This window comes from Oncorhynchus kisutch, linkage group LG24, assembly GCF_002021735.2.
Source record: "Oncorhynchus kisutch isolate 150728-3 linkage group LG24, Okis_V2, whole genome shotgun sequence".
Taxonomy (NCBI): Eukaryota; Metazoa; Chordata; class Actinopteri; order Salmoniformes; family Salmonidae; genus Oncorhynchus; species Oncorhynchus kisutch.
The window spans coordinates 479,805-623,983 of NC_034197.2; the positions used below are offsets into that span (position 1 = coordinate 479,805).

Genomic DNA, 144,179 nt, shown 5'->3' on the forward strand with positions numbered 1-144,179 from the left:
GTACCTACAAGCTGAGAGTGCCTACAAGCTGAGTGCCTACAAGCTGAGAGTACCTACAAGCTGAGAGTGCCTACAAGCTGAGTGCCTACAAGCTGAGAGTACCTACAAGCTGAGAGTGCCTACAAGCTGAGAGTGCCTACAAGCTGAGAGTGCCTACAAGCTGAGAGTGCCTACAAGCTGAGAGTGCCTACAAGCTGAGAGTACCTTCAAGTACCTACAAGCTGAGAGTACCTACAAGCTGATTGTGCCTACAAGCTGATTGTGCCTACAAGCTGAGAGTACCTACAAGCTGAGAGTGCCTACAAGCTGAGAGTGCCTACAAGCTGAGAGTGCCTACAAGCTGAGAGTGCCTACAAGCTGAGAGTACCTACAAGCTGAGAGTACCTACAAACAGAGTACCTACAAACAGAGTGCCTACAAGCTGAGAGTACCTACAAGCTGAGAGTACCTTCAAGTACCTAAAAGATGAGAGTACCTACAAGCTGATAGTACCTACAAGCTGATTGTGCCTACAAGCTGAGAGTACCTACAAACTGGGAGTGCCTACAAGGGGAGAGTACCTACAAGCTGAGAGTGCCTACAAGCTGAGAGTACCTACAAGCTGAGAGTACCTACAAGCTGAGAGTACCTACAAGCTGATTGTGCCTACAAGCTGAGAGTACCTACAAGCTGAGGGTACCTACAAGCTGAGAGTACCTACAAGCTGAGAGTGCCTACAAGCTGAGAGTACCTACAAGCTGAGAGTGCCTACAAGCTGAGAGTACCTACAAGCTGAGTACCTACAAGCTGAGTACCTACAAGCTGAGAGTGCCTACAAGCTGAGAGTACCTACAAGCTGAGAGTACCTACAGGCTGAGAGTGCCTACAAGCTGAGAGTACCTACAAACAGAGTACCTACAAACAGAGTGCCTACAAACAGAGTGCCTACAAGCTGAGAGTACCTACAAGCTGAGAGTACCTTCAAGTACCTACAAGATGAGAGTACCTACAAGCTGAGAGTACCTACAAGCTGATTGTGCCTACAAGCTGAGAGTACCTACAAGCTGAGAGTGCCTACAAGCTGAGAGTACCTACAAGCTGAGAGTACCTACAAGCTGAGAGTACCTACAAGCTGAGAGTACCTACAAGCTGAGAGTACCTACAAGCTGAGAGTGCCTACAAGATGAGAGTGCCTACAAGCTGAGAGTACCTACAAACAGAGTACCTACAAACAGAGTGCCTACAAGCTGAGAGTACCTTCAAGTACCTACAAGATGAGAGTACCTACAAGCTGATTGTGCCTACAAGCTGAGAGTACCTACAAACTGGGAGTGCCTACAAGGGGAGAGTACCTACAAGCTGAGAGTGCCTACAAGCTGAGAGTACCTACAAGCTGAGAGTGCCTACAAGCTGAGAGTACCTACAAGCTGAGTATCTACAAGCTGAGTACCTACAAGCTGAGAGTGCCTACAAGCTGAGAGTACCTACAAGCTGAGAGTACCTACAGGCTGAGAGTGCCTACAAGCTGAGAGTACCTACAAGCTGAGAGTACCTTCAAGTACCTACAAGATGAGAGTACCTACAAGCTGAGAGTACCTACAAGGGGAGAGTACCTACAAGCTGAGAGTGCCTACAAGCTGAGTGCCTACAATCTGAGAGTGCCTACAATCTGAGAGTGCCTACAATCTGAGAGTGCCTACAATCTGAGAGTGCCTACAATCTGAGAGTATCTACAAGATGAGAGTGCCTACAAGCTGAGAGTACCTACAAGCTGAGAGTGCCTACAAGCTGAGAGTGCCTACAAGCTGAGAGTGCCTACAAGCTGAGAGTACCTACAAGCTGAGAGTACCTACAAGCTGAGAGTACCTACAAGCTGAGAGTACCTACAAGCTGAGCGTACCTACAAGCTGAGTACCTACAAGCTGAGAGTACCTACAAGCTGAGAGTACCTACAAGCTGAGAGTGCCTACAAGCTGAGAGTACCTACAAGCTGAGAGTGCCTACAAGCTGAGAGTACCTACAAGCTGAGAGTACCTACAAGCTGAGAGTGCCTACAAGCTGAGAGTGCCTACAAGCTGAGAGTGCCTACAAGCTGAGAGTACCTACAAGCTGAGAGTGCCTACAAGCTGAGTACCTACAAGCTGGGAGTGCCTACAAGCTGAGTGCCTACAAGCTGAGAGTACCTACAAGCTGAGTACCTACAAGCTGAGGGTACCTACAAGCTGAGGGTACCTACAAGCTGAGAGTACCTTCAAGTACCTACAAGCTGAGAGTGCCTACAAGCTGAGAGTGCCTACAAGCTGAGAGTGCCTACAAGCTGAGAGTACCTACAAGCTGAGAGTACCTACAAGCTGAGAGTACCTACAAGCTGAGAGTGCCTACAAGCTGAGAGTACCTACAAGCTGAGAGTGCCTACAAGCTGAGAGTACCTACAAGCTGAGAGTGCCTACAAGCTGAGTGCTTACAAGCTGAGAGTGCCTACAAGCTGAGAGTACCTACAAGCTGAGAGTACCTACAAGCTGAGAGTGCCTACAAGCTGAGAGTGCCTACAAACTGAGAGTACCTACAAACTGAGTGCCTACAAGCTGAGAGTACCTACAAGCTGAGAGTGCCTACAAGCTGAGAGTGCCTACAAGCTGAGAGTGCCTACAAGCTGAGGGTACCTACAAGCTGAGAGTACCTTCAAGTACCTACAAGCAGAGAGTGCCTACAAGCTGAGTGACTACAAGCTGAGAGTACCTACAAGCTGAGAGTACCTACAAACCGAGTGCCTACAAGCTGAGAGTACCTACAAGCTGAGAGTGCCTACAAGCTGAGAGTGCCTACAAGCTGAGAGTGCCTACAAGCTGAGAGTGCCTACAAGCTGAGGGTACCTACAAGCTGAGAGTACCTTCAAGTACCTACAAGCAGAGAGTACCTACAAGCTGAGAGTGCCTACAAGCTGAGTGCCTACAAGCTGAGAGTACCTACAAGCTGAGAGTGCCTACAAGCTGAGTGCCTACAAGCTGAGAGTGCCTACAAGCTGAGAGTGCCTACAAGCTGAGAGTGCCTACAAGCTGAGAGTGCCTACAAGCTGAGAGTGCCTACAAGCTGAGAGTGCCTACAAGCTGAGAGTGCCTACAAGCTGAGAGTGCCTACAAGCTGAGAGTACCTACAAACAGAGTACCTACAAACAGAGTGCCTACAAGCTGAGAGTACCTACAAGCTGAGAGTACCTACAAGCTGAGAGTACCTTCAAGTACCTACAAGATGAGAGTACCTACAAGCTGAGAGTACCTACAAGCTGATTGTGCCTACAAGCTGAGAGTACCTACAAGCTGAGGGTACCTACAAGCTGAGGGTACCTACAAGCTGAGAGTACCTACAAGCTGAGAGTGCCTACAAGCTGAGAGTACCTACAAGCTGAGAGTACCTACAAGCTGAGAGTACCTACAAGCTGAGAGTACCTACAAGCTGAGAGTGCCTACAAGCTGAGAGTACCTACAAACAGAGTACCTACAAACAGAGTGCCTACAAGCTGAGAGTACCTACAAGCTGAGAGTACCTTGAAGTACCTACAAGATGAGAGTACCTACAAGCTGAGAGTACCTACAAGCTGATTGTGCCTACAAGCTGAGAGTACCTACAAACTGGGAGTGCCTACAAGGGGAGAGTACCTACAAGCTGAGAGTGCCTACAAGCTGAGAGTACCTACAAGCTGAGAGTGCCTACAAGCTGAGTACCTACAAGCTGAGAGTGCCTACAAGCTGAGTACCTACAAGCTGAGAGTGCCTACAAGCTGAGAGTACCTACAAGCTGAGAGTACCTACAGGCTGAGAGTGCCTACAAGCTGAGAGTACCTACAAGCTGAGAGTACCTTCAAGTACCTACAAGATGAGAGTACCTACAAGCTGAGAGTACCTACAAGGGGAGAGTACCTACAAGCTGAGAGTGCCTACAAGCTGAGTGCCTACAATCTGAGAGTGCCTACAATCTGAGAGTGCCTACAATCTGAGAGTGCCTACAATCTGAGAGTGCCTACAATCTGAGAGTATCTACAAGATGAGAGTGCCTACAAGCTGAGAGTACCTACAAGCTGAGAGTGCCTACAAGCTGAGAGTGCCTACAAGCTGAGAGTGCCTACAAGCTGAGAGTACCTACAAGCTGAGAGTACCTACAAGCTGAGAGTACCTACAAGCTGAGAGTACCTACAAGCTGAGCGTACCTACAAGCTGAGTACCTACAAGCTGAGAGTACCTACAAGCTGAGAGTACCTACAAGCTGAGAGTGCCTACAAGCTGAGAGTACCTACAAGCTGAGAGTACCTACAAGCTGAGAGTGCCTACAAGCTGAGAGTACCTACAAGCTGAGAGTACCTACAAGCTGAGAGTGCCTACAAGCTGAGAGTGCCTACAAGCTGAGAGTGCCTACAAGCTGAGAGTACCTACAAGCTGAGAGTGCCTACAAGCTGAGTACCTACAAGCTGGGAGTGCCTACAAGCTGAGTGCCTACAAGCTGAGAGTACCTACAAGCTGAGTACCTACAAGCTGAGGGTACCTACAAGCTGAGGGTACCTACAAGCTGAGAGTACCTTCAAGTACCTACAAGCTGAGAGTGCCTACAAGCTGAGAGTGCCTACAAGCTGAGAGTACCTACAAGCTGAGAGTACCTACAAGCTGAGAGTGCCTACAAGCTGAGAGTACCTACAAGCTGAGAGTGCCTACAAGCTGAGAGTACCTACAAGCTGAGAGTGCCTACAAGCTGAGTGCCTACAAGCTGAGAGTGCCTACAAGCTGAGAGTACCTACAAGCTGAGAGTACCTACCAGCTGAGAGTGCCTACAAGCTGAGAGTGCCTACAAGCTGAGAGTACCTACAAACTGAGTGCCTACAAGCTGAGAGTGCCTACAAGCTGAGAGTACCTACAAGCTGAGAGTACCTACAAGCTGAGAGTGCCTACAAGCTGAGAGTACCTACAAGCTGAGAGTACCTACAAGCTGAGAGTGCCTACAAGCTGAGAGTGCCTACAAGCTGAGAGTGCCTACAAGCTGAGAGTACCTACAAGCTGAGAGTGCCTACAAGCTGAGTACCTACAAGCTGGGAGTGCCTACAAGCTGAGTGCCTACAAGCTGAGAGTACCTACAAGCTGAGTACCTACAAGCTGAGGGTACCTACAAGCTGAGGGTACCTACAAGCTGAGAGTACCTTCAAGTACCTACAAGCTGAGAGTGCCTACAAGCTGAGAGTGCCTACAAGCTGAGAGTACCTACAAGCTGAGAGTACCTACAAGCTGAGAGTACCTACAAGCTGAGAGTGCCTACAAGCTGAGAGTACCTACAAGCTGAGAGTGCCTACAAGCTGAGAGTACCTACAAGCTGAGAGTGCCTACAAGCTGAGTGCCTACAAGCTGAGAGTGCCTACAAGCTGAGAGTACCTACAAGCTGAGAGTACCTACCAGCTGAGAGTGCCTACAAGCTGAGAGTGCCTACAAGCTGAGAGTACCTACAAACTGAGTGCCTACAAGCTGAGAGTACCTACAAGCTGAGAGTGCCTACAAGCTGAGAGTGCCTACAAGCTGAGAGTGCCTACAAGCTGAGGGTACCTACAAGCTGAGAGTACCTTCAAGTACCTACAAGCAGAGAGTGCCTACAAGCTGAGTGCCTACAAGCTGAGAGTACCTACAAGCTGAGAGTACCTACAAACCGAGTGCCTACAAGCTGAGAGTACCTACAAGCTGAGAGTGCCTACAAGCTGAGAGTGCCTACAAGCTGAGGGTGCCTACAAGCTGAGAGTGCCTACAAGCTGAGGGTACCTACAAGCTGAGAGTACCTTCAAGTACCTACAAGCAGAGAGTACCTACAAGCTGAGAGTGCCTACAAGCTGAGTGCCTACAAGCTGAGAGTACCTACAAGCTGAGAGTGCCTACAAGCTGAGTGCCTACAAGCTGAGAGTACCTACAAGCTGAGAGTGCCTACAAGCTGAGAGTGCCTACAAGCTGAGAGTGCCTACAAGCTGAGAGTGCCTACAAGCTGAGAGTGCCTACAAGCTGAGAGTGCCTACAAGCTGAGAGTGCCTACAAGCTGAGAGTGCCTACAAGCTGAGAGTGCCTACAAGCTGAGAGTACCTACAAACAGAGTACCTACAAACAGAGTGCCTACAAGCTGAGAGTACCTACAAGCTGAGAGTACCTACAAGCTGAGAGTACCTTCAAGTACCTACAAGATGAGAGTACCTACAAGCTGAGAGTACCTACAAGCTGATTGTGCCTACAAGCTGAGAGTACCTACAAGCTGAGGGTACCTACAAGCTGAGGGTACCTACAAGCTGAGAGTACCTACAAGCTGAGAGTGCCTACAAGCTGAGAGTACCTACAAGCTGAGAGTACCTACAAGCTGAGAGTACCTACAAGCTGAGAGTGCCTACAAGCTGAGAGTACCTACAAACAGAGTACCTACAAACAGAGTGCCTACAAGCTGAGAGTACCTACAAGCTGAGAGTACCTTGAAGTACCTACAAGATGAGAGTACCTACAAGCTGAGAGTACCTACAAGCTGATTGTGCCTACAAGCTGAGAGTACCTACAAACTGGGAGTGCCTACAAGGGGAGAGTACCTACAAGCTGAGAGTGCCTACAAGCTGAGAGTACCTACAAGCTGAGAGTGCCTACAAGCTGAGTACCTACAAGCTGAGAGTGCCTACAAGCTGAGTACCTACAAGCTGAGAGTGCCTACAAGCTGAGAGTACCTACAAGCTGAGAGTACCTACAGGCTGAGAGTGCCTACAAGCTGAGAGTACCTACAAGCTGAGAGTACCTTCAAGTACCTACAAGATGAGAGTACCTACAAGCTGAGAGTACCTACAAGGGGAGAGTACCTACAAGCTGAGAGTGCCTACAAGCTGAGTGCCTACAATCTGAGAGTGCCTACAATCTGAGAGTGCCTACAATCTGAGAGTGCCTACAATCTGAGAGTGCCTACAAGCTGAGAGTGCCTATAAGCTGAGAGTGCCTACAAGCTGAGAGTGCCTACAAGCTGAGAGTACCTACAAGCTGAGAGTACCTACAAGCTGAGAGTACCTACAAGCTGAGAGTACCTACAAGCTGAGCGTACCTACAAGCTGAGAGTGCCTACAAGCTGAGGGTACCTACAAGCTGAGAGTACCTTCAAGTACCTACAAGCAGAGAGTGCCTACAAGCTGAGTGCCTACAAGCTGAGAGTACCTACAAGCTGAGAGTACCTACAAACCGAGTGCCTACAAGCTGAGAGTACCTACAAGCTGAGAGTGCCTACAAGCTGAGAGTGCCTACAAGCTGAGGGTGCCTACAAGCTGAGAGTGCCTACAAGCTGAGGGTACCTACAAGCTGAGAGTACCTTCAAGTACCTACAAGCAGAGAGTACCTACAAGCTGAGAGTGCCTACAAGCTGAGTGCCTACAAGCTGAGAGTACCTACAAGCTGAGAGTGCCTACAAGCTGAGTGCCTACAAGCTGAGAGTACCTACAAGCTGAGAGTGCCTACAAGCTGAGAGTGCCTACAAGCTGAGAGTGCCTACAAGCTGAGAGTGCCTACAAGCTGAGAGTGCCTACAAGCTGAGAGTGCCTACAAGCTGAGAGTGCCTACAAGCTGAGAGTGCCTACAAGCTGAGAGTGCCTACAAGCTGAGAGTGCCTACAAGCTGAGAGTACCTACAAACAGAGTACCTACAAACAGAGTGCCTACAAGCTGAGAGTACCTACAAGCTGAGAGTACCTACAAGCTGAGAGTACCTTCAAGTACCTACAAGATGAGAGTACCTACAAGCTGAGAGTACCTACAAGCTGATTGTGCCTACAAGCTGAGAGTACCTACAAGCTGAGGGTACCTACAAGCTGAGGGTACCTACAAGCTGAGAGTACCTACAAGCTGAGAGTGCCTACAAGCTGAGAGTACCTACAAGCTGAGAGTACCTACAAGCTGAGAGTACCTACAAGCTGAGAGTGCCTACAAGCTGAGAGTACCTACAAACAGAGTACCTACAAACAGAGTGCCTACAAGCTGAGAGTACCTACAAGCTGAGAGTACCTTGAAGTACCTACAAGATGAGAGTACCTACAAGCTGAGAGTACCTACAAGCTGATTGTGCCTACAAGCTGAGAGTACCTACAAACTGGGAGTGCCTACAAGGGGAGAGTACCTACAAGCTGAGAGTGCCTACAAGCTGAGAGTACCTACAAGCTGAGAGTGCCTACAAGCTGAGTACCTACAAGCTGAGAGTGCCTACAAGCTGAGTACCTACAAGCTGAGAGTGCCTACAAGCTGAGAGTACCTACAAGCTGAGAGTACCTACAGGCTGAGAGTGCCTACAAGCTGAGAGTACCTACAAGCTGAGAGTACCTTCAAGTACCTACAAGATGAGAGTACCTACAAGCTGAGAGTACCTACAAGGGGAGAGTACCTACAAGCTGAGAGTGCCTACAAGCTGAGTGCCTACAATCTGAGAGTGCCTACAATCTGAGAGTGCCTACAATCTGAGAGTGCCTACAATCTGAGAGTGCCTACAAGCTGAGAGTGCCTATAAGCTGAGAGTGCCTACAAGCTGAGAGTGCCTACAAGCTGAGAGTACCTACAAGCTGAGAGTACCTACAAGCTGAGAGTACCTACAAGCTGAGAGTACCTACAAGCTGAGCGTACCTACAAGCTGAGAGTGCCTACAAGCTGAGAGTACCTACAATCTGAGAGTACCTAAAAGATGAGAGCGCCTACAATTCTTCCAATAATTGTTTACAGACAGATTATTTCACTTAAGTAAAAAGCTGAGGACAGAGGAGACTGAATAGCTGACTCCCAGCATAACATTTTGATGTGTCCTCTCTGAATAAACCTATTTTCCTCTCCCTGATTTGCTTGATTACCAACAACGACGAGACGGCCTACAGGGAGGAGGTGAGGGCCCTCGGAGTGTGGTGTCAGGAAAATAACCTCACACTCAACGTCAACAAAACTAAGGAGATGATTGTGGACTTCAGGAAACAGCAGAGGGAACACCCCCCTATCCACATCGATGGAACAGTAGTGGAGAGGGTAGCAAGTTAAGTTCCTCGGCATACACATCACAGACAAACTGAATTGGTCCACTCACACAGACAGCATCGTGAAGAAGGCGCAGCAGCGCCTCTTCAACCTCAGGAGGCTGAAGAAATTCGGCTTGTCACCAAAAGCACTCACAAACTTCTACAGATGCACAATCGAGAGCATCCTGGCGGGCTGTATCACCGCCTGGTATGGCAACTGCACCGCCCTCAACCGTAAGGCTCTCCAGAGGGTAGTGAGGTCTGCACAACGCATCACCGGGGGCAAACTACCTGCCCTCCAGGACACCTACACCACCCGATGCTACAGGAAGGCCATAAAGATCATCAAGGACATCAACCACCCGAGGCACTGCCTGTTCACCCCGCTGTCATCCAGAAGGCGAGGTCAGTACAGGTGCATCAAAGCTGGGACCGAGAGACTGAAAAACAGCTTCTATCTCAAGGCCATCAGACTGTTAAACAGCCACCACTAACATTGAGTGGCTGCTGACAACACACTGTCAATGACACTGAGTCAACTCCAGCCACTTTAATAATGGGAATTGATGGGAAATGATGTAAATATATCACTAGCCACTTTAAACAATGCTACCTTATATAATGTTACTTACCCTACATTATTCATCTCATATGCATACGTATATACTGTACTCTATATCATCAACTGCATCCTTATGTAATACATGTATCACTAGCCACTTTAACTATGCCACTTTGTTTACATACTCATCTCATATGTATATACTGTACTCGATACCATCTACTGTATCTTGCCTATGCTGCTCTGTACCATCACTCATTCATATATCCTTATGTACATATTCTTTATCCCCTTACACTGTGTATAAGACAGTAGTTTTTTGGAATTGTTAGTTAGATTACTTGATCGTTATTACTGCATTGTCGGAACTAGAAGCACAAGCATTTCGCTACACTCGCATTAACATCTGCTAACCATGTGTATGTGACAAATACAATTTGATTTGATTTGATTTGGCTTTATGTCATTGTCTTGTTGGAAGACAAATCTCCGTCTGGACTTTGACTTGGCCATTCTAACACCTGGATATGTTTATTTTTGAACCATTCCATTGTAGATTTTGCTTTATGTTTTGGATCATTGTCTTGTTGGAAGACAAATCTCCGTCCCAGTCTCAGGTCTTTTGCAGACTCCATCAGGTTTTCTTCCAGAATGGTCCTGTATTTGGCTCCATCCATCTTCCCATCAATTTTAACCATCTTCCCTGTCCCTGCTGAAGAAAAGCAGGCCCAAACCATGATGCTGCCACCACCATGTTTGACAGTGGGGATGGTGTGTTCAGGGTGATGAGCTGTGTTGCTTTTACGCCAAACATAACGTTTTGCATTGTTGCCAAAAAGTTCAATTTTGGTTTCATCTGACCAGAGCACCTTCTTCCACATGTTTGGTGTGGCTCCCAGGTGGCTTGTGGCAAACTTTAAATGACACTTTTTATGGATATCTTTAAGAAATGTCTTTCTTCTTGCCACTCTTCCATAAAGGCCAGATTTGTGCAATATACGACTGATTGTTGTCCTATGGACAGAGTCTCCCACCTCAGCTGTAGATCTCTGCAGTTCATCCAGAGTGATCATGGGCATCTTGGCTGCATCTCTGATCAGTCTTCTCCTTGTATGAGCTGAAAGTTTAGAGGGACGGCCAGGTCTTGGTAGATTTGCAGTGGTCTGATACTCCTTCCATTTCGATATTATCGCTTGCACAGTGCTCCTTGGGATGTTTAAAGCTTGGGAAATCTTTTTGTATCCAAATCCGGCTTTAAACTACTTCACAACAGTATCTTGGAACCTGCCTGGTGTTTTCCTTGTTCTTCATGATGCTCTCTGCGCTTTTAACGGACCTCTGAGACTATCACAGTGCAGGTGCATTTATACGGAGACTTGATTACACACAGGTGGATTGTATTTATCATCATTAGTCATTTAGGTCAACATTGGATCATTCAGAGATCCTCACTGAACTTCTGGAGAGAGTTTGCCGCACTGAAAGTAAAGGGGCTGAATAATTTTGCACGCCCAATTTTTCAGTTTTTGATTTGTTAAAAAAGTTTGAAATATCCAATAAATGTCGTTCCACTTCATGATTGTGTCCCACTTGTTGTTGATTCTTCACAAAAAAATACAGTTTTATATCTTTATGTTTGAAGCCTGAAATGTGGCAAAAGGTCGCAAAGTTCAAGGGGGCCGAATACTTTCGCAAGGCACTGTATATGCATATGTAGATATATACACACACGAAGTCATGAGATTCTTTTTTTAAAGTCATAATTTTATTATGTTTCATTTTTAGAGCCAATGGCCTTTAGATGACGATCTGAGAAAATAAAGGGAGAAAAATCACAGGTTTCTTTTTGAATATTTTGTGTTGATGGCATTGAATTCAGTCGTGGTGATCCTTTACCCCCGGAGTTGGGGGTGTCACTAGAGGAAACGTCCCTGGCCTTGCTTCTCTCTCATCCATGCCTGGATCCTCTCCTTCAGTTCAGGGACTGTGAATAAAGACAATGACACAGCAAAACGTGACCACAAACCCCTGAGGACCTTAACCGTTAATAAGGTGTGCTAGTAGGACATATTGCCTAAAAGAAAATGGAAAATAAACAGACTTCAATTGCAGTTAGAGAGCTGGTCCTCTTCTTTCATTCTTATGTGACCAACTCTTGACTGGAAGACCATGCTGTGTGTGTACATACGTGACTCCAGCATGACCATGCTGTGTGTGTACATACGTGACTCCAGCATGACCATGCTGTGTGTGTACATACGTGAATCCAGCATGACCATGCTGTGTGTGAACATACGTGACTCCAGCATGACCATGCTGTGTGTGTACATACGTGACTCCAGCATGACCATGCTGTGTGTGTACATACGTGACTCCAGCATGACCATGCTGTGTGTGTACATACGTGACTCCAGCATGACCATGCTGTGTGTGTACATACGTGACTCCAGCATAACCATCCGGTGTGTGTACATACGTGACTCCAGCATGACCATGCTGTGTGTACATACGTGACTCCAGCATGACCATGCTGTGTGTACATACGTGACTCCAGCAAGACCATGCTGTGTGTGTACATACGTGACTCCAGCATGACCATGCTGTGTGTGTACATACGTGACTCCAGCATGACCATGCTGTGTGTGAACATACGTGACTCCAGCATGACCATGCTGTGTGTGAACATACGTGACTCCAGCATGACCATGCTGTGTGTGAACATACGTGACTCCAGCATGACCATGCTGTGTGTGAACATACGTGACTCCAGCATGACCATGCTGTGTGTGTACATACGTGACTCCAGCAAGACCATGCTGTGTGTGTGTACATACGTGACTCCAGCAAGTCCATGCTGTGTGTGTACATACGTGACTCCAGCATGCTTTCGTTGAGAGGCTGTCTGTTAAAGGGGTCAGTGGGGGAGTTGAGAAGGTGGCGGAGGATGATGGCTCGGTCCATGATGTTCCCAGAGGGCAGTATCACAGGGTCAGTCATTAATGTGTCCATCAGAGGGTCTGTGGACACATACGTACACAGACAAAAACAAAGAGAAAATTACATTGATCTTCAATTAAATGCGTAAAATCAGCATTTACTGTACTTTCTTCTCTTCAGATATTGTTATTACGCTCTCGGCAATTATTTTTGCTTGCAAGTGTTTATGCTAAAAAATAATGACCAGTTGCAAATGTTGATATATATTTATTTAAACAATAAAATAATGTATTTTTACAGCGTTACTGTCTTAATCTGTTCGTTGGACGGCGGTCGGTTCAGAGGGAGCGGCACAGCTGTCCTATAATTGAGATAATTGAGGTTTAGAATGCGTGTGTGCTTTTATCCCTTTTGTTTATTGTTTTGGCGCTCTGGGAAGAATAAAAGACGGGTGGAAACTTTGCTCAAGGAACCACTGTAAACCAAACTCCTGGTGTAGCATTCCAGTAATACATCGGAGTACTTTGAAATGGATACGAACAGTATATTTCTGAGTAATATTCCTTGAATTATATGATCTAATCGTAAATGTTATTCACATTACACATAGCATATATCATATATACAGAGCATTCTGACAGAATTCAGACCCCTTGCCTTTTTCCACATTCTGTTTTTTTTTTTTATAAAAAAAAATTATATATTTTTAGACTAGGCAAGTCAGTTAAGAACAAATTCTTATTTTCATTGACGGCCTAGGAACAGTGGGTTAAGTGCCTGTTCAGGGGCAGAACGACAGATTTGTACCGTGTCAGCTCGGGGGTCTGAACTTGCAACCTTCCGGTTACTAGTCCAACGCTCTAACCACTAGGCTGCCCTGCCGCCCCTATTGTACAGCCTTATTTTAAAATGGATCAATCTACACACCATACCCCATAATGACAAAGCAAAAACTGGTTTTTAGACATTTCTGAAAATGCATATATATTTTTTTTACAGAAATAAGTATTCAGACCCTGTGCCATGACAGTTGAAATTGAGCTCAGGTGCATTCGGTTTCCGTAGATCATGTTTCTACAACTTGGAGTCCACCCGTGGTAAATACAATTGATTGGACATGATTTGGAAAGGCATACACCTGTCTACATAATATGTATTATGGTCTCACAGTTGACAGTGTATATCAGAGCGAAAACCAAGCCATGAGGTCGAAGGAAGTGTCAGTAGAGCTCCGAGACAGGATTGTGTCGTGGTATAGATCTGGGGAAGTGTAACAAAACATTTATGCAGCACTGACGGTCCCTAAGAACACAGTGGCCTCCATCATTCTTAAATGGAAGTTTGGAACCACCAAGACTCCTCCTAGAGCTGACCGCCCAGCCAAACTGAGCAATCAGTGAGGAGGGCCTTGGTACGGCCCAGTACATCACTGGGGCCATGCTTCCTGCCACCCAGGACCTCTATATCAGGCGGTGTCAGAGGAAGGCCCTAAAAATTGTCAAAAGACTCCATCCACCCTTAAACAGAGTAGCAGCAGTGTAACACTGCTACTCTGTTTATTATTTATGCATATTCACTTTAACTCTACCTACATGTACATGTTACCTCAATTACCTCGACTAGCCGAGGTAATTGACCGGCACATTGACGCTGTACCGGTACCTCCTGTATATAGCCTCGCTATTTAACTGCTGCTGTTTAATTATTTGCTACTTTTTTTTCTATTTTCATTTTTTTTTACTTAACACTTAACAAAAAAATCGTAACTTCTTAAAGCATGGTTGGTTAAGGACTTGTAAGCAAGCATTTCACTGAAAGCTCTACACCTGTTGTATTCAGCACGTGACAAATAAAATTTGATGAGTCGGTCAGGGAGGTGACCAAGAACCCGATGGTCACTCTGACAGAGCTCCAGAGTTCCTCTGTTGAGATGGGAGAACCTTCCAGAAAGACATCCATCTCTGCATCACTCTACCAATTAGGCCTTTATGGTAGAGTGGCCATGCATAATCCACTCCTCAGCCCGCTTGATGTTTATCCAAAAGGCACCTAAAGGACTTTCAGACCATGAGAAACAAGATTCTCTGGTCTGATGAAACCAAGAATGAACTCGTTGGCCTGAATGCCAAGTGTCATGTCTGGAGGAAACCTGGCACGATCCCACGGTGAAACATGGTGGTGGCAGCATCATGCTGTGGGGATGTTTTTAAGCAGCTGGGACTGAGAAACTAGTCAGGATTGAGGGAAAGATGAATGGAGCAAAGTACAGAGAGATCCTTGATGAAGTCCTGAGCGCTCTGGAGCAGGTTTTCAAGACAATGACCCTAAGCACAGAGCCAAAACAACGCAGGAGGGGCTTCTGGACAAGTCTCTGAATGTCCTTGAGTGGGCCAGCCAGAGCCCGGACTTGAACCCGATAGAGCCTCTCTGGAGAGAACTGAAAATAGCTGTACAGCAACACTCCCCATCCAACCTAACAGAGGCTCTGCAGAGAAGAATGGGAGAAATTCCCCAAATACAGGTGTGCCAAGCTTGTAGAATCATACCCAAGAAGACTCGAGCCTGTAAATCACTGCCAGAGGTGCTTCAACAAAGTACTGAGGTAAAGGCTCTGAATACATATGTAAATGTAGATCTTTCATTTTTTAAATACACTGGTCAAAAAAATAAAGGGAACACTTAAACAACAATGTAACTCCAAGTCAATCACACTTCTGTGAAATCAAACTGTCCATTTAGGAAGCAACACTGATTGACAATAAATGTCACATGCTGTTGTGCAAATGGAATAGACAACAGGTGGAAATTATAGGCAATTAGCAAGACACCCCCAATAAAGGAGTGGTTCTGCAGGTGGTGACCACAGACCACTTCTCAGTTCCTATGCTTCCTGGCTGATGTTTTGGTCACTTTTGAATGCTGGCGGTGCTTTCAGTCTAGTGGTAGCATGAGACAGAGTCTACAACCCACACAAGTGGCTCAGGTAGTGCAGCTCATCCAGGATGGCACATTAATGCGAGCTGTGGCAAGAAGGTTTGCTGTGTCTGTCAGCGTAGTGTCCAGAGCATGGAGGCGCTACCAGGAGACAGGCCAGTACATCAGGATACGTGGAGGAGGCCAACAACCCAGCAGCAGGACCGCTACCTCCGCCTTTGTGCAAGGAGGAGCAGGAGGAGCACTGCCAGAGCCCTGCAAAATGACCTCCAGCAGGCCACAAATGTGCATGTGTCTGCTCAAACGGTCAGAAACAGACTCCATGAGGGTGGTATGAGGGCCCGACGTCCACAGGTAGGAGTCTGTTTGTGCTTACAGCCCAACACCGTGTAGGACATTTAGCATTTGCCAGAGAACACAAAGATTGGCAAATTCGCCACTGGCGCCCTGTGCTCTTCACAGATGAAAGCAGGTTCACACTGAGCACGTGACAGACGTGACAGTCTGGAGACGCCGTGGAGAACATTCTGCTGCCTGCAACATCCTCCAGCATGACCGGTTTGGCGGTGGGTCAGTGATGGTGTGGGGTGGCATTTCTTTGGGGGGCCGCACAGCCCTCCATGTGCTCGCCAGAGGTAGCCTGACTGCCATTAGGTACCGAGATGAGATCCTCAGACCCCTTGTGAGACCATATGCTGGTGCGGTTGGCCCTGGGTTCCTCATAATGCAAGACAATTCTAGACCTCATGTGGCTGGAGTGTGTCAGCAGTTCCTGCAAGAGGAAGGCATTGATGCTATGGACTGGCCCGCCCATTCCCCAGACCTGAATCCAATTGGGCACATTTGGGACATCATGTCTCGCTCCATCCACCAACACCACAGACTGTCCAGGAGTTGGCGGATGCTTTAGTCCAGGTCTGGGAGGAGATCCCTCAGGAGACCATCCGCCACCTCATCAGGAACATGCCCTGGCGTTGTAGGGAGGTCATACAGGCACGTGGAGGCCACACACACTACTGAGCCTCATCTTGACTTGTTTTAAGGACATTACATCAAAGTTGGATCAGCCTGTAGTGTGGTTTTCCACTTTAATTTTGAGTTTTGAGTTTTTTTAATTTTGTGACTCCAAATCCAGACCTCCATGGGTTGATACATTTGATTTCCATTGATCATTTTTGTGTGATTTTGTTGTCAGCACATTCAACTATGTAAAGAAAAAATTATTTAATAAGAATATTTCATTCATTCAGATCTAGTATGTGTTATTTTAGTGTTCCCTTAATTTTTTTGAGCAGTGTATATTTGCAATAATGTCTAAAAATCTGTTTTTGCTTTGTCATTAATCAGTTGTGTGTAGATTGATGAGGGGGAAAAAAAACAATTAAATCCATTTTTAGAATAAGGCTGTAATGTAACAAAATGTGGAAAAAGACGAGGGGTCTGAAAACTTTTCGAATGCACTGTAATTTATAGTATTCCGAGTGATGCAAGCCTCGCTAGCTTGGCTAGACCCATCGAATAAGCTTATGGGCCTATAGCATTCATATGATAATGGAGTCGGATTGAATATTATATTATGGTCGTATTACTCATACTAATTTCGGATATCCTCAGTCGGAGTGGATTTTCACTGTATTACAACGGCACAATCCATTCGAGCACTGCGGATAGTGAGGCATATTTTTATTTATCTAGGCAAGTCAGTTAAGAACATTTTTTTTAATTTACAATGGTGGCCTCCCCCGGCCAAACCCAGACCACGCTGGGCTAATTGTGCGCCGCCCTATGGGACTGCCAATCACTGCCAGGTGTGATAAGGCATGGAAACGAATCAGGGACTGTGACACCTCTTGCACTGAGCTGCAGTGCCTTAGACCGCTGCGCCACTCGGGAGCCCATATCTGGAAATCAAAGTAAGTATGAGGCCTGCATTCCCCTCCCAGAGTATATTAAGTCAGTAGTTATAGGATAGCCCAGTCTAAGCTGTCTGTGCAACTGACCCTCATTACTCACAAAATGTCCTGAGTTTTGCCACGATAGAGGGTCTTCCTTTTACTTGTATGTCCCGATCAAACTGACTTGAAGTCAGCTCATTTGACCGAAGTCCTGGACTCACGAAAAAAAATCCTATGGACGTTCAGAACATTCCGGACAAATATGTAAGGTACAGAACAGACACGGTGCTGTAGCAGGCCTAATGTGGAATAGAGGACTGTGACCAGTCTTAGTAATTTAAGTCTTACTGCGACGTTGCAGCCAAATGAACATGCCGCTGCGGTCAGGGGCAATTAGTAACACAATAAATAAAATATATATGTTTTGTTCCAAAACTTGCCAGTTTGAACACTAGAAAGTGAATTTAAACACGTACGAGTTTGAACACTGGAAAAGTTGAACACTTGCCTTTAAACTCGTCAGGTGCGTCACTGTAGTCCATTTCGGACTGCGAGTTCCTGGCGACTATCTCCTCCACCTTCTCCGATAGCAGCTTGAATTTTTCAATGGTGATGGTGGACTTGATGCCGGCTTTCTTCATCTTGGAAATCACTTCCTCAAAGAGCTCTCGGCTGTATGACCGCTGGAAAGGGTAGAGAAAGAACACCATGTAAGCCTGTGGAGTATTTATTACTACACACCATAGCAAAACGTTCTGCAACAGCAGATCCCTCCACGCTTTGGCCTGTTTGGTTCCTAGTGAAAGGGGGGGAGTGGAGCAAACAAACAGCCTTTCGGGGGAATTTTCCGTGAGACGCCTAAGGATGTAAGTGTGTCATTCTTCCAAATTATAACTACATTGAGATGTCAGCATGGTCTGTACTGACAGCACAGTCACTAGTACTGCTATTTCTTCCCCAGGCTTTGTATTGTGGCTAACAACTATAACATACATATGGAGGGGAGTGCATTTGGACAGTGAAGCAACATTTTTTACATTCGGCTCTACACTCTATTTTGGATTTGTCAACTTTAATTTCAGGGTCCCATACTCCTTGCTTGTGACTACAAACTCGGATGCATTTGCGGTTTGTTTTGGGTTATGTATTGCCCTAGTAACAATGGTGAATGGAGTAATTTTCTTTAAGTGAGTAGATAAGATGCCATTCAGAGGCTACAACAAAATATGCTGAACTCTCACCATTACCAATAACAGTGGAGAGGTTAGCATTTTTGGGGGGGTATGATCTTTGTGCCTCTAACTTTCTCACTCATCATTATCCATGTGTTCAGAAATACACTACCGTTCAAAAGTTTGGGGTGACTTAGAAATTTCCTTGTTTTTTAAAGAAAATCTCATTTTCTGTCCATTAAAATAACCTCAAATTGGTCAGAAATACAGTGTAGACATTGTTAATGTTGTAAATGACTATTGTAGCTGGAAACGGCTGATTTTTTATGGAATATCTACATAGGTGCACAGAGGCCCATTATCAGCAAACATCACGCCTGTGTTCCAAAGGCACGTTGAGTTAGCTAATCCAAGTTATCATTTTAAAAGGCTAATTGACCATTAGAAAATACTTTTTCAATGATGCAAGAAGCAATAAAACGGGCCTTCTTGAGACTAGTTGAGTATCTGGAGCATCAGCGGGTTCGATTACAGGCTCAAAATGGCCAGAAACAAAGACCTTTCTTCTGAAACGCATCAGTCTATTCTTGATCTGAGAAATGAAGGATATTCATGTGAGAAATTGTCAAGAAACTGAAGATCTCGTACAACTCTGTATTACTCCCTTCACACAACAGTGCAAACTGGAGGAGTGGGAGGCCCCGGTGCACAACTGAGCAAGAGGACAAGTACATTAGAGTGTCTAGTTTGAGAAACAGATGCCTCACAAGTCCTTAGCTGGCAGCTTCATTAATAGTACCGCAAAACACCAGTCTCAACGTCAACAGTGAAGAGGCAACTCCGGGATGCTGGCCATCTAGGCAGAGTTCCTCTGTCCAGTGTCTGTGTTCTTTTGTCCATCTTAATCTTTTATTTTTTTATTGGTCTGAGATATGGCTTTTTATTTGAGTCCAAATTTTAAGTTTTTGGTTCCAACCGCCGTGCATTTGTGAGATGCAGAGTAGGTGAACGGGTGATCTCCGCAGAAGCATGAGGAGGAGGTGTTATTGTGTCAGGGTCATTTGCTGGTGACACTGATTTATTTAGAATTCAAGGCACACTTAACCAGCATGGCTTCCACAGCATTCCTCAGCAATATGTCATCCCATCTGGTTTGCGCTTAGTGGGACTTTGTTTTTCAACAGGATATTGACCAAACACACCACAAGCTGTGTAAGGGCTATTTGACCAAGAAGGAGATAGTGATGGAGTGCTGCATCAGATGACCTGGTCTCCACAATCACCCAACCTCAACCCAATGGAGATGGTTTGGGATGAGTTGGACAGCAGAGTGAAGGAAAAGCAGCCAACAAGTGCTCAGCATATGTGGGAACTCCTTCAAGACTGTTGGAAAAGCATTCCAGGTGAAGCTGGTTGAGAGAATGCCAAGAGGGTGCAAAGCTGTCTTCAAGGCAAAGGGTGGCTACTTTGAAGAAACTCAAATATAAAACATATTTTTGGTTACTACATGATTCCATGTCATTTCATAGTTTATGTTCTCTCTATTATTCTACAATTTTGAAAACAGTCAAAATAAAACCCCTAAATGAGTAGGTGTGTCAAACTTTTCACTGGTACTCTTGTACCCAACATCCTACCATTAAGCAAGACGTGGAATATAATCAAATTGTGAAAAGCCACCCAAGGAACCCCACCCCAACAACCGGTATACAGTATCAGTTCTCTATGTCTGACAAGTAGTATGGAGCTTCGGCTTTGAGTATTGCTTCTTTATCCTATGTGATGTACTGCCTTGTTTTTTTCTGCCTGTTCAGAGAAAATAGCCGTTGAAGTTAATTGCATTATTTACCATGAATTAGTGTTAAAGTACCAGGTTTTGCCCACTAACTAGATGCCAATGTTCCTGCTACTGCCATACCCTTTTATCAATTTAGCTGGTCTAGTGTTTATTAAATGGATTACAACATTTTCTTTGCAACTTCGGGTCGAAAACCAATGGCTTTAACTCATGACGAAAATACATTGTGTGGTCATCCTCACAAGTCAAGCCAGTCCTCAATGAAAGCAATTCAGTTTGCCCGTTTCTTAAGCTGGGTGTACACTACATGATTTTGGCACCGATTTAGCAATCCCGACAAGTTTTTGAGATGGGAGACAAAATCCCTGTCTTTGAATACCCAGGGAGCACAGCCTTCACAGACACTCCTTTAATGAGAGCAGGTCAGATGCGCAATCTGAGGGCTACCGATCTCGTCTTTGAGCAGTCCCAGACGTCTGAATATTTTCAAACATTTGATTTGATCGGCAATGCTCTTGTGTGAGATGTGCAACGACAAACTGGTTCTGGAGTAAAACGTGCTTTTATAAGCCCAGTCATTTCGCAACAAATAACCATTCTAAATGCAAACACGTTTCATTTTTTTTTGAGGGATGGCCAATATTAAAAAGGTTCTCAATCTCAACTAATTCAAGCGTCTCAGTCAACAGTAGGCAGGCAAACAGCACATCTCATCCACTACTTTGCAACGAGCTCGAGGCAGTAGAATTGTTTGAAAGCTGAGCGTTTTACTTTAAATTTCTTTGCTTCAAAGTAGCCTAGCGAAAATCCAACCATAGAAACGTGGAGGCAATTTATTTTATAAAGACCCTCATGCCATTAACCATACATTTTTCTTTAGTTGTCCAGAAGACACAATCCACAATCCAATCCTAGTTCCTGGAGACAGATTAAGCTTAAGAGAAGGACAAACTGAATTGCCTTCATGGAGGAATGGCTTGAACTGTCCAGAACAGACTACGGGAAGGGCACAGTACTACAGAGTCATGACTACATGGAACTCTATTCCACATCAGGTAACTGATGCAGCAGGACAATTAGATTTAAAAAACAGATAAAAATACACCTGATGGAACAGCGGGAACAGTGAAGCAACACAAACAAAAGCACAGACACACGCATACACACATGTATTTTGTGTTGTAGATATGTGGTAGTAGAGTAGGGGCCTGAGGGCACACACTTCATGTGTTGTGAATGTATTGTAATGTTTTTACACTTGTATCAACTGCATTAGTGTTGCTGGACCCTGGGAAGTATAGCTGCTGCCTTGGAAGCTGTTAATGGGGATCCATAATAAATACTAACAACTGAGGATGACCACAATGCATTTTCATCATGAACACAAAAGCAATTGGTTTTCTATCAAAAGTTTAAAAGAAAATGGTGTGATCCATTTTAAACACAAGAGACCAGCAAAATGGATAAAAGGGTGTGGCAGTAGCAGGAACAGAGGCATTTAGTAGGCTAAACCTGATACTTAACATTCGTTTATGGTAAATAATGCAAGCAAGTTCAATGGCAAATGTCTCTGAACAAGGGGGGAAAAAACATCACCAGATGCAGAGGGAATACATTACATAGGATGAAGAAGCAATACTCCAAACCTCAGCTCCATACTACGTGTCAGACAGAACTGTTACTGTATACTGTTTGTTGGGGTATCTGTGGGAGGTTTTCCTGGATTCCTCATATCTTACTCATTGTTAGGAAGAATTATGGTCCAAATCGGATGTTAGGTACTATAATTATTGAACATTATATTATGAAACCTATAAATTAAAAAAGTCACATTTGGATGCAATCAATTAGCTTAATCAAAGATCAAATTCAATTTAAACAAAACAATGTTTCATGAATGTTAATCTTATGTTTCTAACTACAGAAACTATTTCAGAAAAATCTGAGATGGTGGGTGTTGAAATCCTGTTTTTTGAGGTGCAACGACCCGTGACTATATACAGTGCCTAAAGAAAGTATTCAAAACCCTTGACTTATTCCACATTTTGTTGTGTTACAGCCAGTATTCAAAATGTGCGTTGTCTGTGGCCTCCTCAACCTGACTGCCCAAACTCTAAATGATTAAATATATTCTCACCCATCTACACACAATAACCCCCTAATGAAAGACACATTTTGTTGTGTTACTGCCCAAACTCTAAATGGATTAAATATATTCTCACCCATCTACACACAATAACCCCCTAATGAAAGACACATTTTGTTGTGTTACTGCCCAAACTCTAAATGGATTAAATATATTCTCACCCATCTACACACAATAACCCCCTAATGAAAGACACATTTTGTTGTGTTACTGCCCAAACTCTAAATGGATTAAATATATTCTCACCCATCTACACACAATAACCCCCTAATGAAAGACACATTTTGTTGTGTTACTGCCCAAACTCTAAATGGATTAAATATATTCTCACCCATCTACACACAATAACCCCCTAATGAAAGACACATTTTGTTGTGTTACTGCCCAAACTCTAAATGGATTAAATATATTCTCACCCATCTACACACAATAACCCCCTAATGAAAGACACATTTTGTTGTGTTACTGCCCAAACTCTAAATGGATTAAATATATTCTCACCCATCTACACACAATACCCCATAATGAAAGTGAAAACATGTTCAGCCATTTTTGCAAATATAGCAAAAATGAAATACAAATATCTAATTTACATACGTATTCACGCTCCTGAGTCAATACTTTCTAGGTAGGTCGAAGAGCTTTCCACACCTGGATTGTGCAATATTTGCCCATAATTCTTTTAAAAAATTATTCAAGCTTTTTCAAAATCGGTTGTTGATCATTGCTAGACAACCATGTTCAGGTCTTGACATAGATTTTTAAGTAGATCAAAACTATAACTCAGACACTCAGGACCATTCACTGTCTTCTTGGTAAGCAACTCCAGTGTAGATTTGGCCTTTTGTTTAGGCTATTGTCCTTCCAGTGCCTTGTGGAAAGCAGACTGAACCAGGTTTTCCTCTAGGATTTTGCTTGTGCTTAGCTCCATTAAGTTTATTTTTTATCCTGAAAAACTTCCCAGTCCTTAACGATTACAAGCAAACCCATAACATGATGCAGCCACCACTACGCTTGAAAATATGGAGAGTGGTACTCAGTAATGTGTTGTATTGGATTTACCCCAAACATACAATTTGTATTCAGGACAAAAAGTAAATTGCATCTTTGTAGTGAGTGGGTGTATGGATACACTATCCAAAGTGCAATTAATAACTTCACCATGCTCAAAAGGATATTCAATATCAGTTTATTATTTTACCCATCTACCAATAGGTGCTCTTATTTACGAGGCATTGGAAAACCTCCCTGGTCTTTGTGGATGAATCTGTGTTTGAAATTCTCTGCTCGATTGAGGGACCTTACAGATAATTGTGTGTGCAGGATACAGAGATGAGGTTGTCAATCAAAAATTTTGTTAAACACCATTATCGCACACCGAGTGAGGCCATGCAACATATTATGTGACTTGTTAAGCACAGTTTTACTCTTGAACTTATTAATGCTACCCATAAAAGGGTTTGAACAACATACATATTAGGGTTTGAACAACATACATATTAGCTCAAGACAAACATTTTTAATTCATTTGTAAACATTTCTAAAAACACAATTCCACTTAGGCATAATGGGGTATTGTGTTTAGGCCAGTGACAAAACATCTCAATTTAATCTATTTTAAATTCAGACTAAACACAAAATAATGTGGAATAAGTCAAAGGGGTATGAATACTTTCTGAAGGCACTGTACATGAAGTGCTTTCATTTCTAAAGTTTTTTTTAGTTGAACCTTTATATAACTAGGCAAGTCAGTTAAGAACAAATTCTTATTTACAATGATGGCCTACCCCAGCCAAACCCTCCCCTAACCCGGACGACACTGAGCCAATTGTGACTCCCGATAATGTCCGGTTGTGATACAGCACGGGATCGAACCAGGGTCTGTAGTGATGCCTCTAGCACTGAGATGCAGTACCTTATGCATACACCACATTATGTGTTACATCCTGAATTCCAAATGTTTTACACACCATACACCTAAATGAAATCTAATTTACATAAGTATTCACACCCCTTTGCTATGACACTACAACATTTTAATATTTTTTATAAATTTGCAAAAACTTCTAAAAACCTGTTTTCACTGTCATTATGGGGTATTGTGTGTAGATTACTGAGGAGGTTTTATGTATTTAATACATTTTAGAATAAGGCTGTAACGTAACAACATGTGGAAAAAGTGAAGGGGTATGCATAGTTTCCTTAGACACTGTACTGTATCTGGGGAAGGGTCTAAAACTATTTCTAGAGTGTTGGAAGTTTCCAAGAGCACAGTGGTCTCCATCATTGGAACTACTCAGACTCTGCCTAGAGCTAGCCATCTGACCAAACTGAGCAACCAGGCATGAAGGACCTTGGTCAGGAAGGTGACCAAGAACTCAATGACCACTCTGACAGAATTAGAGTGGCTGAGATAGGAGACCCTGCCAGAAGGAATACAGTCCTTCACCAATCTGGGCTTTATGGGAGAGTGGCTGTAGTATCCCTGTGGGAGGGGAGTGTAGGTGTGTAACCATAGACATTTGAGTCAGAACTGTTTTTACTTCCTGATTCATTGCTATCGGTACACTCAATATACACAGTCAGGCTGCAGTAAGGTCTTTCCTGCAGTTATTTTAATGTATAAAGCTCTTTATTTAGCAAGGCTTAGGGTTTAGTTTAGATGAAATTAATGTATTGGGACTTCTACTCAGACATGGGTTCAAATACTTAGAATGTTTGCCAGATGGGTGGGGTTTGCAGTTGTGGGACTTTTCTATTTGAAAACCCAGGTGTGCGACTACTACAGTTTACCTGGTCGTCGGCGATGGCCTTGGCGAACCGGGCACAGTCAAGTTGCAGGTAAATGTCAGTAAGCTGGTCTAGGAGCTTCTTGGGCTCAAAACCGTACTTCTCTGGGTTCTCCACCTTCAGGTCCCGGCACTTGGGCCCGCATAGCTGCTGGAGGTTAAAGTTCAGCATGGCCGCCAGACGAGGCCCCAACTCCTGGAACGCACAAAGAAGGAAGTTCAGTCACCAGGAAAAATATTTGTGTATCTACGTCGATGAATAGGAATGGTTTAAGGTTACTATCGAAGTAGGCTTCACACCGTACAGGGCTTGACATTAAGGTAAATTTGCCAGTGGCACACCGGGCCAGTACCAAGTGAAAAATCCTGGCTAACTAGGTTGTCTCTTCTTTCTTCAGTCGGGTGCTGTGGTGTATTCTGTTGTGTTGCTGAGCCCTGGATACAGCAGCCAGTATCACTCCAAACGCGCATCACGGAAGTTCACATAAAAGAGTTTTAATGACTCCAACCTCAGTGTTTCAACCACTCCACAAATGTCTTGTGAACAAACTATAGTTTTGGGAAGTCGGTTAGGACATCTACTTTGTGCATGACACAAGAATATTTTCCAACAATCGTTTACAGACAGATTATTTCACTTATAATTCACTGTATCACATTTCCAGAAAAATACATTGTTGACCTCCACAAGTCTGGTTCATCCTTGGGAGCAATTTCCAGACGCCTGAAGGTACCACGTTCATCTGCACAAACAATAGTATGCAAGTATAAACACCATGGGACCACACAGCCGTCATACCGCTCAGGAAGGAGACGCATTCGGTCTCCTATAGATGAAAGTACTTTGGTGAGAAAAGTGCAAATCAATCCCAGAACAACAGCAAAGGACCTTGTGAAGATGCTGGAGGAAACAGGTACAAAAGTATCTATATCCACAGTAAAACGAGTCCTATATCGACATAACCTGAAAGGCTGCTCAGCAATAGCTGAGCCACTGCTCCAAAACCACCATAAAAAAAGCCAGACTACGGTTTGCAACTGCACATGGGGACAAAGATGGTACTTTTTGGAGAAATGTCCTCTGGTCTGATGAAACAAAAATAGAACTGTTTGGCCATAATGACCATCGTTGTGTTTGGAGGAAAAAGGGGGATGCTTGCAAGCCGAAGAACACCATCCCAACCGTGGGTGTGCCTTGCGGCAGGAGGGTCTGGTGCACTTCACAAAATAGATTGCATCATGAGGAAAGGAAAATTATGTGGATATATTGAAGCAACATCTCAAGACATCAGTCTGGATATCAAATGGACAATGACACCAAGCATACTTCCAAAGTTGTGGCAAAATGGCTTAAGGACAACCAAGTCAAGGTATTGGAGTGGCCATCACAAAGCCCTGACCGCAATCAATCCTATATAAAATATGTGGGCAGAACTGAAAAATCATGTGTGAACAAGAAGGCCTACAAACCTGACTCAGTTACACCAGCTCTGTCAGGAGGAATGGGCCAAAATTGTGGGAAGCTTGTGGAAGGCTACCCGAAACATTTGACACAAGTTAAACAATTTAAAGGCAATGCTAGCAAATACTAATTGAGTGTATATAAAATGTGATGAAAGAAATAAAAACTGAATTAAATCATTCTCTCTACTATTATTCTGACATTTCTTATTTATAAAATAAGGTGGTGATCCTAACTGAACTAAGACAGGAATTTTTTTCTAGAATTAAATGTCAGGAATTGGTAAAAACTGAGTTTAAATGTATTTGGCTAAGGTGCATTTGGCTAAGGTGTTCCACTGTATTTTGTGCTGCTGCACAGCAATGTTCTATTCTCGTAAGAAAAGCGACCACTTAGTAAACAAAAAATGTAGACAAATGAATGTTGGGCCTTACTTTCCCATCATGGCACTCTTGAAGAAAACGGATGAAAAACAAACTTTGGCGTTTTTCAGGTTATTTATATTTCTACCGTAATGCCAAGACAATAAACACTTTATTTTAAAAAACATTTTTTACCCCCTTTTCGTGGTGTCCAATTATTAGTAGTTACTGTATTGTCTCATCGCTACAACTCCCATACGGGCTCGGGAGAGACGAAGGTCGAGAGCCACAGTCCTCCGAAACACAACCCAACCAAGCCGCAATGCTTTTTAACACAGCGCGCATCCAACCCGGAAGCCAGCCGCACAAATGTGTCAGAGGAAACACCGTACACCTAGCGACCTGGTCAGTGTACACTGCGCCCGGCCAGCCACAGGAGTCGCTGGTGCGTGATGAGACAAGGATATGAGACAAGGACCCTCCCTAACCCGGACGACGCTAGGACAATTGTGCGTCGCCCCATGGACCTCCCGGTCGCAGCCGGCTGTGATAGAGCCTGGGCTCAAACCCAGGGTCTCTGGTAGCACAGCGATGCAGCACCTTAGACCACTGCGCCACCCGGGAGGCCAGACAATAAACACTTTTTAAATCAAGAAGTTATTCCCTGCATTTTCTTCAAGAGTGCCTTGATAGTGAAAAGTAAAGCACATAATACATTTTCCATTCACTAAGTGGTGGACATCATCCCCTTTGTTTCCCCGCCAGTCACAGAATACCCTTTTCAAAGAGGCCTTAATGTTTCATCCATTCGAGTAGACCAGCATATCGTTTTTTCTTCTCAATGCTCTATTGTTGTTGTCGGCGGCTGTATGTGGCTGTGTTGACAGCCAGTAAAAGTCATTTTAATCTTTGTCAAAAACAACATTAGTAAATGGGGTGTTCTAGAGCCCCTCTGCCTTTGTAGCCTGGAAACAGAGCATGATTCAAATGTGCATTTTTTTCCTGGTCAGAGTGGTACTCACGGGCCGGAGGAAGGGCTTCTGGACCTGCTTGGTGAGGATGTGGAACATGTCGACCGTCTCTGTAGCCAGGGCCAGGTAGGAGCGTGACACCCGCTCATCCTGGGTCAGCTGGGACTGGCGGCTCTGCTGCTGCTCCTGAGGGAGAAATGGAGGAACACTCAGTGTTTCAGTCTTAAGGCACTACAAATGAGCTTCGTAACACATTTATAAGCACTTCACAACCCATTTGTTTTTTCCCCAGAAATTCCGTACTGACCCTGGGAAGCTGATCCCACTGCTCCTTGTTCTTCATCTCCTCCTGGACCTCATGGATGCGCTTCAGGGACTCCAGGCTCTCGTCCAGCAGGAAGGTGGTGTCGTTGATCAGCATGTTGATGTAACGCACAAACTGTTTCCCGGAGCTACAGGGGAACAAACAGATGTATTGATTGACTGGGAGGCCTGTGGAAGCCACACAGAAAATTCACTACGAGTCTGAACTAGTTCCGAGTACATTTTACACGTATACAACCATGACCAGACACCTATTTAGACCAGGCCGTCACCATAAAAGTAATTGTCATGGGATAAATACTAAGCTTTGATTTTAGCCCACTTACTTGAACTCTTCCAGGAAAGTGCCATGGTGGCCCATGTTCTGCCAGAGGCTCTTGAAGATGGTGCTGATGTGGTAGCGGATGGTGAACTTGTCATAGAACTCGCTGGTGGCACCGGTGTGCTCCACGTCTGTGGGAGGAGTCACTCAGTCAGTTGCCTGTGAGAATCAGTCCACTTAACATTTTCAGACAACTGAGTCGAGCCAAGCCGTACTACACATCCACTGTAGTTGATGGAACCAACTACAGTGGATGTAGCGCAAAACTGAATCACCCCGCACCAAGTGGTCTCACCAGTGTAGAACTTCATGAGGGCTGGGACCAAATGTTTGACGGACAGTTGGTAGTTCTCCATCATCTCAGAGAAGCGCTGGGTGCGCGGCTGCACAGCTGGGTTGGTGACAAACAGAACCTCCACCAGCTTGGCGATCAGGTAGGGGTTCCGGATGTAGTTCTGACTGCAGATGAACACCACCAGGAAGGTGACAATGTTCTGGATGCAGGGCTCATACAGGACCTGAGGGGAATACCTGGCAGGGCATCGAAAATGGATGCTGACTTTCAGTCAAAATCCATTTCTCAGAAGATGCATTATTTTACCTTTTTTAAAAGGTAATTTCTATATGACCCCATTCAAACACCCTCTTATTTAAAAGTGTTCTGCAGATATACCCTTGTTAATTCATATTGTGTAACCAGCAATTTGGGAGGGGTGTTAATTAAAATGTATGTAATTCATCTTTCTTCCTCTCTGCTCACCACCTCCTCATAACGCACTGGAGGAGAAGGTCTGGGGGGGGGGCCTTTGAACTTACGGTTTGAGAAGGTGTAGAGAGGATGCGAGGAAATGAGGGGAGACTGAGAAAAAGTCAAACAGAGGAGAGACTGTCCAGGGAGGAAGAGGGTCCCTCATGCATGTAGTAATACAAGGAAAGATAATGTCTGCTGCATGTCAGGGCCAGGAGTTTCTCTGGTTGGGTCACATCGTTAGGAAATCCTTCTGGCCCTACTCATATCACATCCATTTGAAGTTACCATTTATACAATACTCCAATAAATGTATAAAAGATCAACTGAAACATTTGCTTCAAGTAAAACAGGGTAAATTAACACGATCAATCCCACTCTGGTGGTCCCCATTGTAGAGTATGTTGGTCAGGATTGGCTAAAGCTCCAATGAAGTTGTTTTAGGAGCCAATCAAAACTAAGGATACAGCAGCCCAGTTTTTATGACATAAAATAAAATACAAATTTAACACCAAAGTTTGTAGAAATGTTTTTTTCTTTGTCTGGCTCTGCACTATGTAATAATTATGACCATCGATCTGTCAACTTACTGCACAACAAAAAGCAGGAACTCGGCCACATCTTCAATGTAAAACTCTGGCAGAGCAGCAAAGCTTTTGGGGATCTCGGGATTCAGAGGTAGAGTTATGCTGCAAAAAGGGAAAGAAGGAATATAAGGGAGCATCATTGACCCACTTAATGCAAGTCACAAACAATACAAACAATAACTCAATTGCTCAGTTGTGCACCAGGGCCTCCCACTCCTCTTTCTATTCTGGTAAGGGCCAGTTCGCGCTGGTTCTGTGAAGGGAGAAGTATGAGATCTTCAGTTTCTTGGCAATTTCTCGCACGGAATAGCCTTAATTTCTCAGAACAAGAATATACTGACGCATTTCAGAAGAAAGGTTTTTGTTTCTGGACATTTTGGGCCTGCAATCGAACCCACATATGCTGATGCTCCAGATACTCAACTAGTCTAAAGAAGGACAGTTTTATTGCTTCTTTAATCAGAACAAGTTTTCAGCTGTGCTAACATAAATTGCAAAAATGTTTTCTAATGATCAATTAGCCTTTTAAAATGATAAACTTGGATTAGCTAATACAACGTGCCATTGGAACACATGAGTGATGGTTGCTGATAATGGGCCTCTGTAGACCTATGTAGATATTCCATTTTTTTTTTAAAGGTTTTAAATCAGCCGTTTCCAGCTACAATAGTCATTTACAATATTAACAATGTCTAACACTGTATTTCTGATCATTATTATTATTATTATTATTGTTATTTTAAAAATGGACAAAACATTTGCTTTTCTTTCAAAAACAGGGACATTTCTAAGTGACCCCAAACTTTTGAACAGTAGTATACACACACACACACACACTGAGCAAAAAAAGAAACGTCCTCTCACTGTCAGCTGCGCTTATTTTCAGCAAACTTAACGTGTAAATATTTGTATGAACGTAAGATTCAACAACTGAGACATAAACCGAACAAGTTCCACAGACTGAACAAAGGGGGGGGTTCAAAATCAAAAGTAGTCAATATTAAGTACTGTAAGTACTGTAGTGCATCTCCTCCTCATGGACTACACCAGATTTGCCAGTTCTTGCTGTGAAAGAGTTCCCACTCTTTCACCAAGGCACCTGCAAGTTCCCGGACATTTCTGGGGGGAATGGCCCTAGCCCTCACCCTCTGATCCAACGGGTCCCAGACGTGCTCAATGGGATTGAGATCCGGGCTCGTCGCTGGCCATGGCAGAACACTGACATTCCTGTCTTGCAGGAAATCACGCACAGAACAAACAGTATGGCTGGTGGCATTGCCATGCTGGAGGGTCATGTCAGGATGAGCCTGCAGGAAGGGTACCACATGAGGGAGGAGGATGTCTTCCCTGTAATGCACAGTGTTGAGATTGCCTGCAATGACAACAAGCTCAGTCTGATGATGCTGTGACACACCGCCCTAGACCATGACGGACCCTCCACATCCAAATCGATCCTGCTCTAGAGTACAGGCCTCGGTGTAACGCTCATTCCTTCGACGATAAACGCGAATCCAACCATCACACCTGGTGAGACAAAACCTCAACTCGTCATTGAAGAGCACTTTTTGCCAGCCCTGTCTGGTCCAACGACAGTGGGTTTGTGCCCATAGGCGACGTTGTTGCCGGTGATGTCTGGCGAGGACCTGCCTTACAACAGGCCTTCAAGCCCTCAGTCCAGCCTCTCTCAGCCTATTGCGGACAGTCTGAGCACTGATGGAGGGATTGTGCGTTCCTGGTGTAACTCAGGCAGTTGTTGCCACCCTGTACCTGTCCCGCAGGTGTGATGTTCGGATGTACCGATCCTGTGCTGTTGTTACACGTGGTCTGCCACTGCGAGGACGATCAGCTGTCCGTCCTGTCTCCCTGTAGCACGGTCTTAAGCGTCTCACAGTACGGACATTGCAATTTATTGCCCTGGCCACATCGGCAGTCCTCATGCCTCCTTGCAGCATGCCTAAGGCACGTTCACGCAGATGAGCAGGGACCCTGGGCATCTTTCGGTGTTTTTCAGAGTCAGTAGAAAGTGTCCTAAGTTTTCATAACTGTGACCTCAATTGCCTACTGTCTGTAAGCAGTTAGTGTCTTAACGAACGTTCCACAGATGCCAGTTCAGTAATCGTCTTCTTGTCTTAGTTCACGTTATTTAATTTATCCAGGTAGCCTACTTTACTTCGTAATATAACCTTATATTACAGCATTAAAACAGTTCCCGATTGTGGCATAGTAACTTACTGTGGGTAGGCAGGATCCACCATGCGTAGGATGAGCTGAATGACCATACTGTAAAACTGCAGACATCTGCGTAACAGGTTCTCGTCTTCTTGTCTTAGTTCACGTTATTTAATTTATCCAGGTAGCCTACTTTACTTCGTAATATAACCTTATATTACAGCATTAAAACAGTTCCCGATTGTGGCATAGTAACTTACTGTGGGTAGGCAGAATCCACCATGCGTAGGATGAGCTGAATGACCATACTGTAAAACTGCAGACATCTGCGTAACAGGTTCTCGTCTTCTTGTCTTAGTTCACGTTATTTAATTTATCCAGGTAGCCTACTTTACTTCGTAATATAACCTTATATTACAGCATTAAAACAGTTCCCGATTGTGGCATAGTAACTTACTGTGGGTAGGCAGGATCCACCATGCGTAGGATGAGCTGAATGACCATACTGTAAAACTGCAGACATCTGCGTAACAGGTTCTCGTCCAGAAGACCCGCATCGGCACAGGCTTTGGAGCGCACCAGTTTCTGGCAGGGACAAAGACCACAAGATAGAGGGTTTCTACTGAATATTGTCCTTCACTCATGTTGTGACAAGTTAAAATGTTGAATTTTCCTGTCTGCAACACTAATTTCAGCATAAAGCATGTATGAAACAATACAAAATAGAAGAACATTTGGAAAGAAACTATGATGCACTGGAGAAATGTTGCGTTTTCTACTGTTTTCGCAATTCGAATTCACCAAAGATGTATCACGTATGACAAGTAGAACACAAGCAGATGGGAGAGTTGGCAAAGTTCCATATGACTGAAAACTGAAAACAGTTAGCAAACCTTGAGCTGGGTTTTGCATCTCTTTAGCATCTCTCTGTGTCGGCTGGCCAGCGGAGAGTCCTTCCACTGGCTCTCACTACTCTTCAGCTCTTCCACCGTCCTGCCACGTCAAACAACATCTTCATTAGGGCACACCATAGCAAAACTGATAACGAAAAATGCCTCTCTTATTGGACCACTTCAAACTGACTGTGTGTGTATGTGTGTGTGTGTGTGTGTGTGTGTGTGTGTGTGTGTGTGTACCTGTTGAGCTCGCGAATGGCTCTCAGCCTGCGGATGTAGCGTCGGCAGCCTGGTAGGATGGACAGGTGGTGGGTGTGCAACGTCAGAAAGAAACACTCTGTGGGGAACTTGGGATCATACAACTTGGAGGGGTCATCTGTCGATAAAAACAATTAGGACAATTTCAGGTAGGTGAATGGCACATCCAGTTAGTCAATTTTGCAGGTAATAATAATAATAATTTAATGAATCTCAATTAGCAGACACTTATCCAAAGCGACCTACAGTCACGAGTGCATACAGTACATGGCATATACAGTTGAAGTCGGAAGTTTACATACACCTTAGCCAAATACATTTAAACTCAGTTTTTTTTACAATTCCTGACATATAATCCTAGTAACAATTCCCTGTCTTAGGTCAGTTAGGATCACCACCTTATTTTAAGAATAATAAATGTCAGAATAAAAGTAGAGAGAATGATTTATTTCAGCTTTTATTTCTTTCATCACATTCCCAGTTGGTCAGAAGTTTACATACACTCAATTAGTATTTGGTAGCATTGCCTTTAAATTGTTTAACTTGGGTCAAACGTTTCGGGTAGCCTTCCACAAGCTTCCCACAATAAGTTGGGTGAATTTTGGCCCATTCCTCCTGACAGCGCTGGTGTAACTGAGTCAGGTTTGTAGGCCTCCTTGCTCGCACACGCTTTTTCAGTTCTGCCCACAAATGTTCTATAGGATTGAGGTCAGGACTTTGTGATGGCCACTCCAATACCTTGACTTTGTTGTCCTTAAGCCATTTTGTTACAACTTTGTAAGTATGCTTGGGATAATTGTCCATTTGGAAGACCCATTTCTGACCAAGCTTTAACTTTCTGACTGATCTGACTGTCTTGCTGTTGCTTCAATATATCCAAATAATTTGTCCCTCGTGATGCCATCTATTTTGTGAAGTGCACCAGTCCCTCCTGCAGCAAAGCACCCCCACAACATGATGCTGCCACCCCCGTGATTCACGGTTGGGATGGTGTTCTTCGGCTAGCAAGCCTCCCCATTTTTCCTCCAAACATAACGATGGTCATTATGGCCAAACAGTTCTATTTTCGTTTCATCAGACCAGAGGACATTTCTCCAAAAAGTACAATCTTTGTCCTTATGTGCAGTTGCAAACCGTAGTCTGGCTTTTTTGTGGCGGTTTTGGAGCAGTGGCTTCTTCCTTGCTGAGAGGCCTTTCAGGTTATGTCGACATAGGACTCGTTTTACTGTGGACATAGATACTTTTGTACCGGTTTCCTCCAGCATCTTCACAAGGTCCTTTGCTGTTGTTTTGGGATTGATTTGCACTTTTCGCACCAAAGTACGTTCATCTCTAGGAGACAGAGCACGTCTCCTTCCTAAGCGGTATGACGGCTGGGCGGTCCCATGGTGTTTATACTTGCGCACTATTGTTTGTGCAGATGAACGTGGTACCTTCAGGTGCTTGTAAATTGCTCTCAAGGATGAACCAGACTTGTGGAGGTCTACAATTTTTTTTCTGAGGTCTACAGGTACACCTCCAATTTACTCAAATTATGTCAATTAGCAGCAACCAGTGTGGCTGAAATAGCCATTGGAGCCATTGGACTCTGGAGCAGTAGAAAAGCATTCTCTGGAGTGATGAATGGACTAATCTGGGTTTTGCGGATGCCAGAGGAACGCTACCTGTCCCAATGCATAGCTCCAACTGTAAAGTTATTCATGGTTCGGGCGCCTTAGTTCCAGAGAAGGGAAATCTTAACACTACAGCATTCTAGATGATTCTGTGCTTCCAACATTGTGGCAACAGTTTGGGGAAGGCCGTTTCCTGTTTCTGCATGATGGCCCCATGCACAAAGCAAGGTCACTACAGAAATGGTTTGTCGTGATCGGTGTGGAAGAACTTGACTGGACTGCACAGAGCCCTGACCTCAACACCATCAAACACCTTTGGGATGAATTGGAACGCTGACTGCGAGCCAGGTCTAATCACCCAACATCAGTGCCCGACCTCACTAATGCTCGTGGCTGAATGGAAGCAAGTCCCCATTGCAATGTTCCATCATCTAGTGGAAAGCCTTCCCAGAAGAGTGGAGGCTGTTATAGCAGCAAAGGGGGGGGACCAACTCCATATTAATGCCCATGATTTTGGAATGACATGTCGAAGAGCAGGTGTCCACATACTTTTGGTCATGGGCGGCAGGTCGCCGAGTGGTTAGTCGTTCTGCCCCTGAACAAGGCAGTTAACCCACTGTTCCTAGGCCGTCATTGAAAATAAGAATTTGTTCTTAATGACTTTCCTAGTTAAATAAAGGTAAACTTAGTGTGTCTGACAGCTGGCAGTTTCATGGCCGCTGGAAATAGGGTTGCCGCGAAACCCTATGAGTACTGTGTCATTATTATTTACACAACATTTCTGATTTATTACTACAGCCGACAGCACACTATGAGCCAAGAAAAACATTTTCCTCAACACCCTAGGATTACACCCAGAGTTTAGTCTCAACTTTCTCAATTGTCACATTATTCAATAATAAATCTAAATTAGGTTCAGCATTGAGCGAGTGATGTGTCCCAAACATTATGCTTTTAGTTATTGAGATATTTAGCACCAGCCTATTGTTAGAGTTGCTCTATGTTAAGGGTTTTAGTTATTTATTTTACTGTTGCAGCCGACGTGTATATTGTTGAGTAGTCAGCGTACACAGACACACAGGCTTTATTCAAGGTCAGTGGAAGGTCTTTAGTAAAAACTAAAAACAATAATGTCCATAGCCTGCTGCACACCACACTCAACAGAATTTGCATGGCAGGATTCCATTAACGAAAACCCTCTGTTCTATTACAGAGCAAAAATATAACACATCATGTAAAGTGTTGGTCCCAAGTGTCATGAGCTGAAATAAAAGATCCCAGAAATTTTACAAACACAAAAGGCTAATTTCTGAACAAACAAAAAAATGGCACAACCCTGTTAGTGAGCATTTCTCCTTTGCCAAGATAATCCATCCATCTGACAGGTGTGTCATATCAAGAAGCAAATTTAAACAGTATGATCATTACACATGTGCAACTCGTGCTGAGGACAATAAAAGGCCACTCAAATGTGCATGTTTTATCATACAACACAATGCCACAGATGTCTTAAGTTTTGAGAGAGTGCAACTGGCATGCTGACTGCAGGAATGTCCACCAGAGCTGTTGCCAGAGAACTTAATGTTAATGCATTACCATAAGCTTCCTCCAACATCATTTTAGAGAATTTGGCAGTACATCTAACCGGCCACACAACCTCAGCCCACGCGTAATCATGCCAGCCCAGGACCCCCACATTCGGCTCCTTCACCTGCAGGATGGTCTGAGATGAGCCACCAGGGCAGCTGAGGAAACTGTGGGTTTGCACAAATGAAAAAATGTCTCAGGGAAGCTCGTCTGGGTGCTTGTCATCCTGACCAGGGTTTTGACCTGCCTGTAGTTCGGCGTCATAACCGACTTCAGTGGGCAAATGTTCACCTTCGATGGCCACTGGAGAAGTGTGCTCTTCACAGATGAATCCCGGTTTCAACTGTACCAGGCAGATGACAGACTGTGTATGGCGCCGGGTGGGCAAGCAGTTTGCTAATGTCAACGTTGTGAATAGAGTGCCCCATGGTGGCGGTTGGGCTATGGTATGAGCAGGTATAAGCTACGGACAACAAACACAGTTGCATTTTATCGATGGCAATTTGAATACACAGAGATACTGTGATGAGATCCTGAGCCCCATTGTCGTGCCATTCATACGTCGCCATTGCCTCATGTTTCAGCATGATAATGGACGGCCCCATGTCACAAGGATCTGTTCATAATTCCTGAAAAATTTCTCGATACTCAGACATGTCACCCATTGAGCATGTTTGGGATGCTCTGGATCGACATGTACGACAGCATGTTCCAGTTCCCGCCAATATCCAGCAACTTTGCACAGCCATTGAAGAGGAGTGGGACAACATTCCACAGGCCACAATCAACATCCTGATCAACTCTATGGGAAGGAGATGTGTCGCGCTGCATTTGGCAAATGGTGGTAACACCATATATTGACTGATCCACACCCTACCTTTTTTCTAAGGTATCTGTGACCAACAGATGCATATCTGTATTCCCAGTCATGTGAAATCCATAGATGAATTTATTCAATAATTTCGCTACAACCGCAATAACATTTGATTTTATTATATGACCTGTAACTCAGTAAAATCTTTGAAATTGTTGCATGTTGCGATTATATTTTTGTCACTCAATCCGGACAGAATTGGCAGAGGTGTTGCCATATTTACAAAGGACAATTTAAATGTTTCTGTATCTTTTGCTAGCTTTGTCCCTAAGAATTTTGATTGTCTTGTTCTTAAATGCCGGCCTTGGTCATAATAACCAACTGACACTAGTAGGATTGTATTGTCCTCCCTAGGCTCACTCATGTGCTCTTAAGAATGATCTGAATTGCTATGCAAGTATGGTAAATCTGAACTGTTAGTTATGGGCAATTTTAATATTGATTAGAGGACGTCAATGTCAGATACGATGAAAGATATTTGTTCTGCGCAAAACCTCCCTCAACTGATAACAGCCTACACGGCCAAATCCTAAAGATCCATTGAAATCTACCTTGATTTATCTTATTTTGACGAATACTCCAGATAAATGTTGCTAGTGGGTTTTTCCAGCTGGATTTTAGTGACCATTGCCCAGTTGTGTCAGAGATGTGAAAATGCATAAACCTAAGCCTCATGTCATCACTAAGAGGCATTTTAGTGAAAGCTTTTTTACATGATTTTTATTTTAGTGCATCTCAGCTATCACTGAACCTGACTTAGCTTAAAGCTGGTTAACAAAATGTCTTCAATACTATTGTAAATAATTACGCTCCCTTCAAAACTCAGAGTTAAAGGTAAATTGAATGCCTGGTTCATTCCTAAATGATCTGAAGTCATTCCTAAGAGGCCAGGACCACAGGCATAGGCCCAGATTGCTTCCTCAGTTGCCTAAAATATTTCCAATGTGTAAGACGGATCAAAAAGGCTCAATCTGATTATGTAACCACTCTTTCTGATCGTAAAGGGAACCTGGCTAAATTCTGAAAAACTGTCAAAACTCTAAAGGGTTGCACTTCATTCCCTCTGCCCCATCAAATGAATTCAGACTCGGGCCCCATTAGACAAAAATGCCATCATTGATAGAAGCGTCAGACCCTTCTATCGCAAAGAATGGGCAAAACGCTGATTCAGAAATTTTGCAGATTGACTTGGAAAATGGTAGTCAAGTTTTTGTATTTCGACACTTCACAGAAACATCTGCTATAGATACCAAGAAATCCACAGGGGCTGACTCATTTCGACACTTCACAGAAACATCTGCTATAGATACCAAGAAATCCACAGGGGCTGACTCATTTCAGCACTTCACAGAAACATCTGCTATAGATACCAAGAAATCCACAGGGGCTGACTCATTTCAGCACTTCACAGAAACATCTGCTATAGATACCAAGAAATCCACAGGGGCTGACTCATTTCAGCACTTCACAGAAACATCTGCTATAGATACCAAGAAATCCACAGGGGCTGACTCATTTCAGCACTTCACAGAAACATCTGCTATAGATACCAAGAAATCCACAGGGGCTGACTCATTTCAGCACTTCACAGAAACATCTGCTATAGATACCAAGAAATCCACAGGGGCTGACTCATTTCAGCACTTCACAGAAACATCTGCTATAGATACCAAGAAATCCACAGGGGCTGACTCATTTCAGCACTTCACAGAAACATCTGCTATAGATACCAAGAAATCCACAGGGGCTGACTCATTTCAGCACTTCACAGAAACATCTGCTATAGATACCAAGAAATCCACAGGGGCTGACTCATTTCAGCACTTCACAGAAACATCTGCTATAGATACCAAGAAATCCACAGGGGCTGACTCATTTCAGCACTTCACAGAAACATCTGCTATAGATACCAAGAAATCCACAGGGGCTGACTCATTTCAGCACTTCACAGAAACATCTGCTATAGATACCAAGAAATCCACAGGGGCTGACTCATTTCAGCACTTCACAGAAACATCTGCTAAAGATACCAAGAAATCCACAGGGGCTGACTCATTTCAGCACTTCACAGAAACATCTGCTATAGATACCAAGAAATCCACAGGGGCTGACTCATTTCAGCCAGGTCTGCTCAAGTGTGCTGCCCCCTTCATTGCTGGCTCAGTAACCCACATGTTAAATCTAACATGGTTATGGGGAAATATTCCTAAAGTATGGAACACAACTTATGTGCTGCCACTCCATAAGGGCGGGGTTAGTCGAGTTCTTGATGATTATCATCGCCGGGCTTCCATGTCAAGCTAAGATTCTCAAATCCTTGGTAAATAAGCAACTTCACTCCATCTGAGCCTGGTATTTTGAATATAAATCAATCTGGGTTTAGGCCAGGGCACAGCACTATCACAGCAACCACATGAGTTGTTGATGATATTGTCAATGCTTTAGAGGCTAAAATGAATTGTGCTGCCTTGTTTGTGAACCTGTCAACAGCATTTGATAACGTTGAGCATGTTATTTTTTTGAACAACTTATCCTCGATTGGCCTGGGCTTTGACACCTGCTCTTGGTTTCATGATCATCTAAGTGACAGACTTGCCTAGTTAAATAACTCAGGCCATTGTGATTGGCGGGGTTAAGTACATAAAGGTGTTCCGCAGCTGTGCAGGAAGCCCTTACTGATTGTTCATGGCACCCTTTGTTTTATCACAGGAAACAGTTGTATAACTCACTGTATTCTTACCAAAAGGTTGTCTGGACCTCTTTGAAGTCATGAAGGTCACATCATTACGCTCCTTTTGTTCACAAAACCTGCTCCAGAAGCTTCCGACTTGCTTAACTAACACTATTAAGATTTACAAACCCGTTCACAAGGTTGGTTAACTCTGAAGACACCAAAGGAGTCTTCAGACTTATATCAAATCGGCTTTCAGTTTTTCTACTCCATACGTTTGGAAAAACAGTACAAGAAGAGGCCTTAGTGTCCGTGGATTAGTTTAGAGAGTGGACAGAGGAATTGTTTTAGTTGATTGTGTATATTTATGTTTGTCTTTGGGCTATATTTTATTTGTCTTATATTGTATTACAACATGTTGTTCTATGAAATTGTATATGCAGGGCTCCCTTAAAAAAGACTCCCTGCTAAAATAAAATGTCAAAAAAAAAAAAGATTTGTGCAATAGCAAGAACTTCGCTACAGTAGCTAGCTAGAGGGAGTATTCAGCATTGAATGTGCAATCTGGCGTTGTTAGCATAAGTCATGACGTGCCCTGGGGGGAGGACCATAGCCCCCCCCCCCCCTCTCTGGAGGTGACAATCCCCACAGTGAAATGGTGAATTTCTACTAGACCAGCCAGAATCCAGCGCAAGCCGAGTATGGCAAAATGGTATGAACTATCGATCACCACATAAAAGTGATTAAATAATGGATGTCGCGGTTATCAGTCTGCAGCTGAGAACGTACGTGGCCTCGGACATAGACACTCCTCTAAGAAAGACCGGGTACTCCAACGTATCCACTCTAATCAACACTATGACCAGAAAGACTCAAAAGGACAATGGCGATCTCTACTGGGCAAACCAGACTTTTACATCATCGACGCATTTATCGAAGACCAATGTAGGACCTTGAGAAGCTATGATCACGTAAATATAAAATCTTATGATATATATATATAAATAAATATAAAGATATAAGTCTGAAGACTCCTTAGGTGTCTGCAGAGTTAACCAACCTTGTGAACGGGTTTGATAGCTTGGATATATAAGATTTTATATTTACGTGATCATAGCTTCAAGGTCCGATAGAGACCCATTACTTTGTCTCTCCTCCTCCCGCTCCTTCTTCAACCCCCCTTTGTGTAACCAGCTGTCATATCAGGTTAGTCCACTAGGCACTTTTCATGGCATGATTAGTAATCAATGTATAATCTATTCTGTAATTCTGTGTGATTTATTTAGGTAGTTAGTAAATAAATAATTACGCCAATTTGTGTATTGCTGATTCACAATGTACAGTCGTGGCCAAAAGTTTTGAGAATGACAAATATTAATGAAGTTGATGCAAAGAGTCAATATTTGTAGTGTTGGCACTTCTTTTTCAAGACCTCTGCAATCTGCCCTAGCATGCGGTCAATTAACTTCTGGGCCACATCTGACATCTGATGGCAGCCAAGACAACAATTGAACCGCTCTCCTTGAAGTTCTTGATGACCTGATAAATGGTTGATTTAGGTGGAATCTTACTGGCAGCAATATCCTTCACTGTGAAGCCCTTTTTGTGCAAAGCAATGATGACAGCACGTGTTTCCTTGTAGGTAAAAATGGTTATCAGAGGAAGAACAATGATTCCAAGCACCACTCTCCTTTTGAAGTTTTGTCTGTTATTCGAACTCAATCAGCATGAGAGTGATCTCCAGCCTTGTCCTCGTCAACACTCACACCTGTGTTTTCTCTAGGGTAGGGGGCAGCATTCGGAATTTTGGATGAAACGCATGCCCAAATTAAATGGCCTGCTACTCGGACCCAGAAGATAAGCTATGCATATAACTGGTAGATTTGGATAGAAAACACTCTAAAAGTGTCTGTGAGTATAACAGAACTGATTTGGCAGGCGAAAACCTGAGAAAAATCCATTCAGGAAGTAGCTTTTGTTTTGTTTTTGTAGTTTTCTATTCAATGCCATTACAGTATCCATTGATTTAGGACTCAATTTGCAGTTCCTATGCCTTCCACTAGATGTCAACAGTCTTTAGACATTGTTTCAGGCTTGTATTCCGATAAATGAGGGAGTAAGACTAGTCTGAATGAGTGGATCCTGCCGTGTCGCAGAGCTTTTTCATGCTCAATCCCGAGAGAGTGCATTTCTTGTTTACCATTTATATTGACAACGTTATTGTCCGGTTGAAATATTATAGATCATTTAGGCTAAAAACAACCTGAAGTTGAATATAAACATCGTTTGACATGTTGCTATGAACTTTACGGATACAATTTGGATTTTTTGCCTGCCTGTTTTGACTGCGTTTGAGCCTGTGGATAACTGAAGAAAACGCGCACTACAAAACAGAGGTTTTTGGATATAAAGAGACTTTTTAAATCGAACAAAAGGAACATTTATTGAGTAAATGAATATCTTCTGATTGCCATCATATGAAGATCATCAAAGGTAAGGGATTCATTTTCTCTATTTCTGAGTTTTGTAACGCTTCTGCTTGGCTGGTTACTGTTTGTAATAATTTGTCAACTGGGCTATGTTCTGGGCTAGGTATGATCTGGGCTAGGTATACTTTCGCCGAAAAGCATTTTCTAAATCTGACACCGTGGTTGGATTAACAGGAAGTTCATCTTTAATCCTATGTAAAAATATGTTTTGTTTTCTGAATTTTTATAATGAGCATTTCTGTATTTGAATTTGGCGCTCTGCAATCTCACTGGAAGTTGGCCAGATGGGACGCTAGCGTCCCACATACCCTAGAGAGGTTAACGAGAGAATCACTGACATGATGTCAGCTGGTCCTTTTGTGGCAGGGCTGAAATGCAGTGGAATTTTTTTTGGGGGGGGGATTCAGTTCACTTGCATGGCAAAGAGGGACTTTGCAATTAATTGCAATTCATCTGATCACTCTTCATAACATTCTGGAGTATATGCAAATTGCCATCATACAAACTGAGGCAACAGACTTTGTGAAAATGAATATTTGTGTCATTCAACACTTTTGGCCACAACTGTAGACTAGGGTTCGTGCAGATAGATCTTACGATGTTCAGATGACTGATAGAAGGTAAAGAATAATTAATGACCGATTGATAACTGAAATGTAACAGATCTTTAGATCTCTAAGAGTTCATTGGGAAGATGGAACTCCTTAACTTGTTATGGCTGCAATCCCGATATCGGGATAAGTGTCATCAACAACCGCTGAATAGCATAGCGCTACATTCAATAAATATTACTACAAATATTTATATTCATGAAATCAGTGCAATATAGGAAAACACAGTTTAGCCTTTTGTTAATCCACCAGTCGTGTCAGATTTTGAAATTGTGCTTTTCAGCGAAAGCAATCCAAGCGTTTGTAAGTTTATCGATCGCACGACAAAGCATTAAGTACACTTAGCATCAGGAAGCTCGGTCACGAAAATCAGAAAAGGAATCAAATTAATCGTTTACCTTTGATGATCTTCGGATGTTTTCACTCGCGAGACTCCCAGTTACACAACAAATATTCAGTTTGTTCCATAAAGATTATTTTTATATCCAAAATAACGCGACAAACAAACGGAGGTATGTTCAGAAATCCACATCAAAGAGTGGTCACGACAACGCAGATGAAAATTCCAAAAAGTTTCCATAATGTCCACAGAAACATGTCAAACATTTTTATCAATCCTCAGGTTGTTTTTAAAATATTTAATCAATAATATATCAACCGCAAATGTCCTTCACAGTAGGAGAGGGAAAAGCAATACCGATCCAAATTCTGTTGCGCGAGCAAAACTCATGTGACCACTTGACGCGATGTTATCGTTCTGGCTCATTTTTCAAAATAAAAGCCTGAAACTATGTCTGAAGACTGTTGACACCTTGAGGAAGCGATAGGAAAAGGAATCTGGTTCATATCCCTTTAAATCCAGCAAAGGGAGGCTATGGAACATGGACTTTTCAAAATAGAAGCCACTTCCTGTTTTGATTTTCCTCAGGGTTTTGCCTGCAATATCAGTTCTGTTATACTCACAGACAATATTTGGACAGTTTTGGAAACTTTAGAGTGTTTTCTATCCAATACTAATAATAATATGCATATATTAGCAACGGAGACTGGGGAGCAGGCCGTTTACAATGGGCACCTTTTCCACCTGCATTGCTTGCTGTTTGGGGTTTTAGGCTGGGTTTCTGTACAGCACTTTGAGATATCAGCTGATGTACGAAGGGCTATATAAATAAATTTGATTTGATTTGATTTGATTTGATCCAAGCTACTCAATACTGCCCCTGCAGCCATAAAAAGTAAAATAAACTTGTCCGTGGTGCCCCAGGTTGAGTTAATTGTTGCATTATTTTATTCAATCACGTAATCAAATAAACGTTAGGTAATCAATTTGATAAAATTGCATGCCGTCACATTAATTATAGTAAAGACACATCCCAGAATTAATTTCATATGGATTGATTTGAGACTGGTTCAGCCAGCAAGCAGACACCAGCTAGCTAACGTTTGCTACCTAATTTGCGTGCACATTTTGAATTTCATTAATACTGATTCTACCACTGCTAGATGTACAATTAGGTAGTGAAGACCTGCTCATGAAAAAAAACTTCAAATATTAGTTACAGGTTTAGTCTTAAGGTGAGATTAACTCAGACTTGAGGATGTAAGGGGTTCAGTGGACGATGTCATCTTGATTAGAAAATGTAAGGTTAAGACAGCATATTGTAACCAAAGTTCTTTTTAGCTATCCCATGAGTATTTGCAAGTTAGCGCGACAGACGTCTGCACAGATCTGTCTATCTGACATGAGACAATGACGCTTATTAGACTTGGTTAAGACAGATCTGTAACTCACATTCCTATGCGCATTTGGTTGGGTCATGAACAAAGCTACATATCAAGCCTTTAAAGATGCATTATTGCTTATTGCAGTTAACCACAGAAATACTTTGTTTTCTGTAAACAATAGGCCTATATGCTTTTGTTCATGTGTGGAGAGGTGTGCCCCTTTCCCACTTAGGAGACCTATGTTGACTCAAGAGAACCCCTAGAGGCAAACGTTCTGTATAGCCATTAGCAGTGTGCCTACAAATCTTCAGTGTTCCTATGCATAATCTGGCATTTGTTTTCTTGCAAATGCTTAGCTGTGCTTGATTGAGCTTACCTGGCACAACAGACCCAATTGAATAGTTCCAAACTTTCGGAACTCTGGGCCAACTCAATCCAATGCTAAAGCATTTAATTTGATTTTAATAATATGTTTATTATTTTACAATAAAAAGTCAAATAAAAAAGACAGCAATACTAACATTCATTGTACTGTTGAATGGGATGGCCAATTTAGAGGACAAAACAAAACTTAACTCACACATACACAAAGTAAAACTAAATCCTATTAGGTGGTACATGTATAAGAAGACAGCATCTAGTCATTACAAGCAGTGTAGTTAAGCCAAAAATAGATATTGAGTGGAGTACAGCACAGAGTAGCAGCAGATCGTCAACCCAGTTATGAAGCGGGACTAGACCATTTATCCAGTATCGGCTGCAATATTTTGTAAAACATTGAACTTCTATTGGAGGTATTGTATCGAATCTTTTCCATATGTATTACATTCCCTAAATCCCGTAACCACATTTCAAAAGGTGGGTACAGTCTCTAGTTTCCAAAATTGCAATATGAGCCTTTTGGCTAATAGAGTACAAAGAGAGACAGCTTTTCCTTCGTGGTTATTCCCATCAACTGTACCAAACAGAGCGGTCAATGGGTCTGGGGCTAGAACTCTATCAAAGGCTCTAGATAAATAATCAAAAATGAGAGCCCAGTAAACATGTAACTTAGGACATGTATAGAATAAGTGGGTCAACGTCCCCTCATCCTGCTTGCACCTCTCACACAGTGGTGAGGTGTCCGGGAATATTTTATGCAGTTTTACTTTTGAGGAATGTAACCTGTGTATGTATCACCTTAAACTGTACAAGGTTGTGTCTGGCATTCACTGAACTGTGGTTTATATTCCTGAGAGATTCTACCCAGTCCTCATCTGAGATTTCTGACCCAAGTTCTTGTTCCCAAGCCCTTTTAATGGTGTCTGTGGATACCTCTATGTGGGCCTGTAGCACATCATACAGTCTAGAGACCGACCCTTTTGAATGGGGTTTGACAAGGATCAAGCTTTCTAATGTTGGACTATTTGGCTTCATGCCATACTGTGGGATATGTGTCCTTACGAAATTCCTGATTTGGAGGTATCTGAAAAAATGTGTTGTTGGCATGTTGAACTTTCCCTGTAATTGTTGAAATGAAGCTAACTGACCATCTATGTATAGGTTACCAATTGTTGTGAGCCCCTTCTTCCTCCACTGTGAAAACACCACATCATCCAATGCGGGGTGGAAAGCATGATTCAGGCAAACCGGGCTGTCAATGTATACAGTGGGTATGTTAAGAAAATACCTAATCTGTTTCCAGATCCTAAGCGCATGACAAATGACTGGGTTAGAGTCATAAGTGGATTTTTTCACATATGATGGGCTATTAACAAGTGCAGGGAGTGAGGAACGTTGACAGGAGGCCTGCTCAATCAAAAGCCATGCAGGCATATCCTTCTGTCTCATCGCAGGTAAGCTTTCCCTCCAGAAAGACACAATGTTCAGATTAGCAGCCCAATAATAGAGTTTAAAGTGAGGAAGACCAAAGCCCCCCTCTATTTTGTACTTGCATAAATGCTTCTTTGAAATTCTGGCTGCCTTGTTATCCCATAAAAATGGAGTTACTATTGAATCCAGTTTCTTAAAATAGCTTTATGGTATGAAATTGGGTAGACATTGGAAGAGGTAAAGAAACCTGGGTAGGACAACCATTTTAATAGCGTTTATACGACCAACCAAGGAGATAGGCAGAGTTTTCCAAAAATCTATATTTTGTTTAAGCTGATATATTTTCATGTCCCAATTCGCTTTCAATAGCTGATCAAGGTCTCTTGTCACTACAATGCCAAGGCTTGTGAACTTGTCCATCACTGTTCTAAACGGGGTAGATTGCAGAAATTGCATATCCACAGGCCTTGATATTGGCATCAACTCACTTTTTTGCCAGTTTATCTTGTAGCCAGAGAAGGAGCCAAATGTGTTTATCAAGTTAAGTAAGGTTGGAATAGAAGTTTTAGGCTTGGACAAAAACAAAAGAACATCGTCTGCATATAGGGAAATTTTGTGCTCTGTGTCCTTTATTTTAACAGAAGCTATATCGGTACATGCCCGAATGCGAGTAGCAAGGGGTTCCATGGCTATAGCGAAGAGAGCACAGGCGAAATAGGGCACACCTGTCGGCACCCCTTGAACAAGCGGAATGACTGCGACATTTCTTAATTGGTTACCACGGACGCCATTGGGTGTGCATAAATAATTCTTATCCAATTAATAAATTCCTTTCTGAACCCGAAGTGCTCTAGAACCGACATCATATATTTCCACTCAATCCGTTCAAACGCCTTCTCTGCATCAAGAGCTATTACCACTGCCTCAACCTTCTCTGCATCAAGAGCTATTACCACTGCCTCAACCTTCTCTGCATCAAGAGCTATTACCACTGCCTCAACCTTCTCTGCATCAAGAGCTATTACCACTGCCTCAACCTTCTCTGCATCAAGAGCTATTACCACTGCCTCAACCTTCTCTGCATCAAGAGCTATTACCACTGCCTCAACCTTCTCTGCATCAAGAGCTATTACCACTGCCTCAACCTTCTCTGCATCAAGAGCTATTACCACTGCCTCAACTTTCTCTGCATCAAGAGCTATTACCACTGCCTCAACCTTCTCTGCATCAAGAGCTATTACCACGGCCTCAACCTTATGATCGTGATACGTTGAAAAGACGTCTCAGATTGTAGTGTATATGTTGGCCCGGGATAAAACCTGTCTGGTCAGGGTGTATGATGTCAGAAATATATGTTTTCAATCGGTTTGCCAATATCTTTGTCAACACCTTGTTTTCTATGGGGAGGGAGTAACGACACGGGGCGATAAGACGACATCTCCATGGAATCTCAATCTTTTTTCAAGATCAGTGCTATTGTAGCCTCATACAGTGTTTGCGGGAGTTTAGCATTTTCTTTGGATTGTTTAAACATTTGCAACATAAGTGGAGATAGACTGGCGCAGTACTTCTTATAGAATTCTATTACATATCCATCGGGCCCAGGGGCCTTGCTGTTTGGAAATTGTGCTATCGCTGTGTTAATTTCCTCTAAAGTTATCCCTGCATCAAGTGCAGAAGCTGCCCCCCTGTCTAGTTTAGGAAGTTCACATTCAGCGAGAAAGCGTTCCATAGTTTGTGGATCAGTAGCATCGCATTTTGATTGGTATAGCTCTGAGTAAAACTGCGCAAAGCATTTATTAATATCCTGCGGATCTTTTACTATTTTACCCTTCTTGTCTTTTATTTTGTGAATAGCTCTAGATGCCTGTACATGCCTTAGCTGTCTTGCTAATAATTTATGTGGTTTGTCACCCAGTTCAAAATAACTTTGTTGCGTTCTAGCAAGTAAAGAGCCCATCCGCTTCGAAAGGATGGTATTGTATTCATATTTTAACTTTGTGATCTTCTCAAGGACTGTATACGACTGTATACGAGGAATTTGTCCTAAAAACGTTCTCCTGTTCCCCTAACTCTCTTTCAATTTCTCTTAGCCTAGTATTGGCGCGTCCATAGGGGGAGTAGCAGTGGGGAATATGTCCATAGGGGGAGTAGCAGGGGGGGGTATGTCCATAGGGGGAGTAGCAGTGGGGAATATGTCCATAGGGGGAGTAGCAGTGGGGAATATGTCCATAGGGGGAGTAGCAGTGGGGAATATGTCCATAGGGGGAGTAGCAGTGGGGAATATGTCCATAGGGGGAGTAGCAGTGGGGAATATGTCCATAGGGGGAGTAGCAGTGGGGAATATGCCCATAGGGGTAGTAGCAGTGGGGAATATGTCCATAGGGGGAGTAGCAGTGGGGAATATGTCCATAGGGGGAGTTAGCAGTGGGGAATATGTCCATAGGGGGAGTAGCAGGGGGGAATGTCCATAGCGGGAGTAGCAGTGGGGAATATGTCCATAGGGGAGTAGCAGTGGGGAATATGTCCATAGGGGGAGTAGCAGTGGGGAATATGTCCATAGGGGGAGTAGCAGTGGGGAATATGTCCATAGGGGGAGTAGCAGTGGGGAATATGTCCATAGGGGGAGTAGCAGTGGGGAATATGTCCTTAGGGGGAGTAGCAGTGGGGAATATGCCCATAGGGGTAGTAGCAGTGGGGAATATGTCCATAGGGGGAGTAGCAGTGGGGAATATGTCCATAGGGGGAGTAGCAGTGGGGAATATGTCCATAGGGGGAGTTAGCAGTGGGGAATATGTCCATAGGGGGAGTAGCAGGGGGGAATGTCCATAGGGGGAGTAGCAGTGGGGAATATGTCCATAGGGGGAGTAGCAGTGGGGAATATGTCCATAGGGGGAGTAGCAGTGGGGAATATGTCCATAGGGCGAGTAGCAGTGGGGAATATGTCCATAGGGGGAGTAGCAGTGGGGAATATGTCTATAGGGAGAGTAGCAGGGGGAATATGTCCATAGGGGGAGTAGCAGGGCGAGGGTGGAGCAGGTATCCAACTATTCAGCAGCCTGATGATCTGAGGGTAGAAGCCATTGGACAGTCTCAGTTTTTGAAATGATGTTCCTGTACTGCCCGTGTCTAAATGATTGAAGCGAGGAGAACAAGGCATGGCTTGGGTGGCTGATGATCTTCTTGGCCTTTCTGCGACACCGGGTGTTGTCGGTGTCCTGTAAGCCAGGCAGTGTGGCTGCACTATCACCCTCTGGAAATCCTTGGTGGAGGTGTAGTTGCCGTATCAGGCTGTGATGCAGTCCGACAGTGTTCTCTCCATGGTGCTCCTGTAGAAGACCGTTTGGGCCTTCGGGGACAGGCCAAATTTCTTCAGCATCCTGAGGTTGAAGAGTCGCTGTCGTGCCTTCACTACGGTGTCCGTGTGGTCAGACCATTTCAGCTTCTCCGAGATGTGTACCCAGAGGAATTTGAAGTTATTGACCAACTCCACAGCAATCCCGTTGATGAGGATCAGTGTCGAGGAGGTAATGTTGCCTACCTTCACCACCTGGGGACGGCCTGTGAGGGAGTTCATGACCCAGTTGCATAGGGAGGAGTTCAGACCCAGGGCTGTGAGTTTTGTAATGAGCCTATAGGGCACTATGGTACTGAAGGCCGAGCTGTAGTCGATGAACTTACATATGTCCTCAGTGGAGACCATGTGTAGCCCACGTTGTCATCGGGGGCTCTCCTCAGCAGCTCAGGGTCATTGTGCTCAAATCTTGAGAAAAAGGTGTCCAGCTCGTCTGGTAGGTTGACGTTGGTGACCGTGACTCTCGTGTTTTATTTCTTGTGTGTTTTTGTTCTACCTTGTCATTTTTTGGTGCTACATTGATAACTACATTGTTGGGTTTGGAGCTGGCAAGAAAGGCATTTCACTGTACACTTGAAACATTATGACGACAATGGTGGTGTCCAACTAGATAGAACAGAAAAACGGAGCTGACAAATGGTTCCATTCTGATGCATAGGGGATCTATGACATCAGCGTATATATATATTATCTATGGGTGTCCACTCACGTATCTCGGCCAGCCAGGTCTTGAGCTCTTCCATGGTGGCCTTGAGCCGGGTCTCCTCACGGCTGACCTGCAGGCGGCAGAGGGGGTGGAAAATGTAGTACGGGTCTACCATCTCCAGCTTGATCTTCATGCTCAGCTGTTGCAGCACCGACAGGAAGTTAATCATGAAGCCGTCTGTGGACACCAGCTTGTCGTCTGTCTGCGAGAGTAGGGGAGGAGGTGGGAGGGGAAGATATTAAATATAATATGAAATAAAGAACTGCTCCGTCCCACTCCTTTCATATGTATTTGTATTTGTTTCCGATAGGACAGTGAAAGAATGACAGCGACGGTGGGGGGAAAGCAGTGTGTGCTGGAATAGCAGTGGGTCTCTTCAGACTTTCTGGCCAGACATTCTAGCTTGAAAGGGTCACATTAGAAATCCTCAATACAGATGTTCTATAGATTAAATTCAAATAGGCTAGGATCACTAAGCTGTAAGCCTTTTACCTGCATCTGGGCTTTCTTCACATTGCGGTTGACCAGAGCTGCCATGTAGTTGAGCGCTACCTCTCTTGTCTCTCCATTTAGTAGGATGTTGTGGAGAATTTTAAACAAGTCACCCTGACAAAGAAACATATACAAAAGTATTATGTCATGACAACTTGAAGGAAGTAAGTCACGATAGACCCGGGCAGAGCTCTAAGCTGACCTTTTTTAAGTAAAAGTAAATGTAGGCTCACAACCAAACTTAGGCGCAAAATGAAAAATATTTTGAGTTAATAAAGCTAGAATCCTGAATTGTTCTTGGCACACTGGTGCTCCTAAATAAAAATTCCAGGTCGCACAGCAAACTATTTAGCCGCATATGCAAGTAAAATGGTCGCACTGTACAGCCCTGCCAGGTGGTTGGGACTTACCCGGGCTGACTCCAGGTAGTGCTGCAGGGTTTGGCTACCCACACGAGTGTTCTCCATAGTGATGGCTGGGCCCGAGAAGTACTTGTCACCCACTTTGGTCTGAGTAGGAAAAGTATTTTTGTTACTGGTAAAAAATATAATGGCAACATAATTCTGGTAGCAATATGATAAAACTTGTCATGGTCATTTGTATATTTGTGAGCAATTTCTTTTTAAAGCATTTTGTGAAGTAAACTTATGCAATACAACAGGAACCACCAGAAAGATGTTAATCAGCAAAATTGGTAAATTCACTAAATTCCAATAGACAAGCAGTGCTGCTGGGCTACTTTCCTTTTCTTCTTTTGGCCACATTGCATGGAGTCAGAGAGCCTCGGGCTCGTGCGCGCGGTCATGAGTGTGTTAGCTCGCGTTCCATTGCTTTTCTACAGACAAAGGAATTGTCCGGTTTGAATATTAACCTCTTAATGAAGATTTATCATAAAAACATCCTAAAGATTGATTCTATACTTCGTTTGACATGTTTCTACGGACTGTAACGGAACTTTTTGTCCGACCTTTCCGCTGGACTTGCCCCCGCCTCGTGAGTTTCGATTTGTTTACTAAACGCGGGAACAACAAGGAGGTAGTTGGACATAAATAATTCACTTTATTGAACAAATCCAACATTTATGGTGGAATTGTGGAGTGCATTCTGATGAAGATCAAAAGTAAGTGAATATTTCAAATGCTATTTCTGACTAATGTTGACTACACAACATGGCAGATATTTCTTTGGCTGGTTTGGGCTCTGAACGCTGTACTCAGATTATTGCATGGTATGCTTTTCAGTAAAGTTTTTTTTTAATCTGACAGAGGTTGCATTAAGTAGAAGTTAATCTAAAAGTTCCATGTATAATAGTTGCATCTATTATCAATGTTTATTATGAGTATTTCTGTAAATTGATGTGGCTCTCTGCAAAATCACTGCATGTTTTGGAATTTCTGAACATAATAAGCCAATGTAAAGTTAGATTTTTGTATATAAATATGAACTTTACCGAACAAAACATACATGTATTGTGTAACATGAAGTCCTATGAGTGTCATCTGATGAAGATCATCAAAGGTTGGTGATACATTTTCTCTCTATTTGTGCTTTTTGTGACTCCTCTCTTTGCCTGGAAAAATGGCTGTGTTTTTCTGTGACTTGGTGGTGACCTAACAATCGTTTGTTGAGCTTTCGCTGTAAAGCCTTTTTGAAATCAGACACTGTGGCTGGATTAACGAGAATTATATCTTTAAAATGGTGCCTAATACTTGTATGTTTGAGAATTTTGATTTATGAGATTTCTGTTGTTTGAATTTGGCACCCAGCAATTTCAATGGCTGTTGGCGAGGGATTCCCGTTCCCAGACAGGTTAACCGTTAGAGTAGAAAACGCAATACTGACCCAGGATCAGCATCTAGGGGCAAGTTCACTGATTACTCACGTCATCCTCTGCAAAGACCGACAGGCTGAAGAATGCTCCCAGGAAGGACAGTCTCTGAACCTCTCGGCCCATCCCCGGGCCCAGGGACTTGGGACACCACAGGGGCAGAGATGTCATCTGGACAGGACACACACACACACGAGACAGGCACAAACTCAGCAAAAAAAGAAACTCACTTTTTCAGGACCCTGTCTTTCAAAGATAACTCGTAAAAATCCAAATAACTTAACAGATCTTCATTGTAAAGGGTTTTAACAGTGTTTCCCATGCTTGTTCAATGAACCATAAATAATTAATGAACATGCACCTGTGGAACGGTCGTTAAGACACTAACAGCTTACAGACGGTAGGCAATTAAGGTCACAGGTATAAAAACGTAGGACACTAGAGGCATTTCTACTGACTCTGAAAAACACCAAAAGAAAGATGCCCTGGGTCCCTGCTCATCTGTGTGAACATGCCTTAGGGATGCTGCAAGGAGGCATGAGGACTGCAGATGTGGCCAGGGCAATACATTTCAATGTCCATACAGCGAGACGCCTAAGACAGAGCTACAGGGAGACAGGACGGACAGCTGATCGTCCTCGAAGTGGCAGACCACGTTTAACAACACCTGCACAGGACCGGTACATCTGAACATCACACCTGCGGGACAGGTACAGGATGGCAGCAACTGCCCGATTTTCACCAGGAACGCACAATCCCTCCATCAGTGCTCAGACTGTCCGCAATAGGCTGAGAGCTTGTAGGCCTGTTGTAAGGCAGGTCCTCACCAGACATCACCAGCAACAACATCGCCTATGGGCACAAAAACCACCGTCGCTGGAAAAAAGTGCTCTTCACTGACGAGTCGCGATTTTGTCTTACCAGGGGTGATGGTTGGATTCGCGTTTATCGTAGAAGGAATGAGCGTTACACAGAGGCCTGTTCTCTGGAGCGGGATCGATTTGGAGGTGGAGGGTCCGTCATGGTCTGGGGCAGTGTGTCACAGCATCATCGGACTGAGCTTGTTGTCATTGCAGGCAATCTCAATGCTGTGGGTTACAGGGAAGACATCCTCCTCCCTCATGTGGTACTCTTCCTGCAGGCTCATCCTGACATGACCCTCCAGCATGACAATGCCACCAGCCAATACTGCTCGTTCTCTGCGTGATTTCCTGCAAGACAGGAATATCAGTGTTCTGCCATGGTCAGCGAAGAGCCCGGATCTCAATCCCATTGAGCACATCTGGGACCTGTTGGATCGGAGAGTGAGAGCTTGGGCCATTCCCCCAGAAATGTCCGGGAACTTGCAGGTGCCTTGGTGGAAGAGTGGGGTAACATCTCACAGCAAGAACTAGCAAATCTGGAGCAGTCTATGAGGAGGAGATGCACTGCAGTACTTAATGCAGCTGGTGGCCACACCAGATACTGACTGTTACTTTTGATTTTGACCCCCTTTGTTCAGGGGCACATTATTCCATTTCTATTTGTCACGTCTGTGGAACTTGTTCGGTTTATGTCTCAGTTGTTGAATCTTGTTCAGTTTCTGAAAATAAATGCAGTTGACAGTGAGAGGACGTTTCAATTTTTTGCTGAGCTAACATGGTGACTATTACATTACTAAGCCATACTTGCTTGGTAAAGGCAGTCACCAATACCACTACCCTGACAATTCAAATTGCATGTGACCTGTACAATACCCCTTCACAATGTGAAACAATGTTTGCATTTTCTGCATATTGTAGATCTTTGTAACGCAATCCAGCTTAAAGTAGGATGAGGACATGCTTATTTCTCACCAAGGCACTATTACGAATGGAATTGCCTTACATCATGGTTCGCACTGATTTCAAACTCTGATTGGCACGATTCTAGTGTCGCTAAAAACCGTATAAGCTTACAGTGCCTTCGGAAAGTATTCAGACACCTTGACTTTTCAAATGTTTAGGTTAAAGCCTTAAAAATTATAATCCCTCAGCTAACCAATAATGTCAAAGAGAAAACCCGTTTTTAGAAATGTTTGCAAAACAAACTAGCATATTTACATATTTACAACAAGTTTTCAGAACATAATCCCTCAGCTAACCAATAATGTCAAAGAGAAAACCCGTTTTTAGAAATGTTTGCAAAACAAACTAGCATATTTACATATTTACAACAAGTTTTCAGAACATAATCCCTCAGCTAACCAATAATGTCAAAGAGAAAACCCGTTTTTAGAAATGTTTGCAAAACAAACTAGCATATTTACATATTTACAACAAGTTTTCAGAACATAATCCCTCAGCTAACCAATAATGTCAAAGAGAAAACCCGTTTTTAGAAATGTTTGCAAAACAAACTAGCATATTTACATATTTACAACAAGTTTTCAGAACATAATCCCTCAGCTAACCAATAATGTCAAAGAGAAAACCCGTTTTTAGAAATGTTTGCAAAACAAACTAGCATATTTACATATTTACAACAAGTTTTCAGAACATAATCCCTCAGCTAACCAATAATGTCAAAGAGAAAACCCGTTTTTAGAAATGTTTGCAAAACAAACTAGCATATTTACATATTTACAACAAGTTTTCAGAACATAATCACTCAGCTAACCAATAATGTCAAAGAGAAAACCCGTTTTTAGAAATGTTTGCAAAACAAACTAGCATATTTACATATTTACAACAAGTTTTCAGAACATAATCCCTCAGCTAACCAATAATGTCAAAGAGAAAACCCGTTTTTAGAAATGTTTGCAAAACAAACTAGCATATTTACATATTTACAACAAGTTTTCAGAACATAATCCCTCAGCTAACCAATAATGTCAAAGAGAAAACCCGTTTTTAGAAATGTTTGCAAAACAAACTAGCATATTTACATATTTACAACAAGTTTTCAGAACATAATCCCTCAGCTAACCAATAATGTCAAAGAGAAAACCCGTTTTTAGAAATGTTTGCAAAACAAACTAGCATATTTACATATTTACAACAAGTTTTCAGAACATAATCCCTCAGCTAACCAATAATGTCAAAGAGAAAACCCCTTTTTTTTTAGAAATGTTTGCAAAACAAACTAGCATATTTACATATTTACAACAAGTTTTCAGAACATAATCCCTCAGCTAACCAATAATGTCAAAGAGAAAACCCGTTTTTAGAAATGTTTGCAAAACAAACTAGCATATTTACATATTTACAACAAGTTTTCAGAACATAATCCCTCAGCTAACCAATAATGTCAAAGAGAAAACCCGTTTTTAGAAATGTTTGCAAAACAAACTAGCATATTTACATATTTACAACAAGTTTTCAGAACATAATCCCTCAGCTAACCAATAATGTCAAAGAGAAAACCCGTTTTTAGAAATGTTTGCAAAACAAACTAGCATATTTACATATTTACAACAAGTTTTCAGAACATAATCCCTCAGCTAACCAATAATGTCAAAGAGAAAACCCGTTTTTAGAAATGTTTGCAAAACAAACTAGCATATTTACATATTTACAACAAGTTTTCAGAACATAATCCCTCAGCTAACCAATAATGTCAAAGAGAAAACCCGTTTTTAGAAATGTTTGCAAAACAAACTAGCATATTTACATATTTACAACAAGTTTTCAGAACATAATCCCTCAGCTAACCAATAATGTCAAAGAGAAAACCCGTTTTTAGAAATGTTTGCAAAACAAACTAGCATATTTACATATTTACAACAAGTTTTCAGAACATAATCCCTCAGCTAACCAATAATGTCAAAGAGAAAACCCGTTTTTAGAAATGTTTGCAAAACAAACTAGCATATTTACATATTTACAACAAGTTTTCAGAACATAATCCCTCAGCTAACCAATAATGTCAAAGAGAAAACCCGTTTTTAGAAATGTTTGCAAAACAAACTAGCATATTTACATATTTACAACAAGTTTTCAGAACATAATCACTCAGCTAACCAATAATGTCAAAGAGAAAACCCGTTTTTAGAAATGTTTGCAAAACAAACTAGCATATTTACATATTTACAACAAGTTTTCAGAACATAATCCCTCAGCTAACCAATAATGTCAAAGAGAAAACCCGTTTTTAGAAATGTTTGCAAAACAAACTAGCATATTTACATATTTACAACAAGTTTTCAGAACATAATCCCTCAGCTAACCAATAATGTCAAAGAGAAAACCCGTTTTTAGAAATGTTTGCAAAACAAACTAGCATATTTACATATTTACAACAAGTTTTCAGAACATAATCCCTCAGCTAACCAATAATGTCAAAGAGAAAACCCGTTTTTAGAAATGTTTGCAAAACAAACTAGCATATTTACATATTTACAACAAGTTTTCAGAACATAATCCCTCAGCTAACCAATAATGTCAAAGAGAAAACCCGTTTTTAGAAATGTTTGCAAAACAAACTAGCATATTTACATATTTACAACAAGTTTTCAGAACATAATCCCTCAGCTAACCAATAATGTCAAAGAGAAAACCCGTTTTTAGAAATGTTTGCAAAACAAACTAGCATATTTACATATTTACAACAAGTTTTCAGAACATAATCCCTCAGCTAACCAATAATGTCAAAGAGAAAACCCGTTTTTAGAAATGTTTGCAAAACAAACTAGCATATTTACATATTTACAACAAGTTTTCAGAACATAATCCCTCAGCTAACCAATAATGTCAAAGAGAAAACCCGTTTTTAGAAATGTTTGCAAAACAAACTAGCATATTTACATATTTACAACAAGTTTTCAGAACATAATCCCTCAGCTAACCAATAATGTCAAAGAGAAAACCCGTTTTTAGAAATGTTTGCAAAACAAACTAGCATATTTACATATTTACAACAAGTTTTCAGAACATAATCCCTCAGCTAACCAATAATGTCAAAGAGAAAACCCGTTTTTAGAAATGTTTGCAAAACAAACTAGCATATTTACATATTTACAACAAGTTTTCAGAACATAATCCCTCAGCTAACCAATAATGTCAAAGAGAAAACCCGTTTTTAGAAATGTTTGCAAAACAAACTAGCATATTTACATATTTACAACAAGTTTTCAGAACATAATCCCTCAGCTAACCAATAATGTCAAAGAGAAAACCCGTTTTTAGAAATGTTTGCAAAACAAACTAGCATATTTACATATTTACAACAAGTTTTCAGAACATAATCCCTCAGCTAACCAATAATGTCAAAGAGAAAACCCGTTTTTAGAAATGTTTGCAAAACAAACTAGCATATTTACATATTTACAACAAGTTTTCAGAACATAATCCCTCAGCTAACCAATAATGTCAAAGAGAAAACCCGTTTTTAGAAATGTTTGCAAAACAAACTAGCATATTTACATATTTACAACAAGTTTTCAGAACATAATCCCTCAGCTAACCAATAATGTCAAAGAGAAAACCCGTTTTTAGAAATGTTTGCAAAACAAACTAGCATATTTACATATTTACAACAAGTTTTCAGAACATAATCCCTCAGCTAACCAATAATGTCAAAGAGAAAACCCGTTTTTAGAAATGTTTGCAAAACAAACTAGCATATTTACATATTTACAACAAGTTTTCAGAACATAATCCCTCAGCTAACCAATAATGTCAAAGAGAAAACCCGTTTTTAGAAATGTTTGCAAAACAAACTAGCATATTTACATATTTACAACAAGTTTTCAGAACATAATCCCTCAGCTAACCAATAATGTCAAAGAGAAAACCCGTTTTTAGAAATGTTTGCAAAACAAACTAGCATATTTACATATTTACAACAAGTTTTCAGAACATAATCCCTCAGCTAACCAATAATGTCAAAGAGAAAACCCGTTTTTAGAAATGTTTGCAAAACAAACTAGCATATTTACATATTTACAACAAGTTTTCAGAACATAATCCCTCAGCTAACCAATAATGTCAAAGAGAAAACCCGTTTTTAGAAATGTTTGCAAAACAAACTAGCATATTTACATATTTACAACAAGTTTTCAGAACATAATCCCTCAGCTAACCAATAATGTCAAAGAGAAAACCCGTTTTTAGAAATGTTTGCAAAACAAACTAGCATATTTACATATTTACAACAAGTTTTCAGAACATAATCCCTCAGCTAACCAATAATGTCAAAGAGAAAACCCGTTTTTAGAAATGTTTGCAAAACAAACTAGCATATTTACATATTTACAACAAGTTTTCAGAACATAATCCCTCAGCTAACCAATAATGTCAAAGAGAAAACCCGTTTTTAGAAATGTTTGCAAAACAAACTAGCATATTTACATATTTACAACAAGTTTTCAGAACATAATCCCTCAGCTAACCAATAATGTCAAAGAGAAAACCCGTTTTTAGAAATGTTTGCAAAACAAACTAGCATATTTACATATTTACAACAAGTTTTCAGAACATAATCCCTCAGCTAACCAATAATGTCAAAGAGAAAACCCGTTTTTAGAAATGTTTGCAAAACAAACTAGCATATTTACATATTTACAACAAGTTTTCAGAACATAATCCCTCAGCTAACCAATAATGTCAAAGAGAAAACCCGTTTTTAGAAATGTTTGCAAAACAAACTAGCATATTTACATATTTACAACAAGTTTTCAGAACATAATCCCTCAGCTAACCAATAATGTCAAAGAGAAAACCCGTTTTTAGAAATGTTTGCAAAACAAACTAGCATATTTACATATTTACAACAAGTTTTCAGAACATAATCCCTCAGCTAACCAATAATGTCAAAGAGAAAACCCGTTTTTAGAAATGTTTGCAAAACAAACTAGCATATTTACATATTTACAACAAGTTTTCAGAACATAATCCCTCAGCTAACCAATAATGTCAAAGAGAAAACCCGTTTTTAGAAATGTTTGCAAAACAAACTAGCATATTTACATATTTACAACAAGTTTTCAGAACATAATCCCTCAGCTAACCAATAATGTCAAAGAGAAAACCCGTTTTTAGAAATGTTTGCAAAACAAACTAGCATATTTACATATTTACAACAAGTTTTCAGAACATAATCCCTCAGCTAACCAATAATGTCAAAGAGAAAACCCGTTTTTAGAAATGTTTGCAAAACAAACTAGCATATTTACATATTTACAACAAGTTTTCAGAACATAATCCCTCAGCTAACCAATAATGTCAAAGAGAAAACCCGTTTTTAGAAATGTTTGCAAAACAAACTAGCATATTTACATATTTACAACAAGTTTTCAGAACATAATCCCTCAGCTAACCAATAATGTCAAAGAGAAAACCCGTTTTTAGAAATGTTTGCAAAACAAACTAGCATATTTACATATTTACAACAAGTTTTCAGAACATAATCCCTCAGCTAACCAATAATGTCAAAGAGAAAACCCGTTTTTAGAAATGTTTGCAAAACAAACTAGCATATTTACATATTTACAACAAGTTTTCAGAACATAATCCCTCAGCTAACCAATAATGTCAAAGAGAAAACCCGTTTTTAGAAATGTTTGCAAAACAAACTAGCATATTTACATATTTACAACAAGTTTTCAGAACATAATCCCTCAGCTAACCAATAATGTCAAAGAGAAAACCCGTTTTTAGAAATGTTTGCAAAACAAACTAGCATATTTACAACAAGTTTTCAGAACATAATCCCTCAGCTAACCAATAATGTCAAAGAGAAAACCCGTTTTTAGAAATGTTTGCAAAACAAACTAGCATATTTACATATTTACAACAAGTTTTCAGAACATAATCCCTCAGCTAACCAATAATGTCAAAGAGAAAACCCGTTTTTAGAAATGTTTGCAAAACAAACTAGCATATTTACATATTTACAACAAGTTTTCAGAACATAATCCCTCAGCTAACCAATAATGTCAAAGAGAAAACCCGTTTTTAGAAATGTTTGCAAAACAAACTAGCATATTTACATATTTACAACAAGTTTTCAGAACATAATCCCTCAGCTAACCAATAATGTCAAAGAGAAAACCCGTTTTTAGAAATGTTTGCAAAACAAACTAGCATATTTACATATTTACAACAAGTTTTCAGAACATAATCCCTCAGCTAACCAATAATGTCAAAGAGAAAACCCGTTTTTAGAAATGTTTGCAAAACAAACTAGCATATTTACATATTTACAACAAGTTTTCAGAACATAATCCCTCAGCTAACCAATAATGTCAAAGAGAAAACCCGTTTTTAGAAATGTTTGCAAAACAAACTAGCATATTTACATATTTACAACAAGTTTTCAGAACATAATCCCTCAGCTAACCAATAATGTCAAAGAGAAAACCCGTTTTTAGAAATGTTTGCAAAACAAACTAGCATATTTACATATTTACAACAAGTTTTCAGAACATAATCCCTCAGCTAACCAATAATGTCAAAGAGAAAACCCGTTTTTAGAAATGTTTGCAAAACAAACTAGCATATTTACATATTTACAACAAGTTTTCAGAACATTTTCTGTGAGACTCAAAATTGAGCTCAGGTGCATCCTGTTTCCACTGAGTAACAATGGCCGCCTCTCTCTTTTGGTTGATATCCCTTTCAATGGGCAATAGGGATGCATAGAAACACAGGGGTTTCAAAATGAGTCACTTCCTGATTGGATTTTTCTCAGGCTTTCGCCTGCAATATCAGTTCTGTTATACTCACAGACAATATTTTTACAGTTTTGGAAACTTTAGAGTGTTTTCTATCCTAAGCTGTCAATTATATGCATATTCTAGCATCTGGTCCTGAGAAATAGGCTGTTTACTTTGGGAACGTTATTTTTCCAAACGTAAAAATAGTGCCCCCTAGCTTCAAGAGTTTAACTTACTAGTTATACATTATCTAGCTGGGAGCTCGGGTACATCCCGTTTCCATTGATCATCCTTGAGATGTTTCTTCAACTTGATTGGAGTCCACCTGTGGTAAATTCAATTGATCCAACATGATTTGGAAAGGCACACACCTGTCTATATAAGGTCCCACAGTTGACAGTGCACGTCAGAGCAAAAACCAAGCCATGAAGTCGAAAGAATTGTCCTTAGAGCTCTGAGACAGGATTGTGAGAAACAAGATTCTCTGGTCTGATGAAACCAAGATTGAACTATTTGGCCTGAATGCCAAGCATCACATCTGGAGGAAACCTGGCACCATCCCTACGGTGAAGCATGGTGGTGGCAGCATCATGCTGTGGGGATGTTTTTCAGCGACCAGGACTGGGAGACTAGTCAGGATTGAGGAAAAGATGAATGGAGCAAAGTACAGAGAAATCCTTAATGAAAACCTGCTTCAGAGAGCTCAGGACCTCAAACTGGGGCAAAGATTCACCTTCCAACAGGACAACGAACCTAAACACACAGCCAAGACAACACAGGAGTGGCTTCGGGACAAGTCTCTGAATGTCCTTGAGCGGCCCAGCCAGAGCTCGGAGTTTAACGCGAGCGACCTGAAAATAGCTGTGCAGCAATGCTCCCCATGCAACCTGTCAGAGCATGAGAAGATCTGCAGAGAATAATGGGAGAAACTACACAAATACAGGTGTGCCAAGCTTGTAGCATCATACCCAAGAAGACTCGAGGCTGTAATTGTTGCCCAAGGTGCTTCAACAAAGTACTGGTAAAGGGTATAAATACCTATGTAAATGTGATATTTCAGCAGATTTTTTTTTTTTATTAGCAAAAGAAATTGAAAAAACTATTTCTGCTTTGTCATTATGGGGTATTGTGTGTAGATTAATTATGATTTTTTTGTTGTTGTTTTAATACATTTTAGAATAAGGCTGTAACCTAAAAATGTGGAAAAAGTCAAGGGGTCTGAACACTTTCTGAAGGCATATATTCCTTATTTACGCGCAAGGGGATTGTGTCTATGTCCCAAAGGGCACCCAATTTCCTTTATGGTGAAAACTTTTGACCACAGCACTATGGGACCTAGTGAAAAGTAGTGCACTACAACGGGAATAGGGTTCCATTTGGGACGCATCCTTTGTCTTCCCATGGGGAAGAAGAGAGTCAACACCTTGGATTATGAGGTGCTATGGAGGAGATCGTTAGCTAATTCTAAGTGGTGTAACGTGAACCTATGGTTCGGGTACGTATTGTGGCTTTTGGGGTCATGGTTCGATTTCGGTACAGCGGGAAAATTAAATGTCAACAGTTACTGTAGTTAACTTATGTTTATTTAAGAAATACAAAGTGTTGATAATCCTAATTCCATATGGTTATGAGTCATAATGCCTGATGAGAGCACAATCAAGAATACCAACACTTTGAATATTTTTACATGAAAAAAACAATTACTCAACACTAAAATAAAGTGCAATATATATATATATATATGTGAAATCAATATGTAAACATGGCTATGTCATTGTATTGGTCTGTGCTATAATGTTTTCTAACAAAGAAAAATATGCACATTTGTGTGACTCTCATAAAGGGGGTGATTCTTTAGCACCCTACTTTGACTTTCCCACTCTGGGGTAATGAGATGGGATGTCACTGTTAAGTAGCTCTGGAGCCCTGGACGTCCATCCATCTGTAGTAAGCGCAACACAGGGGCATTGGCAACTTTGATTTTGCTTGATTGTATAGAGCGAGTAGTACCAGTTTGCTGAAATGGGTGCGAGAGGGCGAAGTTTGCATCGTGGCTCGCGCACTTTCACGAGGTGCTGAAAACCCCTATTCTTCTCAACCACTGAGAGTGGGCGCATATCCGCAGCTGTAAACATACCTATCGCTCTTGTCATTTCTTTGGCCTGGTCAGAATCCGCTGTAAAGGGCTGCTTAAATGTATGGGGAAGATGTAGTTGTGTGGTTGTTGTTTTGCGTTTCCGTCTTGGTAGGAATACTGGGGTGATGTCAGCGTAAATGTGACAACATGTTTGAGGTCTCTCTGTCCATCGCCATAGTAATCTACTGGGAAGACAAAATGTTCCCAAACGGAAGATTTAAACGACGATGGATAATTCTCCTGGTTTATCTACCTCAACACTCACCATCGTACAGAACAAGTTCCCGGCTGCACCTCACAAAAGGACAGCTTTAAGTGAGGCAATTAAGATTTTACTTTTGAAACAGCGTGAGCATAGGCTCTAGTTGTTTTAACAGAATAGCCTCAAATGTTAGTTTTTTTTTCAGATCAAATTTACTCAAGAGTGTTGAACTTTTTTATGTATTAATTCATGTTCACAGTGTGGACCGAACCGAGGTCCCTGTACCGAATGGTTTGGTACGAAAAAAGTACCTTTAAACCCCTACAAATTATGTAATAGATGAAGAGATAAGAAAGATGTCTCCGTCTCTCAGAACATACTCACCAAATTGCACATGGGGTGAGTCTTCCCAAACTTTATCTCACAGAGCTCAGCTAAAGCCTGTAGGAAACATAACATGTCTCAAGTGAACGTTAAATAAACACCCATCCAAAATAACCTCATAACACTGACCATTGACTGTTAAATGACCATATTCAAATGTGATCTTCAATTAAGTTTCCGTCCCCTGGTGTAAAAAACAACAAACGCCCGATGTCATGTTATGACAGATGAGACAAGACATGACGTGTGTAAAAAGTACTGGGAGCCATAGAAATAGAATTACTAGCCCCTTAGACCATGGCAATTTGAATGGAACAAACGTGCACACTCAATATAGCAACCGGTCCACCAATAAAATAACCATTGCCTTCAATGGGAAAATTCCCATTCTTGAATGAATAAATTTAAAATTTAAAAATTTAAATATATATGGTGGGAGCCTAAAAGGTTCGCTCAGGGTTTACTGGCTCATCACGCTAGCAGAGGTTCAGCCATGCCGGGAACATAATCCATTTGGCACATCTCAAACTCCCCCCCATCCCCATCAGTTAAATAGACAGGCTCTCTCACAGGCTGCAGTACTTACCATGAGGGGGAATTTAAAGTTGTCACTGTCGAAGGAACATTCTTTCACAGCCAGACCAAGCCCTTGAAGGATTGGAACGAAGATCTGAAAGACACAGAAGCGCAGGTGAGCAAATGAGGATTGCACCACAGTAAAGATAGCTGAAAATCAACATGGTGAAATGTACAGGATAACTTGATGATCTGCTTGATTTCACATGGTTTTTCTCAAGTGTTTGACCAAACGTTTTCTAATGGACCTTTAAATGCTCAGTCTTACCTTCTACTAGCTTGGACAACGTCACACTAATAAAAGCATAGTCTGTGTATCATTCGGTCTGTCGGTTGAGCCCACCTGTCTGAAGACCTCCTCCTGGTGGGTCATGCGGGCCAGCTCCTGGATAAAGCCATACGGCAGGTTTCGGCACAGCATGTAGGGCACCAGCAGGGACTGCTGCAGGGGGCTCCTGAGTGGAGGGGCAAGGGGAGGAGGAACGCTTTTACTCAGATACACAACATACCTGAACCATGAGACCAAATTAGGAGCGTATTTTGAATGAGAAAATGTGCATTGTATTCTTGTTTTCTACCATTTAACAATTGGCAGAACAGGCATTCTAACAAAAGCCTATTTTATACTGTACGTATGTTAGCGCCGAGTTACTAAAAGCGTCGAGTTACTATAACGAACATATAAAAATATTTCAAGAGCAGCTTTTTCCATCTTCATAACACTGCAAAAATCTTAAACTTTGTCAGAAACTAATCCATGCTTTTGTCACTTCACTGCAGGCCTCATTGTCCCAAGAATTTCTAAGCAAACAGCTGGAGGCTGGGCTTTCTCCTACAGATCGCCATTTTTATGGAATGGTCTACCAATCCTTGAGAGAGATGCAGACTCGGTCTCAACCGACAAGTCTTTACTGAAGACTCATCTTTTCAGTAGGTCCAGTGATTGAGCAGTCTGGCCAAAATGTGCTAATGTGAATGGCAAGACATTGGCGTGACGAACCACCCTTGCAGTCTTTGCCTGGCCGGCTCCTCCCGCTCTCCACTGGGACTCTCTGCCTCTGACCCCATTACGTGGGCTGAGTAACTGGTTTGCTAGTGCTCTCCCATGTCGTCCCTAGAAGGTGTGCATCACGACTTGAGTGGGTTGTCACTGACATTATCTCAAAATCAAATCAAATCAAATCTTCCTGTTCGGTCTCGCGCCCCCTCTGGGTAGCGTGGTGGGGGCGAGCATCAAGGGCTGTACGCTGCCTTATCTCAGGGTAGTATTAGTTTGTCTGTTGATATCCCTCTGGTGGTGCGAGGCTGTGCTTTGGCAAAGTGGGTGGAGTTATATTCTGCCTGGTTTCCTGTCCAGGGGAATTGTCAGACGGGACCACGGTGTCCCCCAACCCCGTCTCAGTCCTTATGCTGCAATAGTCTACACAATATATACAAAAGTATGTGGACTCCCCTTCAAATTAGTGTATTTGGCTATTTCAGCCACACCTGTTGCTGACTTGAATGAAATTGAGCAACAACACGTAGAGCTTAAAAATAGTCTGTCCTTGGTTGCAACACTCACTACGGAGTTCCAAACTGCTTCTGGAAGCAACATCAGCACAATAAATGTTCGCTGGGACATTCATGGGTTTGGCGGATGCCAGGAGAACGCCACCTGCCCCAATACATAGTGCCAACTGTAAATCAAATCAAATTTTATTTGTCACATACACATGGTTAGCAGATGTTAGTGCGAGTGTAGCGAAATGCTTGTGCTTCTAGTTCCGACAATGCAGTAATAACCAACAAGTAATCTAGCTAACAATTCCAAAACTACTACCTTATAGACACAAGTGTAAGGGGACAAAGAATATGTACATAAAGATATATGAATGAGTGATGGTACAGAGCGGCATAGGCAAGATACAGTAGATGGTATTGAGTGCAGTATATACATATGAGATGAGTATGTAAACAAAGTGGCATAGTTAAAGTGGAGTACAGTATATACGTATACATATGAGATGAATAATGTAGGGTATGTAAGCATTATATTAGGTAGCATTGTTTAAAGTGACTAGTGATATATTTTACATCAATTCCCATCAATTCCCATTATTAAAGTGGTTGGAGTTGAGTCAGTGTGTTGGCAGCAGCCACTCAATGTTAGTGGTGGCTGTTTAACAGTCTGATGGCCTTGAGATAGAAGCTGTTTTTCAGTCTCTCGGTCCCAGCTTTGATGCACCTGTACTGACCTCGCCTTCTGGATGATAGCAGGGTGAACAGGCAGTGGCTCGGGTGGTTGCTGTCCTTGATGATCTTCATGGCCTTCCTGTGACATCGGGTGGTGTAGGTGTCCTGGAGGGCAGGTAGTTTGCCCCCGGTGATGCGTTGTGCAGACCTCACTACCCTCTGGAGAGCCTTACAGTTGTGGGCGGAGCAGTTGCCGTACCAGGCGGTGATACAGCCCGACAGGATGCTCTCGATTGTGCATCTGTAGAAGTTTGTGAGTGCTTTTGGTGACAAGCCGAATTTCTTCAGCCTCCTGAGGTTGAAGAGGCGCTGCTGCGCCTTCTTCACGATGCTGTCTGTGTGGGTGGACCAATTCAGTTTGTCTGTGATGTGTACGCCGAGGAACTTAAAACTTACTACCCTCTCCACTACTGTTCCATTGATGTGGATAGGGGGGTGTTCGCGCTTTCAGTTTCACGCGAATGCTGCCATCAATCCACGGTTTCTGGTTTGGGAATGTTTTAATCGTTGCTATGGGAACGACATCTTCAACGCACGTTCTAATGAACTCGCACACCGAATCAGCGTATTCGTCAATGTTGTCGTCTGACGCAATACGGAACATATCCCAGTCCACGTGATGGAAGCAGTCTTGGAGTGTGGAATCAGATTGGTCGGACCAGCGTTGAACAGACCTCAGCGCGGGAGCTTCTTGTTTTAGTTTCTGTCTGTAGGCAGGGATCAACAAAATGGAGTCGTGGTCAGCTTTTCCGAAAGGAGGGCGGGGCAGGGCCTTATATGCGTCGCGGAAGTTGGAATAGCAATGATCCAAGGTTTTTCCTGCCCTGGTTGCGCAATCAATATGCTGATAAAATTTAGGGAGTCTTGTTTTCAGATTAGCCTTGTTAAAATCCCCAGCTACAATGAATGCAGCCTCCGGATATATGGATTCCAGTTTGCAAAGAGTCAAATAAAGTTTGTTCAGAGCCATCGATGTGTCTGCTTGGGGGGGAATATATACGGCTGTGATTATAATCGAAGAGAATTCCCTTGGTAGATAATGCGGTCTACATTTGATTGTGAGGAATTCTAAATCAGGTGAACAGAAGGACTTGAGTTCCTGTATGTTGTTTTGGCCACACCACGTCCCGTTAACCATAAAGCATACGCCCCCGCCCCTCTTCTTACCAGAAAGATGTTTGTTTATGTCGGCGCGATGCGTGGAGAAACCAGCTGGCTGCACCGTCTCCGATAGCGTCTCTCCAGTGAGCCATGTTTCCGTGAAGCAAAGAACGTTACAGTCTCTGATGTCCCTCTGGAATGCTACCCTTGCTCGGATTTCATCAACCTTGTTGTCAAGAGACTGGACATTGGCGAGGAGAATGCTAGGGAGTGGTGCACGATGTGCCCGTCTCCGGAGTCTGACCAGAAGACCGCTTCGTTTTCCCCTTTTTCGAAGTCGTTTTTTGGGGTCGCCGGCTGGGATCCATTCCGTTGTCCTGGGTGAAAGGCAGAACACAGGGTCCACTTCGCGAAAGTCATATTCTTGGTCGTACTGATGATGAGTTGACGCTGCTCTTATGTTCAGTAGTTATTCTCGACTGTATGTAATGAAACCTAAGATGACCTGGGGTACCAATGTAAGAAATAACACGTAAAAAAAGTTTGGTGGAGGAGGAATAATGGCTGTATTTCATGGTTCGGGCTAGGCCACTTAGTTCCAGTGAAGGGAAATGTTAACGCTACGGCATACAATGACATTCTAGACGATTCTGTGCTTACAACAGTTTGGTGAAGACTCTTTCCTGTTTCAGTATGACAATGCCCCTGTGCACAAAGCAAGGTCCATGCAGAAATGGTTTGTCAAGATCGGTGTGGAAGAACTTGACTGGCCTGCACAGATCCCTGACCTCAACCCAATCAAACACATTTGGGATGAATTGAAATGCCGACTGCGAGCCAGGCCAAATCGTCCAACATCAGTGCCCAACCTCACTAATGCTTGTGGCTGAATGGAAGCAAGTCCCCATAGCAATGTTCCAACATCTAGTGGAAAGCCTTCCCAGAAGAATGGAGGTTGTTATAGCAGCAAAGGGAAGACCAAATCCATATCAATGCACATGATTTTAGAATGAGATTTTCAACGAGCAGGTGACTGCGTACTTTTGGTCATGTATTGTATGTGCTGAGGGGCTACGGTCAATCAGTCATATGTTTCCTGTGTGATCTTAAGGATACTACCTCGATTTCTCCAATCTTTCGCTCTCAGAACTACCTGGACACTCCTGACTGGCTTTGTCCCCAGTCTACCTGGTTGGGCTGCTGATCCAGTTTCCGCTGTTCTGCCTGCAGCTATGGAACCCTGACCTGCTTCTGCTATACCATGCACCAAAGATAAATTATATAAAGGATGATAGTAAAAAGCTTTGGAGCACATTCAATGAAATGTTGGGCAAAAAGGCTCAGCTCCAACATTAATTGAATCAGTTGGCTCATTCGTTACAAAACCCACCGATATTGCCAACTACTTTAATTATTTTTTAATTGGCATGATTAGCAAACTTGGGCATGACATGCCAGCAACAAATGTAGACACTACACATCCAAGTACAGTACCAGTCAAAAGTTTGGACACACCAACTCATTCAAGGGTTTTTCTTTATTTGGATTATTTTCTACACTGTAAAATAATAGTGACATCACAACTATGAAATAACAAATAAGTAATCATGTGGTAACCCAAAAACCCCCAAATATATTTTTGATTTTTCAAAGTAGCCACCCTTCGCCTTGACAGCTTTGCGCACAATTGGCTTTCTCTAAACCAGCTTTACCTGGAATGCTTTTCCAAAAGTCTTGAAGGAGTTCCCACATATGTGGAGCACTTGTTCGCCACTTTTCCTTCACTCTGCGGTCCAACTTATCCCAAACCATCTCAATTGGGTTGAGGTCGGGTGATTGTGGAGGCCAGGTCATCTGATGCAGCACTCCATCACTCTCCTTCTTGGTCAAATAGCCCTTACACAGCCTGGAGATGTGTTGGGTCATTGTCCTGTTGAAAAACAAATGAGAGTGGGACTAAGCGCAAATGAGGTGGGATGGCGTATTGCTGCAGAATGCTGTTGCATCCATGCTTGTTAAGCATGCCTGAATTTTAAATAAATCAGTGTCACCAGCAAAGCACCCCCACACAATTACACCTCCTCCTCCATGCTTCACGGTGGGAACGACACATGCGGAGATAATCCGTTCACTTACTCTGCGTCTCACAAAGACATGGCGGTGGTAAGCAAAAATCTCAAATTTAGCATCAGACCAAAGGACAGATTTCCACCAGTCTAATATCCATTGATCGTGTTTCTTGGCCCAAGCAAGTCTCTTCTTATTATTTGTGTCCTTTGGTAGTGGTTTCTTTGCAGCAACCCAACCATGAAGGCCTGATTCATGCAGTCTCCTCTGAACAGTTGATGTTGAGATGTGTCTGTTATTCACTCTGTGAAGCATTTATTTGGGCTGCAATCTGAGGTGCAGTTAACTCTACTGAACTGATCCTCTGCAGCAGAGGTAACTTTGGGTCTTCCTTTCCTGTGGCAGTCCTCATGAGAGCCAGCTTCATAGCGCTTGATGGTTTTTGCGACTGCACTTTAAGAGACTTTCAAAGTCTTGACATTTTCCCGGATTGACTGACCTTCTTGTCTTAAAGTAATGATGGACTGTTGTTTCTCTTTGCTTAGTTGAGCTGTTCTTGCCATAATATGGACTTGGTCTTTTACCAAATAGGGATATCTTCTGTATACCATCCCCTACTTTGTCACAACACAACTGATTGGCTCAAACACATTAAGAAGGAAAGAAATTCTTCAAATTAACTTTTAACAAGGCACAGCTGTTAACTGAAATACATTCCAGGTGACTCATGAAGCTGGTTGAGAGAATGCCCAGAGTGTGCAAAGTTGTCATCAAGTCAAAGGGTGACTACTTTGAAGAATCTCATATTAAAATAAATGTTGTTTAAAACTTTGTTACCACATGATTCCATATGTGTTATTTCATCTATTCTACAACGTAGAAAATAGTACAAATAAACCCCTTGAATGAGTAAGTGTGTCCAAACTTCTGACTGGTACTGTATATCTGACCAAATTATGAAAGACAAGCATTGTACATTTGAATTCCTTCAAATGAGTTTAGAAGACTTTAAAAAAGTATTGTTTGTAAATCAACTATGACAAGCCACCGGTGTCTGACAACTTGGATGGAAAATTACTGAGGATAATGTGGAAGGACCACCAGAGGGCAGGCTGGGCTCATGGATAGTAGCCCAACAAGGCATGGGAGACAAGGTAACCAGAGGCAATTAAGCACAGCTGACGGTACTAATGACATACTCTCCTTCCCCTATAAGAGAGAGAATGGAACCAGCAGAGAGTGAGGGGAAAACTATCTCTGGAAGATGGCCACCGAGAGAGAGGAGCTATCCAGGAAGAACCACTAAGACGGTGACAAACCCTAGACATTTGTTGTAGTTTAAAGATAATCCTATTGTGTTCCTGTTTCATCTGGAGAAGAAGATGTATGTTTTTCCTTGGAAGATTTTCATTGATTATGTTGGAGTGTGTGTTGACCAAATGCCCTCAATAGAGAACTGTGTTCAATCAAGAAAACCTACTCCTGACTCGTTAATTCCACCTTCCCGCTTTAGTGTGACGCCCAATTACTTGGTCCGCTCACAATAATAATGGACAATATTGCCCCTCCTATTTTGCCATATCTTCAATTTAAGTCTTCTAGAAAGTGTGTGCCCTCAGGCCTGGAGGGAACAAAAGTCATTCCGCTACCTAAGAATAGTAAAGCGCACTTTACTGGCTCAAAGCCAACCAATCAGCCTTTTACCAACCCGTATTAAACTTTTGGAAAATATTTTGTTCGACCAGATACAATGCTATTTTACAGTCAACAAATTGACAGACTTTCAGCACACTTACAGGGAAGGATATTCAACAAGCACAGCACTTACACAAATGACTGATGATTGGCTGAGAGAAATTAATGACAAAAAGATTGTCGGGGCTGATTTGTTAGACTTCAGTGTGGTTTTTGACATTATCGATCATTGTCTGCTGCTGGAAAAATGTGTGTGTTATGGCTTTACACCCCCTGCTATATTGTGGATAAAGAGTTACCTGTATAACATAACACATAGGGTGCTCTTCAATGGAGGCCTCTCCAACATAATCCAGGTAGAATCAGTAATTCACCAGGGAAGCTGTCTTGGCCCATTACTTTTTTCAATCTTTACTAACGACACGCCACTGGCTTTGAGTAAAGTCAGTGTGTCTATGCATGCGGATGACTCCACACATCAGCTACTAAAATAACTTGAACTAGATTGAGAATGGGTGTCAAGGAATAAGTTAGCCCTAAATATTTAAAAAACTAAAAGCATTGTACATATTGATACAACAGTAGCTAAGATGGGGATAAGTCTGTCCATAATAAGGTGCTCATCTGCCTTCTTAACACGATCAACAAGGCTGGTCCTACAGGCCATAGTTTTGTCGCACCTGGACTACCGTTGAGACGTGTGGTCAGGTGCCAAAAAGGGGGATTTAGGAAAATTGCAATTGGCTCAGAACAGGGCAGCACGGCTGGCCCCTAAATGTACATGGGGAGCTAACATTAATGATATGCATGTAAATCTCTCATGGCTCAAAGTGGAGGAGAAATTGACTTCATCACTACTTGCTTTTGTAAGAACTGCTGACAAGATGAATGCACCGAGGTGTGTTTAAACCGCTAGCAAAAAACTGCTTGGACACCCATGCATATGCCACCAGAGGTCTCTTCACAGTCCCCAAGTCCAGAACAGACAATGGGAGGCGCACAATACTACATAGAGTCATGACTACATGGAACTCGATTACACATCAGGTAACTGATGCAGGCAGTATATGTGTTGGATCCCTAATAGATACAAATACTCTGTCTGAATGCTCGGCTATGAAAAGCCAACTGACATTTACTGACTTGTTGCATCCTCTACAACCACTATGATTATTTCACCCTGCTGGTCATCTAAGAATGTTTCAACATCTTGAAGAACAATCTTCACTGACAACCAGAAGAAGACTGGCCACTCCTGACCCTGACTGCTCTAAGTTTTTCCTAGCCACTGTGCTTCTACATCTGCATTGCTTGCTCTTTGGGGTTTTAGGCTGAGTTTCTGTATAAGCACTTTATGACATCTGCTGATGTAAAAAGGGCTTACTAAATAATTGTACTGATTGACTGCGTCGAGTTACTAAACTGAGGCTACACACGCTTGCAACTATGCAAGATGGCCATTTTGCGTATCTATGCGTTGCTATGGTGCTAGAACAGAAGCTCCTGCTAGGGGGGCTGAAATAGCAGACAAAAAGAACAAAACATGTCTTTTCCATAGTTTAATTCCCAGGCGAAAGCAACATCCAGGCCATCTGGCATCACAATTTTCAATTGACAAGTTAATTGCAGTTTTCTTCCATGTGTCTACGAGTAGATATTTGGGTTGTAAAAAAAATATCTATTTGAAATAAATGGGTCATTTGAAACTAACAGGCAACAGACCTAGACACTCCTATTCAATGGCAGAGGAAACACTGATGAACAGAATAATAGAAATGACTATTATGACAGCAGTATTGTAAGGTCACATGTGACAGGAAGGTGTCAGACTGACCTGGGCTGCGTGAGGGCACCCTGAAGGACAAGAGCGGCGTGGGAAATGCACTGTGAGCGTATGTTGCTGAGGAGCTGACTGACACTGGGGTGGCTGCAAATCTGAGAAGACAAGAGGAGGAAAGAGAAGTACAGTTTGTTTTGACACCATCAGGGCTGCTCAGGTCAAGGTGACCCTGTCTCCACATTCTTCTGCAGAATCATAATTTGGTCACAGAGGAGTGGCGCGTTCTCTCATCGTGAGCGGTATTGAGGTTAGGGCTGTTACGCATTATTAACTCAAATCAGCTGGTCACAAGTCACAACCACAGTCAAATTTCATCTGACCGTTTAGTCATGGTAACTAGTGTTAGGTTCTTATTTTTCAGAGTAAATAACTCACGGACACTAGAGAAGCTTAACCAAGTTAAATTTTTCCCAAAAGGTCAACACAGCTGTATTCAGACCGCAAAACCTTCTTCCCCCAGTCCACAGACGTCCATCTGTCTCCCCTATCTCAACCGTTGCTCTACTCCCTTCCACCCAACACATTCCAAAGCTATCCGTCTTCCCACAGAGAACCATTAACTTCTGACACACAACCCAGTCTCTTTCACTCTTCCTATTCAAGGCTCTATCCTTTATTTAATATCTCAATGTTCAAAGTTTAGCCGATTCCAACACTAGGCTTCTCCAAAACTGTGCTTGGATGCTGCTGCTGGTAATTAGTAGCCTACCAACCTGCCAACTGCCTGGTACTCAGCACTCTATTGTCTCTCTAATAACTCTGACATCAATGCAAATGTTTTAGAAAATTTAAATCAAACACTTCATGAGAGCCCATGAGCTTGCGTTGCACAACATTTCTATAGGCTATGCAATTGTCTATAGAATGTATTAAAAATCAAAACCTATACCAACATTTGTCACAACTAAAGTTGCATAAATAACTAAATTAAGCATATAGGAGGACTTGTTTCTTTTCTTTAGACCTATCTAAAATAAATCATGGATTTATTGTGATGGTGTAGGCTATATTAAATCTATTTATTAGACTTTTTTAAATGTAGATGTTCCAAAAGGTCTGCATCAGTGGCTTGTAGGCTGTGGTGGAAGCCAGGAGATGCTAAATGTGTTTATGTCAATTAAAAAAGGTAAATTACCGTGGGACCGGACGCTATTTTTCATCCTATAGCTTGTTCTACATCGTATTTTTAAACTGTGAACCAACATGTTGTCAGTACTTCTATTTCCATGACTGATCAAAACAAATTTTCTCTTGTGCTCACCTTTCTCTCTGCCGCAGACAAATAGTGAGCAATAATGTTTGGAACATCATCGAAATAAAATGCCAGTATCGAATAGCAATAAATATCGACACCGAAGTACGGTGATAATATCGTATCGTGAGGTCCACGGCATTTCCCAACCCTACTTCCAAATGAGTAGATATGTGGCTCCCCACCTCAGGGTTGACCCCTATGTTTGGGGTGTTTCCAGTTTACCTTGGGCGCCTTACTTTCCTCCATGCCGACACTGTCGAAGCGCTCAATGAGGTAGTTGAGCATCTCAGTCTCCATGCACGCCTCGATGGAGAAGCAGTCGCTGCAGGATTGCGAGTCAATTCCCCCTGCAGACACATCCAGACTACACAGACAGATGGAGAGTAAAACAGAGGGAGACAAAGTCATTACATTTAACAGTACGACAGGCGCAGAACCAGGGCACCATAAGAAACAAGCCACGTGGACAAATGTGGTAAATAAGCGACCTTTCAGGTTCTCCTGAAAGAAATGTCCAACGTTAGCTACAGTACTGCAGCGTAGTATTTCAGCATTTTTAATCCACAATTCTTGAGTTTGAAATCGAACTAACTTCGATTTCACAAAATTCCTTCAATAATTTCCCTCAATAGCAGTTTCAAGTTTAAAGCTGGGTCGTGTTTAATAGGGCACGCAACGGAAAACCTTTTCCGTTTATTTTTGTTCAACTCCATGTAGTCGCTGGCTCCCTCCTGGTATGTTTCAGTTCATTTCCTTCCATTTGGTGCCTAATGAACACAATACAGGTCATGGATTCTACAGAGATATCCATTGACCACAAGGGTTCACAGGTGTCTAAGCTAATGCATTGCTAGTGGTCGGTTTCAGAAGACAGACCGGTGGGTAACCTGTGAGCATCTTCACACCAACACAAACCTCTGGCTATACAGTTAGTCATGTTATCTACGGTTGCAGACATTAAAATAAAATAAATAATTTATACAGGTTGTGACAAACTATCGCTAGGAGATACCAGGGCTGCGTTGCACACGTATTGCAACAAATGTTCTGCCAATACCGCAGAAATCTAACTTTTTAGTGACTGCAGGGATTTTGCGGATAACAGACACCATCTGAAGACAAGATCAAACCCGTTGTCGTCTTTGATCTGAATATTGTTTGCAGTAAGATTAAACAGTGTCGTCTTTGATCTGAATATTGTTTGCAGTAAGATTAAACAGTGTCGTCTTTGATCTGAATATTGTTTGCAGTAAGATTAACCAGTGTCGTCTTTGATCTGAATATTGTTTGCAGTAAGATTAAACAGTGTCGTCTTTGATCTGAATATTGTTTGCAGTAAGATTAACCAGTGTCGTCTTTGATCTGAATATTGTTTGCAGTAAGATTAAACAGTGTCGTCTTTGATCTGAATATTGTTTGCAGTAAGATTAAACAGTGTCGTCTTTGATCTGAATATTGTTTGCAGTAAGATTAAACAGTGTCGTCTTTGATCTGAATATTGTTTGCAGTAAGATTAAACAGTGTCGTCTTTGATCTGAATATTGTTTGCAGTAAGATTAAACAGTGTCGTCTTTGATCTGAATATTGTTTGCAGTAAGATTAAACAGTGTCGTCTTTGATCTGAATATTGTTTGCAGTAAGATTAAACAGTGTCGTCTTTGATCTGAATATTGTTTGCAGTAAGATTAAACAGTGTCGTCTTTGATCTGAATATTGTTTGCAGTAAGATTAACCAGTGTCGTCTTTGATCTGAATATTGTTTGCAGTAAGATTAACCAGTGTCGTCTTTGATCTGAATATTGTTTGCAGTAAGATTAACCAGTGTCGTCTTTGATCTGAATATTGTTTGCAGTAAGATTAAACAGTGTCGTCTTTGATCTGAATATTGTTTGCAGTAAGATTAAACAGTGTCGTCTTTGATCTGAATATTGTTTGCAGTAAGATTAACCAGTGTCGTCTTTGATCTGAATATTGTTTGCAGTAAGATTAAACAGTGTCGTCTTTGATCTGAATATTGTTTGCAGTAAGATTAAACAGTGTCGTCTTTGATCTGAATATTGTTTGCAGTAAGATTAAACAGTGTCGTCTTTGATCTGAATATTGTTTGCAGTAAGATTAAACAGTGTCGTCTTTGATCTGAATATTGTTTGCAGTAAGATTAAACAGTGTCGTCTTTGATCTGAATATTGTTTGCAGTAAGATTAACCAGTGTCGTCTTTGATCTGAATATTGTTTGCAGTAAGATTAACCAGTGTCGTCTTTGATCTGAATATTGTTTGCAGTAAGATTAAACAGTGTCGTCTTTGATCTGAATATTGTTTGCAGTAAGATTAAACAGTGTCGTCTTTGATCTGAATATTGTTTGCAGAAAGATTAAACAGTGTCTTCGACTTCACTTCAAGGCTTATTTGCCTGGTCTTGAGAGACAGGTCTAAACTTTGGATCCTTTCCACAAATCACACATTTGATCCGAGAGCTAGAGAAATTGGCCATCTGAGCTACAGTACATGACAGGGCTAATTCACTGGGAAATTACAATCCTGGGCCAAACTCGTGCTGATTATTTCCAAGACCTTCAGGATCCTAGTGAGTACCTGATATCAGGCTACTAACTGCAGTGCTAGCCTAGTCAATCTTTTTTTTGTTTACTTAACTGCAATTCAGACAACAAAGCTGAGCACCCTGCCTCAATCTGTACTGAAATAAACTAGTTCTAAGGTTAAGCTTCAAATACAGCCGAGGCCTGTCAAATCTGCAAGTGTTTACAGCCTCGACATTTCTCAACCTGTTCCTGCGGCAGCCTGCAGTGGATTAACGCTGGTTACGTCCCAAAGGGCAACTAATACCTATATAGTGCACTACATTTGACCAGGGACCTGGGGTTCTGGTCAAAATTAGTGCACTAAGTAGGGAATTGGGTGCCATTTGAGACGCAGTGGTTAGCGTTTAAAATATTTTATTTACTTATCTAGGCAAGTCCGTGAACAACAAATTCTTATTTACAATGACGGCCTACCAAAAAGGCCTCCTGTGGGGACGGGAGCTGGGATTAAAAATACAATGTAAAACCTCTCCAGAAAGGAGAGAGAGGTTAAAGGTTTGGTGATAGGCTTGGGCAGCAACCTTAAAGGGTCTAAACCATCTGACCCAGGGTCAAGTTTCAGGAGCTCCTTCAGCACCTTGGACTCAGTGACCGCCTGCAGGGAGAAACTTTGTAGCGGAGCAGGGGGAAAGAGGGAGAAGGGTTGAGGCTAGTTGCATTAGAAGGGGTGGGAGATGAGGAAATGTTGGGAGGGGCAAGGAGGCATGGCTGAGTCAAACAGGAATCCTGACTTACTAACTTTGGAGTGTACTTATTTCTCATTAGCCTGAACGAGAGCCAGTAAGCCTGAGTATGTGTGCGCCAAGCCTGTCGCCAAATGCAATTCCTGAGGTGGAGTAACTCTGCAAGATCACGGCCGAACCAGGGGCTGAACCTGTTTTTAATTCTAATTTTCTTTATGGGGGCGTGTTAACAATACCACTGAAAAAAAGAAGGTCCAAGCGTCTTCGACAGAAGGGATCAAGCTGATTCTATACCATTTTACAGGAGGCCAGTTCATGAAGGAAGGCTTGCTCAATAAAGTTGTTTAGCAAGCGTCTATGACAAATCAGGACAGGTCGTTTCACTGAGCAGCCATTACGAACACAGGCTGTAAAACAGTGATCACTAAGGTCATTACAGAAAACACCAGACTGATAGCTATCAGGATTATTTGTGAGGATAACGTCGAGGAGAGTACCCTTTTCTGGGTGCTTGGAGTCATACCTTGTGGGATTGGTAATAATCTGAGAAAGATTTAGGGAGTCCCATTGCTTTAGGACTCGGTCAGGTGGTTTAATCATGTCCCAGTTTAGGTCACCTACCAGGACCAGGAGAGAGCTTAGGGCAGTTAGGGTACAGGCCTACCTGCCGGTGAGTCTACTGAACACACAGGCCGTGCAGCGGTGTATACCTGGACCCAAACTGAAATAAAATCCTCCTCCTGCTCATCCTCTTCGTCGCTGCTGTCCTGAGACATGTCAGAGAGGGCGAAGAACAGAAAGGAGAGGGGGCTGGCGTGGAGGAAGGAGGGATCAAATAGGTGGTCAGGGTGGAAAAACATGAAGACTAAGATGGGATTTGATGGACAGTTGAGAGACACAGGTCATATATAAGAGAGGGTGGGGTTGGGAAGGAAGAGGGTAGCACTGAGGAAAGGACATAGGAAGGAAGTGATATGACTAGCACACCGTCTCTCGGACTTCAGCTGAACCCTGATTGTGATTCACTGTGGAATAGAACACCAGACTACTCCCCTAGTGCTGACCTAATTCCATGTCCATCAACATATATGAAGATACATGGACACATAGGCTCCTATAGCCACCATGGTCAAAGAGAACCAAAGCTATGTTTCACACAAAAAACATGCAGGACAAGCACTGCATTTGCAAGCAAAATAAAGGGTCTTTCTCCTGGTTTCTCAATGACACTGTTCCAGCTCCAAGTTGTTATTCGTCAGAACTGGGCCATTGTCCCAACTGACCAAACACGGAGCATTTTATTTACACATACACACTATTTTTTTATGACAGCGATTGTAAATTGTTCTAATCAGAGAATTTAAGGTTTGTGGGTGGGAATTATATGTAAACCTTTACTCTGTGACTTCTTCCCCAGACACAGATTAAACCTAGTCCTGGACAAAAAAAGCAACTCAATGGACAAACTACATAGAAATGTATTTTTAGTCCAGGACTAGGCTTAACCTGTGTCTGGGAAAACACCCATATTAATTTACGCAATAGGCCTACACAAGTAGCCCATCATCATGTAGCAATACACAAGCTAGCTAAACATGCTTTTCTTACACCACAGACATAAAAGGCACTCAGGTCAGGTGTTATATTAGTACCAGATGAGATTTGGAAGGATGCCCCACGAGACTAGTATCACCCACCAAACAAAAGCTGTATCCAAAATGGCACCATACCGTATTCGCTATGGGCCCTGGTCAAAAGTAGGGAACTATATAGTAAATAGTGTGCCAATTGGGACACATCCCAAGTGTCTAGTGGCACATTTCAGGAAGTGGCACGCAGCACAAGAGAGTACATTTAAATTCTAACTTGGTGGAAAAGGGCTTTACTTCTCATTTCATTTGACAGCGTTTGCAACCACATTTCAATCCACAGAGCAAGCTTTTCAGTTCATACTCTAATCCAATCGTGTTGGGGGGGGGGGGGTATATCATGGGCAGCGGAGGCTGGAGGAGGATTAATGTTTTAGTAAGGTAGCTTGTTGCACACAGGTGGTTGAGGAAGTACCTAGACGGGATCCGGGCAGCTTGTCGGGCAGCTGCTCTGGGCGAGGTGGGCAGCAGAGGGAGGGGCATGGAGCTGGGTGGGCGAGGTCTGGAGGAGGGAAGGAGAACCGACTGGGGGGTGGTTGGTAGTCTTGGGGCTGGGGCCTGGGACAGGGCGATGGGCGGTACTGGGAAACATGCAGGGACAGGTCCAGGGACGGAGGAAAACCCAGGGAGGCTGGCCAGAGTGGGGCAAGGGGGGGTGAAGAGCCCGCAGGGAGGGGTGACAGAGTAGGGCCGGTAGCGCTGGGAGACGGGCAGGGGGGCGGAGAGAGAGAGCCTAGAGGGGTTGGCCATGGTAGGGGGACTTGGGGCTACCATTGGATGTGTGGAGGTGGGTAGAGATGGAGAGGTCATCCTGGATGGGTTAAAAGCCAGTGGGTGTGGACTATACCCGTATAGGCTGTGGACAACATGGCAAAACAAAGGGGTTATATAAGACTTAACGAAGAACACAGAACGATACCATGACTGTGCCAGTTCAAAAAAACACAACACTTCCTATTGAGTAGGCCTCAATTACAAGAAAGGGAACAATTCACTCTCTGTCAATTTCAATATAGGAATTCCATTAGACACTATTTTCAATGGATTCCATCAGGGTGTCTTGTACAATTTCTAATCAGAGATCGAGTTAAATGGCACTGGTTGAATTTGAACAACCATATGTGCAAATGGTAAGTTTAGGCTGGGCTCCAAATGGCACCCTATTCCCTATACAGTGTACTACTTTTGACCAGAGCTCTATGGGAGCTAGTCAAAAGTACGAGAGCTCTATAGCGAATAGAATGCCATATGGGACACAGTCCTACTGTATTTACCCAGGACTGGGGGCTAGTTGTGGGGTCATTGGGGCATACTTGCCTGGACAGAGAGCTGGCCCCAAATGAGCTTGCACAGGTGGCCATGGGACTGCCGCCCTGGCTAGAGGGCTGAACCAGCGTCAGGTGGCGGTCGGGAGATTTGGCAGCGGCAATAGGCTGGGACGTGGCAGTCAGGCTGGCGAAGGGATTGTGGATGTGCGACATGCTGGACATCATGAGAACCTCCATCAGGATCTGGCCAATCAGGTCTTTGAAGTCAGAGTAGACTGGGAGGAGGAAGAGAAATAGCACACACACTTCATTTGTGACTTGTCATTGCAGTGCAATAGTATACATGAGACAAAAAAACTATTCGCATTTCAATTTAATACAAATCTTTTCTTCAAGTTTCAACAGAAACATTGGGTTAGAGGAGATACATTTTTTTTTATAGCTATTGCATTCAGATGCCAATATCCTAAAGCACTAATCTAGGACTTTTCTGCAAAAAGAAGAAAATCATATCAAATCTCCTGCATCTTTGCCCTACCGTCTTTGGGGCTGCTCTGGTGGAACTCTGCGGCAAGCGAGGGGAGAAAGATGACATCTCTGTCCTGCTCCTTCCAGGAGACACGCAGGATCTTACAGATGAGCTGCAGAGCCTGCTCTTCAGAGACATCGGAGGTTTCAGCGGATTCCTGGGACAGGCACACCCATGGAAAGTTAGAAGTACTAGCTAGAGCGGACAATGCTGCTCAAGTGACAGGTGGACCAGCGGTCATGCCCTTGGGTAAATGCAGGGGGATCAGGGTGTGTGAATCGAAGGCCACGAGGCCGACATGTGAACTTGAAAAACAAAGTGATGAACAACAGCAGTGAGAGTTCATTTTTTCTTCGGAGATTCAATTCAAATTAATTTAGAAAAATACGGTCTACATTCAATAAAAGGAAGTAATAACAAAAATGACTAATTACAACAACAACAAAATTAATCGACCTAACAGTCGAAGCATTATATTTCTCTATCAACGTTGAGATTCAATTTAATTTAATTTTGAAATATAAAGCCGACAATCAATAAGGCAGCACTAACAATCAGACAACTTATTTGGATTAACATCAACCAAGTGACAGTCCATCTTAAATCAAACTATTGGGGTTAGCACACTGGACAGAGCTGTTGTCTGGAGATCACAGTAGGACAGGGCCTATCAATGTTCCTTGGACAAAGAAATAGACTTCATTTAAACATGTCGTTAACTTTTTCATAGATCTTCACCATTTCCATATTTTGTTACGTTACAGCCTTATTCTACAATGGATTAAATAAAAAATGTTCCTCAATCTACACACAATAAACCATAATGACAAAGCATGTTTACAAAAAGTATTCAGACCCTTTGCTATCAGACTTGACATTGAGATCAGGTGCATCCTGTTTCCTTTGATTATCCTTGAGATATTTCTACAACTTGATTGGAGTTCACCTGTGGTAAATTAAATTGATTGGGAAAGGGGGACACCTGTCAATATAAGGTCCCACAGTGGACAGTGCAAGTCAGATCAGAAACCAAGCCATGAGGTTGAAGGAATTATCAATAGAGCTGAGACAGGATTTTGTTGAGGAACAGATCTGGGGAAGGGTACCAAAACATTTCCAATAACACAGTGGCCTTCAACATTCTTAAATGGAAGAAGTTTTGAACCACCAAGACTCTTCCGATGGTCACTGACAGAGATCCAGAGTTCCTCTGTGGAGATGGGAGAACTTTCCAGTCCACTCCAGTTGCACTCCACCAAATCAGGCCTTTATTATGGTAGAGTGGCCAGAAGGAAGCCACTCCTCAGTAAAAAGGCACGTGACAGTCCTCTGAGTTTGCCAAAAGAGACCTAAAGGACTCTCCGACCGTGAAAAACAAGTCTCTGGTCTGATGAAACCAAGATGGAACTATTTGGCCTGAATGCCAAGCGTCACATTTGGAGGAAACCTGGCACCCTCCCTACGGTGAAGCATTGTGGTGGCAGCATCATGCTCTGGGGACTGGGAGACAAGGGACTGGGAGACAAGTCCGGATCGAGGGAAAGATGAACAGAGCAAAGTACAAACCGATCCTTGATGAAAACCTGCTCCAGAGCGCTCAGGACCTCAGACTGGGGTGAAGGTTCATCTTCCAACAAGACAACGACCCTAAGCACACAGCCAAGACAATGCTGGATTGGCTTCAGGACAAGTCTCTGAATGTCCTTGAGTGGGCCAGCCAGACCCCAGACTTGAACCCGATCGAACATCTCTGGAGAGACCTGAAAAGAGCGGTACAGCTACGCTCCGCATCCAACCTGACAGATCTTGAGGGGATATGCAGAGAAGAATGGGAGAAACTCCCCAAATACAGGTGTGTCAAGCTTGTAGCGTCATACCCAAGAAGACTTGATGCTGTAATCGCTGCCAAAAGTGCTTCAACAAAGTGCTAATTAAAGGGTCTGAATACTCATGTAAATGTGAAAATTAATCAATTTTAGAATAAGGCTGTAACGTAACAAAATGAGGCAGAAGTCAAGAGGTCTGAATGCTTTCTGAATGCACTGTATATTTACCAGTAAGATATGATCCAATTGATGAGTTCAACCATCTTACACAATTGAAAGCATGGAAATATAATGCCTTTGAATTAATTAGAAGTAAAACTCCCTCGATGAATGAGCCTGTTTCTGCAAAGCAATTTTTCAGACAATTGAGAAACATATGTACTATCTAAAAAAAAAAAAGAAAGAAGCTAAATCAAGCTACTGTTTAAGCTCTCTTGGACTGCTGGTGATCCTCTTCTTAAGTTCTGTCTGACACTGGCATAACTGAGAAGGGGATAAGTGACGTTTTAAAATCATTTTATCTCTGCCGGCTTTTTATTTGAGAGAAACGGTGGCTTTTGACAGTCAAATCGACTGCTCTTCCATCTACCAGGCTCTCAACGGTTAACATGTCAACTCATAGTAAATTGCTGAAATGAAAACAGATTCACCATCTGCTGTGCTAGATGAAATTCTTGATCCAATTTCCCGCGGACTGCTGAATCATTAACCCATATTTTTGAGCTGACGATTATATCTAGTACTATCCCCAGGTTTGGAAGCCTGCCCACTACCCCATCACAAAAGTGAATCATTAACCCATATTTTTGAGCTGACGATTATATCTAGTACTATCCCCAGGTTTGGAAGCCTGCCCACTACCCCATCACAAAAGTGAATCATTAACCCATATGTTTGAGCTGACGATTATATCTAGTACTATCCCCAGGTTTGGAAGCCTGCCCACTACCCCATCACAAAAGTGGTGACCATTGTGCCCCAAATGCATTAAAAAATAATAATAATAAACATTCCCAGCTAAAATATTAGAATCCTTGATTAAATCTCAGCTAAGATCTTTCTGATCTTTGAAATGGATTCTAAATGTACATCAGTCGAGTTTAGACAAGGTCATAGTACTATCTCTGCGGCATCGCTAGTACAAATGTGGTTAATTGTATGGATAAAAAGCAACATTGTGCTGCCCTCTTCATGGACCTTTCGATACAGTTGATCACACACTGCTAATTCAGAAGCTTTCCTCAATTGGCCTAGATCAGGCTGCATGTAACTGGTTAAAAAATTAAATGACAGATATAACTCAATGTGTATCTACTGATGATGTTTAATCAGGATTCCTGGATATTATGATAGGTGTCCCACAGGGGTCAATTTTGGGTCCTATATTTTTTTACTGTTTACATTCACAATATGATCTTGTCTGTAAAAAAAAGAATGTAACTCGCAATTGTATGCTAATGATACTGTTGTGTATGCTATTTCCCCCACAGTTGACCAGGCTCCATCTGAACTACAGTCGGTCTTCATTGTACAACAAAATAATTCTATTGACCTGAAATTAGTATTGAATGCAGGTAAAACTAAGTACATGTTCTCTAGAGCGCATAAAAATAGCTCATGATTTAAGCATATGTACTTTGGTTGGTGTCCATATTGATCGTGTCCCTGCTTTCAAGTATCTGAGCAACTGGACAGATGAAAAGGTGTCTTTTAAACAACCTATTGAGGAGTTAAGCTGAGAATAAAAATGGGCTTCTTCTATAGAAATAGGTCCTGCCTCTCGATAAATAGTAGAAAGCAGATTAGGAATGGATAGGAATGTTCCTATCGGTCCTAGACTATGGCTACATCCTCTATATGAACGCAGCTTCTACTTCATTAAAGCCGTTAGATGCAGTTTATCATAGCGCACTGCGCTTAATTACGGGTGACAGTTTTAGCACTCATTTCGCATTCGCTACCAGAAAGTTGGTTTGCCCTCTGAGGTCACATAGGTTGATACATTGCTATTTATACATTTTTTATAAAGCCCTTTTACAAAAAGTCCCACTTTACCTAACATCACTACTAAACTTTAGACATCGGAGTTACCACACCTGGTCTCAGGGATGGCTAACTCTGGACATTCCTTTGGTCCCTACTGAGTTTTAGATAAATCAGCGTTTCGTTTTTTTGCACCTTATTTGTAGAACACTCTTCAAAATGTAGTGAAATGTGATGTTTTGGTGGCTCTATGCCAATTCAGAACACTGATTGAGGACCTTTTTAGCTTTGGAAAGAAAACACTGACATTTCCAAAACTGCAAAGATATTGTCTGTGAGTGCCACAGAGCTGATGTTACAGGCGAAACCCAGATAAAGATCCAATCAGGAAGTGCCGCATTTTTTTAAACAGCCTCATGCCAATGACTCCTTATATGGCTGTGAAGCAGCTAGGAGTCAGCTTACGTTTTCCACGTTTTCCCCAAGGTGTCTGCAGCATTGTGACGTCTTTTTAGGCATTTCCATTGGAGAATGGCTGTAAGAGACCATATAGGGCGAGTGGACGCATGCATGGTGTCTCCCGGAGAAAACGTTGCGTAAAATACTGAGGTAGCCATTTTTCCAATAGTTTCTTATGAGAAACCAACTTCCCCCATGGATATATTATTGAATACATATGTTAAAAACACTTTGAGGATGGATCCTAAACAACGTTTGCCGTGTTTCTGTCGATATTATGGAGCAAATTCTGAAAAAAGTTTGGCGTTATAGTTGAAGTATTTTCTGTCGATTTCTCAGCCAAGCAGGATGAACAAACGTGACGTTTTTCGCCTCCAAAAATATACATTTGCTATCTAACTGGGAGTCTCCTGAGTGAAAGCATCTGAAGTTCTTCAAAGGTAAATGATTTAATGTGGTTGCTTTTCTTATTTTTGTGAAAATGTTGCCTGCTGCCAGCACAGCATTATGCCATGCTAAACTTACACAAATGCTTGTCTGGCGTTGGCTGTAACGCATATTTTGAAAATCTGAGATGACAGTGTTGTTAACAAAAGGCTAAGCTTGTGTTTCAATATATTTATTTCATTTCATTTGCGATTTTCTTGAATAGGAAACGTTGCGTTATGGTAATGCACTTGAAGCTATGATTACGCTCCCGGATACGGGATTGCTCGGCGCTAGAGGTTAATAGGTTATGTACACACTTTATTCTAATATTTATGAAATGCATATTGTGATATATGGTAGAAAATTTGTTTTTCCTCGACTCCAACCCCATTCGATGAGTGGAACGGACGAGGTGGGGCTTGGTCTACATAAGGGTGCTAATTTTTAAATAACTCTAAAGCTCTGACGAAGGCCGTGAGGCCAATACTTAAAGCTTAATAAAGAGCAGTGACACTATGAAGAGCAGTGTGAGGGTTTCCTATTTTATTCGACTGTTACCTGCACCTGCAAAAAAAGATAGGTCAAATGTGCTCGTACCTTTTGAATTTTGAAGCCACATAATCCAAGACAAGCTACATCTAAATCTTTTTTTCGAAAATACAAAGTTCACGATTCACAAATGATTTGATTCAGCAAATATAATGAATGGGCAGCATGGTAGCCTAGTGGTTAGCGTTGGGCTAGTAACCAAAGGTTGCAAGTTCGAATCCCTGAGCTGACAAGGTACAAATCTGTCGTTCTGCCCCTCTTAGGGATGATGCGAATTTTAAAAATCGCGCAACATTTCAGCGTCCTGCTACTCATGCCAGGAATATAGTATATGCATATGATAAGTGTGTGTGTATAGAAAACACTCTGAAGTCTCTAAAACTGGTTAAATCGTGTCTGTGGCTATAACATAACGTGTTTAGGAGTCAAAATGCGTTGAAAAACTGTTCACCGAAACACAAACAAAATATCCATCCGCCAGTCAATGTATTATCTAAGGCTGAAAAAAATACATGGGAATCCCCTGTAAACGCCTACAGCTTCCACACGATGTCGCCAGTGCTTGCATTTTGGGCCTGCTTTATCCTTGGTTTGGTTACGTTTAGGCATTTCCTTTCTTGAGGCTCACCACAGGATGTTATGATTGTGAAAACATGGACGATGATTTCAAGACTTGCTGCTATCGAATACAGATCGCCCTGTGATCAATTTAATAGATTATTAACGTTTATTAATACCTAAAGTTGGTTTAGAAAAGTAGTTTGAAGTGATTTGTAAAAGTATATAGGCAACTTTTGTAATTTTAAAAAGTGACGTTGCGTCTTGTAAAGGGGCATTTTTCTGGATCAGACCGGTCTTCGGCAAATCACATTTTGGGTATACAATGACGGATTTAATCGGGAAAAAGACCCAATTGTGATGTTTATGTGACATATAGGAGTGCCAAGAAAGAAGCTCGTCAAAGGTAATGAATGTTTTATATTTTATTTCTGCGTTTTGGGTAGCGCCGGCTACCGCAAAATCTGTTGTTTTGTTGACGGTCTGGTATTTTGGGGGGGGTGATTGCTATCAGATAATAGCTTCTCATGCTTTCGCCGAAAAGCATTTTACAAATCTGACTTGGTGGCTAGATTCACAACGAGTGTAGCTTTAATTCACTACCTTGCATTTATGTTTTAATAAAAGTTTGAGTTTTATCAAAAACAATAGGTGGCGCTCTAAAATATCCAGCCGATTTTGATCCCGACACAGGGACCTCATACTTAAGTTAACCCACTATTCCTAGGCCATCATTGAAAATAAGAATTTGTTCTTAACTGACTTGCCTAGCTAAATAAAGTTATATAAACAAAATAAAAAATAAAAAGTTAATTGTTCGTTTCATTAAAAATAATCGTTAAAATTAATCATATGAAATCAAAAAAGTAAAAGGTGAAAAATCACTTTGTACGGCCTTTATTCTTGAGTGTCGGTGGAAAGATTTTTGGGACACGATGAAAGCATATGCTATCAATCACTAAACAGTTAACTAGAGGATACAATACAATTGAAGTCGGAAATTTACATAAACATAGATTTGGAGTCATTAAAACTGTTTTTTTTTAACCAACACACATTTCTTGTTAACAAACAATAGTTTTGGCAAGTCGGTGCATGACACGTAATTTTTCCAACAATTGTTTACAGACAGATTATTTCACAATTCCAGTGAGTCAGAAAAACAGCTTGGAAAATTCCAGAAAATGATGTCATGGCTTAGAAGCTTCTGATAGGCTAATTGACATCATTTGAGTCAATTGGAGGTGTACCTGTGGATGTATTTCAACGCCTACCTTCAAACTCAGTACCTCTTTGCTTGACATCATGGGAAAATCTAAATAAGTCAGCCAAGACCTCAGAAAACAAATCTAGACCTCCACAAGTCTGGTTCATCCTTGGGAGCCATTTCTAAATGCCTGACGGTACCATGTTCATCTGTACAAACAATAGTATGCAGGTATAAACACCATGGGACCACGCAGCCGTCATACCGCTCAGGAAGGAGACGCGTTCTGACTAGATTAACGTACTTTGGTGCAAAATGTGCAAATCAATCCCAGAACAGCAGCAAAGGACCTGAAGATACTGGAGGAAACGGGTACAAAAGTATCAATATCCACAGTAAAACGAGTCCTATGTCGACAAAACCTGAAAGGCCGCTCAGCAAGGAAGAAGCCACTGATCCAAAACCGCCACAAAAAAAGCCAGACCACGGTCTGCAACTGCAGAAATGTGGAGAAATGTCCTCTGGTCCTCTGGTCTGATGAAACAAAAATAGAACGGTTTGGCCATAATGACCATCATTATGTTTGGAGGAAAAAGGGGGATGCTTGCAAGCCGAAGAACACCATCCCAACCGTGAAGCACGGGGGTGGCAGCATCATATTGTGGGGGTGCTTTGCTGCAGGAGGGACTGGTGCAATGAATCATCTGAGCGTTAAACGTCAACCAGACATTATTGTAGAGCACAATTGATTCACTTTATATGTGTGTGTTGTATTGACCTGCTCCCTTATTAATAAGTGATTAAAGATTTAGTTTTAGTATAACTCTGACTTGTGTGATAAGTTTGCCTCTCATTTGATAGTGAAGAAATTAACCACCACAGCATCCTGACGGGTTGCATCACTGCCTGGTATGGCAACTGTTCGGCCTCCGACCGCAAGGCACCACAGAGGGTAGTGCCTACGACCCAGTACATCTTCGGGGCCAAGCTTCCTGCCATCCAGGACCTCTATACCAGGCAGTGTCAGAGGAAAGCCCTAAAATTGTCAAAGACTCCAGCCACCCTAGTCAGACTGTTCTCTCTGCTACCGCATGGAAAGGGTAACAGGAGCGCCAAGTCGAGGTTCAAGAGGCTTCTAAAACAGCTTCTACCCCCAAGCCATAAGACTCATGAACAGATATTCAAATGGCTATCCAAACTATTTGCATTTCCACACCTAGATAGCTAACCGTATGCTTTAACTTGAAATGAAAACGACAGACTAAATTAGAAACTTGTAATATCTGAAAATGTAGCTAGCTAGTCTCTTACATGGATGGACACCAAGAAAGCCATTGGTCAACTGCAAACCATACAGAAAGCTGCAGCACAGGTACTGACCAAGACCAGATGAAGAGCACACATTACACTGGTTTTATGGTCTCCACACTGGCTGCCAGATTTTCTATTGTTCTTGAAGAAATCCTAGACTGTGCACCCCAATATATGTCAGACATGTTTTTAAGTTATGTACCCAGTAGGTCACTCAGGTCCTCTGGCATTGTCCTTTTAACTATCCCAAAGCCTAGGACCAAGAGGCAGCGTCTGGAATAGCCTGACAGAGAAGTTGAGGGGGGCCAAAACTGTGGACACATTTAAAAAAAAAAAGAGATGTTAAAACCTTTTTAGCTTTGCTTTCCTTGGGGTGCTTTTAAGTCTTTCAGTTTGTCATTTTATGTATTTTTTTATTGTATTTTTGTTGTGCAGTAAATACTTCAGCTTTAATTATTGTTTTTTCCTGTGAACATTGTGTTAGATTACATGTTGGAAATGTGCTGTATAAATACTGTTTGATTTGATAGAGCCTCGTTATTGTTATCTATTGTGTCACTACTTTCTACTTTTATTTGCACATTTTCTTAACTTTACACTGTTGGTAAAGGGCTCATGAGTAAGCATTTACGGTAAAGCCTACATCTGTTGTATTGACATGTGACAAACACAACATGTATTTGATTTGGAGTACATGAATCCCCAGCTCATTTGGTCCAAAGTATGGATATACCAACTTGCACCGAAAGAGAAAAAAAGTGTTCTCCCATTCATTTGGCAGACCCTTTTCATGATAGAGGCTGCGTCTGAAGGCTCTGGTCAAAAGTAGTGTGCAATATAGGGAATAGAGGGTGCCATTTTGAATACAGTCCAAGAGCGACTGATCAAAGTACATACCAGAAGGAAGAGGGTGGACTGGGAGCCCTGCCTACCTTTTCAGCCAGGTTCCTCCTCTCCCTGCGGTCATTGTCCTCCACCTCCATGTTCTCTATCCCTGAGTCCACATCCACTTGGGATATGCTGCTGGGCCACAGAGAGAGGGGGGGGGGGGCAACATGGTCAATGAATTCATCCCTGCATCAAATCACAGTAACAGGCTATCAACACAAAAGGACACACAGTGGTGAAGAACAGTTAAATGCAGCGGGTGGCCGTCTTATCACAACACTTGCCGTCATTTTCTGTTACATTTTCTGGTTTAGACTTTTAGAGGTTATATACTGTGCAAAGTATTCACACCCCTTGACTTTTTCCACAAGAATCTCAAATCTCAAATATATATTTATTTATTTAACACTTTTTTTTGTTACTACATGATACCATATTTCATAGTTTTAATGTCTTCACTATTACTCTACAATGTAGGAAAAAAGCCCTTTTAATGAGTAGGTGTTCTAAAACTTTTGACCTGTAGTGTATTTCCTAAGTATGTGAGAGTAGAGTGATTCCCTTGTTGGCTCTTGAATCAGGTCCACCAGCACCAATGACGAACGCCCTAACCCAGGGATAATCAACTAGATTGTCCAATCTTGACTGGTACTGAATATTTATACCCCCCTCCAAGGAGGCGGAGTCAACTCCTTGCACATCTAGACAGACAATACATCTCTGTTGTTCGTGAGTATTAAATGGCGCCAGAGAGGATTGCTGTCATTTCATGGGTTCTTGACCAACCGTGCTATTGTGTTCGTTTTTTCACATTTTTTAAAACTTATTTTGTACATAATGCTGCTGCTACTGTCTCTGATGACCGCAAAGAGCTTCTGGAAATCAGAACAGCGATTACTCACCTTGAACCGGATGAAGAATCTCTTTAAATGAGTTGGACGAGAGCCATTTACTCCAGACACCCAAAGAGGCCCTCATCCCAGTCATTCGCTGGAGAAAGAGACGGAAAATAAATCGCGGAAAGAGATCGGGGTGCCTTGTGAGGACCTGCCGATGAGTGGCTAATTTTCCCTTGCCATCCGTACTACTGGCCAACGCACAAATCGCTGGAATATAAATTGGACGGGCTTAATGCAAGTATATCCTACCATCTGGACAATACCGTAATATCTTGTGTTTCACAGAGTGGTGGCTGAACGACGACGTGATCAACTCACAGCTGGCTTGTTACACACTGCATCGGCAGGATAGAACAGCAGCCTCTGGTAAGACAAAGGGTGGCGGTCTATGTATATTTGTAAACAGCTGTTGCACGATATCTAAGGAAGTGTCGAGGTTTTGATCACATGAGGAAGAATATCTTATGATAAGCTGTAGACCACACTATCTACCGAGAGAGTATCTGTATTTTTCGTAGCCGTCTACATACCATCACAGACCGATGTGGGCACTAAGACCGCACTCAATGAATTGTATACCGCCATAAGCAAACAGGAAAACGCTCATCCAGAGGCGACGCCGGGGACTTAATGCAGGGAAACTTAAATCCGTTTTACAAAGCTCTCCCTCGCCTTACATTTTGGCAACTCTGACCATAATTCTATCCTCCTGATTCCTGCTTACAAGAACAAATTAAAGCAGGACTTGATGAAGCAGATCCTAAGCTACAGGACTGATTTACTAGCACAGACTGGAATATGTTCCGGGATTCCTCAGATTAAATTGAGAACACCACATCAGTTACTGGCTTCATCAATGATTACGTCGTCCACACAAAATCCGCACTGAGCTAAAGGGAAGAGCTGCCACTTTCAAGGACTTGGACTCTGACCCGGAAGTTTATAAGAAATCCCTCTTTGTCCTCAGACGAATCATCAATCAGGCAAAGCGTCAATACAGGACTAAGACTTGCTGCCCAGTGACACGAGCCTACCAGACGAGCTAAGTCACTTCTATGCTCGCTTCGAGGCAAGTCACACTGAAAAATGCATGAGAGCCCCAGCTGTTCCAGACGACTGTGTGATCACGCTCTCCGCAGCCGATGTGAGTAAGATCTTTAAACAGGTCAACATTAACAAGGCCACAGGGCCAGAGGGATTACCTGGACGTGTAGTCCCAGCATGCGCTGAACAACTGGAAAGAGTGTTCACTGACATTGTTAAACCTCGCTTGTTTCAAGCAGACCACCATAGTCCCTGTGCCCAAGAACACTAAGGAAACCTACCTAAATGACTACTGACCCGTAACACTCACGTCTGTAGCCATGACGTGCTTTGAAAAGCTGGTCATGGCTCAGAACACCATTATCCCTCAGGGGTGCGTGCCCAGTCCCCTCCTGTATTCCCTGTTCACTCATGACTGCACAGCCAGGCACGACTCCAACACCATCATTAAGTTTGCCCGATGACACAACAGTGGTAGGCCTGATCACCGACAATGACGAGACAGCATATAGGCAGGTAGTCAGAGACCTGGCCGTGTGGTGCCTGGACAACAACCTCTCCCTCAACGTGATCAAGACTAAGGAGATGATTGTGGACTACAGGAAAAGGAGACCCGAGCATGCCCCCATTGTCATCGACGGGGCTGTAGTGGAGAAGGTTGAGAGCTTCAAGTTCATTGGTGTCCACATCACCAACAAACTAACATGGTCCAAGCACACCAAGAGTCGTGAAGAGGGTACGACAAAACCTATTCCCCCTCAGGAGACAGAAAATATTTGGCATGGGTCCTCAGGTCCTCAAAAAGGTTCTACAGCTGCACCGAGAGCATCCTGACTGGTTGCATCACTGCCTGGTATGGCAACTGCCCGGCCTCCGACCGCAAGGCACTCGAGGGTAGTGCGTACGGCCCAGTACATCACTGGGGCCAAGCTTCCTGCTATCCAGGACCTCTGTACCAGGCGGTGTCAGAGCAAGGGGCAAGTGGTACCGGAGCGGCAAGTCTAGGTCCAAGAGGCTTCTAAACAGTTTCTACCTCCAAGCCATAAGACTACTGAACATCAAATCAAATGGCCACCCAGACCACTTGCATTGTCCCCCCCTTACACCGCTGCTACTGTTATTATTATCCATGCATAAGTCACTTTAATAACTCTACCCACATGTATACATTACCTCAATTACCTTGACTAACTGGTACCCTCTGTATTTAGCATCGCTATTGTTATTTTACTGCTGCTCTAATTAATTGTTACTTTATTTCAGGTATTTTTCTTAACACTGCATTATTGGTTAAGGGGTTGTAAGTAAGCGGTTCACTAAGATCTACACCTGCTATATTCAGCATGTGACAATTACAATTTGATTCCTCTCACTGGTATAGTCACGGCCCTGCCTGATGCTAGAACCTTCGTGGGCATGGAAGTATGTGTGTTTGTGTAATAGGACATTTCCTTCTCACTTCATATGACCTGACCTCGGCCGAATTCCTCACTTCTTTTTAATCCATGGCTGTCCTACCTTCAGGTGACTAAAAGCAGACTGTTGCCTTCTGCCTCCCTCAAGAGTCATGATATTTAACAAAGGTTAACATTCATGTTTGACAGAATGTAACATTTCTGCACTCCCTCGTCTCAGTCAGTAACTTTCCATACACCTAGTTCATAGCCATACTCCATTGACCCCAAAATATACATTCTTTATACAGTAATCAGTCAATTCTAGTCTGGTAACATGAATTACTATATTTCAAGCTAGAATCCAACAGTATGTACTGACATGTGACCTACTGGTTGTGCGTATGTACTGACATGTGACCTACTGGTTGTGCGTATGTACTGACATGTGACCTACTGGTTGTGCGTGTGTACTGACATGTGACCTACTGGTTGTGCGTGTGTACTGACATGTGACCTACTGGTTGTGCGTGTGTACTGACATGTGACCTACTGGTTGTGCGTGTGTACTGACATGTGACCTACTGGTTGTGCGTGTGTGCACTGACATGTGACCTACTGGTTGTGCGTGTGTGCACTGACATGTGACCTACTGGTTGTGTGTGTGTGTACTGACATGTGACCTACTAGTTGTGTGTACTGACATGTGACCTACTAGTTGTGTGTACTGACATGTGACCTACTAGTTGTGTGTGTGTGTACTGACATGTGACCTACTAGTTGTGTGTGTGTGTACTGACATGTGACCTACTAGTTGTGTGTGTGTGTACTGACATGTGACCTACTAGTTGTGTGTGTGTGTACTGACATGTGACCTACTAGTTGTGTGTGTGTGTACTGACATGTGACCTACTAGTTGTGTGTGTGTGTACTGACATGTGACCTACTAGTTGTGTGTGTGTGTACTGACATGTGACCTACTAGTTGTGTGTGTGTGTACTGACATGTGACCTACTAGTTGTGTGTGTGTGTACTGACATGTGACCTACTAGTTGTGTGTGTGTGTCCTGACATGTGACCTACTAGTTGTGTGTGTGTGTCCTGACATGTGACCTACTAGTTGTGTGTGTGTGTACTGACATGTGACCTACTAGTTGTGTGTGTGTGTACTGACATGTGACCTACTAGTTGTGTGTGTGTGTACTGACATGTGACCTACTAGTTGTGTGTGTGTGTACTGACATGTGACCTACTAGTTGTGTGTGTGTGTGTGTGTACTGACATGTGACCTACTAGTTGTGTGTGTGTGTGTACTGACATGTGACCTACTAGTTGTGTGTGTGTGTGTACTGACATGTGACCTACTAGTTGTGTGTGTGTGTGTTTTTTATTTATTTTATTTTACCTTTATTTAACCAGGTAGGCAAGTTGAGAACAAGTTCTCATTTACAATTGCGACCTGGCCAAGATAAAGCAAAGCAGTTCGACAGATAAAACGACACAGAGTTACACATGGAGTAAAAACAAACATACAGTCAATAATGCAGTATAAACAAGTCTATATACAATGTGAGCAAATGAGGTGAGAAGGGAGGTAAAGGCAAAAAAGGCCATGATGGCAAAGTAAATACAATATAGCAAGTAAAATACTGGAATGGTAGTTTTGCAATGGAAGAATGTGCAAAGTAGAAATAAAAAAAATAATGGGGTGCAAAGGAGCAAAATAAATAAATAAATAAAAATTAAATACAGTTGGGAAAGAGGTAGTTGTTTGGGCTAAATTTTAGGTGGGCTATGTACAGGTGCAGTAATCTGTGAGCTGCTCTGACAGTTGGTGCTTAAAGCTAGTGAGGGAGATAAGTGTTTCCAGTTTCAGAGATTTTTGTAGTTCGTTCCAGTCATTGGCAGCAGAGAACTGGAAGGAGAGGCGGCCAAAGAAAGAATTGGTCTTGGGGGTGACTAGAGAGATATACCTGCTGGAGCGTGTGCTACAGGTGGGAGATGCTATGGTGACCAGCGAGCTGAGATAAGGGGGGACTTTACCTAGCAGGGTCTTGTAGATGACATGGAGCCAGTGGGTTTGGCGACGAGTATGAAGCGAGGGCCAGCCAACGAGAGCGTACAGGTCGCAATGGTGGGTAGTATATGGGGCTTTGGTGATAAAACGGATTGCACTGTGATAGACTGCATCCAATTTGTTGAGTAGGGTATTGGAGGCTATTTTGTAAATGACATCGCCAAAGTCGAGGATTGGTAGGATGGTCAGTTTTACAAGGGTATGTTTGGCAGCATGAGTGAAGGATGCTTTGTTGCGAAATAGGAAGCCAATTCTAGATTTAACTTTGGATTGGAGATGTTTGATATGGGTCTGGAAGGAGAGTTTACAGTCTAACCAGACACCTAAGTATTTGTAGTTGTCCACGTATTCTAAGTCAGAGCCGTCCAGAGTAGTGATGTTGGACAGGCGGGTAGGTGCAGGTAGCGATCGGTTGAAGAGCATGCATTTAGTTTTACTTGTATTTAAGAGCAATTGGAGGCCACGGAAGGAGAGTTGTATGGCATTGAAGCTTGCCTGGAGGGTTGTTAACACAGTGTCCAAAGAAGGGCCGGAAGTATACAGAATGGTGTCGTCTGCGTAGAGGTGGATCAGGGACTCACCAGCAGCAAGAGCGACCTCATTGATGTATACAGAGAAGAGAGTCGGTCCAAGAATTGAACCCTGTGGCACCCCCATAGAGACTGCCAGAGGTCCGGACAGCAGACCCTCCGACTTGACACACTGAACTCTATCAGAGAAGTAGTTGGTGAACCAGGCGAGGCAATCATTTGAGAAACCAAGGCTGTCGAGTCTGCCGATGAGGATATGGTGATTGACAGAGTCGAAAGCCTTGGCCAGATCAATGAATACGGCTGCACAGTAATGTTTCTTATCGATGGCGGTTAAGATATCGTTTAGGACCTTGAGCGTGGCTGAGGTGCACCCATGACCAGCTCTGAAACCAGATTGCATAGCAGAGAAGGTATGGTGAGATTCGAAATGGTCGGTAATCTGTTTGTTGACTTGGCTTTCGAAGACCTTAGAAAGGCACGGTAGGATAGATATAGGTCTGTAGCAGTTTGGGTCAAGAGTGTCCCCCCCTTTGAAGAGGGGGATGACCGCAGCTGCTTTCCAATCTTTGGGAATCTCAGACGACACGAAAGAGAGGTTGAACAGGCTAGTAATAGGGGTGGCAACAATTTCGGCAGATAATTTTAGAAAGAAAGGGTCCAGATTGTCTAGCCCGGCTGATTTGTAGGGGTCCAGATTTTGCAGCTCTTTCAGAACATCAGCTGAATGGATTTGGGAGAAGGAGAAATGGGGAAGGCTTGGGCGAGTTGCTGTTGGGGGTGCAGTGCTGTTGTCCGGGGTAGGAGTAGCCAGGTGGAAAGCATGGCCAGCCGTAGAAAAATGCTTATTGAAATTCTCAATTATGGTGGATTTATCAGTGGTGACAGTGTTTCCTATCTTCAGTGCAGTGGGCAGCTGGGAGGAGGTGTTCTTATTCTCCATGGACTTTACAGTGTCCCAGAACTTTTTTGAGTTAGTGTTGCAGGAAGCAAATTTCTGCTTGAAAAAGCTAGCCTTGGCTTTTCTAACTGCCTGTGTATAATGATTTCTAGCTTCCCTGAACAGCTGCATATCACGGGGGCTGTTCGATGCTAATGCAGAACGCCATAGGATGTTTTTGTGTTGGTTAAGGGCAGTCAGGTCTGGGGAGAACCAAGGGCTATATCTGTTCCTGGTTCTAAATTTCTTGAATGGGGCATGTTTATTTAAGATGGTTAGGAAGGCATTTTTAAAAAATATCCAGGCATCCTCTACTGACGGGATGAGATCAATATCCTTCCAGGATACCCCGGCCAGGTCGATTAGAAAGGCCTGCTCGCAGAAGTGTTTCAGGGAGCGTTTTACAGTGATGAGTGGAGGTCGTTTGACCGCTGACCCATTACGGATGCAGGCAATGAGGCAGTGATCGCTGAGATCTTGGTTGAAGACAGCAGAGGTGTATTTAGAGGGGAAGTTGGTTAGGATGATATCTATGAGGGTGCCCGTGTTTAAGGTTTTGGGGAGGTACCTGGTAGGTTCATTGATTATTTGTGTGAGATTGAGGGCATCAAGTTTAGATTGTAGGATGGCTGGGGTGTTAAGCATGTTCCAGTTTAGGTCGCCTAGCAGCACGAACTCTGAAGATAGATGGGGGGCAATCAGTTCACATATGGTGTCCAGAGCACAGCTGGGGGCAGAGGGTGGTCTATAGCAGGCGGCAACGGTGAGAGACTTGTTTTTAGAGAGGTGGATTTTTAAAAGTAGAAGTTCAAATTGTTTGGGTACAGACCTGGATAGTAGGACAGAACTCTGCAGGCTATCTTTGCAGTAGATTGCAACACCGCCCCCTTTGGCAGTTCTATCTTGTCTGAAAATGTTGTAGTTTGGAATTAAAACTTCAGAATTTTTGGTGGTCTTCCTAAGCCAGGATTCAGACACAGCTAGAACATCCGGGTTGGCAGAGTGTGCTAAAGCAGTGAATAGAACAAACTTAGGGAGGAGGCTTCTAATGTTAACATGCATGAAACCAAGGCTATTACGGTTACAGAAGTCGTCAAAAGAGAGCGCCTGGGGAATAGGAGTGGAGCTAGGCACTGCAGGGCCTGGATTCACCTCTACATCGCCAGAGGAACATAGGAGGAGTAGAATAAGGGTACGGCTAAAAGCTATGAGAATTGGTCGTCTAGAACGTCTGGAACATAGAGTAAAAGGAGGTTTCTGGGGGCGATAAAATAGCATCAAGGTATAATGTACAGACAAATGTATGGCAGGATGTGAATACAGTGGAGGTAAACCTAGGTATTGAGTGATGAAGAGAGAGATATTGTCTCTAGAAACATCGTTGAAACCAGGAGATGTCATTGCATGTGTGGGTGGTGGAACTAATAGGTTGGATAAGGTATAGTGAGCAGGACTAGAGGCTCTACAGTGAAATAAGCCAATAAACACTAACCAGAACAGAAATGGACAAGACATATTGACATTAAGGATAGGCATGCTTAGTCGAGTGATCAAAAGGGTCCGGTGAGTGGAGAGGTTGGTTGGTGATTTAGACAGCTAGCCAGGGCATCGGTAGCAAGCTAGCATAGGATGGAGGTCTGTTAGCCACCCCTTACGTTCCGTCAGTAGATTAGTGGGGTTCCGTGTGGTAGAGGGGATTAATCCAAATCACACAACAACAACAAAAATAAAAACAATAGATATAGTTATAGAGGCCCAAGAAGAAAATATAATAATAATAATTAAAAAAATAATTTAAAAAAAATAATAATAAAAAAATTGTCCGATTGTCTATTCAGATAGCAGCCGGTAAGACAGCTAACGGTTAGCAGGCCGCAGATGGGCGTTCAGGTAACGTCGCGACGGAGGAGCCGGCCGAATAACTCCTTCGGGTAGATAACGTCGGCAGTCCAGTTGTGAAGGCCCGGTGGGGCTCCGCGAAGGCAGTAAAACGGGTCCGGATAGGTGACTGCAGCCCAGGTGTGATTGATGGAACTCAGGAGTGATTGACGGAGCTTGCTAGCTCCGATGGTCACACGGATAGCAGCTAGCTAGCTGTGAGATCCGGGTATGAATGTCCAGGGACATGGAGAGAAAAATTGGTCCGGTATGTTCCGTTCCGAGCCGCGCTGCGCCGTACAGAACTGGCGATAGATTTTCGAGCTAAAGGATAGCTGATGACCACAAACCGTGGTTAGCTGAATATTAACGATTTGCCAGTAAAGGAGCTAACTAGCTTCTGAACTAGCTTCTGGATTAGCTTCTGGCTAGTTTCAGGCTAGCTTCTTGGAGTTTCTGGCTAGCTTCTTGGAGGATTACAGATCTGAGGTAAATAATACTTTTTTATAAATATACATTGGTGAGGCGGGTTGCAGGAGAGTGTTTTGAAGATGAGTTGATGGAAAATAAAAATAAAATGTATGTGAAAAAGTTGTAAATATATATATATACAGGACACGACAAGACGAGGACAAAAGACGTCTGAACTGCTATGCCACCTTGGAGACCACATGTACTGACATGTGACCTACTAGTTGTGTGTGTGTGTACTGACATGTGACCTACTAGTTGTGTGTGTGTGTACTGACATGTGACCTACTAGTTGTGTGTGTGTGTACTGACATGTGACCTACTAGTTGTGTGTGTGTGTACTGACATGTGACCTACTAGTTGTGTGTGTGTGTACTGACATGTGACCTACTAGTTGTGTGTGTGTGTGTGTACTGACATGTGACCTACTAGTTGTGTGTGTGTGTGTACTGACATGTGACCTACTAGTTGTGTGTGTGTGTGTACTGACATGTGACCTACTAGTTGTGTGTGTGTGTGTACTGACATGTGACCTACTAGTTGTGTGTGTGTGTGTACTGACATGTGACCTACTAGTTGTGTGTGTGTGTGTACTGACATGTGACCTACTAGTTGTGTGTGTGTGTACTGACATGTGACCTACTAGTTGTGTGTGTGTGTACTGACATGTGACCTACTAGTTGTGTGTGTGTGTACTGACATGTGACCTACTAGTTGTGTGTGTGTGTACTGACATGTGACCTACTAGTTGTGTGTGTGTGTACTGACATGTGACCTACTAGTTGTGTGTGTGTGTACTGACATGTGACCTACTAGTTGTGTGTGTGTGTACTGACATGTGACCTACTAGTTGTGTGTGTGTGTACTGACATGTGACCTACTAGTTGTGTGTGTGTGTACTGACATGTGACCTACTAGTTGTGTGTGTGTGTACTGACATGTGACCTACTAGTTGTGTGTGTGTGTGTACTGACATGTGACCTACTAGTTGTGTGTGTGTGTGTACTGACATGTGACCTACTAGTTGTGTGTGTGTGTGTACTGACATGTGACCTACATGTGTGTGTGTGTACTGACATGTGACCTACTAGTTGTGTGTGTGTGTGTACTGACATGTGACCTACTAGTTGTGTGTGTGTGTGTACTGACATGTGACCTACTAGTTGTGTGTGTGTGTGTACTGACATGTGACCTACTAGTTGTGTGTGTGTGTGTACTGACATGTGACCTACTAGTTGTGTGTGTGTGTGTACTGACATGTGACCTACTAGTTGTGTGTGTGTGTGTACTGACATGTGACCTACTAGTTGTGTGTGTGTGTGTACTGACATGTGACCTACTAGTTGTGTGTGTGTGTGTGTACTGACATGTGACCTACTAGTTGTGTGTGTGTGTGTACTGACATGTGACCTACTAGTTGTGTGTGTGTGTGTACTGACATGTGACCTACTAGTTGTGTGTGTGTGTGTACTGACATGTGACCTACTAGTTGTGTGTGTGTGTGTACTGACATGTGACCTACTAGTTGTGTGTGTGTGTGTACTGACATGTGACCTACTAGTTGTGTGTGTGTGTGTACTGACATGTGACCTACTAGTTGTGTGTGTGTGTGTACTGACATGTGACCTACTAGTTGTGTGTGTGTGTGTGTACTGACATGTGACCTACTAGTTGTGTGTGTGTGTGTACTGACATGTGACCTACTAGTTGTGTGTGTGTGTGTACTGACATGTGACCTACTAGTTGTGTGTGTGTGTGTACTGACATGTGACCTACTAGTTGTGTGTGTGTGTGTACTGACATGTGACCTACTAGTTGTGTGTGTGTGTGTACTGACATGTGACCTACTAGTTGTGTGTGTGTGTGTACTGACATGTGACCTACTAGTTGTGTGTGTGTGTGTACTGACATGTGACCTACTAGTTGTGTGTGTGTGTGTACTGACATGTGACCTACTAGTTGTGTGTGTGTGTGTACTGACATGTGACCTACTAGTTGTGTGTGTGTGTGTACTGACATGTGACCTACTAGTTGTGTGTGTGTGTACACTGACATGTGACCTACTAGTTGTGTGTGTGTGTACTGACATGTGACCTACTAGTTGTGTGTGTGTGTACTGACATGTATGTGTAACTGATAGATGCACACACACTTTTTTAAATGTGCAGTGGGAAAGTTGGGAAAGTAATCAGACCCCTTCCCTTTTTCCACATTGTTACAGCCTTATTCTAAAACGGATTAAATCAAATGTTTTTCTTCAATTTACACACAATGTCCCATAATGACAAAGCAAAAAAAAAACTGGTTTTTAGAAATGTTTGCAAATGTGTTCAAATTAAACAGAAGTACCTCATTTAGTATTCAGATCCTTTGCTATGAGACTCGAAATTGAGCTCAGGTGCAGTTCCATTGATCATCTTTTAGATGTTTCGACAACTTGACTGAAGTCCACCTGTGGTAAATTCAATTGATTGGACATTATTCGGAAAGGCACACACCTGTCTATATAAGGTCCCATAGTTGACAGTCCATGTCAGAGCAAAAACCAAGCCATGAGGTTGAAGGAATTGTCTGTAGAGCTCGGAGACAGGATTGTCTGCAGCATTGAAGGTCCAAGAACACAGGGGCCTCCCTCAATCTTAAATGGAAGAAGCATGGAACCACCAAGACACTTCCTAGTGCTGACCGCCCGGGCAAACTGAGCAATTGGGGGAGAAGGGTCTTGGTCAGCAAAGTGACCAATAACCCGATGGTCACTCTGACAGAGATCCAGAATTCCTCTGTGGAGATGGGAGAACCTTCCAGGACAACCATCTCTGCAGCACTCTACCAATCCGGCCTTTATGGTAGAGTGGCCAGATGGAAGCCACTCCTCAGCAAAAGGAACATGACAGCCCACTTGGAGTTTTCCAAAAGGCACCTAAAGGACTCGCAGACCATGAGAAACAAGACTCTGGTCTGATGAAACCAAGATTGAACTCTTTGGCCGAAAGCCAAGCGTCACGTCTGGAGGAAACCTGGCACCATCCATACGGTGAAGCATTGTGGTGGCAGCATCATGCTGTGGGGATGTTTTTTAGCAGCAGGGACTGGGAGACTAGTCAGGATCGAGGGAAAGATGAACGGAGCAAAGTACAGAGATCCTTGATGAAAAGCGCTCTGGAGCAGGTCCGGACCTCAGACAGGGGGTGAAAGTTCACCTTCCAACAGGACAATGACCCTAAGCACACAACAAGACAACGCAGGAGTGGCTTCGGAACAAGTCTCTGAATGTCCTTGAGTGGTCCAGCCAGAGACCAGACTTGAACCAAGTCTAACATCTCTGGAGACTTGAAAATAGCTGCGCAGCAACGCTACCCATTCAACCTGTCAGAGCATGAGAAGGTCTGCAGAGAAGAATGGGAGAAACTCCACAAATACAGGTGTGCCAAGCTTGTAGCGATATACCCAAGAAGACTCTCTGCCGACGGGTCTTCACAAAGTACCGAGGGTCTGAATACTTATGTAAGTGTGATATTTCACTTTGTTCTTTTCAATAAATTTGCCACAATTTTTAAAAACCTGTTATTACTTTGTCATTGGGGGGCATTGTGTGTAGACTGAGGTAAACAAAACTATTTAATACATTTTAGAATAAGACTGTAACAGATGTTCAGCTCAACACAGATAAGATCCAATCCAGCTATCAAATAGCTTTGCCCCGCTTGAGACGGGCGTACCAGCCCCAGGATTCAGCACTGGGAGTATACCACTAGACAGTGCCCGCCCAGTGGCACCTTCCCCCACAGCCACCACAGTTCAGCAGGTGACTCAAGACAGAAGGGTCTCAGGCCATCTTCCACCTTCCTGGGGTTTCCAAAGCCATACGCTGTTGCAGGTGCAAAGAGTCAGGCTAGCCTGGCTCAAACCCACCATCCCCCCTGCCTGAGGCAGTCCCATTCCGCTCCCCTTCTTCCTCCCCCATCAGATTTCATCACGACCACCATCATTGTGGGTAGATCGATGGTGAGAGATTTTGGCCTGCCTACGGTCTGTGGAAATAATTTTTTTAAATTCAACAACCTCGTTTGCAGAGGGAAGAGAATAATTCTTGCTGGCCCCTGTTGGGGAATAATCTGAATTAGGTGGTAACATAGGTAAGATGTTTTATATTCATCATATGTTTGTAAGTTACTTCTCATCAGAATGTTATTTTTGTATAATACTGTGGCGAGGTTGCAGTATCTGTTCTATGTCAAGACTAAGTTTTTTGGGCAGGAGAGAGGGGAGAGGTCAAGCGTGTATCTCTTGGCTCCACTGTGTCTGTGTGCCAGTCAGTGTGTCTCTGTGATCTTGGCAAGATAGGATGGATTTGATATATGCCTGTTGATATGGAGGATTGGTTGTATCTAAATGACAATTTGATATATCATAGGGTGGGGGTAATGTCTTGGTATCATTTTGTACCAAGGACGAAATAAGAGCTTTGTTTAGGAGACCAAACTGAACGATAATTTATAGCCAACTCTGTCTGGCTAGGGGATACTCCTCTCTGAAGTAAAGTCTTTTCTTTGTGTAAGTTCCTAAGACCTGTGGTTTGTCATGTCGTCTAGGGGGGGTGGATCTTTGCTATTAAAGGATCTCAGTTGCAATGTAGAGGGGGCTCTCAGAGAATTCATTGATAGACACTGAATTGATCTGAGAGTCACAGGGTTGTGATAGAGCTCATATAATTAAAGATGGACTTTGATAACTAACTCTGACTTGTGTGTGGTTTGCGCTCATGATTTGGTAAATAGAGGAAATTTCCACGACACCCCCTCGTGTTATTGAAAGGGTTCAGAGCATTTTTCCAGCAACATCAAGCTGTTTTAGAGACTGACAGACAGGGTCTAGCAGTGCTCCAGTCCCAGCAACATCAACCTGGTTTAGAGACTGACAGACAGGGTCTGGTAGTGCTCCAGTCCCAGCAACATCAAACTGTTTCAGAGACTGACAGACAGGGTCTGGTAGAGCTCCAGACCCAGCAACATCAAACTGTTTTAGAGACTGAAGGACAGGGTCTGGTAGTGCTCCAGTCCCAGCAACATCAAACTGTTTTAGAGACTGAAGGACAGGGTCTGGTAGTGCTCTAGTCCCAGCAACATCAAACTGTTTCAGAGACTGACAGACAGGGTCTGGTAGAGCTCCAGACCCAGCAACATCAAACTGTTTTAGAGACTGAAGGACAGGGTCTGGTAGAGCTCCAGACCCAGCAACATCAAACTGTTTTAGAGACTGAAGGACAGGGTCTAGTAGTGCTCCAGTTCTCCCTGTCAGAATAAGCAATAGAGGAAAGCATATCAACTCCTGTAGAAATGGAACTATGGTTATTGTGAGTAAACTAATTTATGTTCCTCTAACTCCGCCTTCTAGTGAGTTTATACAACATCCTACCATTCTGATAGTTATGAGTGTCAGAAAAAGTGGCTGTAACATTAATAACATCAATATATTGTTAAGGTTGTTAAGAATTTGGCCCACACTCATTAAATATGGCACTTAAAGGTTGTTAGAGCAATCACTAATAAATCCATTCTTGTGAATGACCTCATTACTGAGTGTTTCTCACTGAAACATGGCTGTTAGACTGTAGTGCCGCTCTTATTGAAGCCTCCCCATAGGATAACTAGCTTTTCACTCTACTGTATCAGAAAAAAGGAAAAGCCTTTCTGTTTTACTAATCCACTCCGCTATAAGACCATCTCATTTGGCAACTGTGGGTCTTTTGACCATCATGCCATACTGTTTACATGTCAGCCACCAGTGCTGGCTCTATCCCTGTATAGGCCACCAAAGCAGTGGTGGTTGCATATTGTTATATCGATGTTGTTTCATGAAATAAAGAAAGGTTCTTAGGACCCACTCTCTCCCTTTGAGTTAACTGAGAGGAGTCTTTTAAAGCGTGGGCTGGCATCTGTTAAAGAGGTGGTTTCCACTCTAGCTTCCTGCAGATAGTCTGGGCGTCAAGGGAAATGGGTTTTTCTACAGACAGCTTGAGCTGACAATGACTTGGTGATAAAAACCTAAAGTTGGCATTCCATAGACAAGATGTGGTTTGTGTGACCCGAGAGAGATAGCCTGGAAGAGTTTAGAACAATGCCTAATCTTCCTGGCATATGGGAAACTAAGCCAGGTTGGGGGTAAAACACCATCCTTTGTAGATAACCAAGGTGGCTTAAGAGAGTTGGAACTAAGTCTGACTCAGCATTTTTAGGTCATATACAACAGTTAGGCTCTAGGCCCCATGTCGACAGTTTCATTATTGCAATAATTAAATCGATATTGAATAAAGATGATTGTTTGAAGAAATGACAAAAGTCTCTCTCACTTGAATAGAATATTCCACCACATTTCTCTGGACAATTGTCCTTGAGAACTAGGATAAAATAATTATGTTGGGCGATTTTAATGTTGACAAAGAGACTGACTCCAAGGCCATTGATTTTATGATTCTTTTGAGCTCTATGGACTTTATCCAACATGTTACTGGGCCCAACCCTAACTTCAGCCATACTCTGGACCTGGTTATTACCAAGGAGCTTTCTACTGGGCCCAACCCTAACTTCAGCCATACTCTGGACCTGGTTATTACCAAGGAGCTTTCTACTGGGCCCAACCCATAACCACAGCCATACTCTGGACCTGGTTATTACCAAGGAGCTTTCTCCTGGGCCCACCCATAACCACAGCCATACTCTGGAGCTGGTTATTACCAAGGAGCTTTCTCCTGGGCCCACCCATAACCACAGCCATACTCTGGACCTGGTTATTACCAAGGAGCTTTCTATTGACATATCCTCTATTGGTGATGTTAGTTTAGCTGATCACCACGCTTTATTTACTACATTGTTGCCCACAGCCCAAGGTAATACTGAACAAACTATTTAGAAACGCTATCTTACCTGTGAAGTTGCTAAAGAGCTTTTTTTTGTGTGTATGAATAATACACCATCACCTGTTCTACCTTCCTCATGATGATTTAGTTGATAACTTCAATAACAAATTAAGGGCAACCATTGATGCCATAGCTCCAGTAAGGTTGAAAAGGACACATCCAAACAGAGAGCCCTGTATAGGACACCAAAGCACTGCCTTAACTGATTTCTCAGAACTATTGTAGATTGTCCTTGAGAACTATGACAAAATCACAGATGAGTGAGGAAACAAAATCAACTAAAAACACATTTCAGAAAGGCAGAACGTCAGTGTTGCAGGTCCATTATGATATTCTGAGCAAGGCAACTTGGCATATAAGGCAATTAGAAATGCCAAATGGGCACATTTTTCTAACTTGAACATTAATAAATCAGATTCATTTGAGAGTGCTATTCAACCATATATGGCCTGATAAATCGTACCCCCACAAGCGTGAACTTTACTCCAGATCTAAAGGTGATGAGTTTGCTGCATATTTCAGAGATAAGATAAAACATTAGGATGGCTGCCAGTCAAGCAAGACCTGATGAGAAGTTTGATGTTATGTGACCTAGCCTACCACGCAAAGGCACTATGGAGTTACTTTCCCTGTTTGAAACATGCTCAGGAAAGTGATATCACAACTTAAACCGTCGACCTGCCTTCTCGATCCTATCACCACCACCTTCAGAACAGCTTTAAATTGCATATTTGAAGAATTGCAAGCTATTGTTAAGCACTCCCTGCTCACAGGCACTTTCCCCACTGCACTAAAAACTGCTATGGTGAAACCCCTTCTGAAGAAAAGTTAAAATGGATTATTCAGCTCTTAGCAAGTGTCGGCCAATCTCCAAACTTCCATTCTTAAGCTAAATTATGGAGAAATTGGTTTTCAAACAGCCAAATGTATTTATTTTAATTTTATTTAAATTGTGCCCACCACAGCACAGCCTTAGTTAAAGTTGTAAATGACCTTAGAGCCAACAGATGCCAAACCGCTCTCTGTCCTTCTTCTCTTGGATTTAAGTGCTGTATTCGACACTGTTGACCATTATGTCCTTCTGGACAGACTGGAGAGGTGGGTTGGCCTAGGTCCAGTTCTACATTGGTTTAGGACCCATTTAACCGGTCAAGAGTTTTTCCACCATTAGTGTACATAACTCAGAAACACATCGCGTTCCACATGGTTCAGTAGGTTACCCATTGGCAGCATTATCAGAAAGCACAGCATTGATTTTCAACGCTACGCAGATTATACACAACTTTGCATGTGTCACCAGAGGATTTTAGCTCCACAAATAAGACTATTAGTGATTTAAATACATGAATGGCTCACAACTTCCTCCAGCTAAATCAATACAAGACCAAGGTACTTATTAATGGTGCCAAAGGACAGAGAAAGAATCTTCACACAGGAATGTGAATCAAATAGCCTTTTAGCACCTGAGGAACATTGCCACGGTGCGGCCGTTTCTATCTCAGGCTGAAAGACTCATCCATGCTTTTATTACAAGCAGGCTTGACTACTGTAATGCTCTTCTGTCTGGTCTACCGCCATTGGTCAACTGCAAAACATACAGAATGCTGCAGCACGGATAATGACTTTGACCAGCCTGCACACATTACCTTTTTTAAAGTCTCTGCACTGGCTGCCTGTGAGTTTTAGAATGTATTTTAACATTTTGTTTTTAAAGCAATCCACGATTGTACACCCCAATAGATGTGTATTTATTAGGGATCGCCATTAGCAGCTCCTCTTCCTGGGGTGCAAACACATGAAGGCACTTACATTACATATAAAACAAAGTCTAACAAAAGCCCTCCCAATGTTATCCATTTCTCAGAATGAATGTCCTCTACAAGCGTGCTAAGTCTTGTCAATTTGTTTACTCTAAAAATAGCATAGTATCTGGTCAAACTAAGGGTTGTAACAGGCTGTTGGGTCGGCTATTTAAGCCAGTAAAGGGGGCTTCACTATTCCTGGGTAGCGGAATTACTTTTGCTTCCCTCCAGGCCTGAGGGTGCACACTTTCTAGTAGGCTTAAAATGAAGATGTGGCAAATAGGAGGGGCAATATCGTTCACCATTATCCTCAGTAATTTTCCATCCAGATTGTCAGACCCCAGTGGCTTGTCATTGTTGATAAACAATAATAGTTTCAACTCTTCCACACTCACTTTACAAAATTCAAAAGTACAATGCTTGTCTTTCATAATTTGGTCAGATTAACAGTACCAGTCAAATTGACACACCTACTCTTTATATCCTACATTGTAGAATAATAGTGAAGACGTCACAACTATGAAATAACACATACAGAATCATGTAGTAGGCAAAAAAAGTGTTACATCAAAATATATATTTTACATTTCTTCAAAGCAGCCACCCTTCGCCTTGACAGCTTTCTCTCAAGCAGCTTCGCCTGGAATACTTTTCCAAAAGTCTTGAAGGAGTTCCCACATATGCTGAGCACTTGTGAGCACTGCTTTTACTTCAATCTACGGTCCAACTCATCTCATACCATCTCAATTGGGTTGAGGTCGAGTGATTGTGGAGGCCAGGTCATCTGATGCAGCACTCCATCACTCTCCTTCTTGGTCAAATAGCCCTTAAACAGGCTGGAGGAGTGTTGGGTCATTGTCCTGTCATTGTCCTGTTGAAAAACAAAACGATAGTGGGACTAAGTGCAAATCAGACGGGATGGCGTATCGCTGCGGAATGCTGTGGTAGCCATGCTGGTTAAGTGTGCCTTGAATTCTAAATAAATCAGAGACAGTGTCACCAGCAAAGCTCCCCCACACCATCACACCTCCTCCCCCATGATGGGAACCACACATGCAGAGATCCTCCATTCACCTACTCTGCGTCTCAAAGACATGGCGGTTAGAATAAAAAAATCATACATTTGGACTCAGACCAAATGACAGATTTCTATCGGTTTAATGTCCATTGCTCCTCTTTCTAAGCCCAAGCAAGTCTCTAATTATTGGTGTCCTTTAGCAGTGGTCTTTGCAGCAATTTGACCATGAAGGCCTGATTCACCAGCCGCCTCTGAACAGTTGATGTTGAGATGTGTGTTACTGTGAAGCATTTATTTGGGCTGCAATTTCTGAGGCTGGTAACTAATGAACGTATCCTCCGCAGCAGAGGTAACTGAGTCTTCCTTTCCCGTGGCGGTCCTCATGAGAGCCAGTTTCATCATAGCGCTTGATGGTTTTTGCGACTGCACTTTCAAAGTTGTTGAAATGTTCCGTATTCACACTTCATGTCTTAAAGTAATGGACTGTCATTTCTCTTTGCTTATTTGAGCTGTTATTGGTATTTTTTTTTAAAATAGGGCCATCTTCTGCATACAACCGCTACCTTATCACAAAGTATTGGCTCAAATGCATTAATTAAGGAAAGAAATTGCACAAAATGTACTTTTAACAAGGCACACCTGTTAATTGAAATGCATTCCTCATGAAGCTGGTAGAGAGAATGCCAAGAGGGCGCAAAGCTGTTAAAGGCAAAGGGTGGCTACTTTAAAGAATCTCAAATATATATTGATTTGATTAACGCTTTTTTTGGTTACTACATGATTCCAGGTGTGTTATTTCATAGTTGATGTCTTCACTATTATTTTACAAATGTAGAAAATAGTCAAAATAAAGATATGTCTGTCCAAAGTTGTGACTGGTACTGTACATGGATGTGTAGTGTCAGCATGTATTCCTGGCATGTCATTCCTTAATATATAATTAAGGGAGTTTGCGAATATCAGTGGAGTGTGTGATGAATGAGCCATCTGATTCAATGAATGGAGCAAAGTTTGCGGTTTTCCCCCAAAATGTCATTTAAAAAGGTGCGCTAAAGCTTGTTGCTATCATTCTTTAAAGGATTCATTTTTGTTTCATAGTATAGTCATTTTAGACACATGATTTCTCAATTTGCAATATGTTTGCCAATGGGTTGTGCTGCCAGACATATGTGCCATATCTTTTACTTCATTCCTCTCCACCATACAATTGTTAAATGTCTCATCAATCCAAGGGGTTTTAACACAGTCATTTTCTTAATGGGTGCGTGGTTAGTCATTGGAATATACAATTTTAGAAATGTGTCAAGTGCAGCATCTGGTTGTTCCTCATTACACACCACAGACCAGTAAATATGTTTTACATAATCAACATAAGAATCACTACAAAACATGTCAGACATGCTTCTGAGTTATGTACCCAGTTTGTCCTGCAGATCCTCTGGCAGGGTAGCCTAGTGGTTAGAGCATTGGACTAGTAACCGGAAGGTTGCAAGTTCAAACCCCTGAGCTGACAAGGTATAAATCTGTCGTTCTGCCCCTGAACAGGCAGTTAACCCACTGTTCCTAGGCCGTCATTGAAAATAAGAATTTGTTCTTAACTGACTTGCCTAGTTAAATAAAAAATAAAATTTTAACTATCCCAAAGCCTAGGACCAAGAAGCAAGGAGAGGCAAGCCTTACTAAGCCCCCAGCCTCTGGAAAAGTCTGCCAGAGAACCCGAGGAGGGCAAACTGGACATATTTAAATGGAGATCTTAAAACACCTTTTTCGCTTTTGAAAAGCTCGTCTTTTCCTGATGGCAGCCTTTATTCATTCAGTCATCCAGGGCTCGTCTAAGGTTATTGTTTTGTTATTGGCATGCATAGGTCAAGTGCAGTCTGAATGCAGGAGTCGAACGTCTCCACCTTTGCATCGATGCTCTCCACACCTCATATGGCAGACCAGTCAGTACTGAAACTACATCATGCAAAGATGTCCTTTTTCCCTCTGCACCTCGCTTCTCCCTCCTGATGTGGTGTTTGGGGAGAACAGCAGACACTAGTGATCACTGGATCCAAGAGGAGCAAGTACAGTGAGGGTGTTGTAGAGATATTTGTAATGATCAGATCTAGGATGGAGTCCACTCTGGTCTCGTCTTTGACCACTTGTTTCATGTCTGGCGGGGAGTTTGTCAGCATCTTGATGGGCAAATTAAAGTCTCCACACAGGATGAGACCCATTTGGGGATAGGACATCCTGATCACATCAAGTGTTGATGAGATAATCCACAGTGTTCTGCTATAGTGTTTTCTTTCTTGCCCATGGTTGATTGCAGAGTACTCCCACTACCAGAGCTGAAACTGAGCTGGGGAGTCATTTAGGACAGAGCTGAAGCCACACACTCAAATTCCTCTTGCTCTAGGTCAGGCCTTCTCTATACCTGCATACTGTGGTTCACACGTTTCTCTAGGTCAGTTTCTCTCTGCCAGCATAATGTGGTTCACACTTGTTCTCTTGGTTAGTTCTCTCTGCCTGCATACCGTGGTTCACATACATAGTCACACGTGCTCCTCTCATCCCCTCTGGACCTGTCAATTCTGAACATCTGACAGTCTTGTATGAAAAGAGATTCATCTGGGATATTTTCATGGGCCCAAGTTTCAGTGACACATCGAATGTCTGCATTTTCTGATGGAAAAAGCAGTTCAAATTCATCCACTTTGTTTTCCAATGATCTTGAATAACAAACAAGCACAGTGTCAGTCTCTGGGGCATTTATGGATGTATTTGTGAGATCACATTGCGAGTCTCTGGGGCATTTCTGGACGTATTTGTGACATCACATTGCGAGTCTCTGGGGCATTTCTGGACATATTTGTGAGATCACATTGCGAGTCTCTGGGGCATTTCTGGACATATTTGTGAGATCACATTGCGAGTCTCTGGGGCATTTCTGGACATATTTGTGAGATCACATTGCGAGTCTCTGGGGCATTTCTGGACGTATTTGTGACATCACATTGCGAGTCTCTGGGGCATTTCTGGACGTATTTGTGACATCACATAATTCCGTTAGAACTCTGTATTCAGGTGAGAGATTGTGTTTTTGATGTATTTTAGGTCTGTTACCTTCTATTGTCAGTATTTTCCTCTGTCTGCCTATACCAGCTGTAATCCCTCTCACCCGGCTTCTTGCCACATTATCCCAAAGGTGCAGTGCCAGTGAAGGTGCATGTTGTTTATATATCCATAGAAAATGTGAGTATTGCACAACATTTGTACAATTCATTGGTATCAAAGCCATGAAGTATGCAGTGTGACTAAAAACAAAAAATCAAACATGAGGTGGACATTGATCCCTCACACTTTCTGTATGATTGGCAATAGCATGATATATTTTTGAGTCTACATTTCTTCCACATCCTACCTGATCCACTCAGAACTGAACGGCTTGGCAGTTTCGGGGCTAAGGGTCGGTTTTGAAAAGACCGAACCGAGTTGCTCACCTCTTTTCACAGGAGGCAGTGTCGATGTCCATGCTCTGAGATCTGGACAGACTCTGGGTCTCCAGGCTGTTAGAGGGAGAGCTGGAGAGGGAGCTCACACCCTCGCTGCTCTGACTGCGGTACGCCACACCTGAGACAGGAACGACAGGGGAAAAAACAAATAAGCAAGGGCAACAGAATGAGATTGTTTTCAAATGGCACCCAATTCCCTGTATAATATACAGTGGGGCAAAAAAGTATTTAGTCAGCCACCAATTGTGCAAGTTCTCCCAATTAAAAAGATGAGAGGCCTGTAATTTATCATCATAGGTACACTTCAACTATGACAGACAAAATGAGGGAAAAAAATCTAAATGTGATTCTGGATTTTTTTTCTCATTTTGTCTGTCATAGTTGAAGTGTACCTATGATGATAAATTACAGGCCTCTCATCTTTTTAAGTGGGAGAACTTGCACAATTGGTGGCTGACTAAATACTTTTTTGCCCCACTGTAGGCGTGGTCAAGAGTGGCACACTACAGTGCATTTAGAGCTCTTCACTTTTTCCAATTTGTTACATTACAGCCATGTAATAAATAAATAAATATATATGTCATTGTGTGTTAATATATATAACACACAATGACAAAGCAAAAACAGGTTTAGAAATGTCAGCAAATGTGTTAAATAAAAAACTGACTTATTACATTTACATAAGCATTCAGACCCTTCACTCAGTCCTTTGTTGAAGCACCTTTGGCAGCGATTACAGCCTCGAGTCTTCTTGGGTGTGACGCTACAACCTTGGCACACCTGTATTTGGGGTGTTTCTCCCATTCTTCTCTGCAGATCCTCTCAAGCTCTGTCAGGTTGGATGGAGAGTGTCGCTTCACAGCTATATTCAGGTCTCTCCAGAGATGTTAGATCGGGTTCAAGTCTGGGGCCTGGCTGGGCGACTCAAGGACATTCAGAGACTTGTCCTTAAGCCACTCCAGCATTGTCTTGGCAGTGTGCTTAAGGTTGTTGTCCTGTTGAAAGGTGAACTTTTGCCCCAGTCGGAGGTCCTGAGCGCAGTGGAGCAGGTTTTCATCGAGGATATCGCTGTACTTTGTGCTGTTCACCTTTCCATTGATCCTGACTAGTCTCCCAGTCACTGCCGCTGAAAAAAATCTCCACAGCAAAATGCTGCCACCACCATGCTTCACCGTAGGGATGGAGCCAGGTTTCTTCCAGATGTGATGCTTTGCATTCAGGCCAAAGAGTTCAATCTTGGTTTCATCAGACAAGAGAGTCTTGTCATGGTCTGAGAATCATTTAGGTGCCTTTTGTCAAACTCCAAGCTGGCTGTCATGTGCCTTTTACTAGGGAGTGGCTTCTGTCTGGCTACTCTACCATAAAGGCCTGATTGGTGGAGTGCTGCAGAGAGGGTTGTCCTTCTGGAAGGTTCTCCCATCTCCACAGACGAATTCTGGAGCTCAGTCAGAGTGGCCATCGGGTTCTTGGTCACCTCCCTGACCAAAGACAGCTTTTAGGAAGAGTCTTGGTGGTTCTAAACTTCTTCCATTTAAGAATGGAGGCCAAGGTGTTGCGGAGCTCTACGGACAAGTCCTTCGACCTCATGGCTTGGTTTTTGCTCTAAAAGCACTGTCAAGTGTGGGATCTTATATAAACCTACATAAGCCTTTCCAAATCATGTCCAATCAATTGAATTAACCACAGGTGAACTCCAAATCAAGTTGTAGAAACATCTCAAGGATGATCAATGGAAACAGGATGTACCCGAGCTCCCAGCTAGATATTGTATAATTAGTAAGTTAATTACCTGTCCAAAATGTGCTAAATGCTGTGCAGTTGTGCATTTGGGTTGCTCATTTAGAAACTAGTTAGCTATCTAGCTAAGTGGTTAGCTTCTTCCAAACCACGTTTTGCTTGGTAACAGCAGAGAATCCCCTCCTGGATTAACAGCAAACTGTTAACAAACAGCAAACAGCGTAGCATTTTTTGTGATACTAGTATAACTATGAGCTGGGATGTCTGTCCTGCAAATACTTTAGGTCAGATTCTATAAAATGTTTGCAATGCACTCATTAGCATTCTCTATGGAATTTTACATGTACTTGTTAGCATTACTAACCTTTAGATTACAATAGCACCCCTTGTGTTCAGTGCTGGTATTACTGAATATCCCAGCATGGCATGAGGTCGGTATGAAGGTATGACAATCTGGATACCGCCCAAGCCTAGCCTACGGTCAAGTTAACAGGTTGTTAGCTAGCTAGGGAACATGACTGAACAACGTTTGTTATCGAACCAATAATTAGCAAACCGGGATTATTATTATTTATGTTATTTTTTAAGTAATGAGTAATGTTTATGTTTAAGCTGGTTTTGCTGTAAAGCTGCAAGCCTTTGCTCCATTTCCCCCCTTGTCTACTCAGACTGGTTATAACAGGCGATGGATACAGTGTATCAACTTTGCTCGCTCTGCTCCAATGTAACAAATATAACAATAGAAGGCTCATCAGGGTCTGCATACCTGCCGCCAGTATGCCGCCAGCTGGTTGATTACAGCTGCCACATGTGATATGCGCATGAAATTGAAGTGGATATTATTGGACCGGCACATTCAAGAGACTCGTGGCTGTTGCTTCAATTCAACTGAATTTATAAACAAAACTGACTAGGGCAGTTTGGTAGGGCAGAAAAAAAATAAAACAAAATGGATAGTATCATATGAAACGGTACAACGGTGTTCTAAAATGTTGGTATTAAAAGTATCATAATGTTTTGGTACTGTGATATTACTGTGGTACCGGTATAGCGTGCAACACTAGTGGAAAGTACACATTTGTAAATAAGCATGTTCACTCAATACAACACGGCTAAGAAGTGAAGTATTTTGTCCTAAGTGGTGCTTTTTACTAGCCAGTGACGTCTGTGAACTTGACCTATTCTCCTAATTATGGCTGACAACAAAAACACAGGCATTCTCTGCATGTAGAAGGCTGAGGCTGAAACATCCATACAGGGCAAATAAAGGGATTTTATTGAAGTTTAGCCTCATGTGTGCTGTCCATTTAATTCACTATTTAGCATACACCCATGCCTTTATACCAAGAAATAGCAGTCTGACAAATCTTGCTTGGCTTCCAACGTAGGAGACTGTGTGAAAGCTAGCCAAATAACGCACTATAGAAATTCAGCCAAAAGTGTAGTCGTCTTTAAAAGGGATAGCGCTGTCCTGGCAATTAAGCCCTTTTTTCCACTTCCCCAGAGTCAGATGAACTCATGGATAACATCTTCATGTCTCTGTGTGCAGTTTGAAGCAACTTGTGTGCAATGACTAAGTCCATGGGAACAGCTAGATAGTTAGACAGTTAGCAATGGCTCATGAAACGACCTTCAACTTCCTTCAAGCTACACGCAGAGACAAACAAATGGTATCCATGGGTGCATGACAAGTGTTTCTGGGGTTATCCCTAAGATCTGGTAAACGGCACAAGTCCTCCCTCTACACAAAGGCGGCGATCCTTCCGGCTACTGTCCGATTTACAAGCAATCTTGCCTTGCCAAAATGTTTAGAAATTTAGAAATTTAACTCGTACAATTCTAACCGCTTCAGCAGCTACACTTGTCTTGGATGTGCTACATTGTTTAGACCATAAAGAACATTGTGCTGCCTTATTTATTGACCTGTTGAAGGAGTTTGATACAGTTAGCCTTGTCTGAAATGGGCCTAGATCAGGCATCTTGCAATTGGTTCAAGAACTAACGGACAGCTTCCTCAATATTATGAAAGGTGTGCCGCTGGGGTCGATTTTAGCCCGAGGACATACGCATTTGCACATTAAAAGGTGACCAAATTGAGCAATATCCCCATTTTTAATACTTGGGATAAGCTCTTTTAAAGCACACTGAACGGGAGGGGGGAGGGGGGGGGCAGTATTAAGATAAATCCTGTTTCATTAAATGAAACCAGCCTCACTTTGAAAAGTAGAAGGAAGATTGTTCAAGAAACACTTCTCCCAGCACTTCATTATGGTGATATAATCAACATACATGCGGCAGACTCCGTTTTAAAACCTTCGGACTCAATCTATTACTCAGCATTGCGTTTTATCACTGGGGACAATTTTCATACACATCACTGCATTTTATCTAGTTATATTGGCTTGGAGTCTCTGACTAACAGAAGGGCCCAGCATATAAAGCAGTTCTTTTCTGACCCGCTCTATGCACTGGCTGGTTCTGGCGGTCCCACGGGTCTCCACTGAGCTGGGGGAAAATGCTTTTAGTTTTCATGCCTCCAGCATGCCTTTCATAGCCTTCAGGCCACCTTGAAGCTGAACTTGCTGGTCCCAATTGGACAGTTTAGATCAATTTTGAGGGATGTAATAGTCTGTTTTGAGTCATCTTTTGTATTTCTTGTATTGATGTTGAATTGTGTGTTCCTGTTCACAGAGAGCTCCCTTGAGTTCAAAGTTCAATCATATAAAAAAATATTGGACTCTGGGTAAGTAGAAAAGGGGCATAATTGCCCAAATCCACACTATCCCTTTAAACATAATCTGCTCATACCTGAGGCGCCCATAAGAGAGGTGACACTCTGGACATTGAGTCCCAGTGCATGTGAGGCAGCTGGTGGAAAGGGCTGGGGTGTGGCCCCTGAGGTCCCAGGAAGGGGCCCAGGGGGGGTCTCTCTCTGTGGGGACGTCAGGGGAGTGCTGGGCTGGGATGTTTGTCCTCCTGCCAGTCTTGCCAGTCTCCTCCTGCGGATCTGCAATGAACAGAAGAAAGTTAGACTGAATCATCATTAACTATCTACCGGTATAACAGACCAAATACGAGACACTCAGGACTTTTTTTTTTAGAAACCATAGTGATTAAATCAGTGTGATACATATTTAGTATACATAAAACATGTTGATTAAATCATGGTTAACGTTACAGTATTAATACTAACGAATAGCTAGCTGGATAGGCAATTGTAATATTGACGTTTTTAGATCGTACATAACTATCTAGCCAGCTAGATTGAAATGAATACGGTTTATGCTAACTTATCTTCACTAACGTTACCATTACAGCAAACAGCTATAACACCGGCTAGCAGGTGAAACGGTCATATAAATCTAGCCACCACTGATATTGACGATAACATTTTTTTTGGCATTGTTGGTCTACAACAAATGTTGGAAGAATAAAATGGCATCTAGCTAGTTACAGAACTAGTTAGATACCTAATCGGCACGCAGCTAAACTGGCTTGCACATGGTGGCCTTCTGTGTTAGTTAATATGTTTTCTAGCTAGATTGGGTGGGCTAACTATTCATTATTACGATGGTATGTCCCATTAATAGACGTCTAGGTATCCAACCCCGTATTGTTGTTGTTAGCGAACAATTACATCTGCGGCTCCACTCAGCTAGTTAGCCAATCTAATATCACCTAGTTAGCTAACGTTAGGTTTGAAAAGATAACATGGACTTGCATAGATAATCACGACCACAAGCAGTAACTTTAGTTGACACATATTGGATCAAACGAATTGTAGTTTTACCAACATTTAGACGTTACCTTACCTCGTCGGCACTCAACTCCATCGTTTTTCCTTTACTTTCAGCTAGCTTTAGTTTACCTATTGTGCCAGCCAACTAGCTAGCTTTCCGTTTAATATACACAAATGTGCATAGTCTAACAAATAGCAGTTTGTATTGATTGTCATAAATTTAAAGGGGAAAGACAGAGTTTCCTACAAAATGTGTGTTATCTATTCAAATGCTACGGAGAATGAAACAAACATAAAATTATTATTAATCAAAACACGAAGGTGGCCATTTTTATCAGCTGTCACGTGACTGGGGACAGAGAGGAAGGGGCAAAGCAAGAGGGTGTACTCCGCCCAAAAGCTGTACACTAAAATAAGACCACGAAGTGAGGAATCAATGCGTTTTTTTACTTCACATTTTCTACGTGAGGCACTGAGGCTTATTTGACCGAATAGACGTTTCGTAATGTTTAGGTTGTTATGAATGCACTGATATAAGTGGACGCACGTGGCATTTCGGCAACATAAAAAAACGACTTCGTATCGGAGTTGTGCCTGTTCTTCACTGTGAGAATCTGCCCGCTCATTGGCAAGAACGGTCCCACCTGATCTCGCCTACTCCCGCTTGCCTTCTATCTTTGAGGACATGTTTTTTTATGGTTAGAGTGGTACCCGAATATCTTGTCAATATAATAAATAATCTTTGGTCACACTGAATAATGACTGTTGCAATGAATTGTGAAAACTGTAATTGTGGGGGTTGAATTTTATTTTGCAAATTGTATTTGGTCGACTGGTAGCCTAGAGGTTAGAGAGGCGGGTCAGTGTTCCGGGTCGCCGGTTCAAATGCCCAAGGCGCTTCAGTTCTCCCCTACAATTGCTCCATGTGCGCCCTTGCTTCAACCTCTCAGTAAGGCCCATGCATTTCTTTTCGGAGCGATGGGACAAAGCACAACACAAGTTTTCATGTGTGTACGTTGGAAAATAAAGTAATCTTCCTCTAATCTTGAAATCCTGCCCTGCTATATATTCTAAATTACGTTAATTGGATAGAAGAGTGAACTGAAAATTACAAAAAACAAAATATGTATTATTGCTCCCATTTAGCAAAACAACTTTTCTAAAGCTTTAAAACTGGCAGCAATTATGTTAAAATTAATACAACTTTTAGAGGACACCAACAGACCACTTCGACTTCAACATTCGGAGTAAAGGATACAGAATTTGTTTCTATTTGACTGTGATATGTTGTTGTTGTTTATCTAACGTAGTTGAATGCACTGACTGTAAGTCACTCTCGATAAGAGCGTCTGCTGAATGAACAAAATGTAAATGTTGGGGGAAAACACTTGCCAAGCATGCTGGGTATTATGCTAATAGTACAGTAAGTACATTCCAGTACAGTATGGTACAGTACATAGCCTTTAATTCAAGTACAGTACAGTAGTGTACAGTAAAATATAGTTTAATTCAGTAGAGTACGGTACAGTATGGTACAGTAGAGTTTAATTCAGTAGAGTCGAGTACAATAGAGTTAAGTAGGGTACAATACAGTACACTTTACTGTACTCTAGTGTGCTCTACTGTATTGTACTGGTACTCTACTGTACTATACCGTACTTTTCTTTACTGTACTGTAATGTACTCTGATGTGCTCTACTGTAGTATACTGTGCTGTACTGTGCTGTCCAAACTTGTGATACATAGATGTCAATGACCAAATCCGGTCTGGACCAAATCTGAAACAACTATAGATGTCTATGTCTGGGCTAAATCAAAGCCGATCCAATTATAGACATCTTTGCATTGTCTAAATCAAGTCCGGTCCGGAACAAATCTGAACGTCTATGATTGTGCCAAAGAAAGACGTCCCAAAGACTTCGCCTGACGTCAAATGCTTAGTGGGGTGTGATTTATGGAGAGTCAAAACGAATTGACAGTGATCAATTTTCATTGATTGTATTTTATTTTTTGTAATGTAAAAAATCATACTCCATATTATATAGACGATTTGTTGAATTTTATTCACAAGTTAGAACTGATTTTTGCAGCAAGACAAATGACTTTGGGCAAATCAAATCCAGTTGTGTATACGTTAGATCCACACGACGCCTCGTGGCAACCCCATGTGGCCTCATGGCAAGACACAGGACAGAGGACAAAAAAGAACACAATAGGATTTAGAGGAGTCCAAGTGTACCGGTAACACTGCAGCAGTCCACTTCAGCTATTGACTGATATCTGCTGAGATTTCCTAAACCTGTAAAATGCGGAATTTCATTTACTCAAACATCCAAATTATTTACAACTATTAATTCAGGTGAGAATTCTCCTCTTAATGTCAACCAAGTGTCTCTTCACAGTATTTACTGTACACAATTTGATAACAGTAATCCAATGGTACCTTCTAATGGTAATAAAATATAACGTTTTTCATTTGGAAAATGTTATTTATTTAACTATTGACAATACCCTTATGTTTATGAGCACACGTAACAAAACAATACATGTAACTAGAACAAATTCTTATTTACAATGACAGCCTACCCCAGGCCAAACCCTCCCCTGACCCGGACGACGCTGAGCCAATTGTGCACCGCCCTATGGGACTCCCAATCACGGCCGGTTGTGATACAACCTGGGATAAAACCAGGGTCTGTAGTGATGCCTCTAGCACTTAATTTCAGTGCCTTAGACCACTGCGCCACTCGAGAACCTTCACTGGAAAATAAAGAGTCAAGTCATATTATCCCAGACAACTAACAGCTCTTGGACCTGGATTTATTTACCCATGCTTAGGGTTCAGAGTGGCAGTAAACACAATTGGTGTACATCATGGAGCATCTTATCTTCTTCTCAAGAGAAACAAATCTCAGGGCTCTATTCAATCCACATCACGGAAGTTCAGCTTTACAGGGTGATTTACATTTAAAGGCAATTTTCCCATTTCAGGTGAGACCGCATGCCCGCTAAACGCTGCATACTTCAGCTTAATCAGGAATTACCTTTACGTTTCTAGCGCGGAACCTGTAACAGTTTAGCTTTACAGATTTAATAGAGCCCTTCCTATTTAGTATTTTATTAGGATCCCCATTAGCTACTGCTAAAGCAGCTTGAAGTGCATCCTTCACACATTAGTTTGAAAACTTGGCCTTCACAGAATAACACCTGAGAAAAAAGATATATACGAATAACAAATCTACTTTTAGTAGATCAAATAGAAAGCATGGAGAAGTAGTCTTTACAGCACAGGGAAATGTAAAAAATGAAAGACTGGGCTAATGTCCAAAGAAGGTCTTTGCCTCCAACTAATGGGGAAAATGAAATGCACACTGATTACGTCTATCCTCCTCTATCCAGGGTGTCCAACCACGATTCTTCTTCTCCCCAATCTGTTGTGAGAGAAAAATTATGTATTTACCTGATTTGTTTAATATTAATAGTTAACAATTAATATGCTTAACAGTAGTAAAGACGTTTCTTTAGTGCCAATGCTGTGCTCCTGAGAAAGGATGGTTCATCTCTTCCACGTTCACTCCCTGCAGCTGGTCTAGCCGTGTAGTCAAGGACATGAGATAGAGATAAACTTGAGGAACAGAGACCTGTATTGTTTTCAATCATCTTTGCTTCTGAGTAACCTGGTCACACAGCATAAGTCAATAGCTGGGCTACCCCAGATAAATTGAATACAAGATTCTTCCAGCGCAGAGCAAGTACATCAAAATTGCATGCAGACAAAAATGATTTTTTTCTTCATTTTTCCTTTGTGTATCACAAAAAACTCACGGAATCAAAATTGATCTGACCATACCCCTCTCAACAACTAAGCTACAGTCTCCACACACAAATTATCAACATCAAACGCATCACTTTAGCTGTCTCCACTCATTCAGGCTGCTAGCTCTCCCATGAGTCTACCTTGATCCAGTCAGAGGTGTCTGTGGCCAGCCTGGCCAACTCTACACTGTGACAGGCCTCAATCAGATCCTTCTTCTTATAGCTGTCATCCACAGGAAAGATGATGCTCCTCACAACTATGACCACAGGAAGATTGAGGTGGAGCACGCCCACAGGACGGGAAAACCCACCACCGGCCCAGTTGACAGGCCCAGGCCAATAGTGGTCAAGTTCCTGAGGTTCAAGAACAAGGTAGCTGTTCTGGAAAGAGACAAAAACTTGAGAGGAACATATATCTTCCTCAACGAGGACTATCCTGAAGCTGTGCGTCAGAAGAGGAAAGAACTGATCCCAGCCATGAAAGCTGCCAGAGCACGTGGGGACATTGCTTACATCTGATATGACAGGCTCATTGTCCACCCTCCCTAACAGAAGCCTGGAAGGGATGAGAGAGTAGCAAACACACTAATTGATTAATCGACTTCTGAATGGATCATTTTTCTCTTCCTTTGTTTGCTCTTTTCAATATTATGTCTATCTTTGATAAGCAACCCAGGAGTGGGATGAAAATAGCCCATATTAATATATGAAGAAAAAGGTTCATAGAAATGTTCATAGAAATAAGGTTAGAAGTAAGGTTAATAGAAAAAAGGTTAGAAATAAGGTTAATAGAAATACGGTTAGAAATAAGGTTAATAGAAAAAAGGTTAGAAATAAGGTTAATAGAAATAAGGTTGATAGAAATAAGATTCATAGAAATAAGGTTAGAAATAAGGTTAATAGAAATACGGTTAGAAATAAGGTTAATAGAAATAAGGTTAATAGAAATAACGTTAATAGAAATAACGTTAATAGAAATAAGGTTGATAGAAATAAGGTTAATAGAAATACGGTTAGAAAAAAGGTTAATAGAAATGAGGTTAATAGTAATAAGGATAATAGAAATAAGGTTAATAGAAATACGGTTACAAAAAGGTTAATAGAAATGAGGTTAATAGTAATAAGGATAATATAAATAAGGTTAATAGAAATAAGGTTAGAAATAAGGTTAATAGAAATACGGTTAATAGAAATAAGGTTAGAAATAAGGTTAGAAATAAGGTTAGAAATAAGGTTAATAGAAATAAGGTTTGAAATAAGGTTAATAGAAATAAGGTTAGAAATAAGGTTCAGGAAATAAGGTTAGAAATAAGGTTAATAGAAATAAGGTTAGAAATAAGGTTAATAGAAATGAGGTTAATAGAAATAAGGTTAATAGAAATAAGGTTAGAAATAAGGTTAATAGAAATAAGGTTAGAAATAAGGTTAATAGAAATAAGGTTAATAGAAATGAGGTTAATAGAAATAAGGTTCATAGAAATAAGGTTCGAAATAAGGTTAATAGAAATACGGTTAATAGAAATAAGGTTAGAAATAAGGTTCGAAATAAGGTTAATAGAAATGAGGTTAATAGAAATAAGGTTCATAGAAATAAGGTTAGAAATAAGGTTAATAGAAATACGGTTAATAGAAATAAGGTTAGAAATAAGGTTAATAGAAATAAGGTTAGAAATAAGGTTCATAGAAATAAGGTTCATAGAAATAAGGTTAGAAATAAGGTTAATAGAAATAAGGTTCGAAATAAGGTTAATAGAAATAAGGTTTGAAATAAGGTTAATAGAAATAAGGTTAGAAATAAGGTTCAGGAAATAAGGTTAGAAATAAGGTTAAAAGAAATAAGGTTAGAAATAAGGTTAATAGAAATGAGGTTAATAGAAATAAGGTTAATAGAAATAAGGTTAGAAATAAGGTTAATAGAAATAAGGTTAGAAATAAGGTTAATAGAAATAAGGTTAGAAATAAGGTTAATAGAAATAAGGTTCGAAATAAGGTTAATAGAAATAAGGTTTGAAATAAGGTTAATAGAAATAAGGTTAGAAATAAGGTTCAGGAAATAAGGTTAGAAATAAGGTTAATAGAAATAAGGTTAGAAATAAGGTTAATAGAAATGAGGTTAATAGAAATAAGGTTAATAGAAATAAGGTTAGAAATAAGGTTAATAGAAATAAGGTTAGAAATAAGGTTAATAGAAATAAGGTTAATAGAAATGAGGTTAATAGAAATAAGGTTCATAGAAATAAGGTTCGAAATAAGGTTAATAGAAACAAGGTTCATAGAAATAAGGTTAGAAATAAGGTTAATAGAAATAAGGTTAATAGTAATAAGGTTAGAAATAAGGTTAATAGAAATACGGTTAATAGAAATAAGGTTTGAAATAAGGTTAATAGAAATAAGGTTCGAAATAAGGTTAATAGAAATAAGGTTAGAAATAAGGTTCAGGAAATAAGGTTAGAAATAAGGTTAATAGAAATAAGGTTAATAGAAATAAGGTTAGATATAAGGTTGATAGAAATAAGGTTATTAGAAATAAGGTTAGAAATAAGGTTAATAGAAATAGGGTTGGAAATGAGGTTAATAGAAATAACGTTAATAGAAATAAGGTTAATAGAAATAAGGTTAGAAATAAGGTTAATAGAAATAAGGTTAGAAATAAGGTTAATAGAAATAAGGTTAGAAATAAGGTTAATAGAAATAAGGTTAGAAATAAGGTTAATAGAAATAAGGTTAGAAATAAGGTTAATAGAAATAAGGTTAGAAATAAGGTTAATAGAAATAAGGTTAGAAATAAGGTTAATAGAAATAAGGTTAGAAATAAGGTTAATAGAAATAAGGTTAGAAATAAGGTTAATAGAAATAGGGTTGGAAATACGGTTAATAGAAATAATGTTAATAGAAATAAGGTTAATAGAAATAAGGTTAGAAATAAGGTTAATAGAAATAAGGTTAATAGAAATTGGGTTGGAAATAAGGTTAATAGAAATAGCGTTAATAGAAATAAGGTTAATAGAAATAAGGTTAGAAATAAGGTTAATAGAAATAAGGTTAGAAATAAGGTTAATAGAAATAAGGTTAGAAATAAGGTCATTAGAAATAAGGTTGGAAATAAGGTTAATAGAAATAACGTTGATAGAAATAAGGTTAATAGAAATAACGTTGATAGAAATAAGGTTAATAGAAATAAGGTTAGAAATAAGGTTAATAGAAATAAGGTTAATAGAAATAACATTAATAGAAATAAGGTTAATAGAAATAAGGTTAGAAATAAGGTTAATAGAAATAAGGTTAATAGAAATAAGGTTAGAAATAAGGTTAATAGAAATAAGGTTAGAAATAAGGTAAATAGAAATAAGGTTAGAAATAAGGTAAATAGAAATAAGGTTAGCAATAAGGTAAATAGAAATAAGGTTAATAGAAATAAGGTTAGAAATAAGGTAAATAGAAATAAGGTTAGAAATAAGGTTAATAGAAATAAGGTTAGAAATAAGGTTAATAGAAATAAGGTTAATAGAAATAAGGTTAATAGAAATAAGGTTAGAAATAAGGTAAATAGAAATAAGGTTAGAAATAAGGTAAATAGAAACAAGGTTAGAAATAAGGTTAGAAATAAGGTTAGAAATAAGGTTAATAGAAATAAGGTTAATAGAAATAAGGTTAGAAATAAGGTTAATAGAAATAAGGTTAGAAATAAGGTTAATAGAAATAAGGTTAATAGAAATAAGGTTAATAGAAATAAGGTTAGAAATAAGGTAAATAGAAATAAGGTTAGAAATAAGGTAAATAGAAACAAGGTTAGAAATAAGGTTAGAAATAAGGTTAGAAATAAGGTTAATAGAAATAAGGTTAATAGAAATAAGGTTAGAAATAAGGTTAATAGAAATAAGGTTAGAAATAAGGTTAGAAATAAGGTTAATAGAAATACGGTTAATAGAAATAAGGTTAATGAAATACGTTTAGAAATAAGGTTAGAAATAAGGTTCATGAAATACGTTTAGAAATAAGGTTCAGGAAATACGTTTAGAAATAAGGTTCAGGAAATAAGGTTAGAAATAAGGTTAATAGAAATAAGGTTAGAAATAAGGTTAGAAATAAGGTTAATGAAATCAATAACTTTCTAACATCAGATAACGTTCATATATTAGCCATTTCTGAGACTCACTTAGATAATTAATTTGTTGATACAGCAGTTGCAATACAAGGATATAACATCTATAGAAGAGACAGAAATTATTATGGGGAAGTGTTGCTGAATATATTTAGAGCCATATCCCTGTAATGCTTAGAAAATATGGCAAGTGTTATTGAAATACTGAGGTTTCAGGTTCACTTGACACATCTAAAGCCTTTTCTTTTGGGATGTTGCTATAGGCCACCAAGTGCTAACAGTCAGTATCTAAATAATATGTGTCAAATGCTTGATAGTGTATGTGATGCAAAGAGATTGGTCTACTTTCTTGGGGACCTGAATATTGACTAGTTTTCATTAAGCTGTCCACTCAAAAAGGAAGCTTCTCACTGTAACCAGTGCCTGTAATCTGGTTCAGGTTATTAATCAACCTACCACGCTGTTTACAAACACTACAGGAACAAGATCATCCACATGTAGTGATCACATTTTTACTAATACTGTAGAACTTTGTTCTAAAGCTGTATCCGTACCTATTGGATGCAGTGATCACAATATAGTGGCTATATCCAGGAAAGACAAAGTTCCAACAGATGGGCCTAAAATAGTGTATCAGAGATTATACAAAAGATTTTGCTGTGACTCTTATGTGGATCATGTAAAAAATAGTTGTTGGTCTGATGTGATTAATAAGGAGAATCCAGACACTGCACTTGGTGAATTTATGAAATTGCTTCTTCTAATTATTGATAAACGTGCACCTGTTAAGAAACTGACTGTTAGAACTGTTGGATTGATGAGGAATTTAAAAACTGTATGGTTGAAAGAGATGGGGGCAAAAGGAGTGGTTAATAAGTCTGGCTGCACATCAGACTGGCTGTCTTACTGAAAATTTAGAAATTATGTGACTAAACTCAACAAAAAGAAGAAGAAATTGTAAATTACAGTTGAAGTCGGAAGTTTACATACACCTTAGCCAAATACATTTAAACTCAGTTTTTCACAATTCCTGACATTTAATCCAAGTAAAAATTTCCTGTCTTCAGTCAGTTAGGATCACCACCTTATTTGAAGTATAAGAAATGTCAGAATTATAGTAGAGAGAATGATTTATTTCAGCTTTTATGTCTTTCATTACTCAATTAGTATTTGGTAGTATTGCCTTTAAATTGTTTATCTTGGGACAAACGTTTCGGGTAGCCTTCCACAAGCTTCCCACAATAATTTGGGTGAATTTTGGCCCATTCCTCCTAACAGAGCCCGTGTAACCGAGTCAGGTTTGTAGACCTCTTTGCTCGCACACACTTTTTCAGTTCTGCTCACAACTTTTCTATAGGATTGAGGCCAAGGCTTTGTGATGGCAACTCCAATACCTTGACTTTGTTGTCCTTAAGCCATTTTGCCACAAATTTGGAAGGATGCTTAGAGTCATTGTCCATTTGGAAGACCCATTTTCGACCAAGCTTTAACTTCCTGACTGATGTCTTGAGATGTTGCTTCAATGTATCCACATAATTGTCCTCATGATGCCATCTATTTTATGAAGTGCACCAGTCCCTCCTGCAGCAAAGCACCCCCACAACATGATGCTGCCACCCCCGTGCTTCACGTTTGGGATGGTGTTCTTCGGCTTGCAAGCCTCCCCCTTTTTCCTCCAAACATAACGATGGTCATTATGGCCAAACAATTCTATTTTTGTTTCATCAGACCAGAAGACATTTCTCCAAAATGTACGATATTTGTCCCCATGTGTGGTTGCAAACCATAGTCTGGCTTTTTTATGGAGGTTTTTGAGCAGTGGCTTCTTCCTTGCTGAGTTGCCTTTTAGGTTATGTCGATATAGGACTCTTTAAACGCTGTTTAAAGGCCCAGTCAACTTAGTGTATGTAAACTTCTGACCCACTGGAATTCTGATACAGTGACTTTTAAGTGAAATAATCTATCTGTAAACAATTGTTGGAAAAATTACTTGTGTCATTGTCACACCCTGACCATAGAGAGCTGTTTATTCTCTGTTGGTTGGGGCGTGATAGTGACTAGGGTGGGTCATCTAGGTCATTAATGGTTTATGTTGGCCTGGTATGGTTCCCAATCAGAGACAGCAGTTTATCGTTGCGGCTTGGTCTACCCTTTATGACGATCATGACAGAAGATCCCACCAACAACGGACCAAGCAGCTGGCCTGGTAGATAATGGCATCCTGGTCTGTGGAGGAGATTAGGGAGAGAACATCCTGGACTTGGGACGACATAATAGCAGGAGAGAAGAGCCTGCCATGGAGGCATGCGGAAGCAGCGAAGGAGGGACAGTGACAAAGTCAGGGAGGTAAGCCACAGAATCTCCAATAATTGTTTTTGGGGGGAGGCACTTGGAGCAGTCGGCGGTGCCGAGGAGTGAACCAGAGCCAGTCTGGGAGAAGAAGGAGAATTTGGAGGAGAGAGAAATGGGAGAGTTGTTGAGTTGGTGGAGGATGCACAGATTTGGAATAAAGGAATGTGTTGTCAGTTTGGTGCCCCCTGAGTCAGCTCCCTGTACTCGTCCTGAGAAGATTGTAAAAGTTCAGGAACAATTGATGCCGGCTATACACACTAGGTTTCCAGTGCACCTTCACAACCCACTGCGTCCTGTGCCAACTCCTCACACTCTCTCTCAAGTGCGCTTTCCCAGTCAGGTGTTTCCTGTTCCTGCTCCTCACACTCTCCCTCAAGTGCGTGTCCCCAGTCAGGTCCGTCCTGTTCCTGCTCCCCGCACTCGCCCTGAGGTGCGTGTCACCAGCCCGGTGCCACCTGTACCGGTCCCACGCATCAGGCTTCCAGTGCGCCTCCACAGTCCAGAGCTTCTGGCGACAATTCCCAGTCCAGAGCTTCCGGCGACAGTTCCCAGTCCACAGCTTCCGGTGACAATTCCCAGTCCACAGCTTCCGGCGAGTTCCCAGTTCAGAGCTTCCGGTGACAGTTCAGTCCGGAACCTCCAATGATGTTTCACAGTCCGGAACCTCCAACGACAGTCCACAGTCCGGAACCTCCAACGACGGTCTACAGTCCGGAACCTCCTGAGATGGTCTACCTCCTGAAACGGTCTACAGTCCGGAACCTCCTGAGATGGTATAAAGTCCGGCTCCTCCTGAGACGGTCGGCGGTCCGGCACCTCCTGAGACGGTCTACAGTCCAGAGCCTCCAGCGACGGTTGGCGATCCAGAGCCTCCAGCGACGATCTGCAGTCCAGAGCCTTCAGCAGGGTTTCTCAGTCCAGAGTCTCCGGCAACGATCTACGGTCCGGTTCCTCTTGCGACGATCCCCGCACCAGAGCCGCCATGGAGGAAGACGTTATATCTGTGAGCGGAGTGGGTACTTCGCCCCTCACTTGAGCCACCCCCGACGATAGATGCCCACCCGGACCTTCCCCTATTGTGTCAGGTTTTGCGGTCGGAGTCCGCACCTTTGTCACACCCTGTCACACCCTGACCATAGAGAGCTGTTTATTCTGTTGGTTGGGGCGTGATAGTGACTAGGGTGGTTGATCTAGGTGATTAATGGTTTATGTTGACCTGGTATGGTTCCCAATCAGAGACAGCTGTTTATCGTTGTCTCTGATTGGGGATCATATTTAGGTAGCCATTTCCTCATTGTGCTTTGTGGGATCTTGTCTACAGATAGTTGCCTGTGTGCACACCAGTAGCTTCACATCTGTTTGTTTCGTTTGTTGAGTTTCTATTCATTAAAATATGTGGAACTCTACGCATGCTGCGCCTTGGTCTACCCATTATGACGATCGTGACAGTCATGCACAAACTAGTTATCCGAACCGACTTGCCAAAACTATCGTTTGTTGACAAGAAATTTGTCGAGGGGTTGAAAAATGAGTTTTAATGACTCCAACCTAAGTGTATGTAAACTTCCGACTTCAACTGTATATAGAATATAGTCCAATTAGATGATTAAGGTGTGGTGACTATATTTTGTATATCCTTTTGTTTGTGTTTTAATAATTAATTTTTATCTCATTTTCTTTGAGACTTAGGAAGTGATACGGCCACAAACAAGTTCCCCATACGACCACAAGTCAGTGTCAGTGACGCTCATCTGGGGAAGATAATGATGTATTGCATGACTGTTGTGCGTTATTAAAGTCTGTCTAAGTTACTGCCTAGAGCCACCAGCCTGGACAACCGGACGACGGGTCCTGAGCGAAGAGCCACAACCAGGACATCCCCTGGCCATTCTTGTGGTGGGTTGCAACTTGCAAAATCCTTCCAAGATTGAACCCACCAGAGTGGGACTGTCATGACTGTCCTGTGAGGATCCAAGTCAGATCAGGTTTACAATGAATAGACCTCAACCAGACCTTCTCTCACCCACAGAGGGGGAGGAGGGAGCTGGTGGGGGGTTGACTCCTCACGCTCTGTTGTAAATTAAAGGAGATCCAGGGTCTTCTCCAAATTCACAAAGGAATGTGCTTTGTCTCCAGAGACTTTCCCCACTGAAACTTTAACACGTTCAAAATCGAATACTGGAACAATATTGCTAACAGAGGATGTGGGGAATGGTCAGAGACGAGCTATAGAAAACGAAAGTCATACTGGTTATATTGTGATGTCATTAAAAAATTTATAAAGGAAATACTGTAACTTGAAAAGTATATACACTATATGTACGATGTCTCCATTCTTAACGTTGTATATGAAATATGATACAATTATTTTCGTTAAGATGGGGATGTAATTTTAGGAGCCATCAGAGATAATTTATTTTCTATAAACTTTGAGCAGTAAGTAGCCACACCCTGACTGAGGTCAGAGAGCGTGTCAGCCTGACGGAACCGTTGATTAGATAAGTAACAGTCATCGGACAACATTTTCAACAGGACAATGAACCAAAATACACCTCCAGGCTGTGTAAGGGCTGTTTGACCAAAAAGGAGAGTGATGGTGCTGTATCAGATGACCTAGCCTCCACAATCACCCGACCTCAACCCAATTGAGATGGTTAGGAGTGAAGGAAATCAACAATGGCTCACATATGTGGGAACTCTTTCAAGACTGTGATGCTGGTTGAGTGTGCAAAGCTGTCGTCAAGGCAAACGGTGGTTCATTTGAAGAATCTATCATTTAAAATACATCTAAATTTGTTTGACACTTTTTGTTACTACATGATTCCATGTGTTATTTCATAGTTTTGATGTTTCCACTATTATTCTACAATGTAGAAAATAGTAAAATAAAGAAAAACCCTTGAATGAGTACGTGTGACAGGTGAAACAGATCAGGGTGTGACACTTCCCCCTCCTCGTTCTTGTCCTCCTCATTGTCCTTGTCCTCCTCCTTCTTGTCCTTGTCCCCCTCTTACTCTCACTCCTCTTCCTCTAACTCTCTCTCTCCAAAATTGGCCTCCATTATTGTCCAAACCAAGAAAACCAACCTGAAACCTATACAGTGCTCAAGTTCTGATTTCTAAGTGAAGAAATTAGTTGTAAGTGTTTTCACACGTGAGCACTGGGTGTAGGTAATCGGTAAATGAGTGTGGCATTTGGAATGGCAGTATTTCCAAATGAAACACAAGATCTGTTCGTTTTGAATGATGTGTCTAATGTAGAGACCTGTGTTTAGTGTTTTGCAAGAAGTGTGTTTTACAATTGCAAACTGAGTGTAAAGCAGATAATGTGCGTGCAGTTTTGCAGACATGGTCTGAACATGAGGTACATGAGTTAATGGTTTCACTGAGTGTGCCTCAAGTACCACTTTTAGTGTCTGAGCGATTGTAAAAAACTGTAATGACAAACTCGTATGCCACCTGTAAATACGAATACAATTGTTAAATTACAAGCCTAGTTGGTTTAGCCAAAGAAAAAGACAGCAACCTTCCCGCAAGCCATGATTGGCTGAGATAATGAGTGGGCTGGACATGCCGAGAGATGAATTCGGATTGGTCTGCAATGTAGCATGGCTGTCTATAACATGATCTAGTCAGTATGTGTAGGTAATCCTTTCCAACGCAGCTTTTTTGAACGATATCCCGTAGTTGAACAGCATAAGTGTTGCTCTGCACTTTCTGGAGGGCCGAGTTTTGAAATCAGTGGAATTCGAGTATGATCACTTAGGAGTAGGAGAAAATGCTGGCATTTGATTGCAAATATGCAGATGGAGTCAAAAAGAGAACACACAGAAGGCTGTTGTATAAAACACCTGTCTCCGGATCACATCTTCAAACTAAGGGCAACCATGGCCTCTGTGACAGAGAGGGAGAAGTGTCCATCCATGTATATGGGTAAGATAGTCTAGCTAGCTACATTTTCAGATATGACATGTTTCTGATTTTGTCAGAAAGTAGTTTTGATTTCAAGGCAAAGTATACTGTTAGCTAGCTAGGATCTGTAGGATCTGGGTAGTTATATTGTTTGTCTGTTAGAGCCATTTGCATTGCTAGTTGATCCTGGTTGGTTTGCTACCTGCAGATTCATGCAGGGTAGTAACGTTATCAGTTGGGATTATGGTTAATTGTTTAGCTTGCTACATGTCTAAACAAAACACTCCACTATGCAAGTAACCATTTCAATAGAATGTTCATAATGTCATTGCGACAACTGTCGATAGACGTAGCTGGTAAATTCACTCTGGCTATCTGCTCCGATTTCAGAGCACTCTCATCTGAGTGTGCCAGAGCGCAGAATAACTGAGGAATTTACAAACGCTCAACACCCGTTGAATATGTCAGTAAACAAAAAAACGTCATTCAATTGTGACTGACCTCCTTGATTCAGTCTTATATAGCAAAATTTTAAATGATGTTATTTTTACATTGGATAAAAGCAGAGACAGAGCTACAAAATTGTATATCATACACTGCATGTGAGGAACAATGGGAAAGTTATTCTGCTTTGAAAGTTTGTATCCTCACTTTGAGAAAATGGCCTTTTAATGTTTTGGTGCCTACTGAAGAGCTCTTCTTTGTCTACACCCATTCAGCATGGTTCAAACCATCTCAAGCTTTAGCCCCCACCCAAACCCTCACCATTTTACTCGCCCTAGCAGAGCTGGATAGGCTGTGTTCATCTTATTCAGAGCGTTGGTGACTAACTTTTCTGCTGGCAACAATTTAATTATGCGTTTACTGACACCAGCCATATTCAACGGGTGTTGAGCGTTTGTAAATTCATCAGGTATTCTGCGCTCTGGCACTCAGATGAGTGCTCTGAAATCAGAGTAGACGGTCAGACTGAATTTACTAAGTTCTTGTATTTGCTTATGAGTTTTGTTGTTGTGTTATTGTACAATTTATTAAATGTGCGGTTCTGTAGGGGACTCTCCCGATTTTCTTGGTTTTAATATAACTTAAATAACTCTTTGATACATGGAACTCGGAAGGACTGAATTGAGTGACATGTGTGTCATCATTTCACTAAATAGGGGTGCTACTTTGTCCCAGACTGTCAAACAACATTTTATGGGAAAGCCATCCATACATGCTGCTTTTCTCCACGCAAATGTTATAACAGTGTACAATATTCTATTTCTATTTTGTGTGAATCTTTTTTGTCTGCTGATAGTTGTTTTAGGGTTATTGAGTCTAAGAAGGCTGTAGGATCAGTACAACTGTTTAATTCGGATTTATATACATTTTCATAGAAGCTTTTAAAAATGGTATTAATTGTTTCTAATTAAAGCATTTGTAACCTTTTAAAATAAACTGGTTTGGCGTTATTGAGTCTATTCATTTTGTGAGGGCTGCAAGCTATCAGGTGTATTTTACATTGAATAGTATCCTTTATTTGAGTTTAATCTGTTGGCTCTCTTCAAAAGTAAAATATAATATCCTTGCTTAAGTTCAGACATTTTATTTTCTTCTTCACTTTGTAAAGATGTATTATGGGCTTTTTCTAAAATAGGAATTTATATACATTTCAAATTCAGATTTGACTTTTGCCGAGTATGAGATTATCATTCCTCTAAAACAATCCTGTATACGCAAACTGGGATCTGTGTTTTGGGAGGGGAATATTGATGTGACTGTGAATCTCTGTCCCAGCTCTCTTGAGAGAATGTACTGAAGCCGTCATCCAAGTTATGTGTTGGAGACCTAGGTTGTAGTGAGTATTGATCCCTGGGCTGGCCGTACATCATAGGTTGCAGTCCACCTCTTCCATGTAGAGCACAGAAGAGCCATGGTGGAGGATGTGGCAGAGGTTTTGTCTGCTGGTCATCCCACTTTACAATCAATGATAGTAGTTGCACCTTCAGACGTCCCTTGTTTCATCCTATTTTCTTCAGCCCTGGTACAAGGCTGTGCACAAATGCCTCGTCTTGAGCCGTGTCTGTAGTGGTTGGTCTTGACTGTTGTTCAGGCATCTGAAGCACAGGGTCATGGCTCGGGGAGCCCACGTCGTCCTCAGTGTCATCAGGCTCCACAAGTTGGGACTGAGGCGAATCAGCATTTGCAAGACCGTGGTTGCATCGAGTGGAAAATAGGTCAGCATAAAAAGTCTAATGTGTTTAAGTAAACTTTAGAACCCTCTGATCAGGCTCAATTAATCAAATCTGGGCCACAATGCCTAACACTGTTTGTTTTCATAATTCCTCCATAATAAGGAACTGATTCATAATCTATAGGCCTATATAATCACTAATTCAGAAATGGGACACCAGTTGACATTAATCAATCAAGTAGTTACTTGTAGGTAGGAAATAAGGCCAGCAATACTGCAAACCTTTAGGTTTGGAATTCAGTGCAATCAATTCAAAGGTATATTATAACGTACCTTCTTGGCTGGACGTAAGGTATCAAGAATGATAACATTTTCATTTATCTCCATTCTTTCTGATTGGTTCCCCAGGTCCGATAAGTTGGCCCTTACAAAAAAAGATTGCAGTTTTGAAACAGCAGTAAAAGTGCAGTAACTGCAGTCGACTGTGCTATTTTGGACAAAGCAATTGCAGAATAACTACAGTGAACTGCAGTTATACTGCAGCTACACTGCAAAATTACTGTATTAAAAAAAAGTATTTGCAGCATACTGCAGTTATATTGCAGTGTACTCCTGTTATACTACACTCTGACTGCAATCTTTTTTAATAAATGGGGCCTTCCGTAGATGCCTTAAAGTGTCACAGAGGGACTTCCATCTGGTTTTGCGCAATTCAACATCTATGAAGAGTAAAATATACATGCTAACCAATAGCAAAACATTTATTTTGTCATTACAGGTACTTGGCATCTGGAGACTCTATTTGCAACCTGGCCTTTACCTATCGTCTTGGATTCCAGACAGTGTCTCAGTGTATTATGGAGACCTGTGAGGCCATATAAAGGAGGATGCTGGCAACCTATCTGCCACGGCCCCCTGAGGAAACCTGTATCACATCCGACCGTCCATAGGGCCGGGGTAGGCAGTCAGTGTAAATAACAATGTGTTCTTAACTGACTTGTTAAATAAAGAGACAAACTTCTCAAGAGTTTAGTATTTACTTTATTGCTACTATTCTAACTCACAAGTAAGCATTTAACGGCAATGTCTACACCTGTTGGATTCGGCGCATGTACATAATTTTAAAGGACTAGTAACTGTCGAGCTCTAGGTCGTTTCATCGTACGACTCAGTATCGCCACCTACCGGCCTTTGGGCTATACATGACTGTGTTCATAAAACGTGAAAATCAGAAAGATCTTAATCTATATATTTATTCTAGAAACGTTTACATACAATATAAACTACAGTAGATAAACTAAACCACCTCACACATGTGGTGGTGTCTTCTTCAGTGTGTCCAATCGATTCGCCATGGTGGATGAAAATCTGCGCATATTTTCCTGGGGGGAACCATTAGAAGCACAAGAGATGTTTACGCCGGACTTTGAAATCGAAGCACACGGAACGCGAAAAAAATAAGACAAACAGTTTCGCAGGCTAACAAGGTAATAGTGGATGAAGGATCTTACTTTTCTTTATTTGCCCATAAACTATCGTAAAATGTTATTTTTGGCACTCAATTGAATCCTTTCACTTCAGCAAGCAAACTTAATTTTGTTACTTTGGCCATTTTACCAAGCGAACTGCGGTGCAGCCAGCGACAAACATGAACGTTGATACTCCACAGCCAGTCATGACAGGGGGCTCTTCAAATTCCTCGACATCCAATAATTGCCTCACTAACAACAATGCAGCAATTAACGTCAGTAGCATACCCTCGGTTGCCATAAGTAATTGTAAGTATTCAGACGAGTTTTGAGGTTATCAACAGCTTTATGAGCTGTCTTAATACATGGTTACACCAATTAATGGTCTGCTGTCTACTGTAGCTAGGTTAGAACTTTTGTCGAAATTGTACAGTAGCCCACACCATATAGCACTGTGCAGAACTGGAGAACCCTCTTAGAGCTAGTCCTGTTCATTGCTTGCTGCTTTGTGAAACACTGTCTTAGACCACTGCTGGACCTTGGCTATCAACATCTTAGCTACATTTAGAAAGATATTAAACCATGCATTTCTCTTTATTTGTTTCAGCCCCAACCACCGCTGCCATGGCCACACCATCTGGCACATCCGTGTCCAACGGCGTGTATGTGCCTAGTGGCATTGCCAACGGTGACGTGAAGCCTGTAATCACAACCACACCACTGGCTGACTTTCTTATGCAATTGGAGGACTACACTCCTACAGTGAGTCAAACCCCCTTAATTGGAGTAATCTTTGTTAAAAAAAATACAAATGTACATGACTTTTTTCACATACCTAGGCTGACGTCAACGGTCGCTTGGTCCATATACATAATGCATATTTGGGTTATGTAGTTAACAGGTGCCTCTGATTCACTTAGCATGTAAATGTCCTCTGGTGTCTATTGTGAGATGCTAGTGTACCAAAAAAAAAAACTAATTGCAATGACTTCAGTTCAACCTCTACCATGTTTTTGCCAGATCCCTGATGCAGTGACAGGCTACTATCTCAACCGGGCCGGCTTTGAGGCATCTGATCCGCGAATGTAAGCATGCCTCTTAGCTCCTTAACTGCCAAGAGTCCTCTCCCATCTATTTCAGCTTTTACACCAGTTCAATTCAATATTAACTCACGTGAGCGCCAAACGTGAACATTATTTATGTCCATCATTTTCAGAATCCGTCTAGTCTCCCTCGCGGCTCAGAAGTTCATCTCAGACATTGCTAACGATGCCCTGCAGCACTGTAAAATGAAGGGAACTGCCTCGGGGAGCTCCAGGAACAAGACCAAGGTTAGTACATTTCTAACCTAACGTTGCAGGCGTAAAAGAAACGCATGAACAGCGTTTCTTTCTTACTGGTCCAGACGAGAGAGAAAAACGGTCGGGGGAGGTTCTCTTCTGCCCTGTTCAGCCAATCCAGTAAATGTAAAGAAGTTAAGATGGAGTGTCGCCTTGGTTAACGTCTCCCCCCAAAAATTCTCACCACAGGCTCATTTTCCATTTCCCATGAAATGAACACATGAACGAACTGTTGTTAATGTGAGATGCACAGAATGATTAATGCACAAGTATGAATGCTGTTTGTATCTTTTTGATTTGTTTCTCACTCTGTCCTCCCACCTCTTTCCTCCCAAAGCAGGACAAGAAGTACACACTGACCATGGAGGACCTCTCCCCTGCCCTTTCTGAGTATGGCATCAACGTAAAGAAACCTCATTACTTCACATAGGAAATTGGTCTTACACTGTCGCAACCCCCTATGATCATGGTTCAGATGTCAGTAGAATATTAATGGCAGTCACTGTTCTGTTTTTTTTAATTTTTTTAAGTAGGGCATACTTTGCTTCATGTGGAATTTTGATCTTGTACTATTTTATTGATACAAATAAAATGTTAAACAATGACTTATTTCTGACTTTGTGCTTTGTTGCCTTTTTGTTTATGTAGTCTGGTGATAACAAGGGGAAGAGTTGTTGGTAAAATATTTATCAGGATGGTGTAACAGTACTAACAATAGTATTTAACCTTAGGTTGAGTGGGGGCAGTCGGTAAGAGAGAATGTATTTTTGTAGGCACTAACTCCCCCATGGTTCGTTGGACAAAGCCTATGAAGAAAATCAATGGTGTTTTTGGATAAATGCTGAAAATAAGGTATGTGGTATACACAGGCTTAGGAGATAGTATACATTTTGTTTAATGAGAATCTTAATTGGCTAACATCACATTTTGTGAATTGAAGAATTTATGTAATTGTCACGCCTTGGTCATAGTATTTTGTGTTTTCGTTATATATTTGGTCAGGCCAGGGTGTGACATGGGTTTATTTTGTTGTGTTTCGTATTGGGGTTTTGTAGGCATTGGGATTGCGGTTGAGTAGGGGTGTAGCATAGGTTTGGCTGCCTGAGGCGGGTGATTCTCGTTGTCTCTGATTGTGAACCATATTTAGGTAGCCGGGGTTTCACTGTGTATTTTGTGGGTGATTGTTCCTGTCTTTGTGTTTGCACCAGATAGGGCTGTTTCGGTTTTCACATGACGTTTATTGTTTTTGTAAGTTCGTGTTTCTTTATTATTTAATAAACATGGATTGCAATAGCCACGCTGCATTTTGGTCCGATCCCTGCTACACCTCCTCGTCCGAGGAGGAGATGGAAGAAAGCCGTTACACCCGGACCAAGTGGCGTGGTAACAGGCAACAGCAGCAGCAGGAGCAGCGAAAGGAGGAATGGACATGGGAGGACGTTATGGACAGCAGGAGTATGGAGTATACGACGTGGGAGGAAATAGACAGTTGGGCGGTCGACCCAGAGAGAGTGCCGGAGCCCGCCTGGGATTCGCTGGAGCAGTGCGAAGAGGGCTATAGGAGAATGGAGTCGAAGAGAAAGACACGGCGGCGCAGAAAGAAACCCGAGAGTCGGCCCCAAAAATGTATTGGGGGGGGGGGCTCACAGGGAGTATGGCTACGCCAGGTAGGAGACCTGCGCTAACTTCCTGTGCTTACCGGGGGGCTAAAGAGACCGGGCAGGCACCGTGTTATGCTATGGAGCGCACGGTGTCTCCAGTGCGGGTGCATAGCCCGGTGCGGTACATACCAGCTCTTCGTATTGGCCGGGCTAGAGTGGGCATCGAGCCAGGTAAGGTTGGGCAGGCTTGGTGCTCAAGAGCTCCAGTGCGCCTGCACGGTCCGGTCTATCCAGTGCCACCTCCACACACCAGTCCTCCGGTGGCAGCTTCCCGCACCAGGCTTCCTGTGCATGTCCTCTACCCAGTGCCAGCACCAGGCCTTCAGTGCGCCTCGCCTGTTCAGCGCTGCTAGAGCCTTCCTCCTCTACAGCGCTGCTGGAGTCTCCCGCCTGTTTAGCGCAGCCAGAGCCTTCCACCTCTCCAGCGCTGTCGGAGTCTCCCGCCTGTTCAGCAGAGCCAGAGCCTTCCTTCCCTCTAGCGCTGTCGGAGCCTCCCGCCTGTTCAGCGCAGCCAGCGTTTTCCTCCTCTCCTGCGCTGTCGGAGTCTCCCGCCTGTTCAGCGCTTCCAGAGCCTTCCTCCTCTACAGCGCTACCGGAGCCGCCTGCCTGTTCGGAGCAGCCTGAGCTGCCAGACTGCATGGAGCAGCCTGAGCTGCCAGTTTGCATGGAGCAGCCAGAGCTGTCAGTCTGCATAGAGCTGCCAGTCTGCATGGAGCAGCCAAAGCTGCCAGTCTGCATGGAGCAGCCAGATCTGCCAGTTTGCATGGAGCAGCCAGAGCTGTCAGTCTGCATGGAGCAGCCAAACCTGCCAGTCTGCATGGAGCAGCCAAAGCTGCCAGTTTGCATGGAGCAGCCAGAGCTGTCAGTCTGCATAGAGCTGCCAGTCTGCATGGAGCAGCCAGAGCTGCCAGTCTGCATGGAGCAGCCAGAGCAGCTAGATCCGCCAGTCAACCAGATTCTTCCAGATCTGCCAGTCAACCAGATTCTTCTAGATCTGCCAGTCAACCAGATTCTTCTAGATCTGCCAGTCAGCCATGATCTTCCAGATCTGCCAGTCAACCAGACTCTTCCAGATCTGCCAGCCAGCCAGGATCTGCCAGAGCCAACTACCTGCCTGAGCTTCATCTCAGTACTGGGCTTCCTCTCAGTCCCGGGCTTCCCCTCAGTCCCGGGCTTCCCCTCAGTCCCGGGCTTCCCCTCAGTCCCGGGCTTCCCCTCAGTCCCGAGCTGCCCCTCAGTCCAGTGGGGTTCTGGGTGAAGACTACTAGGCCATGGTCGGCGGCGAGGGTGGATTATCCCAGGACGCGAAGGGGAGGAAATATGACATTAATGGAGTGGGGTCCACGTCCCGAGCCGGAGCCGCCACCATGGACAGACGCCCACCCGGACCCTCCCTATGGTTTTGAGGTGCGTCCGGGAGTCCGCACCTTAGGGGGGGGGTTCTGTCACGCCTTGGTCATAGTGTTTTCGTTATATATTTGGTCAGGCCAGGGTGTGACATGGGTTTATTTTGTTGTGTTTCGTATTGGGGTTTTGTAGGCATTGGGATTGCGGCTGAGTAGGGGTGTAGCATAGGTTTGGCTGCCTGAGGCGGTTCTCAATCAGGTGATTCTCGTTGTCTCTGATTGTGAACCATATTTAGGTAGCCGGGGTTTCACTGTGTATTTTGTGGGTGATTGTTCCTGTCTTTGTGTTTGCACCAGATAGGGCTGTTTCGGTTTTCACATTACGTTTATTGTTTTTGTAAGTTCGTGTTTCTTTATTATTTAATAAACATGGATTGCAATAGCCACGCTGCATTTTGGTCCGATCCTTGCTACACCTCCTCGTCCGAGGAGGAGATGGAAGAAAGCCGTTACACCCGGACCAAGTGGCGTGGTAACAGGCAACAGCAGCAGCAGGAGCAGCGAAAGGAGGAATGGACATGGGAGGACGTTATGGACAGCAGGAGTATGGAGTATACGACGTGGGAGGAAATAGACAGTTGGGCGGTCGACCCAGAGAGAGTGCCGGAGCCCGCCTGGGATTCGCTGGAGCAGTGCGAAGAGGGCTATAGGAGAATGGAGTCGAAGAGAAAGACACGGCGGCGCAGAAAGAAACCCGAGAGTCGGCCCCAAAAATGTATTGGGGGGGGGGGGCTCACAGGGAGTATGGCTACGCCAGGTAGGAGACCTGCGCTAACTTCCTGTGCTTACCGGGGGGCTAAAGAGACCGGGCAGGCACCGTGTTATGCTATGGAGCGCACGGTGTCTCCAGTGCGGGTGCATAGCCCGGTGCGGTACATACCAGCTCTTCGTATTGGCCGGGCTAGAGTGGGCATCGAGCCAGGTAAGGTTGGGCAGGCTTGGTGCTCAAGAGCTCCAGTGCGCCTGCACGGTCCGGTCTATCCAGTGCCACCTCCACACACCAGTCCTCCGGTGGCAGCTTCCCGCACCAGGCTTCCTGTGCATGTCCTCTACCCAGTGCCAGCACCAGGCCTTCAGTGCGCCTCGCCTGTTCAGCGCTGCTAGAGCCTTCCTCCTCTACAGCGCTGCTGGAGTCTCCCGCCTGTTTAGCGCAGCCAGAGCCTTCCACCTCTCCAGCGCTGTCGGAGTCTCCCGCCTGTTCAGCAGAGCCAGAGCCTTCCTTCCCTCTAGCGCTGTCGGAGCCTCCCGCCTGTTCAGCGCAGCCAGCGTTTTCCTCCTCTCCTGCGCTGTCGGAGTCTCCCGCCTGTTCAGCGCTTCCAGAGCCTTCCTCCTCTACAGCGCTACCGGAGCCGCCTGCCTGTTCGGAGCAGCCTGAGCTGCCAGACTGCATGGAGCAGCCTGAGCTGCCAGTTTGCATGGAGCAGCCAGAGCTGTCAGTCTGCATAGAGCTGCCAGTCTGCATGGAGCAGCCAAAGCTGCCAGTCTGCATGGAGCAGCCAGATCTGCCAGTTTGCATGGAGCAGCCAGAGCTGTCAGTCTGCATGGAGCAGCCAAACCTGCCAGTCTGCATGGAGCAGCCAAAGCTGCCAGTTTGCATGGAGCAGCCAGAGCTGTCAGTCTGCATAGAGCTGCCAGTCTGCATGGAGCAGCCAGAGCTGCCAGTCTGCATGGAGCAGCCAGAGCAGCTAGATCCGCCAGTCAACCAGATTCTTCCAGATCTGCCAGTCAACCAGATTCTTCTAGATCTGCCAGTCAACCAGATTCTTCTAGATCTGCCAGTCAGCCATGATCTTCCAGATCTGCCAGTCAACCAGACTCTTCCAGATCTGCCAGCCAGCCAGGATCTGCCAGAGCCAACTACCTGCCTGAGCTTCATCTCAGTACTGGGCTTCCTCTCAGTCCCGGGCTTCCCCTCAGTCCCGGGCTTCCCCTCAGTCCCGGGCTTCCCCTCAGTCCCGGGCTTCCCCTCAGTCCCGGGCTTCCCCTCAGTCCCGAGCTGCCCCTCAGTCCAGTGGGGTTCTGGGTGAAGACTACTAGGCCATGGTCGGCGGCGAGGGTGGATTATCCCAGGACGCGAAGGGGAGGAAATATGACATTAATGGAGTGGGGTCCACGTCCCGAGCCGGAGCCGCCACCATGGACAGACGCCCACCCGGACCCTCCCTATGGTTTTGAGGTGCGTCCGGGAGTCCGCACCTTAGGGGGGGGGGTTCTGTCACGCCTTGGTCATAGTGTTTTCGTTATATATTTGGTCAGGCCAGGGTGTGACATGGGTTTATTTTGTTGTGTTTCGTATTGGGGTTTTGTAGGCATTGGGATTGCGGCTGAGTAGGGGTGTAGCATAGGTTTGGCTGCCTGAGGCGGTTCTCAATCAGGTGATTCTCGTTGTCTCTGATTGTGAACCATATTTAGGTAGCCGGGGTTTCACTGTGTATTTTGTGGGTGATTGTTCCTGTCTTTGTGTTTGCACCAGATAGGGCTGTTTCGGTTTTCACATTACGTTTATTGTTTTTGTAAGTTCGTGTTTCTTTATTATTTAAGAAACATGGATTGCAATAGCCACGCTGCATTTTGGTCCGATCCCTGCTACACCTCCTCGTCCGAGGAGGAGATGGAAGAAAGCCGTTACACCCGGACCAAGTGGCGTGGTAACAGGCAACAGCAGCAGCAGGAGCAGCGAAAGGAGGAATGGACATGGGAGGACGTTATGGACAGCAGGAGTATGGAGTATACGACGTGGGAGGAAATAGACAGTTGGGCGGTCGACCCAGAGAGAGTGCCGGAGCCCGCCTGGGATTCGCTGGAGCAGTGCGAAGAGGGCTATAGGAGAATGGAGTCGAAGAGAAAGACACGGCGGCG

General features: G+C 42.5%; 2 protein-coding genes across 8 annotated transcripts; one reads left to right on the forward strand and one right to left on the reverse strand.

Annotated features, from left to right (window-relative positions):
* Positions 1 to 11,308: 11,308 nt before the first annotated feature.
* On the reverse strand, positions 11,309 to 119,440 carry LOC109883410 (ubiquitin conjugation factor E4 B-like). Of its 4 annotated transcripts, none has more exons than XM_031803638.1 (28): positions 119,161 to 119,440; positions 118,157 to 118,355; positions 113,600 to 113,729; positions 91,190 to 91,277; positions 81,945 to 82,092; positions 81,456 to 81,681; positions 80,554 to 80,994; positions 75,427 to 75,568; positions 73,944 to 74,044; positions 65,355 to 65,466; positions 65,022 to 65,105; positions 64,436 to 64,492; positions 53,153 to 53,269; positions 51,681 to 51,779; positions 51,271 to 51,384; positions 50,782 to 50,980; positions 33,318 to 33,453; positions 33,075 to 33,174; positions 32,639 to 32,766; positions 30,016 to 30,114; positions 28,973 to 29,208; positions 28,682 to 28,808; positions 28,339 to 28,483; positions 28,083 to 28,217; positions 25,241 to 25,432; positions 17,840 to 18,014; positions 12,436 to 12,582; positions 11,309 to 11,549 (listed from the first exon to the last, which is right to left on the reverse strand). In XM_031803638.1, the coding sequence occupies exons 1-28, from the start codon at positions 119,179 to 119,181 to the stop codon at positions 11,482 to 11,484; spliced, it is 3,966 nt and encodes a 1,321-aa protein (XP_031659498.1). In that variant the 5' UTR covers positions 119,182 to 119,440; the 3' UTR covers positions 11,309 to 11,481. The 4 variants fall into 4 exon arrangements, with proteins under 4 accessions (XP_031659498.1, XP_031659497.1, XP_031659500.1 ...); XM_031803637.1 differs by having other exon boundaries at positions 91,190 to 91,280; XM_031803640.1 differs by lacking the exon at positions 80,554 to 80,994 and having other exon boundaries at positions 119,161 to 119,439.
* Positions 119,441 to 136,802: 17,362 nt separating this feature from the next.
* Positions 136,803 to 138,856, forward strand: LOC109883409 (transcription initiation factor TFIID subunit 10-like). Of its 4 annotated transcripts, none has more exons than XM_020475444.2 (6): positions 136,803 to 136,931; positions 137,066 to 137,222; positions 137,521 to 137,675; positions 137,934 to 137,998; positions 138,130 to 138,244; positions 138,591 to 138,856. In XM_020475444.2, the coding sequence occupies exons 2-6, from the start codon at positions 137,093 to 137,095 to the stop codon at positions 138,681 to 138,683; spliced, it is 558 nt and encodes a 185-aa protein (XP_020331033.1). In that variant the 5' UTR covers positions 136,803 to 136,931; positions 137,066 to 137,092; the 3' UTR covers positions 138,684 to 138,856. The 4 variants fall into 4 exon arrangements, with proteins under 4 accessions (XP_020331033.1, XP_031659502.1, XP_020331036.1 ...); XM_031803642.1 differs by having other exon boundaries at positions 138,594 to 138,856; XM_020475447.1 differs by having other exon boundaries at positions 136,852 to 137,222; positions 138,594 to 138,856.
* Positions 138,857 to 144,179: the final 5,323 nt, after the last annotated feature.

Excerpts from the sequence above, each read along its gene's own strand:
- LOC109883410 (XM_031803637.1), bottom strand. The coding sequence starts at position 119,181 with ATGGAGTTGAGTGCCGACGAG. Across the intron at positions 50,981-51,270 it reads TGAAGAAAGCCCAGATGCAG|ACAGACGACAAGCTGGTGTC; the intron begins GTAAAAGGCTTA and ends CTACTCTCGCAG. Across the intron at positions 33,454-50,781 it reads GACCTGGCTGGCCGAGATAC|ATGACCCCTCCAAGTTGTAT; the intron begins GTGAGTGGACAC and ends TTTTATCGACAG.
- LOC109883409 (XM_020475444.2), top strand. The coding sequence starts at position 137,093 with ATGAACGTTGATACTCCACAGCCAGTCATGACAGGGGGCTCTTCAAAT. Across the intron at positions 137,223-137,520 it reads CTCGGTTGCCATAAGTAATT|CCCCAACCACCGCTGCCATG; the intron begins GTAAGTATTCAG and ends TATTTGTTTCAG. Across the intron at positions 138,245-138,590 it reads GCTCCAGGAACAAGACCAAG|CAGGACAAGAAGTACACACT; the intron begins GTTAGTACATTT and ends TTCCTCCCAAAG.